At 38.0% G+C, this 144,179-nt stretch overlaps 1 long non-coding RNA gene across 1 annotated transcript; it reads left to right on the top strand.

Moving 5' to 3' along the window:
• Positions 1–30,043: 30,043 nt before the first annotated feature.
• On the top strand, positions 30,044–84,836 carry LOC132322193 (uncharacterized). Its single transcript, XR_009485039.1, has 4 exons — positions 30,044–30,674; positions 51,726–51,817; positions 75,469–75,566; positions 77,104–84,836. It is a non-coding gene; the product is annotated as an uncharacterized LOC132322193 (long non-coding RNA).
• Positions 84,837–144,179: the final 59,343 nt, after the last annotated feature.

Genomic DNA, 144,179 nt, shown 5'->3' with positions numbered 1-144,179 from the left:
CTACTGCTTTCAAAGCAAAGGCTCAGATTTTACTATGACATTGTTTTTATAAGTAAAATATTGTAAACAGTACTAGTAAAGCTAATTAGTAAGATGTCCAAAACAGGGAGAAAAGGATCACCAATTAACCATCTTAGCAGAGGGGAGGCAAGGGGAAAAACTGAGTGCTAACATATGTATAAATAAATATCTTAGTATCTTTCTATAAGATTAGATTTTCTATTTTGCAGACAAATAGGATGAAACAATCAGATTTAAAGATTTTATTAAGACTTTTCTGGAGTGGGAGAATGTGATTTCAACCTCTGTGTGCTGACAAGAGGGTCACATTTTTCATATTATTCTGTTAGCACATTTTCCTGTGATTATCCTTGACTAAGGCAAAAAACCATTTCATCATATTTCTTAAAATGTCCTCTTCTGCTACACAGCCATTCATGTTGTAGAGCTGGGTTGGAGGTATAAAAAATATTAGAAATAGGATCCATTATTAAATGGCTTTTTTTTTTTTTTTCACTGCACTTAGTGAAAGAAAATTTGTCTATGGACTCAGATACCAATTTATTGCTTCAATTCAGGTATTCTTATAGCCAGAACTTTTTAATGTCTTAAGGAGTGTGTGCTTACTGTATGAGGCAGGTGCAAAATCCCTAGGAGCCTATGGAATTCTAAAATGTATCTAAGTGTGCAATTTTATGCTGATTACTTGCAAAGCTGTGTGGTAGAAAATAGCATTCCAAATTTTAGGCAAGAGTTACTGTGCAAGTGGCTCAAAACCATGTGCAAGTAGGAAAGGTAGGACATCTGTGTATTTTAGGACGTCTGAAAGTGTTATTTTAAATATGTGGAAAATTTCCCTTGGCTGACAGAAATAAGAAAAAAAAAACCTGATGTTTTTGTTTTGTTTTGTGTGGTTCTCTCCTGCTCTGCATAGGATTTTCATGCAGGAGGAAGCTGGAATGTCTGTGCGAGAGAACGTCTATATTTCACTTAAAGAAGAGTTCATTTTCTTACCAGGACTGTTTGGTCTAGGTGGAAAACACTGTGAGGGTGTGTTAAAGGTTGTGTGAACGACCACAAAAAGATAAAATAAGAAATTAAACAGGGAGAAGAAACAGTGACTGTTGGGCTCTAATTGAGGAGAAAATGCTGAGTGAAAGTAGTGCAGTAGTGTAAATGCAATAGCAATGGCTATGCAAAAAAAAAAAAAAAAAGGAAAACAGAAGTCTTTTTCTGTGTCTCAGTAATCATAGTTGTCCAGTGCTGTTAATAATCTGAGGTTAAAAAACTCCCCACAATGAAATTTTGAGATTGTAAAACACGTTCTTTAACCTCATGTCACAGCAACTGCTGAAATAACAAACCACAGGATGCCTGTCTAATTTAGCATGGTTTGAATTTATTATCTTCCCCCAAAAAATTATGAGCTTCAACATTCTATAAAAAAAACTCCACATGTAAATAGTCTTTTATGTATGGTGAGCTGTATTTTTTTACCATGTAGTCTGGAAAATAGATTAGCATGGGACAGATAATCTACAAAGTGGAGTATTCATTCATAAGTACCTCATTTAGCTTTGCATTAGGCCAGGGAGATGGGAAAGAAAGGAAAAATGTACAGTAGGCATAAAGAAATATTGAAATTCAAACTAGGTTTATATAGTATATATGAAAAATGACAATGAAATATGATGGCTATTAAAGAAATTTCTTTTAGCAGTTTTAATATTTAGTAGCCCTGTCTTATGCACATTTAGAGCCATTATTATCTCCTGGCCTCACTAAAGGATCAGAATAGACTAAGAAATTGATGACCCTAAATTATTACCATTTAGTAATTTCTATAAATTATTTTCATACAGTATATTTGCAGAGCCTTGTCTAGGCTCTGGAGAATCATGGTAGTAAAAGCACTGTCACTCTCTGAGCTAATAAAATCTCTGGTGACAGTGCATTCTTATGAGTGGAGGACACTGGCATCAGTCTCAGATAAGGGAAGAAGACAACCACAATTAAAATCCAAATGAAACAGAGCAAAAGCCAAAGCCCAACAAACCCCAAACCACCACCACCAGCAGCAACAAGAAAAAGCAGAGGAAAAGCTTTTAAACAGGAGTGGATCAAAATTATTCTCTCACTCAGCCCACTGGTGTAATGAGGGCTTGGGAAGCCCAGGCCTCACTGCCTCATTTTTCACTTTTTGGCATGTGGTATCAGCTGGCACATGCCCTCTGAGGGTAGTGTGGGAGTATGACAGCATCTAGTACAAGTAGCATCCCTTCCTTCCTGATACAGAGTCCTGACCCCTCAAGGCTTTTCATCCTTCCCTGCATTAAAAGCTTTTCTGGCTGCTGTTTACATGAAGATTAATGGCTTAGGCATCTGGGAGGTCTGATTGAAATGTACAATAGGATCTCTTCAGGTACGTTTAGAAAGAAGCAAACACAGTCTTGTTAATAAGAATAAATTCTTTGAAACTTTTCTGACTAAGCAAGATGAGAGGATTTTGCAATTTACTTAGATGTCTCAAAACCACCTAAGGAAAATGGTATGGGCAAAATACTCTCATGCTGATAACAGGCAATGCTGAAAAGCTGCTGTGCCTTCACACGGCACCCCTTTGGTACTATGGTCTCCTTTAATCATACCAACATGAAATTGGTTTCAACAGTGGGTCCAAGTATCAGAGGACAGTATCCAGCTGTGACTTGTTGGCCTTTCTGCATCTCCCTTCAGACCAAACTCGCACGAATCGGGCTCATGATGCAATATATGACTAGCTGATCAGAGTCCAGCAAAACAAGGGACTCTGTTCTACTATGCTAGGTGTTTTACTCTGGGATAAGAAGAAAGAAATTTGGTATGTTTCTTCATTAAAACAGACTTTTCATCCTGCATTAGGCAAAACTCCAGGGAAACAACCTTTCCCCACCCTTAATTAATCCAGAGAGTGAACAGGAGGATGACTAGACAGATGGGACATAATTTGAGTATGGAAAAATTGTCATCATCCCTCTTTAATTAGTGTTATAGGATGGCTCTCTTCAGATATAAGTAGATATGACAAAGATGTGTTTCACATATTCAAGAGGGTAATTAAACTGCCACATGCTCAAACCAATATACATACAGATCTGATTAAAAAGCTGACTCTCTGAAAACAATGATGGATGAGGTTTTAATGCACATGGGTATTAGGAAAGCAGTAAGAAGGGATTGTTGTGAAATGAATTGCTGCAGCTCTTGCCTGTAGAGGGAAAAAGAAAAGGGAAAATATATTAAATTGAAAAGAGGGAAAGGCTATAAGGAAGAACTGAGGACACAAGAGGATGAATTCATGCTATATAGTTTAAAATAATGCTTTAATTATAAAAACAGAGGAGAGCAGGCAGGCTGTACCAGTCATCTCTGAATAGTTATGCAGTATGCACTATGCAGACTCCTTTTTCCCTTCCAGACCATATGGCTGCTCCTCAAGAATGTGTAGTAGGTTAGGAGTGTATATTTCTGGAGATGATTTTCAACATTTGCATAGAAACAGGGGAAAAGGAAACCTAGTCTTCAGTTGCTCTACCAAGGCAGGAAACTGTTTTTTGGGTTTCTGGCAGTTGTCTCTGCCTTGCTGTTGACAGTGCTTTTACCTAGCAGTAAAACCTTTTTTCACCACTTTAAAGAAAAATCAATGAAAATTATTTTAGTGTATGCAGCAACACTTTTGCTGATTGAATTCTTGGTTTAGCCCGCTTTCCTCTGGTGAAATCCAGAGGACTCTTGGACACAACAGTCTCTTGGGTGTAAGTAAGAGTACTCTTAGATGCAAGAGTAGGTACACAGAGGAAGAAGCCTGCAGAACTTCCTAAGCTGATCTATAGTTATCTAGTAGATGTACATGACGCATCTACAGGTATATTGGCTCATGTAAGTTGATTTTCTGAAGGCTGCTCCCTTTATGAGACAAACCTTGAAGCTGTTTTGCATTTGGTTTCCAACTACTGTCACAGTGTTGACAGAATGGCCATTGTGACTCAAAATCACAGGATAAACTCTGTCTAATTGCTTTGAGGTAACATGAAATTGACATCTTAATGCAACACTAAAAAAGCTGTGGAATGACCTCAGTAGGCAACAAAATTAAGGGGAAAAAGGACTTAAATATGCTCATGGTTCCCTACCAAAATATTGAAAAAATCTATTTGCATGTGAGAAAGTCAGAAGAAAAACAAATGCCAGTTCTGTTGGTTAAGGGAAAGCTGACATGCCAAGTTTGTGCCCAGTCATATTGTATACTATTTTCACTATATCTGCTAAAATGGACACTGTATCAAAGTAAAAAACTTATATGGGAAGTGATGGTGCAGTTGCTTTTATCTGTGAGATGTAAAAGGAGGCAAAGCAAACGGTATAATTTTTGCTCTTCCACAGATGCTTTCTCATTCAGCACTCTTGAAGGTTTTCCAGCTTCAAATCTTATCTTTTCTCCTATGGTGAATTTTGTTTCAAGGTGCCACGTCACCTGATCATTTCCTTTTTTTAAAGTGAGGTGCTAGTTTGAAAGCAAACCAGTGGGAGATCTGGAGTCACAGCTACAGTTTAATAGGAAAATGGAAATAAATGGAATAACACAGAGACACTGACAGAGTCAGGATACAACTTGACACCCTGTTGGTCAGGGTGGTGGCAGCAGTCCTGTTGAAATGGTGGATGTTGTTCTGTTGAAGCAGTGGTACTGTAGAGGGTTTCGTCTTACTCTGAATGTCCAGTGGTGGTTATGGAGCTCTTGTCCCCTGGGAATTCAGTAGATAAGGCTTCTTGTGGTGTTCCAAACATCAGATTATATCCACATAGGAATGATTGGCTCCTCCCCCTGGGCAGAGCATCTCACAGTGGGATGATGTAATTTTTATCAGTCATGCAGTGAGACTCAGTGGCCCATTAATAGAAGATATCTCCTGGAGGGAGGATTGGTTGTGGAAGAGATAAACTGCCCCCCCTGGTTTTAACAGATGGTGATAGAATACATACTTTTGGTTACATCTTACACTGTAGCCTAAGACAAGTGAATACCACACTCAGCAGCAGATAAATATTGTTTCCTGAACATATTTAGCTTTACTTTTGACTTTGTACCTACATCCCTGCTAGAGGGGTGCAGCTAATGGGCAACGTTGACAGTGCAGAATGACCAGATGTTTTCTTCATAACTGTATATTTTACTGGAAGACTATAGCAGTTTCCAGATTATTTTTTTCCCCTACAAATTAGATATATAGTTACATTCTGAAGGCACAAATGGCCTGACACTGAATATATCTGAACAGAAATCAGTATCCATTAAAATTTGAGCTAGGGTTAAATAACTAAAGTAATATAGAAAATCCCTGGAACCTGCCTCAGATAGAAATTTCAACTCCAGACACTCAGCCAGCAGAATTGCCCTTTTATTTATTTCCTGCCACTTTCATTATGATTTATTCTTTTCTATATAAATAATCTCTGTACCATACCCGGGGAGTTGTTTTCATTTTTGCGAGGTAGAAATCAGTCATTTCCTGCCAATGGAAGCTCATAAAACAATATATTGACAATTACAGCCAGCTGAGCTGGTGATTATGAGATTAATTATTCTTGTGAGTGATGGCATTTAGCTGCCTTGCATTTCCAGCTCTGTTGTGTTGGGCATTTTCTGCAGACAGGAGGCATCTGTGCAGAGGCTGCTGCAATGGACATGGGGTCAGGCCTGTGCTGAGGACTCACAGCTCTCCTCCAAATGGGCTGGGGCATGATGGCTTTTGCTCTGGGATTTCCAGCTGATGGCTTCCTGACAGCTGACATTTTGTGAAAATGCCTCTAGTACAATTTGGGTCAAATGCTATCTTTGGAAAAGAATCTCTGGGTTTTATGTGTGGATGGGAAGTCATTTTCACTTTTATTTACAGCAGATTGCTCAGGATACCCCACAGCTAACGGTCACTGGTTTTCCCTGCAGTTACCATGAGAAATTAATGTCATGACAGCTGTGTTAAGAAACTGATCTGCAGAAAAAGTAAACAATCTCTCAAATATTTTGGGCCACGTGCTAGTGAGTGACTGTGATAGCAGTCCCAGAGTCTAGCTATGTGGTGATGCCGAAAGCAGTTTCACTGAGCAGGATGTACACTGCTTTAGAAGCCAAAGGAGAGAAAATTTAAGTGACAATTTCCTTTCTTCTAGTCAGGGAAGGTGTGTGACTGGACATGTATTTGCTCCCCACCTCATAAGATCCTTGCTTTTGCGGCAGCTCTCTGGGCAAAAGCCGGTGGTGGCCAAGCCTGGGGTGAGCCAGCCGACTGTGTGCCTCGCACTGCTGCGGACCTGCACTGAGCACGGGGAGCCGTGACACCATGGGGCAGCCCAGAGACATGTGCCTGAGGCACTCTGCCTAATGGGAGTGCTCCTCTCAAAGAGAGCAGTGGAAGTGCTGCATTACAGGGAGCATCGCAGCGTGGGGACCAGACCAAAGAAACGGCAAATGTGGATGCCAAAATCAGTCCCTCAGCCAGTTCAGATGACTGACCTTGAGGCAATGTGCCCCGATGCTGAATCACATCACATGCTCTCTGCACTGCCAGACTGTACAGGCCCTAGTTGGGTAGTGATGAATCCTCTCTCTTGTGCCCCTTGTCAATGTCCTTGGAATGGATAAATGCCCAGAGTTGCCATAGAAGATAAAAAGGTACAGAAAAATTCACACAATGACCCAGTGAAACATCCAAGGACACTTCAAGTTCTAGGTAACCTCTAAAAAAATTTGGTTTTATGTCAACATACAATGATTGCCAGGTTAGACAGATCCCTGAGAAAAGAACCGCTAAAGAAAACTTTACATATATATACACATATACATGTATATATACATATATACACACACACATACATATACATGAGTATATATATATATATATATATATATATATATATATATATATATACATATATATACACACATGCATATACATGTATGTATAATGCATAAATAAACAAATATTTATAAAATATACATCTATATAACTTTAAAATAATATATAAGATATAGATAAGATATATAGATAGGTATGAAGGGAGAGGGGGGAGTGAGAGAGAGAGAGAGAAAGAGAGAGAGAGAGAATATATACTGAATGCCTGTACCTTCAGTTGCATTCACTTCCATGGATACCAGACCTTTAAACTGGTCTAAATGTCCAAGTTTTTCTCATTTCTGTTCCTTAATCTATATAACTGCCAATGAGAGCATTATGAGATATTTAGCTGTTTATTACATTTTGCTAGTGATGGCATTTGATTTATCAATAGGTAATTATGATGAGATTTTACAGGGAAGCAAAGGAATGTGATCTGTGTGGTAGACAACAGAGAGTCTGTTGAGAAAGACTGATATCTACAAATGTCTAGAGCTCTGACTTGGTAGCTGGTTTTATATTTTCTCAGATAGATATGCATCAAGTGCTTTATATTTAAAAGGCAGTGCAAGAGATAGGGAATAGTGTTAATGTTAAGGAAATGCAAATTAAAAATGAAAGTATCATCACTGGATGATGAGACAAAATGAGACAGTATCACCCCCTTCTCCCCGATGCCCTTTTTTAGAGTGCAGTTGAGAGGCCTCATATGCAAATGTTACTGGCAGCAGCACTTAGGGAGAGATCTGAGAGGTGTCTTGGGGGATGACCAAACTTTCTTCAGTTTCTAGAGTGTTTGGATGCTGTATGAAAATCCTTGGTTGTCACAATGGCAGGTGATGTTTTGCAGTCTATGTGGAGTCCCACGCTAAACTGCAGAAAGGGACTCAAGTACATTGTGAGGAACCTGAGAGAGTTCAGCCTCTGTGATCAGTCTGTACCAGCTGTTCTTCTCTTGAGCATTGCAGTTACCTGTCAGATAATCCTTTGCACAATCTTTAAGAATTCATGCAACTGCAGCTGTTTTTGTTTGGGTTTTTTCTCCCTTTTAAATATGCTTTCTTAACAGTTGAAACATTTCCAAATATGACATCTGGCCTATTGGAAAAAAAAGAAAAAAAGAAAAAAAAAAGAAGAGGTTTCAGCCATTACAATTGGCCTTATCTTCCTCACTCAGTGTTTTGTTTTCATGTAAGTAAACAAGAACTTTGTTCCTTCTTTGAAAAATATTTTCTCATTACCACTGAAAGACAAAAATTTCATACAAGTTGTAGAATAATGACCAGTCCCAGTTATCCAAATGTTCTCTCAATTTGTTTGATTTGATCCTCTCAAAGTTTCATTGTAATTCCTGAGCCTATGCTGGGGTGCATAAACCTGTGGTTTGGATTGCAGAATGGTGACTTATGGACCTATGCTGTGGTGTGGTAACACTGCACATAGAGGAAGGTATTTGATCCTGTCCTTCTAAAAGAATAAACAATTAAAAGCAAAATAGATTCCCTCATTTTTTTTGGTCTTGAATACTGCTTTAACTGAAGACAGTGCATAGGCAGGGGTGACATTTTTAGTTAATTTATCCTTCTGAAAGGTGATTTGCCTTAAGAGAAGAATTTTCCTACTATAGTTTCTGTCCTTTAAAAGTACAGTTCACTTTTCTGTGCAAATATTACAAGTGCATAAGCCAGAAATAGCTTTCTTTGACATAAAGCTGTATTTCCAAAATTGTGCCTGTTAAGGCAGAACAATTTTTAAGGAAAGCTGGGAAAGGAGTTTTCCTCTGTAATGTTTAACCTTCTTCCAGAACATCACAGTTAAGTGGGTTACATTTCCTGTTCCTACCTTGAGCCATATTTAATCAGGATTAGACATCATTTCAAACTGAAATAAAATGAACTTGTTCTGCGAATTCCTCTGTTTCCATTTTCATCTTTCTAGTCAGCAAATCAAATAGCAATATTTTGCCTTCATTTATTTCCAGTTGATGTCCTTCTCACCTGAAATTGCTTGTTTCTTTGAACAAGCTAATGAAGAAACGTTCTTTCGTCTGTAAGAAAAGTACTGGAAACATTTCAGAAGGGAGCATTAAAATGTGGCAGATTTTGGTTGTGACTGAGTTAGTCTCTGTACAGTGGAAGCATACAAATATGAAATCCTCATGGCTTAACACTGGTAAGGCTGGAGAGAGGAGATGTTTGACAGGTATAAGAAGTAAAGGAGCTGGACTAAAAGGCTTTGTGCATTCTCCTGCTCCCTCCTCTGTGCCACCCACTATTTCTTCACAAACGTCTGTATGGTTTGCTAAGGATGATTTTATACCTGCCAGCCAAATTTCCCCAAGTAAATATTGCTGTATTGACAGGAATGAGATGAAATGTGATACACTCCAAAATTTCACCTGAAGCCACAAAGTGGAATATCTTTTCATCATGATCTTAATCTCTTTCTTTGTGAAGAAGAGCAATTCCAAAAAGAAATGGAAGTATTTAGTTGCATTACTGTATTTTCTTACAAAGCAGTTGGTTTAAATCCCATGTTGGGTTAAGTGTGAATAGAGGAACTATCTTAAATTGAATAGCACTTTTCAGTGACTTATGAGTGCTGAAGTATTTTGATCTGATTAATGATTATTTCATTTTTGATCAGTTCTAGGAATCCTGTTAATAACAGATGCTATCGTGAACTACAAACATCTCAGCAGAAATCGGGGTATTTATTCACTGAAGAATTACTTCTTGCATCTGATAAACTGAGAGCAATAATAATGCATGATAGACTTGGCCAATATATCTATGTACTTTCGGCAAACAGTCTTCAAGACACTTAAAGTTTGGTGGTCTTGGGAGAGGCTTTGTGAGCTACAGCACTCAGCAGCAAAGAAACAATGTGGTAGTGGGAAAAAAAAAGGTGCCATGACGGAAAATTCCTTTTGTTTCTAATTTATAATTTTGTTTTAATACATTTCCCTCATAAAAGAGCAAACAACATTGTAAGGCTGCAATAACTCTTGACCAAATCACCAGATCCTAGATCTGCTCAGTACTGTGGAGACCAGAAGTGTCACAATATCAGCAAATAGCAGAGCTTCAGGAGAATCCAGTGTAGGGTGCATAGCATATGGCTTTGTGCTGGCTTGTTGGTTTTGACATCAAAACATTTTGCAGAAAATTAGAGCTTAAAATATACAGTCATTAGGAAGATAGAAATAGTAATCTAATTTAAATCTTTAAAACGAATTCAGTTATTTTGCAGCTTAGGTTTCTAGTAACAGGAGATTTTCCTCAGAAGCCAGTCAGTGTTGTGCCAGGGCTAATCTTGCACAGATTGTGTGGCTATCCAAATGCATGTCTCAAGCATGAGAGCTGTCACATCTATTAAGCAGTTTGGCTGTTTGCATTATTTTGGGATGCCCAGACATTTTTATGATGGAACAAAAATTGCTTTACCTGAATGACAGCTATACATTTTCAATGCATAAAAACAGGATACAGAATAGTCTGGGGTAAAGCTATCAGTTGCATCTTTTGGGGGAACATTGAGAAGGGATCCACACCTCCATGACAGCCCCTATGAGAGAGTGCAGAGGGGTGTCCGCTGGTTTGTAGGTGTTTCACAACATTTTAAAAGTGTCTAGGGTTGCTAGTATTGTTCCCAAAAGTATATTTCACTGGTTGCTGGCTATTTGTATGTTGCTAACAAATAGGTGCATTCTAATTTAAGTATGCTAATGTAGTTTAAGTTTTGTGGGCTGAGCAGTTCACCCTTTTAATATATATGCAAGTATAATTTCTGATTTTATTTGTGACTTATACCTCTTAATCACATAAAGTCCAGAGTTATTTCCTGACTTTGCAAGTCTGGTGCCTCTCATTTAAAGATTACTCTTCTGAAAGAGTTGCCAGTGTTCTGTTTGTTTCTTCAAACACCAACACCCCTGTTTATCTATTTCCTTCTTACAGATGGATGGCTGGAAGTAAACATGCAAAACTCTGGTAAGAATACTGTTTAGAGAGAGAATTTATTTATTCAATATCTTAATTTTTCTGTATTAAATACAATTTTCTGTTAGCCTCTCTAGATGCCTTCTTGCCTTGTAAACTTACCTAGTTCATCCTGTCAATGAAAAGGGTACATCCATGGAAGAAGAGAAGAGATGCAGATGTCTGTGTGTTAGTCGCAATCAAGTCTGATTCCAAGTGCGGTTCTGCAGCCAAAGGAGATCAGACAGACATTGACCATGTCCTGACTGGATATGAAGAGCCATCGTGTTGCATGAGGATTCCATGGTGAATGCAATTTGAATCCCTCTGGACAAACATTTACTGCAAGTGTGATGTAATTTAAGCTCTTCTCTTGGAAAATCCAGATTTATGCAACTACCTCCTCTCTGTTTTGGGAGATGGGTACTTGCCACATGGGAGAAAAGAGACCAAGAAGTGCTTTGCAGCCAAATGCATGCATAAGGCACATAGAATGCAATTTATTATTTCAAATTTGTTGTGTTCCTTTTCAATTCACTTTATATTGGTAAGATGTCTCTTAATACATGGAAGCTGTCGGTCTGTTTCTTCTGCCCAGAAAAAAAGGCAATAGTCCCATTTGTTATTTTTCTGGTTTGTTTACTGCAGATATTGAGCAACAGCAAAGAGCAGAAACAATGGCTTTCCTTGACTAGTGGAGTTACACAGCATCACTTTTCTTTCTGCCTTTGCCAAGCTGAAGTAATCAGTGGAACAGATTCAAATGCTCAGATGATATGCTTTTGTGCAGCTGACCTGGGTGTCACTGTGGACAGCCTGTGGTGCATTTAACTGCAACATTGCTTCACTTGTCTGCTTCTTATTCTTTTTCGTTTTGAGTGGCTAGTTGAAGGGAGTCCCTAGATTTATTGTGCATAAAAGAAATTACTGAAATCTTCACAGCAAATGCATTGGGAATTTGTTTTAGATTCTCAGGCAATCCAGCCAATCTGAACCTGTATGCCTCATTAGTCAAAACAAATTTAAAACTCTTGGTACAAACCTTGTTTATCTTGCAGTCTGCATTAAAAAATTCCAACGTATGAGTCCATGGCACACTATTTATAAGACATCCTAGCCTTTAGTGACCCCTCACAGCCTTTTTGCGCAGTAGAAGAAAGTTTACAACATCACATATTTTCCTCCCAGGCTAAACAGCTTTTGTCTTCATGGGCTTGAAATACTTTTATGTACCATATAATTCTTTGCTGCCTTTATGTATGCAGGCTTGCACATAGAGGTTGCTATCCTGGTTCTTACTGCAATACAGATTTCTACTGTGTGCTGACAGAAAAATTAAATGGAAGGACCTGCTAAGTTTGCAACTTAGCTCTCGAGATAACAATTAGAGTAGTTTGACTGTAATGTGGAGCTGTTTTGATCCTGGATTTTTTATTACCTCTTGTACTCTGAAGAGAAGGTTGCCGGTTGCAGAGGGGCAGGCAACAGCACCAGCTCCAGACTCTGTCCATTCTGCTGTTTGTACACCCCAGGGAAATCTAATGAGTCTTTTTATTGCATTCTGTGTTCACCTGGTCAGACCCTAACCCTCAGTTTATAACTCCAAAATATCTGCCTGAACCATACTCAGTAGAGAATTCATCTTATGTGGTGGATATGACAGTTGATGACAGTTCTTGTGACCCTGCAGTGTAATTGAAATATAAGGGATTTAATTAACTCTGAAACTTGCCACCTTAGGCCATCAGTTGAAGTGGTCTTCCAGGTTGTGATTTTCTGTTTATGCTTTCCTGTCCAATTGGTTCTGCGCCCTTATTACAGCTCCTGCATTTCACTTTGACAAAATACCATCACTGTGGAAAGAGCCTCTGACATAAGACTGGGCTGAGGATTTTGGTTTCACCTGATTTCTTTCCCTGATCTCAACCACTGTTACTTTCTTTATGCTTTTCTGATCAGAGAAGAAAGCACATGCTGGGTGAGTGGTTGGCTGACTAACCCTTCTGAGATGTCTGCAACAAGGTCAAAGGAAAACTGGAAGCTTGTCTCTCTGCATCTACATATAGTGGCCTCCTGGGGCCTTTCTGTTAATTGGGAAACAAAATTTCCACTGGAAAACTCAGAAAAGCTGAAGTTTCTAATAGCAAATCAAAGCAAATACCTTTTACAGTCTTCAAAAAGCTAGTAATAAGAAAAAACCCCTATAAAAATAAACCAAAAAGTGCAAAGGTTTCCCCTAAACATTTTTCTAATTAAGTGTCTCACATTTTGATTTAGTGACTTCCTGAGGGTTTCCTTAGATGTTTAGACTGCAAAGCTTAGGATCTTTGAATTTTTTTTTCCTGCTTCTTCACCCCAAAAGCCACTACTCTACTTTTGGACTATTACTATATGTGTATACATACACATACTACTGCTATATCTGTATATAATCCTACTCAGTGTGGGCTTGTCAAAATAATATTTTCTTACTGATAGCTACTACAGTAATCTTTCCTCTTTTTGAGTATGTCTACGCTCGCTGAGTACATGAGTTATAAGTTTAAGGCCAAAATCCTGCCAGTTTACTGAATCCCGTTTCTCTCCATGGGTGACAGCTGTTCATAAATACACTCAAATGCTCAATGGACTCTTTTCGTTGCTTACCACATTCTTCATTCAACTGAATTTTTTGAGAGAATAGTTGCACTGTTGGAATGGAGTTGGCTCATTTTGGTGAATATACATTGGAAATGAACCTGAGAAATCACATAACCTTCATGGGATTTAAACAGTGAATGCTCTTACCTTGATTCATGAAGGGAACCCTGCAATTAGCAAGTGAAGCACTTCTTAATTAAATAAACATTAAATGCTGCAGTAGATATTTTCTTCAATATTCTCTGACCATCAGCGTGGATAGGGATGGAAGGCAATTTAATGCTGATTGGAGTTAGTAGCACATTTTCATCACAGGTGGTTATAAATACAGTTGACTGAATAATTCATTGTAGACTATACTCATGAAGGAGCCAGCCCCTTGTTCTCCGCTCCTAGTGATTCACAAGCTTTGCCCACATGAACAACGTCAAGCCCCATTAAATTCATGAGGGAAGGGCATTATTTTCTGGAAATGTGTTTTATTATTCCTATGTATCTGCCAAATAGGGGAGATTATTTTATAGTCAATTCACAAACTGTTTACTTTGACTGTCTCTCATTTAGCATTCAATGAATGAACCTGGTCAGCTTAAAGGGATGAGGCTGGAACTTTGCGGAGGCAAATAAATTTGGTTGAAAACTTTCACTTTTTGAAAAAAGATTTTTTTATTACAAAACGGAGGAGTGGAGAATATATTGTATAATAATCAAATCATACAATATATCTTGAAGACAATAGGTGTTCTATCAACAATATTTGCTCCTCTCCTGGAGTTAAACTCATAATAGCCCTGTAACTGGAAATGAAAGCTGACAAGTAAAAGTTTGATTTGTCATGTTTTGACAGTTTTACTTTTGTAGAGCTAGCTGAAAGCAGTGATTCTGCAGATGACATACTTTTGACAATGTTGACAGTGTTTTTGTCCAAAGTACATATTTTTTAGAATAGTTGTGACTAATTCGAGTAACTTTGAATGCTTCTTTTTTTCACATTAACCATTCCCCCCCTCAAAAAAAACCCCAAACCCCAAAGCCCTGCTGATTATGACTGGACTGCTTCAATTCTGAAAACAGCAAATTTTTCCACTAACTCCTCCTCTTTTCTGTGTCTCTTTTTAATTTTTTTTCAATTAAAAAAAAACATTTCCAATATACCTCTGCATGACCGATGATTAAATAATATTCTGTCTCCTACGTTTTTTCCCTCTGGCTTTTGTCCACTTGTGGACACCTCTTCATTTTACAATTATCTGATGACAGTTTACACTGAAAGATAGGTGAAAGAGTTGTTCCTAATTCACTTAAACAGACCATTGCCCCAGGCTATCTGCTGAATAAGAGCAGATAGTTTGTGTGACCAACAATGTGGCTTCAAGAAAAGGGACAAAATAGTCAATTTCCCTTGTCTGTACACTTGCCATTCTGTGTTTACTGTTGTTGCATAAGGGATGTTTTGTACGCAGATGTTGTCTAACAGATCGTTGTCCTTCTTTTAAGTATCCATTTAAGGGCAATTAATAAAACTGTCTAAACCCCTGTCTGAACCTTCAAATACTGACTTCCTCTACAGAGATCTTGTGGTGCTGCATTCTAAAATTTTGCAATCCTCTGTAGAAAGGAAGATTTTTGTCCATTTAGAGACAATCTTCTGCTACTTTCAGGGAATACCTTGCTGTTTTCTTGTATTTTTGTTTCTTTGAGGAAAAGGGAATACGGTCAATTATGGTTCCTCAATTTTTTCTCACTTTTGTTTTTTAGAAAAGTGATCAACTATGTCAGACTTGTTGCTAAAGCCAATGATGTCATCATTCCCTGGCATTAATTTTAAGACAGTTGCTTCTTTCTTTTGACAATATCCAAGCACAATATATGACTATTATAAATATGTGGGTATAACAGAAAAATTATAATCATTGTCTTGTTCTCAGTACCTGCTTTCTTGAAGACATTTTTTTTTGTGAGCCGTCACTGCACATTAGATCTAGGAATGTGAAAAAATGTCCAAAAATAAATTCAAAATCTGTTCTGAGATATGGTGTGATATATTGGGTTGCACTTCTCTCACAAAATTTTTCCTTATTTGTTTATTTAAACACATAGCATCTTTCTTTTACTTACTTAAAATTTTTAAAGCTTTAAGTCTCTTAATAAAAGAGGCAATTATCAATTATTCCTTAGGATACTGCACCTTCATAAAATAGCCAGTAAACTCATTGAATAGCTAGTTTGAAATAAGAAAATTTTACCTCATGTCATCCTTACAAATTTAATTTATAGTTGTTCTTCAAAAGGTCAGAGGAAGAGACACTGGAAAATAGATGCAATGGTAGCTATTGGACATTATAAACCAGTTGTGAAGCCCAACTCAGAAAGCTGTGAAGGTCTATTATCTAAGCTCTGAGATGTTATCTTAAAGCAAGCACATAACCCAGCAGTTGTACTTTCCTTCAAGCAAGTGATGCTATTGGTCTCATCTGCAAATTTATATTTGCAATCTGTATGGATGTACAGATACTGATTTGCTGAAAACAGCTACTTATATGCTGAAGATAAGCAGCTTGACCAATTGTAATTAAAATCATAACAGTAGAGTGTCCGGTGTTTTTGGCAAGGACAGACTTAATTTTTTTTTGCAGTTGTGTGTCACATTCACATTCTCTGAAAAATCCCTTTGCCCAGGATTTTTCTCCTGGGAAGCTGAGAAGCCTCAGAGAAAAAGGAAAACAAGTCTTATCTCATTTGCTTCTCCTGCGTTTTGCTCCCTTGGAATGTGTCTGGAGATTGTTTACCGCAGGTGATTGTTTCATTGGATTCTGGTGTGAGTTGTTTTCACTCATTGGCCAATCAGTGCCAAACTGCATCGGACTCTGGAAAGAGTCCTGAGTTTTCATTATTATCTTTTTAGCATTGTGTAAGTATCCTTTCTGTATTCTTTAGTATAGTATAGTATTCTTTAATATAATATAGTATCATAAAATAATTAATTAGCCTTCTGAGAACATGGAGTCTAATTCATCATTCTTTCCTTTGTCTGGGGGGAACCCAAACACAACAGTTATGAAGCCATGTGGGTGTGTCAGGGTTGTTCTAAACTGCTACATAGAAATATAAAATAGTTGGAAATCTACAACATTAAAGGCAGTTATTCCTAGAGTGAGCACAGTTGCTCTAAGCACAGTTTTCCACTAGATTTTTGCCCATCTACCCCTTAAAGTAGTCTGGGATAGCGGAGTAGCTAATGTACCCTGTACATGAGTAGACCAGCATCCTTAGCCCATGACCTTAAAGCATGTTCAGACTGAAAAGTTCATGCATAACTAATTATTTGTCATTTAAATGAGTAAAGTCTTAGGATGACTTATTTATTATATTATATGCCTTTCTTTAGGTTTGGAAGGATCTGCTGAGAAATAAAGAAAAATTAGTAGAATTTTATTTCTATCATGCTTTAACTGACCTTATATTTTTCTTTACTCTCTCTTTTGTTAATATACATCACTGCTCCCCTTACTGAAAAGATGCCATAAAATTGAGATAGTAGTAGCTCAGTTTAAACAAAGATACCTAAATGCTTGACTTGAAAAGGGAAGACAGAGTAATTTTTGTTCTACTGAAATTGAGAATTTAATGTTTCAGGAATGAACTGTTCATTTAGGTAATGTTTATGTGATTTAAAACATTTAGTGGACAGAATGAAAGAAATTGCTCTGGAAGAACATATAATTTCTCTTTATTTGCGTATGGTTCATTGACCACGATATAAATGTTATCCATTAAGGAGAAATTGGCAGTTCATGAATTAGAAACAGGGATAATTTGGCAGAAATTATTGTTTTCACAGAATCAGAGAATATGCTGGGTTGGAAGACACCCAGGAGAATCATCAAAGTCCAACTCTTCACCCTGCACAGGACATCCTCAGAAATCACACATGTATCTGAAAACTTTGTCCAAATGCTTCTTGAGCTCAGTCAGGGGTGGTGCTCTTCCTTCAGTGAGGAGCCTGTTCCAGTGCCCAGCCACCCTCTAGGTGAAGAACCTTTTCTTGATATCCATCCTAAACCTCCCCTAAGTCATCTTCAGGCCATTTGCTTCAATCCTGTCACTGTTCACCACAGAGAAGAGATCAGTGCCTGCCCCTCCTCTTCCCTCACAAGGAAGTTGTAAGTGCAGTGAGGTCTCCCCTCAGTCTTCTCCAGGCTGAACAGACCAAGTGACCTCAGCCACTCCTCATATGGCTTCACTTCAAAGCCCTTCACCATGTTTATTGCCCCCCTTCGGTCACTCTTGACAGCTCAATGTCTTTCTTATACTGTGGCACCCAGAACTGCCCCCAGCACTCGAGGTGAGGCTGCCCCACTGCAGAGCAGAGTGGGACGATCCTCTTCCTTGCCTGGTTGTGATGCTGTGCCTGATGCACCCCAGGACACAAACGGCCCTCCTGGCTGCCAGGACACACTGAAGTGCACAGAGAACTATTGATTAATTACATTTCTATGGTAACATGTTGTAGTGGCATAGCAGGAGCAGAGGAATTGGTACTGTGTCCTGCTACTCTCTAGAACAGCATATGGCAATTCCATAAATGCGGTCCTACAGTGGTTAATATGTTGCTGGTTCATATATGTTTTAATAAACATCTGCCTAATTTATTCCTACATCAGTGAACTGATGGAGGGAGAAAGAAATAATTGTAGTGCAGCAAGAATTTCTATAAACTTGTCTTATTGTTCAGGAAGTATGGATATGAGAAAGCTGAAGAATACAGAAATAGCTATAGGAGACCCAGGGAAGTGGATGTCTTGATGGCTCTGATGATCTGTATGAAATATCTAGTCACAAAACAGATTTTACTCCAAATTGCCAATATTCTGGAAGAGGCAATAAATCTTGTCCAGTAGAAAGGTCAGAGAATAGCAGACTTGTTTGAGTGCTGCAGTAGCTATTGTATTACAAATAGCTGCTCATGGCTTGGGAAGTTACGCTCTGCGTTAAAACTTGGCTGGATGGGTGGGCCCAGAAAGAGGTGGTGAATCTTGTCACAATCAGTTTTTGACTGGTCATTAGTGGGGGTCCCCAGGGCTCAATATTGGAACCATCCTGTTTAATATCTTTATCAGTGATCTGGATGAGAGAATCGAATGCATCCTCAGCCACTTTGCAGCGACACTAAATTGAGCAGGAGTGTTGATCTGCTGGAGAGTAGGAAGGCTCTACAGGGAGACCTTGACAGGCTGGATTGATGGGCCAAGGCCAATTGTATGAGGTTCAGCTCCATGCATCGTTGCAGGCTTGGGGCACAGTGGCTGGAAACTCAGTTAAAAAGGACCCTGGGGTACTGAGGTGCTGGAGTGCGGGAGACCCCCGGACAGGCGCTGTCGGGGTGCCCGTCTTCCCGAGAGCGTTTTGGCTTCGGTCTGCACGAACAGTTCCTCCAGCACACCAGACGGCCAAGGCTGGATGTTGTATTCAATGCCTCACCAGTGAACCAAGAGGACTCTTCATATGGAAAATCCAACAGGGTATATTTAGGGATGAAATTGAGAGTCCAGGACAGGACAGGACAGGACAGGAGGAGAACCACACTTGAAGGGATCCAGGGATGAAGGGCCATGAGCAAGGGAGGGTCTGGGGTATATAACTGGGGCAGGGTAGGAGTGGCCAGGACCCAAACACACCAATGGGGGTAGGGATGGGAGGAGGGGTCAGAGTGGGGTGATACAGCTTTGGCCAATGAGGGAGCAGGGAGGGTGTGGTGTTCTGGGGAATGATCAACAGGGAATCTGGGAATGGGGGAGTGAACTTTAGATGACAAACAGAACTTTATTTACATTGAAGGGCAGGGAACTCTGGGAGAATGCTCCAAATTCTCTCACTCTAACCTAAACTGAGGAGCTCTCCCGAGGCATCCCAGCCCTGCCGCTACTGACGGCATCTCCCACACTAGAGCATGTTAAAAGAAGAACAGTGATGCTGCTGAAGTGTCTGCAGTACAATGAGGAGAAGCTGAGGAAACTGGTGTTGTTTACCCTGGAGAGCAACAGACCTCATTGTTCTCTACTGTCACCCTAAAGGAGCTGTGTTGAGGTGAATGTCAATCTCTTCCAGGTAACAGGTGATACAGCAAGACAAAATGGCCTCAAGGCACACCCAGAGAAGGTTTAGATATTAGGTAGGTATTAGGAAATTTCTTCACTGAAAATGTTGTTCAGCATTAGAATGGCTGTCCTGGGAAATGGTTGAGTCACCATCCCTAGAGGTATTGAAATGAGTAGTAGATGTTTAGTGGAAGACTTGGCAATTCTGGGTTAATGGTTGGACTTGATGATTTGAAAGGTCTTTTCTAACCTAAATAATCCTATGATACTATGACAACACAAAATCTCTTTAGGATTTGAATGCAAAATCCCTCATCTATATTACCACCAAATGCTTAAGTAGTCTTTTTACAGGTTCTGTAACTTCAGTAACAGTTCTCAGTTTTTAATCCCCTGAAGTGCTTTTATAGATCTTGAACATCACCCAGCCTCCCACGGTTCTCTTAACCATTATCATCTTGCTGAGTCAATTAATCTTATAATGTACATCACATGCTCCATTAATATTTTTTCCTGTTGAAAGGATATCAAGTCCTAATCATGAAACATTATTCAAAGTTGTAATCCAGATAGCTTCCCATCATTGTGCATATTGTTGTTTTTTCATCCAGTGGTTTATTTTTTTAAATGCTATCTCAGAAAATCTGCCACCCTTACTACTTAAGCAAACTTTATTGCCATTTCTTGTTGAAGTTGAATGAGATACTAATCTACAAAGATATTTTTGCAAGCTTGGATTGTTATTTGTCCCTTATAAGTACTATTGATTTGACAGAAAGCTGTCTTTGAAGGAAGCTGAAACCCAAAATATACTGATGTGTATGTGCTAGGACATTATTTGTTCCTTCATTTGGAATGTCATAATGCCTGAACCAAAATCTAGCCAAACACATATACTCACATTATGTCTTCCAGAACTGAAAAGATGCTATGTGAAGTATGCTTCAGAAGAAAATGATAATTATTTTTGTAGTTAATACAGATGTTTTTAAAGACTTTAGATTTTAAAATTATGCCAATCTGCATAATTAATTAGTTTGTGACTTTTATATATATACACATACCCCCACACACCACACCACACCCACACCCACAGTGACATACGCACACAAATGTATATATTAAAAAAAAAAAAAATATATATATACTTATCCAAATTTCATTTGTTTGGTCCTGTAGAGATGGACCATATTGCTGAGTGGAGTGCTCTTTTGATTAAGAAAATAACATCTGAAAGTAGAAAATTCTACATTTGCTGCTCCTTCAACAGAACTGAATGAAGGCATTTTAATTCTAATATACATCATGCATAGTAGCTTTTTTTCTTATTCAAAGACTCATCATGTCACCAAAACTGTTCGTGGACTACCTTATTTTCTTGGTTGTCTTTCTGAGCAAAAGCAGGAAACTTACAGGAATTTTGTCTCTTGATTTTTCTAATTTACTCCTCAGACAAGTCTGAAATCTAAATATAGCTAGGGATTTTACACAAATCAAGCCAGTTATCCTCAATCACTTAGAGTACCTTAGAATGTCTTCACTTACATCAGAAGAGCAGGGCTTGTCACAGTCATATTTTCTGGAAAAATCCCTTTGCCCGGGATTTTGCTCCTGGGAAGCTGAGAAGCCTCAGAGAAAAATGAAAACAATAATTATCTGATTTTCTTCTTCTGTGTTTTGCTGCTTTGGAATGTGTTTGGACACTGTTTAACAACAGGTGATTGTTTCATTTGTTTCACATGAATTGTTTTGACTTACTGGCCAATCAGTGCCAAGCTGTGTTGGGAAGAGTCACAAGTTTTCATTAGTATCTTTTTAGCCTTCTGCAAGTATCCTTTCTGTATTCTTTAGTATAGTTTAGTTTAGTATCCTGTAATGTAATATAGTATAATAAAATAATAAATTGGCCTTCTAAGAACATGGAGTCAGATTCATCATTCCTTCCTGCCACGGGGCATCCTGGAATTACAATAAGGGCTGGGATGACTGTAGTCTCCTTTGGGTAAACCACAAAAAGGTTTGGGGATGGGATTTCTTTCTCCCCTTTGCCTTCCTCTCTCACTTCCTATACTGTACCTCCACTTAAGATTCTATCCTTTGCAAGCTAAATGAACCAATTTTTTTCCTTTTCTTCCCCAAATTGTGTGAATTTATACAAAGAACTCTCAAATAATTAATTTAGAAATTAAACTGATATAACAAAACTCTGACATAACAAAAAAAGCCCAATTCAGCTAATTCAGAGGCTGCTTTGGTATTTGCTTTTCTATAGCTAACTAAAGCATGTCACCCAAAGGCACAGCAACTTTAGCAGATTTTATCTGCCCTTTGCTGGATCTTTGAAACTTAATTGATATGCTCAATAAGTGGAGTTTGTATTGCTTTTTACAGTTATCCCAGATAATCTCTCCTTTTTTGTTATTGTTATTCTTTTAACAGGCATCCATTGCTACCCTAACACATTTTGTGCTGTAACAGAACTCTGCTTTCAAGCAAAATGTTGTCTGTGGTAAGAAATGCAGTTGGGAGAGACTGTATTATTTTCTGCATAATGATCAATGAGCTTGAAGTTTGCTTGAGCAACACTTTTGCTTAGCTGGGCTAAGCAGAAAATTGTATGAGTGTATTAAATATACAAGAAGCTGTTTTTTAATTGTGCAGAGGAAACACCAGCTGTACTGACTTTAGAAAGAATTACTGTATTAATAAAAATTTTGCATCAGGAGATTACTGTCATGTATTACCTCATTATGGGTAAATTTATCACTTTTGGTGGGAAGGCTGTAGAAAATACAGTTTTGGAGAAAATAGAAAAGAGTTTAATAATAGAAATATTTCATAAATAAGTATTTGTCTTTGGAATGATAATTGTTCCTAATTTATTCTACTCTTGCAGTTGGTTTGTCTTAGAGAATTGCTGCCCCTGACATAAATGTTCCCCACTTGTTGGAAGTGTGTGCAGTGTTTTACTCAATTGGGCGTACAATGAAGTTGTACAGTGGTTGTTGCTAAAGTGTTTCTCAAAAGTGAATCATCTAGAAACTAAAAATGCATATTTTAACGTAATAGGTGATATTAAAGTGTGTTGGTAAAATAGACACAAAACAAGGAAGTGTTAGTATTTTAATTTCCAATTAAGGATTATACACTGTGTACAGGATGTCATTTTTACCTTGCAAAAGGTGGGTTATGATTGTTTATTTTAATCATTGCAAATAGAAAGTGATATTGCTAAAGCAGTTGTGAATTAAGAATATACTTTCCCCTTTATATGTGCACATTTTTATCAAACTTTGGAGTCTACAGAAGTAGCAGGGTAATTCTGGAAATGCAGTTTGCATTCTGAACAGAATATTCAATAATGAAAACAAACTGCTAAATTAATTGATCTTCTGGCCAAATATATGGTGCTATTTTTAGTTTCTTTTTTTCCATTACGCAACCTGTTGTATTTGCAGCTGGAGCTAACTGTTCAGCTATCCACTCCAAATGGTAAAACAATGATTTATCATCCCTTTATTACACCAGACCTATAACATAGGTAGCATTTCCAATATAATAGTTCTATTTTCCATGCAAAATACAGCTGATCTTTTAATATTTTCCCCACAGTTCAAGACCTTTGCAGTAATTTCTTTGGTGGATTTTCTTCCCCTTTTAAGTACAGGGACAAAACCTGAGGCAACACCTCATCCAGCATTGACACTTCTCTGTATGGCTGAATGGTTATCTCCCATGCCTTCCAGAAAATACAGCTGACAGTAAGACTTTCTAAGACTTGTCTAAGCTTACTTTTCTTGACTAAGATGGTCTTGACTGAGATCTGCTTTTCATGAAGCAGCATCATTAACTTAATATGAGTTTGCTGGCTAGGATAAACTGGAAGGGTTTATTTCACAGCATTATTATTGCCAAGAGTTATCCTTTTCATGTCTACTTATTTTGAATTTCCTTTTTCCTATTTGACACTTTCTGCTTGACATATGAGGATTTTTATGACTGTTTTCTGCATTAGCTGTGAAACATATAAAGCTTCCCTGTATTACTGTTTAAAGTGTTGTATCACTCAAAAGTTAGCAAAAAGATAATAAGCAAAAAGATTGATTATGTCTAAGAAAGCCACTTGCGTGTCCTTCGAAAGTGGTAGAAAAGTACTGATAACAGTGCTTAAAGAGTTTAATTTTGGTTATGAAATTATCTCCATTTTCTCAATTCTCCATGATGGAATAAACAGTTTGACCTTTTCCATGGGCTTGACCAGTCCACAGTGATTAACAGCTACCTCTTTTCCATATATTTCAATGAGCTTGTTCTCAGTTAACTCCACTATTCTAAATACATTTGAATATTCTTATGGTAAGATAATTAATTGACTTGGTTTTTTTAGCCAAGTTGGACTCTGCTCAGCACTCCTTTTTCATGCTCATATCTCCACATTAAAATCAATTGTGTAATTAGTTCTGTTTTCAAAACACTAGTAATAAGGCATTTTATTACTTCATAACTTTCTCTTTCAATGGATATTTTCTCTCTTGCTCAATGATCAATGAGCCTATACTTTTAATTTACTCTTTTCTTATTCTGTGAATGCAGTATAATGATTTTGCTCATATGCTGAGTATCTTTGGCCAGTTTTAACTTGTACCTCCAGCCTTATAGTTTCTGTTCGTATATTGCTGCACTACTCTTTTGCGTTTCTCTGGTATTTTTGTGCAGTATGTTTCGATTTTCAGAGATGTCTTTTAAAATTTGGTCACAGCTGTATCTTGTAAATTTTTGTCTGTTTCACCTCTTTGCGTGTCATGCTTTCTTATAGTACGCTTTATAGTCTGCCAGATCTCCTGAATACTTTTAGCTTCTGCATTATCAACACAAGATACAGTGCCTATTCATAAGATTACCTTATTTTTTATCTTTGTGCTGAATATGAAATATTTTTCTGAGGAAAAAATTTTGAAAAATAAAAGTACTTTCATACCAAGATATCGGCATACAATAAAAAAATTCATTAACAATTCTAAATGTTTATGATTTATTTAGAATTACCTGTACTATTTTCGATGACATGGAAGTAAGACTGGTCAGTTCACTGGTCAGTTGGAGTGCATGAAATGAAGCTACACGGGTCCAATAATTAGAGATAGTCAGGGAAAAAAAAGTACTTGTTAATCAGGAGAACAAGTTTGTTTAGTTTCTGTTAAAGTGTAGCCTCTTGTCAGTGATCCAGTGAACAACCAGGTCTAGTGGAAGGTTCCCTGTTGATGTCTGTGGGTTTGGAAGCAGATGATTTTTTTCAATCCATTTGATGATTCTAAGTTGCACATAGCAGAAGACTATCTCTACGTGAATTACACCTAAGTGGTCAAATAGAGCAGATGATGTTAACTGTAATCATAACATATTGAGATAGTTTTACACATTGCATTTATCAGTGCAATGTGATAAATCACCATTTAAAATATCATATAACTTGATAATCTCTTGTTCCAGTGATAGAGACATATACACTTCATTCATGTTAAGGTTTGGAGAGCAGTTATACTTTAAAGAGTAAAAAGAATTCACCCCTTTTACAGCAATGGTGTAAAACCTTTTCCTTTAGTTATTGAAGCTGGGCTTCCTTTGAACACTGGTGAAGATTAAAGATTTATAGAGCTAACCAAACCAAGTACTGTGACCGACACTTGCATGCCATAGTCCCCTCTGTGTGAAACTACAGTCATGTACAAAACACTGAACTCTGCATATTCTACTGGGCGCAATTGATCTTCAAGCACCTTTCCTTTGTGAAAGCTGACTCCACACTCACCAAAGCCTGCAAGAATGTTCCCATCACTTCTCAAGTATTTGTGTTAGGAATAAAAATGAAGCCTCTCTTTTTGAAAAAACTATACTTACAAGAATGTATTAAGCCATCCAGTCTCTTCAGAAAGCTTTCAGAGGGTATTACTTTTGAGACATTTGTTTAGGTATGGGTAGAACTTGCAGCTGTGCCTGTTTTTCTTGTCCCTGAATAGTTGTGTTCCTGAAGATGAAATTTCATAAGGTAAGGGATGACTTGACTCCTCAATTTCTAAGTCTTTTAAAAAGGGTATTTTAATTTTTTTTTTTTTTCCAGATAGTTTGTGCCGTTGTATTTCTCTGCTTTGTCTCTAAACTCAAAGTTTGCCCTTTTCTGCATGGTTTTTCCATGAATTTTTATTTTCTTTTTTTAATCTTCAGTTAGTTTTGAGGTCAAATGCATCAAGAAACCCTGTTTCTTGATGCATTTGACTTATCATAAGGATGTATTTTCCTTATTTCTGGTACCACAGAGGCTTGTTTACACTCATAGTTTCATGAATGTGTAATCAAATTATTTGTGAAAATAGAAGAGAAAGCCATTTCCATGCAATTCAGATGAATGAGATTTTATACTTGTTCGTGTAGCAGATCAATAGCAGTGTATGTGTTAGACTATATGCATGGACTCTAATCAGAAAAGAGGGCAGTTGCACTAACAACATATTCATTTAATTCTCGGATCAATACATGTGATAAAGCATGTGTTAAAATGCTGTAACCAAAGACTGGATAAATCAGGAGTGAAACAAACCTGACCAATGACTGTGCTGCTGAACTTCATTCATTTTATAGCTAAAGAACATTTGATAAAAATGTTGCTGTTCTTTGCATTGCTGGAAAATTCCAGTTTTTATTAAAAAAAAAAATCAGCTGGAAATGTTTTTATGTTAGCTAAGATTTTGTGTGTTACATGAACCAGCAATCTCATGCGTGTTTTCTGATTAATGACCATAATTTCCTCATGGTCAGACCCAGGAGAATAAGTGAAAGAGGGAAGCCTGAGTTGGGAGTGGGATAAGTGGAATCTCTTCCTTGTGGCCAGGGTAACAGGGTTATTGCACTGGGGCAGACGTGAAGGGAGCGACCTGTGGGGGAAGAGGAACGACGAGGTAGGAGAGCAGGAGCAACGTGACACCCTAAGGAGAGGTGATGAGACATGAGGGTCCCCACAGAGGCCCAAAACGCCATAGCAGGGCATGAGGGACATGAAGGGTGACTGAGTCTGGGTCTGCCTGTGCCCTGTGGAATGTATCTTTTCTAGAGGCATGGCCACGGCAGTGTTAAATACCTTCTAAGCTGAGCCTTAGCACCAGCAGGGCAGAAAACCTGTAGAGCAGCTATCAGACCTCTAAGGCTAAGTGTTATGTGCTGTCCTTTCCTGGGGTTTATGATGACTGATTACAGTCAGTGGCCACTCTCAGTACAGAACTGTAAATCCAGTGTCAAAATAGCAAAAAACTAAGCAACCTGCCTACATCTCTGTAGGCTCTGTCACTGTAGAGATAGGTATTTTAAAATCTCCTGCTGAATCAGGCTAAGTCCTACAGTTCCTAAAGATTCATGACTTGTTAATGAAATTTCTGGGTTATCCAGATGCTACTGCAGCAAATAATAAGATATATTGGCTTTGTAGCAGCTATGCAGAAAACTTGAATGAAGGCAGCTGTATGTAATTTATAATCTTTTAATCACTTGAGGGTGAAGCCTTGAAGGCTTACCTTTGGGAAGTGTGATTTCCTACCAGAATACTTGTAAGTAGGACATTTTTGGAAGAGGATATCCCCAAATATTTAACACAATTAGTCTTCACTTTGGGTGCTGTAAATTGTGGAGGCTGACACGTAACTAAAACCCCCCAGTTTTCAAATATATTTTAACAGCCAAACTTAAGGAAAATTTATGTCTCACACAGTCAATGAGTTGAGAACAGTTTGTATCAAAATCAAAACCCTGTGGAATGCTACAGGGATGAAATATTTCCTGCTGAAATGCTTAGCAGTGCTTTTGAAGCAGGGACTACAGAACATTATTTGAAAAAATGATGAATCTTAATCTCTGTGTCATGGATCATTCCTTCCTATGAGCCAGATTGCTCTTGGATGTATCTCAGAAAATCCTGTGTCTGAGTTACAGTATTTTTCTGCTGAACATTTCTAGAAGTGCAAAGTGCAGTAGGTATTGATGTATAACACTTTTAAAGAAGCCCACAGTTTTCAAATTCTGGATTTAGTGGTTTTGTGTTTGAAAAGTCTCAGCCTTTCAGTAGGGATTCTTTTAAAAAAATTGTTTTCAAGTGTGTTTTCTTGCCAAACATCTGTTTAATGCAATAGAAAGTAAGCACAGAACTGTGAAAAGACAATTTATTGTCATTACACTTAATCAGCACTTTAAATGATGGTTATTATACTTGAATATACTTAAAGAGTAGACACAGTACATATCTAACAGAAGCACACTTATGCTTCTTTATGAGTGCCCTAATGTCAGTCAGGAGTGAGTATATGTTTGACAGCAGGGAGTAATACACACACAGCAGATGCCAACTGTCAAGGGCAAAGGCAATAGCTAAAAAATTTGGCCTTGGAAATGTAGGAGTAGCAGGGGATCCTATGAAACAGGAACACATTATACATGCACTCCTTTTTATACATGCACTCCTTTTCTCATATATCTACTTTACATTTTTTGACTGGCTTGCACTTTCAATGGCGAGAGCTCCTAGAGACATCTTAGAAAGACTAGTGTCATAAGTGGTCTAAGAAAGAAATATAGTAGTGGAAAAGAAAAAAATAAAAATTGAAGCGCTGCTGCAAAATGTTGATTAGTGTTTGGTTCTGAAATTCTGAAAAGCAGCAGATTTGCTTGTTTGGGCTGTTCTGGCTTGACCTTTTGCAAGGAGAGTATGAAGCTCACATATGAAATTTGGAGCAGAACATTATCAAGATGAAGATATAAAGGAAAATTTTGTCTTGAAGACCAAAGGATGCCTCAGAAAGCTGAAACTGAACTTTGCATGCAACAAGAATATAATGATTGTAATTTCTTTCTGAAAATGTGGGTAATGACATAATCTCAAATAGGAAAACTTTAACAGTAACAGCTGAAATCTGGGTTTTGCTATTAGAGTTTCAAACTTGCAGAGATTGTGATAAATGAACAGTAGCTGATTTATGACTCTAGAAATATCTCAACCCACTTTCTAAATGTTCTTGATAAAGGATTGATTCTGTCAGTCCAAGGGAAATGTTTGACTAGCCACAAAGACACCGAAATCAGAAAACTTAAAGATATCTGCTCTCAAGGAGCAGAAAGCTACTTCTGCAAAGCTCTTTCATTTTCTTATTGTACACTGGAAAGGAAGTATTCCCATGTTTGCTGTGGAGCACGAATAGTGCCTAACTTGACAGCTTCTATTGCATGTAAAAGAATTTGTATATAAATTAGTTTTCACTCATATGGTTGCTGAAAACTAAGAATATGAGAGTTCAGAGGAGACTGAACTGAGTATCATAGAATAAAGACTAATATGAACTTCACATTCATTGGCTGTGTAAAACCTATGACCATCAGTGAATTGGTATTTCTGATCCCAAACATTTTTTAATGGGAAAGGATGATATTCCTGAAAAGAGTAACAGAAGAAAATGCTAGAAGTTACACAAAACTATACAAATATCCCTGCACACTCCACTCTTCTTCTAACAGGTTTTAAAAACTATTAATAGGTTAATTCAAATTTGAGTAAAGATTCTTTCCATTCAAGGTACTTTTGCCATTGCAATAGAACTTTTGAGGGTGCTAAGATTCTCTTTTAATTACAGTAGAAAAAGTGAAATAAAATATGGGCACTTCTTTTTTTTACAGGTACATACTGAAGCTAGGATCTACACATGCAGATTTGTAATTAGTTATGTCACTCTCATAATTACCCTTTTCCTTTTTATCCTTTTGTACTCACCCTCAAAAGACAACTTAAACAAAGTAAAACTATATTCAAGACTGCATCTGAAAATGAGCTTCTCCCTTTTTTCTTCAAAGTGTCATAATCATTTATACTGGGGCACTATATCTGTGCATGTCAAAATAAGACCCAGTTCCCCTATCCATCTTCTTCTTACCCCAAACCAGCTCTGTAGAGGCACTATAAGAATTATTGATTTCAGCTGAGGTTTGGAATCTGTTGATTCAAACAGGAACTAGATTTCCTAGTTCTCCATTTCGTATGTGGCACGCAATCAAATACTAACTGGAGCAGGGATGATCAGAGACTCCATAAAATTATGCATACATTTTAACATAAAAGATACTCAGAAATGCAGCAACATTTTATAACAGTGGAATAATTTGCACTTGTTTTTATTAAATTTTATTTTTGCATGATGACAGGTCCTTCAGCTTCAGGGGAAGCCCTTGCAGTACTACAAAATGAGCAGCCCTTCATGGCAAAAAAGGATTGCTTCATAGCCCAGCTGACTGCCAAAGAGGATTAACTCACTGCGCACGTTGGCAGATGCTCAAGGGTCTGAGTGAATTAAAAGCTGTTTGAAATGAGTCTTCTCTGTGAACTCTAAGTTTTAGCATTCCTGCTCTCCAGGGGCAGACCTTTTAGTGGACAACTGAGACTCAGAAGTAGCAGGAATTTAGGCAAAGCTTTCATAAATAGGCTAGTACCATGATGAATGTTGGGTGGGGAAGAAACTTACAAAAATATCTCTCAATTAACAGGGGCTTCTCAATGGATTGTAGAGACAGGCATTTTCTCACTGATTTATAGGGGACACGGGTAGACTGGAAGAAGAAGAAAAAGCACCTAATTGGCAATTAAAACATTTTATCAAGCAAAAGTATTGACCAGAAAATATTTCCAACTGCTCCCATCAAATCAAAACAGAAAAGTAAAGATATTTCAGTATAAGAACATAGGCAATTTTCCTGGTTTTGGCCAGGGCAGAATTATTTTTTCCACAGCAGCCATGAGAAAGTGGAGCCTAGAGCTATGCAAGCTTGTCAAGGTTGTTATTCTACACCATTAGATCACCATCAGCGGCAAGAGTAAGGGATTCCCACTTCTGAGAAGAAGGTGGGTGTGGCTTGCCATCTGGAAAAAAACCGTGGCAGCGTAGAGGGTCTGTCTGCCATTGTTTTTCACTTTCCTGGACTTCCTGAGCATTTTGCATGTAAGTCACCCTCTCTTTTGTACACTGTTGTTACCAACATTGTTGCTGTTACTGCTTGTTTTATTATTTTATTGCTGTTTCCAGTAAATTGCTTTTATCTCAATCTTTAATCTCTACCTCTTGTGTCCCTTGCATGAGTGGGAAGGGGAGTGGTTTGTAGTTTCTTTTTTAGTGGAATTGCTAAACTGGGGAGTACAATTCCTAAACCCTGACATAATGCAAAAATATACCAGGGAATATTTAAAAGATATGAATAACTTTTAAAGGGAAGGATATGCAAATTATTCTTGATAGAAAAAGAGAGGGGTTGGACAAGATAGAAAAGGTAGAAAAGATGTGATGGAATTAACTTCCATTCTAAATCTTACCTTTAACATGTAAGAAACAAACTGCTTTCAATATTGAGGGATACCTTTGTGATTTGAACTCCGGAAGGGATTTTCTTCTGCAAACTCTTCTGCTTGCTTTTTTGAACGTATTTACTTTTGGCACCCATTCTATCTGGTGATGTAGTTTCATACTCTGATTCCATGTAGTAGAAAGAGAAATATTTTTTCACTCTTTGTTTTCTCTCCTTGGTAATTTTCAACACTTTTTCCTTTATTTTTCTAAATATGAATTCTTCTCTTTCTAGAATGCCTTTCAATGCATAGCCTTGTCCAAAGCTTTCAGGACAGTGAAACACATGTTATCAATAGCATCACCCTTACGAATTGACTATAGACTGTTTCAAAAATTTTCCCATGTGTTCGCACACTTCCAGTATATTGAATTTAATTGATTGATGTAAATTTTCTCCTTTTGTGTGAATTTAAGACAAAATTTTTAAAAAAGTTCTGGTTTTGTCCCAGTGCAGTTTGTTTCTGTTGTAGGACTCCTTTTGGACTGCAACCCAAAAGTTAAATAAATAAGAAATAATTTTTAAAATTACACAGAAAATATCAGGGCTTTAGACTGGAGGCCTTTTTAGATTAGAAAATTAGAAAGCATTAGAGGAAGTGGAAGGACAGCAGGAAGCCACAGTTTTCCTGATGTAAGACTCTCATCAATCTTTCATTGTGTTTCAAAAATAATAAGGGTAGCAGCAAAAGGCCTAGGAGAAACCTAAATGTCATTCTTCCGAAACTTACGAGCCTTGTTATCTTCAAAAATGTTTTTGCTAAATGGTATAAATATTTAAAAATTATCTCCTGTTAAGAGAGATGATAATATTGCTACTAGAGTAGCATGCTCAAAACCATACTGGGTCGATCTTATTAACCAGTATTGATCAACAGTAATATTTAGCAGCACTGCCACACTTCTAAAGGAAGAAAGATATTCCTTCTTCGACAAACAGAAACAATAGATCAGTTTTGAAATTTTTATTGATAGATATGTTATAAATATTGTAAGTAAACTTATAATTTCCTTAAGGAATGGAGAATTCAATGCAACAAATAATTTCTACAAAAATGGGAACACTGATTTATAATTATACTTGGTAATGTTCTTTGTCGCAAGTCTTCTCAATGAATTGAAGTATGATTACCTCATTTTTTATCTATAGAAATTATTTTGTTTTGCCAAATTCAAAGAAAACTTACTGCCTCCAAAGTAAGCTGTATATGTAACATGTGGTTATATAGTACATTGTTAAAAGTTTTTAATGAATAATTGAACTAATAACTATGTGAATTGTCTCTTCTCTATAAATTATATAGCTGAAGAATTTGCAAATAATTCCAGTCATCTAGGAATGTATAATTATCAGAGCTTGTATACAATTTTCTATGACTCAAACACTGTACCTGATTTAATCCTTATGCAATATCTGAGTTTTAATAGGCAGGAGAGACATCTTAGAGGTAATTTCTCTGTAGAGCAGAAAATGATTTGCAGCAACATAATGCAACAAATGAGACTAGAATGGTAGGATAGAGATATGAATATATGAATAACAGCTGCAGCTCCCTCCAAACCCCAAATGGAGTCAAATTTGGCAATAGGCTTGTACTTCTTGCATCCCTGTCTTTGGATGACTTGGAACAACTGATCTTGCAGAGACAGTCATAGAAAGAGAAGGACGATATGCAGGTTACGAAACAGCACAGCTCTGCTAGAAATATTCCTTTGGAGAACAGTATGAAAAAAGAAAAAAGAAAATGAAGGCTATTAACTAACCTTTAATTGGAAATTCTTCACTAACAATATTTTATGCTGCTTTTTAACTTACCATTAGCTTTCCCAATGTTTGGGTTTCATGTCCTCTCCTCCTTAAGCGTAAATTACCATATACCTTGTTATTTATGTTAGATGTGCTGATAATTCCCTTCTTCCATAGCATGTTTTTATGTTCAGTACTTCAAAAATGTGTGGGATTTTTTTTCACACTTTTTAGTGATGGTTTAAAATAAATCAACTTTTTTGAATGGAGCATTTGATCCTCATTCCTTTATTGCATGGTTCATTGCAATATCCCATCTCCTTGACAGTTTCCATTCTGAATAGGTTTGAATATGTAATCTGTGTCATTTAGGTGTGTTGATATTTTATTAATTAATTTCATTTTAATTGGCAGATGCTTTTCTGCAAACTGAGAGAAAAAAAAAAATGGAGCCTGGGATAGAAATACAGGGTTCAAGAATTTTTTGAGGAAATCTTTAAGAATTAAAGTCTGAATAGTGCTACCATATTGGATCATTCTGCTGTTTGCTTAGTGTACTGTTTTTCTTTATATTTACAGCCTTTTTCTTTTATGAATTTTCTTTTCCTACAGTTATAATACATAGTTACTAGTGAGATTTATTCAGACTCTGTGTTATTTCCATTTCATAATATTTCATTAAACTTTATTTGTGTGTCATTAAACTCACACCCTCTCCGCTCCTGTAGTTATCCACATTATAGTTATCTTGTCATCATAAATCCTCTGTTAATAGGATTTTATTTCTGAACTAACAATAAAAAGTAATGGAAAAATGAAAATTTTGTAACAAATTATTGTAAAGTGCAGAAACTGAGCCAGCAGGCTGCAAAAATGAGATAAGTATTTTTCTTCACTTTCAGAGCAATATATTAACAATTTATGAGCTATCACTTCAAATAATCTAATTGGATTTCTGGAGTCTGGACAATAAGTTTGAAATGTTGTCTCTGAGGGACATCTTCCATGTTGTTTTTTTTATTTTAACTTTTTTAGACTTTGTCATAGTGATGGGCGTGTGTGTTGAGTCAAAAGGAAGTATTCTTAGCTGCTTTTTAAATTTAATTAAACATTTTTGCATGGATTCTACTTGCCATACATACAAAAATTGGAGCTTTTGGAATGTTCCTTGCTCATATTGGGCTGCACTTATCTATCATCATTTTGACTTCACGCCTTTGTTACTTGATAAAAATACTTTTTTGTTTCTCCCCAGTGAGATTTAAAACTGCTACATTATTGTTGATTGGCATTAATATTAAAAAAATTACAAAATTGCTCTTAATCCTATAACAATTTATTTTTCCTAAAAGAGTATCAGATAAAATTGGAAAAGGATGGTGATATTTTGTAATCATGGGTGTTTCAACATGGCACTGTTGTTTGTTTTCAGCTGACCTTTCTATCTAATGATCTTTAAAACTTGCATCTTTGTTTCCTTTTTGCAAATAAGCTTTAATTACATACTACATATAAATATATGTATATATATATATATATGTATATATATACACACACACACAAGTAATACAATTTCTCGAGCTCTGAACACAGAACACTCAGCTAAAGTACATAGTTATCCCAGGAGACTCAGATATGAATGTGTTTGAAGTCTGGTGTTTTTTCTCTAGTTTTTTACCTGTTCTGTAGTATGGCAGAAGAATTGGAAAATGTAATGTATGTATAAATTTACACAATGCATATGCAGGCAAACAAACAAAATTAACAGTAGGAAAACACGGCATAATAACAGCCTATTTGAAATTTAGGTATAATTTAATTCAACTGAATGTGCAGATCCTCACAGCAGCACTATACAGGGTCCAGACATTCATCTTAAATAAATCTAGAAAGAAAGTGAATAGCCTCCAGCAATCTTTAAAGGTAAAAAGCCAGTATTGCCTCTGTCAATGTCCTAATAATTATCTTATATTGCCTTTTGCTTTGGGATTTCACTAAGGCCACCTTTCTGTTATATGCATCATGGTTTAGCCCCAGCCAGCAACCAAGTACCACACAGTCAGTCACTTCTGCACCAGAAGGATGAGGGGAGAGCTGGAAGAGCAAAAGACAGGAATCTGGTGGGTTGAGATACAGTTTAAGGAGAAAAGCAAAAACCATGCCCACAGCAAAACCAAGCAAGGAAAACTCTCACCACTTCCCATGTACAGGCAGGTGTTCAGGCACCCTCAAGAAAGCAGGGTGCTATCATGTATAACAGTTACTTGGGAAGGCCAGCACCACCACTCCAAGTCTCCTCCCCTTCCTCCCTCTTCCCTCTACTTTGAATACTGAGCAAGGTATCACATGATCTGGAAAATCCCTTTGGCCTGTTAGGTCACCTGTCCCGCTGTGTCTCCTCCCAGCTTTCTGTGCACCTCCAATGCCCTTGCCAGCTTGGCAGTATGAAAAGCAGGAAAGGCCTTGGCTCTTTGCAAGCTGTGCTCAGCAATAATTAAAACATCACTATATTATCAACCCTGGGTTCAGCACAAATTCAAATCAGCCCCATACTAGCTACTAGTAAGTAGCTAACTAGCTAATTTTTCTCCAACCCAAACTGGCACAGAATGTTAATGGTTTAATAGTGAGCCATGTAATTATTCTCCAGTAAAATGATTAACTGTTTAAGTGAGTAATGCCGATATTTTCTGGACTGAAAGGAGGACAACCTTAAAGAATTGGGAGCCCTAGAGTACCCAGTTTAGTGTTGTTGTCTTGTATAACTTCAATCTACTCAAGACTGCTTTACCCTGCCACTACCCAGTCAGTAATCTGATGTACTTATATTACATTTACATACTAAATATTTTACTTCTTTTTTGGGCAATTGCATAAGCTAATGCAAATTAATATCTAATACAGAAGGAAACTCAAGACACATTGCAGCTTAAGCCACAGTTAAGCTTTGGTCTCGAGCTTGGTTAAGGGATGAATGGCATTTGTGGCACCTTACTTTACAGGAATGTGTTTTAGCCATGAATTTGTTATTTTGGAAAATAACCTTTAGCAATTCTAAGATGAATACACTTCTGATATTATTTTTGGAAAGTCTTTATGCACTTATCAATTTATCTCCTGGCTTCTTAGTGTTAAGTCAAACTGCTTTTATGAAAGTCTTTTCTACTGTATTTGAATAAGAGACACTGATAAAAAAAAAATTGTGGAGAAAATACTCAGAAAATAAAAAAAAGGTAGTCACGAAACTACTTCCCAGTGGTGTGTTTGCCTCCACACGGTCTCTTGGCCCATCACTTTCACATTATGGCAGTCATCACGTGAGGTCAGTAGGAGACAGGTTCAAAAGAAAGAAAAGGAGGTGACTTTTTGATACGTAAGTGGATTTCTTGCTGTAGATGTGGAGCTGTGTATATCTTGTTATGGGATTTCTGGGCTTTCATAGTATAGAGGGAGACAGGACAAGTTCATGCAAGAAAACTCTACTAAGTCTACTATGTACTACTACAAAATTACATCTGGCTCTGGAAATCCTTGAACTTTAAGTTATTTTGGAAGAATTTTTGGTGTTGGTAAGCACTGTGTTTAAAGATCACTGAAGGCCACTGTGAAAAAATGACTCCTGAGACTGGAGGAAGTTTGGTTGTACCCTGAGAAGTCAACTGTAAGTACCTGTGGTCTTCTGCCAACTGTGTTTTCTGTCAGTGTGAACCACCCCAAGGGTCTTCAACACTCATTAGCCAAGCAACATACTCCTGAGGGATGTGTGTGCGTTATAAATTTCCTGCTTCTGATTATGCAAATGATATTTTTTGTGTGGTTTCAGGAAATTAAAATGGGTCTTTGTTTTCATGTGCTGCTCTGAGTTTACACACTTTTGTCTCTTTCCATATTTGAAAATTAAATAGGAACATAAGTTGGGAAAATGTTGATGATCTGGGATGGCTAATGAGCTTCCATTTCTGGGCTTGTAGTACAGCTCTGTTGATCTGATGAGTGCCATGGACAAAAGGCTGTAGAAGAGGCAAGATTCTTTAAAGTGGCACTAGAATAATTTCAGCTTACGCCTTTGCTTGTTTCTCTGTATTTCATAGCTACCACACTACTTTTTTCTCCTTTCAAGAACTATTGTTAGTTCCCTTAGTTTTGGGACCTTGAATTTTGGCACAGTACTTTGGCTGTCTTAGGTTCCACATATAAGCAACATGGCTAGTGGTGCATTAAGTGAATTATACTGGATATACAGATATATATATATCTATATATCCTACTTTTACTTATTTTACTGGTAACTGTGAACCTCTTAAGTAATGTTTCTCTTTCCACATGCCTATGTCAGACACTAACAAACGATGTGTTAATTGAAAAGCCCAAATAAGAAGCTTAGAACAGCACACACTGGAGGAATGTCAACTCCTTTTACAGAGGTAAATATAAAACTCTGGAGCTTCTGAAATGTCTTTAGGTCTCTGAAGTGAAAACTATTTTGTAGCACCAAAGCTCTGTAAATATGAGGCAATATGGCTGATTAATAAAAAACAAGCGCAAGAATGATAATGTTTTAAAAGAAATCTTGAGTACCTACAGCAGAAAGCAGAAGAAACCTATATGTAAATTCAGACTCCCTATCTACAGCTACAGAAATGGAGATGTGAGTGAGGCTGTTAGACTGTCATGGATTCAGCCATTTCAAAGGATCTGCAGCACCTTAAGCAATGGATTGCACAGCTTAAGTGCAAAATAAACTCCCTACATACAAGCAGCACCGAGGAATGAAACTAAGTGCATGTGAGAAATTGGAATTGAGGTTTACTACTATGCATGTATTGGTATGGTGTTCTACGCAAAAAAATGTCCCAGTATGCCGCAATTTCAGCATTTTGTGCCCGTTAGAAGTAGTGCAGAATAAAGTAATAGGCACTGGAGAGAAGAATTAATGCGTGTTTCTTGAAATTGTTTATTTTCCACCTTATTTGAAGACTGGCTCCTTTTTAGACAGGTAGTGGTAGCTTTATACACGCAGGATGGTTCTTTGTGCCTAGCATGGTGTACCTTAGGTGATCAATCGCAAGTAATGCTGCTTTGGCTTTGTGGGTCAGAACAATTGCAAGGTGCTGGGCTTTTAGCTATAGGCATTTAATCACTTTGCAATAACCACTGGGCACAATCTGTTTGGGTCTTTCTCAATAGTAGGACCAGAAGGCTTCCCAGAGGATAAAAAAGAGGGAGTTTTATCTTAGAGTACCCCTTTGCATGATTTCTGAGCATCCTGATTTTTTTTTCTGTTGTTCAAATGACACCCTGAACACCAAGTTGTCAGTGCAGTTGTGTCTTTCAGCAAAGATGTTCTTACTACTTTTAATTCACTATATATAGTGTGCCATCATTTTCTCCAGATGTCAAAACAGAAAATTAGGCAGCCAGCTATTAAAAAGCAGAGAATGCTGAAACTGAATTTTCTGAGTTATATTATCATTCAATTTATTAGAGTGGACTATTCTGTAAAGATCTATTTTCTTCCCATAGCTGGAGATGGAGGTAAAAATGATCTTCTCCCTCATTATATTCCAAGTAGTGCCAGCAGCTCTACTTTTATTTCTACTCTGAACATTAGATAGACAGCTCAGAGTGGTGATGCCTATCAGATCAATGTGTCTATACATCCTGGAAGTATATCTATACCTGTAAATCATCTAGGCATTGTTCTAAATGTTGGCACACCTCAAAATGCAGGAGAGCAACTGTATTAACTGAAAGGTCAGACACAGCACATTACATGGGTGCCTTCTGGACCTAAATTTCAGAACATATACTTGCCTCTATTTTGTCATAACCAATAGCAATCCTATTAATCCAGTGGGATCCACCTGTCATATTTGTTGCCCCAGAATGGAGCTGTAGTATTTTCAGGTTTGTGCATCCAGAGGGAATTTTGCTCAGCTTTCCAGTTGATAGCTCACTGAAGAAATTTTCCATGCATCAAGGAACATGAAACACTCCGAGTCAGAAGATTATATTGAACCTTCATTTAGCAGAAAGGCAATTTGCATCCTTTTGTAAGATGTCTGCTTTTGTGCAGCTGAAAGGGAGCATTTCTGCAGACTGCAACAGTACATCCATGTGCAAATATGTATGCACATATATTCATATGCATGATTCCATAAAGGACAGTGCATCTCTTTCCTGGAGGGATGACTAGCACTGTGGAGACAATGCACTCTGCCACATGCAACAATCATCTGGCACCAAATGAAGACGCTTGACGACTTATGCAACTAGAACAATTACTTCAAAAACTGTTATTTATTTTTCTGAGAATGAACTGGAACGAGTTGAAAAAGCATTACAAATGCAGATCCTGGATATTCAACTGCTGTTAAAAAAGCACACTGACTCCTGTGTAATTTAGCACAGCAGCCAAAATTGTTCTCATACCCTATGAGTATTTCAGTACTGTGTGAGAGTTGATAAAATATTCTCATTATAAGAGTAAACAGAAGTATGAACACATGACACCTTAAAATTTACCCTGAAAGAAAAGCACAAAAGCTAACATAATACTATATTTTGTGAGAGTGCTTTAATGAGACATAATGAAATGATGTGGAGCACAGAAGTGATACGACATGGGACAGAAGTTTAGAGAGAGACAGCTTTCCGTGCTTAATAACACAAAAATGTATAAGAGGGAACGAAACTTTGGCAGGAGGGTTTTACAGGAATAATGTTGAAAGTTTAAAAGGGAAGTAGCATATATTTCTCCTTTTGTCCTGAGTCTTCATTTTTATACGCTTCAGTAAGACTCATACTTGTCGTTCATGCTTTAATGCCTGTCTCCATAGGACATTATCTCCTAACTAGAGTTTGTAAAGTAAAGAGTCTAGCTTTTTTTAAAAATAATTTCTTTTCTTTTTAGTATGAGTGTTTGTGTTCTAATGTTAAAATACCTGCACAGCACTTGGAAATTGGCAGGTATTTTGGTTTGCAATATCAACTACTTAGACATGAACATTTTCTTGCAATTTTACCTCAGTATAAAAGTGGCTCATGGAAATCCTTATTACTTCAGCATTGTGCTAGTATTTTCTTTGGCTGGATACAAATATGCAAAACATTAAGTGGCAACTTTTATTACTGGAGACGTATTTGTGAGCCTTTTAAAATCTTTGGTGTGGTCTGTCCTAGTGGAAGATGTTATAAAAAAATGAACGAGGCCAGATCTCAGACGATTGAAACAGGCTCTCCTTTATTTAAAAACCAGTCGGTGGGAGCAGAGAATCTGGGATAAGCCCAGATCCTCATACAACAGCTCAAAAAGGGAACCGGAAAGGAACCAGAAGAACCCCAAAAAAAAGCCCCAAAAGAAAAAAAAAGCTCCCAAAAGAAAAAGCCCCCCGGAACAGAAAACTCCCCTTTTTATAACAAATTCCTAGTCCAGGATTGGTGGGTTTTTGGATCCGCGCACCGATTGGTGGCGCTTTGATTGGTCCTTCTGGGGTTCATTTTGGACCAATCATTTCCCCAGGGCGTCGAGTGATTGGTTGATGCTCCGGCCCAATCACTCTTTGAGTTGTCCCCCTCCTACCCCCCCCAAGTCCTGGACCCCTTTCCCTTCCCCCGCAACAAACAACTCCCTGACATTATTACAAACTCATAACAGAAGACATCCATTGTTTTATAGCAATTTCTCTCTCTGTGTGGATGGCCACCCGTGTTCAATGGCTGGTTTTCTTTCACCTCAGTCACCACCTTACACAGCAGCTGGGTGCCATCCAGCTTCCGTGTCTTCATTCCCTTCCAGGCAGGCACTGGTACTTTTTCCAGCTTCATTCAAACTTGTGACTCTCCCAGCATCTTTTGGGTTTTATGATCTGACCCAGATGTGATGGATATGAGGGTGAGGAAAACAGGGAGAACTGCTTCAAATGCATTGGCTGTAAAAAATTTTGAGCACTCACCACAGAGCTTGGACTTGCACCTGTGCAAAAAAGCCATGACATGTGGCTTTTTTCCTATTTTATTTGGTACATAAAGATACATTTTCACACTGCTTGCTCCAGAGGATATCTCTTTTCCTTGTTTCTTTTCAATTTCTGGGACTGTGAACAAGGAACCAAGTAGTTTGACTGCTGCCTGCTGCAGTCAGTGGAGCATGCCAATCCTCACAGCATTTGTAAGTACAGTGAAGGAGTTCTGTTAGCTCTCTAATGTCTATCCCTGGAGGAGATGTTTCACTAATCTAATATTAAATTAGATCTTGCATTCCAGCTACTACATAACCAAAGTTAATTTTGGAAAATAATTTGATTACAGTGCTGTGTTACACATGAGCAATAGGTAATGCATTAAGAATATTATATGGATTCTATCTACATGAAAAAAATCCCAACTGTTTAATTGTAGAGTTTGTTTACGAAATATTTGAAGTAGATCTATTTAAAAAGAAAGAGACAAGACAACAAAATGATTTAATTAAATAGAAAAGAGACAATGAAGCAGTAGCTAGTTCTGAGGCAAAATAAGTGAAAAATTACCCACATCACCACTAACCTGTGGCATTTTTATGTAAATGAAATGGAAAAGGACTTAAATATGCAGAAAATAAAAGGGGAATTTAAGGATATCTTTTTATAGTTCAGTGTCTCAGGGTGAACAGGGAGAGTTCATACTGGAGACCAGTGGAGGATTACTTATTGGTGAAGAATAAGGAAAGACTTGCACCCATGGAGATACCAAGCCATGCTACTCTTCTAATGCAACTCAGTGGACTAATATGTGATTTGGAAACCTCTTAGTGAAGTTCTCAGGGTTTTTTTTCCAGTTGTGTTCACTTCCCTAGCCTCCTATTTTCAACAGTCACTTTTGCTGCTGTTTTCTTTTTTTTTGTGTTTTCATCTTGCTGTGTGCTGTTTGCCATCATTAAGGATCTGCTAGGACATGAGGTCTGCACAGCAGACTCTAAGCAGTTTAGAGCTGCTTTTTATGGTGCTGAATGTCTCCAGATGTGGTTTTACAGCCCTTGAGTTCAGCTAACACAACCAGACAGGCTGTCTTGGAGAGATACCATGGTATCAAAATATGTGAGCACAAAATTTTCTTATTGTAGGCCCTGGACTTTGAAACAGGTTTGTGATTTTTTTAGTGTTTTGTGGTGGGGAGAATTAACATGGCTGTATGAGACCACCTATTTCAGAGACATTTATTGAATTCAGCTTCTTGAGTGAGTGAGAGGCCATCATCCATCACCAGCTGGTTTGTTTTCAGTATTTTGTTTCTGGAAACTCTGTACAAAGCTACAGAAAAAAGGTTTTTATGAATCTGATGCACCACAATGTTACACTGACATAAACAATGATAATTGCATAGTGCAGATTGTTTAATTGGTGATACTTTCAGCAAACAACTAGATAGCTTGTCCTAGCTTGTCATAGCAGAAAAAGATAATAGCAGCATTGTTTGTTTTTCACCTTCATTGTGCTCTCAAAAAAAGTCTTCATATTTCATTTCTTAGTTAAACATAATTCTTTCAAATTTGGATACGTAATACAAGAGCCCAAATAAAATGTGTTAATAATTCTGTTATAACCTTAGGGAACATTTCTGGAAGCATTGGTGGGATTTTGGATTTCAAGAGTGACTTGGAAGTATGTATTAGGAATCCTTCTCTCTTAAAAATTGACAATAATTTTTTCAGTCTATCATCTACCTATCTATCCATCTGGAAAGCCTTGGGAATGTAGGATTGATAGAGGTGAAAAGTTCCTAGCTGTAATCCACTGTTGTGTATGAAAAGGCAGATAAATCAGAGAAAAAGATAAGGCAGCAGGTGCTGAAATAAACTTTTTTCTGGGTTATTTCTCAATGTATGTTAAACCAGGTAGTTTTTTATCAGTTTGGTTAGGATTATCGATTTAATCTGTCTAGAGGCAATGAAATTAGAAATTATGTGTTAATAGCTTGTAAACAATCTGTAAACATTTACACAAGCAATTGTACTCTGTTGTCATACCAGATTGTAAAAAGCCTTTTCTTGTGGTTGTGTTGACACTGGGCTTCCGAACAAAGAGATTACATTCAGTGAGAGCACAGAATGAAACACAGGCTTTTCAGCAAGGTTTGTCCAGAATACAGCATTACATCCATGACCTTGATTGGAACATTGAATTAAAATGAATCTCGCTTTTAAAATAGATAGCACAAATTCTTAATGTCCTAAGAGGGGGAAAAAAAATGGAAAATTTTGTCTATCTCAGCAAGTAGTTCCATCTACCAAAATGCTTCACATTATACAAAGGCAAAAGGGTACCTGGCTGAAGTGTGTTTTTGAACAAAGCCATTAATGGTGGAAGATTTATGGCCCTGGCTGCTGCAGAAACACTGAAATTCTCTCCCACAAGCTGTCATAATTGCATTTACTTTGCTACCTCTTAAAGCTTTTCTTAAAGGTGATCTTTATGGCTTGTTTACATTTCCGGTTGACTTCAGAAATCTTAAATTTACTGTAACTTTTGTAATGTGATATTCTTGAGCAGATTATACAGCTTGAGGTCTGAACCCAAGATCCAGTTTCTGAAACAAGCAACGTAAAGAATATAATACAGTTTTCCCTAAGTCAGTGGCAGAATCATTACTTCAGTGTAGTAACATTGTTGCCTGAGGGAGCCGCAAAAATTGCTATTAACATTTTATTCAACTTTTGCCTACAGATACTTCTTATTACTTTTTGTCACTGATAGCAATGTTTCCATCCTTCTTGTCACTCTAGCTCCTGTGTTCCTCAGGTAGAAGGAAAGCTCAAAAATACATCTGGACAACATGCCTATGATTTTTTTTACATATCTCTCCCTTTTCTACATATCTCTTCTTGACTGCTGTGTCTTGAAAGAGAATGAAAAGACAGGTTTTTTGCTTTTCTAAAATTAATTTAGATCAAGCTGAGATGCCTTTGCACTGCATGTTGCTCTGCAGACAAGTGAGGTAGCTGTGCCAGGTAACATTTTGTGAAATTAAACTCTGTTTTCAACAAAGACTACCACCAACTTGAGGTCTCTAGGAGACTATTTGAATCTTTGCTCATTTGCGAAACTGATTCCTGATGACTTAAGAAAAGCTAGTTTTTATAAGCTGAATGCATGCATTTATAAAATAAATTTTTCATAGGAGTAGTTTCTTTCCCCCCATCCCTGAGAAGGGGAAATTTCCATGGAGAGGTGGACCAAATACTTTCTAAATCCAGATCAGAACCGTTTGTGGGAGAGCCTTGGCTTTCCACTGGGCAGGGTGCAGAGCTACTCACAGTGGTGCTGAACTCTTGGTCCAAAAGCAGCACAGACCCATAAGTCATGCTGTTGACAAATGTGTTTGGAAGCTGACCTGGAGATGGTGTGCCACAGCCTCAGGAATGTGATTCAGGAGCACCACAGAACCCAGCCACCAGCAGTGGTTTACTTGGTTAAGTGCAGGGTGCTGATGGAGGCTTTCAGAAGTGTGTCAGCTTTTAATGGAGACTGTGTTTCCACATATAGGTGTTTAGGAATTACAATGAAAGGGCCAGCATGATTGGCTATCTCAGGGATCTAGCTTGATTAGTTCTTATATACAATTAATAATATCGTATAATGCAATTGAACACACGTAATTAAAAAAGGGAAACTGAGCTGTAGTGTGTGCTGGAATAATTTGTAGAAATGTAAGGAGATCTGAACCTAGAAATATCTGCTGTAGGCCTAATGTAATTATTTGATTATGAAAATAGATAAAAATTAAGAGAAGGATAACTGTATATTATTCTTTCTAAGCCAGAAGCAGATTGTTAATCAGTTTCCAGAAATTAGGAGAATCATCCCTGCATTGCAGGCTACCCACCCGGTAGTCTCAATCTCTTATGTGGCATGCTGGTTTGCATAATTACTGTTAATGAAGAAGTCCCCGGTGCAATGAGTAGCTTTATGAATGGTTCAGTCTGGATATTATAAAACTTTCTGGAAAAAGAATTTGGCTAATGATCTCTCTCAGAGCTAGAAGACAGATGCGTGGTAATCTGATTTGTGTCTAAGAGGGTACAGTGACAAAAAAAGCAAAGTCACTACTGCTTCAATTAGCTTTTCAGACAAGGCCAAGTCCCATGGCAGAGCTCTTTGTGAAAGATTGTTGAGATAAAAGTTTTGTTGGTTTCTGAACTTGATAAATATGTAATTCTTGTTTTGAGCATTGCAAATAAGAAGAAGCACCACTTACCCAAGACTTCCTGGGAAAAACTGTATTTTGGGGAATATCTTCTAAGTTGTGATATATGTGTTTTTGGGGACTGAGAGAAGGAACTCTAGGTATTCATAATGACTGGATAGGCTTAATTTAATTGAAATCAGGCAATACAAACTACTCAAAGATAATGATCCTGTTTTCTGAACTTTATTTGCTCAGATATTTTGTGATGTGCATCGAAATAGTGAATATTGGCTATTTTAAAAAAGGCACAATGAAACAACATGTTTTCTCTTTACAAACAGTCTGCATTTTTTCCAGGGGTTTTAAAGATGGTGGCATTCCTCTCAAGAAATGGGGCTTAACAGTGTGTTGAATATTCTGACTGCTTTGGTATAGGAAATATTTTGTCATCATGTAGGTGGTGCCCTGAGTGGGAAGAGATAACTTTCTATTTTACTTCCACATTCTAAATTGAAGCAGTTCAGAAGGTGGTGGGGGGGTTTGCTGAAACAAAGGTAGCCGTCAGGACAAAGCTGCAGCCATGACAGTCAAAACTCCAAATTTGGAAGAAGTGTTTCCAAACATAAGAAAAGAAATGCAGGAATGCAGGTGGCTAAAAAATGTTCCTCACAGTCACTGCCTGAACTGTAGTTCATCAAGTGCCTTTTTAAATATCAGTCAGTCCCACAGGCTAACACAACTATAAGCAGGGTTATAGCTTTTATTCTTGGCCTTAGTTACGGGAGTAAGTGATTCTGTCTAGGAGGTTCAGGAAGCGTTTAAGGGTATATACTCTTGTTATTTCAAACCAGTCTGTTTAAATGGATTGCCAAGGCTGAAAAGAAGTAGGCTTGTTTTTTGTCACCAATATGTAGATCTGAGTGCTAGCATCAGGCAGAAGCAAGAAAAGAGAAAAAATATAAGTAAAATCTTCCTTCCACTGTGACCTTTCCTTTACCCTTTTCCAAGATCTTTAAATGAAACTATAATACTTCTTGTATTCCTTGCAGTAGTCTGATGCTGAGCAGGATGTGTTTGTCAGACAATCAGATTTGTAAGCTCCGTGCCTATGTGTGTAGTTCAGAAGATTTGTACCTGGGTGGATACAGACTGCAAAGACATGACAGTTTGGGTGGCATCACACCTGTGCTGGACAGAACAGAAGTATGTCCTCCGTTCTGTTGCATGGAACTTCTATTTTGCACATTAATTTCCTTGTTTGAAATTTAGTTGAAACTATAGTTAACCAGTACATTCTAATTTTAAAGTAAATGTTCTGCATATGTAAAATATATTATAATCTAATATAGTAACTAGTATCTGGCTCTACTTGACTTAAAATATGTTCATCTTGATTATTACATCACTATTTTTCAAACATTTGATCTTGATTTTGTGGGTAATGCCACCATTTTCTCCCCCACTAGAAAGTACTTGGATACATCATTCTCATGTAAATATAATCCAAACTGAATTCACCAGTAGGGTTTTGAGGCAAAAGGCCCACTACTTTTCGTTGGGTTTGTAGACAGCAGCTTCAAATGATCTCATCTGAGTTATTCTTGTATATGATTCCACATGAGTATAACAATAACTCACCAAATAAAAAGTTGGAATACTTTTTCACACATAAAGCTCCCTGTGAGCTTTGATTTCAACTGAGGGGAGAGTGAATGCATTTGATGCAAGTACTGCTTCACAGAAATTACTTGGAAAATTACAAGAGTTTTAAAAATCCACCAGAATCTGAATAATTTCACCATCAGTTTAATCATACAACACACTGAGTATGTAAAAAGTGAAGCAATTTTCACAGAATTCACAGAATTTTACAGAATTTTGACAGAATATGGCAAAATTCTGTGCTGCAATGAGGCATACGCAGGAAACATTCAAATGTTTGATGACTAGTACCAGAACAGAAACAAAACAAATGTGAAGAACGCAGGCAAAAAGATTTGTAAAATCAAGACTGTTTCTTTCCAAAGGAAAGAGTGGTTCTCTCTAACAAAGCCATGCACTATGATAGGAGACTTTGTTAACTATTCCAATGTCCATGACTGTGAAGAAGATTTCAGGTTCTTCCTGACAGGAATTAACAGATATGCATATTTTCAAGTGCAAACTAGCAAAATCATGGGATGGGGTGCTTCTTTTGCTGTGTTCGTGTAGAAAATAACAGCAGAATAGGTTCAATAGCACATTCAATGTGACCAAATGGATAATACAGATTATATAATCCCTGTAACAAAATCATATGTGTTAATTAGAAATCTTCATATGATCTTAGCTCTCACTACATAGAATCATAGAATGTGCTGAGTTGGAAGGGACACATCAGGATTATAGAGTCAGCTCCTTGCCCTACAGGACAGCCCTAGGAAACACTCCATGTGCCTGAGAACATTGTCCAAATGCTTTCTTCAGCTCTCTCAGGTTTGGTGTTATGACCACTTCCCTGGAGATCCCAGCCACCCTGTTATGAAAAACCCTTTCCTAACACCTGACCTAACCCTTCTCTGACTCAGCTTTGTGCTGTTTCCTCTGGAGCTATAAATGGTCACAAGACTGAAGAGATTGGTACGTGCTCCTCTGCCTCCCTTGTGGGGATGTTGAAGACTGCAGTGTAGTAAATCAAAATTCATGTGGTTTATTGTCTACGTATCACTCCATCTGGTTCTTTTCACCTTTGCCAATGGGAAGCCCTGGATAACATTTAATTTTCTTATTAACTGATAGAATCAAAGGATCAGTTAGGTTGGAAAAGGCCTTTAGGATGATAATTTTCTACTGTTGATCTACCTCTGTCAAATCCCCCATGAAAACATATCCCTAGGCACCTTTTCTACATGTCTTTTAGATACCTCCAGGGGATCATGACTCATCCACTTTCCTTGACAGATCATTCCAGAACTTGGCAAAACTTTTTTTGAAGAAGTATTTCCTTATATCCAATGTACAACTCCCCTAGCTCAACTTGATGCCATTTCTCCTTGTGTTGCTATGTGTAACCTGGGTGCACCAACCAATCCCCACCTGGCTACCCTCTCCTTTCATGTAGCTGTAGAGAGTGATAAGGTCATCCCTGAGCCTCATTTTTCCCAGGCTAAACACCCCAAGCTCCCTCAGCTTCTTCCCATTAGTCTTATGCTCCAGACCCTTTCCCAGCTCTGTTACCCTTCTCTGGACATGCTCCAAGACCCTCAACATCCTTCTTGTAGTGAGGGGTCCAGAACTAAACAAAGGATTCAAATTGTAACCTCCACAGTGATGAGTACAGGGGGACAATCACCCCCCTGCTCCTGCTGACCACATTATTGCTGAGGATGCCATTGGCCTTCCTGGGCACACTCATGGCTCATGTTCAGGTGCTGTCCACCAGCACCCAAGGTCCTTTTCTGCTGGGCAGATTTCCAGAGACTTTTACCCAAGCCTGTAGCGCTGCATGGGGTTGTGACCAGAGAGGATCTGGCACTTTGCCTTGTTGAACATCAGAGAACTGACCTCAGTGGATCAGTCTAGTTTATTCAGGTCCCTATCCAGAGCCCACATCACATCAGTGACTCCTGCCCAACTTGGTGTCCTCCACAGATGGACTGAGGGTGCCCTGGATTCTCTTGTTCAGATCAATAATTGTTATTAAATGGGGCTGACAGCAGGCATTCTAGAAAAAATCCTTATGGATGGCCTCACAAACTTGCATGTCATGCTACTTATAATTATGTCATGCTACTTCTTACAGTTATTATGGGAAATAGTACACTTCAGCCTCCAAGGAGATTTGTTTTTAAATGGTTAAGGTACAAAATAAGTATTTTAATGTTGTGGATGATCAGCTGGTGCAGTACAGAAATTCACAGCTCTTGATGCATTTCTTGTACACTTTATTAAGGCAGAAATGAGAGACACATGATGAAAAAATCCATGACAGCATATGCTTTGGAGAAAGCTTTCTTATATTTTTCCAATGGTTTCAGAGTTAGAAAAAAAGGACAGGGGGAAGAAAGCTCACTTCAATGCTTCTTGAAAAATTCAGTGGAAACTCCTGTTGCTTCTGAGTGTTTCATAGATATAGAACAGCATGCTAAACATAGGAGACCTCTCCTGAATCCTATTATTCCTGAGTTCAACAATAACAACTGAGTCTTCTTTTGTGTGTGTGTGTATTAGAGCAATGAAAAGTAAAAGGTTGTGCAAGCATCTGGTGTGACTTATGGCTTTTGTCAGAAATCTTCACTATAGATTCTTATTGTCTTTTGCTGTATTTCTGTTACTTCTGACCTTTAAAGATCTTCTGAATGCAGCTAAATAATACTTCAGGTAGCTGGTATGTAAATGGTAGAAAGATCAATATTACTCTCCAGTGTGCAAATCTTCCCTCCTTATTACCTGGTCTAGTTTAAATATCTGGGTTTTTTTTTGCTTAACATGTCATTAGAGCTGGGAAACAAATCTGCTGGCAGAGTCTTACTGAAGCCCAAAACAAATAAGAAAATTATTTTTCGAGGTCCTCAGCAATCTGAAGTGCTGTTTCCCCTCTGATTTAAGGATCAACCTGCTGCTACAGTAGCTCTAAATCTGTTGAATTTGAATTAAAATTTGGAAGTGTGGAATATCCAATCTGGTAAATGTCATGTAAGTCACATGTAACGTAGAATTTCATGGATCTGATCTAATACAAGGGACATTTATCAGGTGCCAGTGTTAAGGAAACTTCCCCGTCTGACCATTCAAAGGACTCTAGCAGTCACACTTCCACTACCACAGACTTCAACTGCTAAGCCTGAAGTCCCTTTGAAAAAGGCACCCCACACACCCCACTCTCACTTGGTCAGACAAGGTTTCCTTACTAGCTCGACACCAGGTTTCCATTTTGAGAGCCTCAGATGTATTTTTCCATAAAGCAGTTTATTCAGGATGAGTGACACAGAAACAGCTCGAGCTGGTTCCTCCACCAATGACAGACCCCCCTCACGTCCAAGGGCAAAGCTATCTCTGCTCCTCCTGAGCCATCAGCTCGTGCTGTGCCTCAGTGTCTGGTCCCCTGGCTGTTGTTATGGGTCCCAGGTCCCTTTGCTGGGCCAAGGGTTGGCAGTTCCTGGCATCATGCCTTGGGCTCCCACCCAGAATTGAACCTGCGGCTCCCAGCACAGCTGCACCTGAGCTGCCTGCACTGAATGTGTTCCTCAATATTAGATGGAGATGGTGGGGAAACTCAGTGAGTTGTACTGGTTTTGTTGAGTACAGCTTGAGCTGGGGCAGTGTTTGGCCTTTTCTGTATATCTTCAAATGGATACGCTGTACTTATTTTTTTCTTTTTTGCGTTTGTTAATAGATCTCCACATTTGTTTTTAAGAATTTGTCATGTAGGTCTATGTTAGGCTCACAGAGTTCTGTTTGACTCCTCTTCCAGGTATTCTAGTGAGTGAGTGCATATTTGGAGGTGGCTTATGATTCCTCAGAATATGATCTTTTGCCATTAATTTTCAACTTTGTCATATAAAAGTAAGAAACAAATTCCTTAACAAGCTGAGCTGTTTTTATGAAGCTGCTGAATCTGAATAGGGGTGGGTGGAGGTCCCCTTTCTTGTCTGTTCCTTGAGTGCTCAGAATGAGGAAATTCTGTTATCCTCTATATGCAGAGAATCATACCCTGTCATCAACAGGTTCTCACTTTTGCCATTCCCGGCTTTTTGTTCTCATTTCAGATGACTGAACATAGCCTGTATCTGGGGCATTGCTACGCTTATGTTCCAAGGTACAGCTGGCAAAGGCAATTATTTGAAGCATTGTATTCTCATAGGAAATCTATGCCAGTTTAGAGCAAGATGCAGACAACCCTTAACAGGTGCATATTAGGTTTTGACACGCTTCTTCAGCACATGGTGAAATTAGAATTACTAGAGGGGAAAACAAATTCACCCTACGTCTACTAAACTTCTACCTGTGGTAATTTACAGCTTTTATTCCTCCAGTTCTCATATACCAAGAGACACAGCATCACTTCCTTTGTGTTCAACAGAAGTGCCTCTCCCTCTGAAATAATGAGTGCCTTAACCACACTTTTCTGTCTCTCATTTTTCTCATACACATCCCTCAGGAGAGATAGAAACCAGTTAGTTTAAGCCAGGTGACAGGCTGAGGTGCTTAACTTATGCATAGGACTAAATTTCTCATGAGCTTCTGAAACAGTTTTTAATCTTTGCATGGTTTCAATGACAGTAGGTAAGAGAAAAATGAGAAAGAAAAAGTCTGTTTAATTTTTACATTTTTGAAATTAACATGTTATTTCTACTTTCATAAAACATTGAGAAAAATTATCTTGAAATCTCCAGCTTTTTTTATCTGTATCTAATTTTGGTTAGCATATGCATCAAATTAAGATATAGAAAAAGGAGGAAGAGGGAGAGGAAAAAGAGGGTTTTAGAGTAAATTCAAAATAGCTTTGCTTTTGGGAGAAGTTTATGAGGGGATTCAATAAATTTCAATGCGAGTTACTCTCACAGCTTGGTCTGCATAACAAAGAGGTTATGCAGCCTTGGGACTGGTGAATTACTCAACATCACAGCAGGCTCTTCAGAGGGCTCGTCCTGCTACTTAGATCAGCAAAATCTCAGACAAATATCACCATTGCAAAACCTTTCCTTCTCTTCCTTCTCGCTGTGTTGTCTCTGATTTTTCTCTTTTTGTTCCTGCTACAGCCCTATTGTAGAAGCCCAAAGCAGTAACCCTGAGTTGCAGCTCTGCTGAGAAGTGCTGCAGTGCTGCTGGAGGAGTGCCAGATGAAGGCCAGGTAAGCAGAGAGGGGCAGCTATCCAAAAATGTTTTGCTAATTTAACGATGTGCCTGAATTTTCCAAGATTTATCTCTCAGCCTTTCCTGTCCCCAGGAGTCTCGCAAGCAGTTCTGACTAGACCCTCCTTTCTCTGTACTCAACATATTCCCTCTTTGAAAATCTTGCTGAAAAGGAAAAACTTGCATTTAATAAAATGCCTGGGAAAATGATTGCTGTTAAACACCTTGGAGGAAGAAATTCATTCTGCCACCATGCAGAATAACATCACCTTCTGTACTGCTTCTGAAATAATTGAGCTATTTTTGCTGCATAGAGGGAGCAATGAAAAGTAATATAAAGCATAGCAGACACTGATTAGTAAATTGATGTCTCAGCACCACTGAGCCTAGATCAATACCTAAATCCACAGATAGACTGGTTGCTTTAAAAATGCTTAAAAATAGAGAATATAGTGCAAAAAGTGTCAGAATTTGTGGGGTGAAGGATAGTCCTTCAGCTACTTTGTGCCAGACTCACCTGAAATTAACTAGGGTAGTGCATAGTTTCCAGCAGGGGCACTGAAGGATTAGTGCTGATACTGAGTCTTTTTTGTTTGTTTGTTTACACTCTTCCATGCTTTGCCAACCAAATAGTTTAGTTGGGAGGAGGGATTTCTTTTTATTAATAGACTGAAAGACTTAAAGTTCATAGCAGCCTCCAACCTGGTAAAAAGCTGCTCTCAATTTAACAGGTTATAATTTTCTGTCTTCCCATATTTCAGCAGTTTTATCTGTATTTGTTTGGGGTTTTTTTTGCATAACAGCTTTTAAGAGATGGAGATCAGGTTCAGCAAGATACAAGGCAGCACAATAGGATAGCTTGATGTAGTTGCATAAATGTTTATCTTTCTTCTAGTGATCTTCTTGCATAAAAAAATAACAGAACTGAGCACTTGAAGATTTCACAGGTCAGATGATAAAGATGGAAAAGAGTTTTACCATTGCTCCTTGATGGATGCAATTTAAAAGTGGGACTGCTGGCAGAAGATTGATAGATGTAGTCTTACCCTTTTCTCTTAGAACAACCTTTTTTGCCTTCCTACTAGAAAGGCTTGAATGTGCCAGCATTCTTGTTGTGGTCCAATTAAAAATAAACAGCTAATTCTGTTGACTCCAAGCCTGAAATTTTGGGTAATGCTATGACTTGTCAGTTGAAGGCTGAAGTGAAGAATAGGAAGGTCTGACTGCGGTGGTTGATCACCATGCCTAGGAAACTCTTTGCCAGGCTAAAACTATGTTGTGTTGTGCTCTGGAAAATGAGGGCAAACAGACAACAGCTATCCTGTCAGGTGGCACAACATTTTCATGACAAGCCTCCTCAGTAGAGCTGTACTGCAGCAGGTAAAGCAGATTGCACAACAGTGTACTGAATATAGCTGTCAGCTGCAGAGAGTGCAATGTGAGAGAAACTTTCAACCAACTAAAGAAGCTGAATATTACCAACAATAGGCTGAAAACTCTGCAAGACTCAAATTCAATGTGATAGCACAAGCTTTCATATGAAAATAACATCAAAGAGACCCTTTATTAACTGATATTTTAGGCTTAAACGCGCTTAAAAAGTTTTATTGTAGATCTTATCTCTAGCAGAATTACCAGTTTCAAACCAATGGCTACCATTGCATGTCTTCCCAGACTACTACATTTTCCTGGATACAGATATTAGAAAGGCAGTACTTGTGCAAAGTAAAGTTGCATGAATTTGTTTAGCTCATCAGTTTGAAGTTCATAGGAAAAGAAGCAATTCTCAGCATGAATAAATGATGGAATATAGTTCAAAGGACTTGCAAGAATCACAGTTGACCTTTTGAAGAATTATTGTGCTGTAAAAGATGTGATGACCAACAATATGAGTAGGAAAGGGAAAATATTCAGTCTGCTAGAATTAGGAGAATGGGTTTCCCCTTCAAAGGCTATTTGATTCTAGTATGAAAGTATTATACTGAAAGAAGCAGCTGTCTATTTAAAATAGCAGCTTGCCAATGACGTTGGCTAAAGCTCTTGTTGAGAATAGGAAAGTCTGACTGCTGTAAATCAGTCCCAGTAAATCAGCAAATTTCACTTCTGTGAAGGAAACGCAGCAGAAGAGAAGATATGGTTTAATTGCCTACAGGTAGAGCTGCACATTTTTAATCAGTGATTATTTCTAACAGTACTATGGTAAGTGAAGATTAAAGTCCTTAGGCTTGAATTTCTACTTCTGCAGATTAGGAATTAGATCAGTCTGCTGTAATTAAAACAATCCACCAAAGAATCCCATTTTTACAAAAAGGACTAAGAGTTTTTTTCCCTCCATAATATCTCTTTCAGAAGAAACATTCTTGGCTCCAGAGGATTGAGCTTATCCTCTGGAGCTAAGGCAGCTACCCTTGCCAAATTAGAATAGCTGCCTGTAGTCCTCTACGGCAGTGTTGCTTGCTGTGCTACGTGTCTTGCTGATGGGGAATGACATATACAGTGATAATTCATTGCATGCTAGAAAATACCTGAAATAGGCAAGATGCATCACACCATGGAACTGCACAATTCTTTTTGTTACATGTAAAGGAAAATGAATTAGACAGTATTTTAGATTCCTAAAGTAAGAGTAGATATATCACTTTTGAACTGTTTGTCAAAGACTCACATCAACTATACAACTCCTTCCAATATTTTATTCAATCACTCAGCTGAAATAGTCTCATTTTTACTTCCCATTTTTACTTTCCCTGTCTGACTGGTTATTCTCCCATACCCCTGTCACTCTCCAGCAGTCTTGGGAAGTCCTTTTTTTTTTTGTCTTGTCAATACTTGCAGGGATAAAGAAAACATTTGCTTTGTTCTGTCTTATTCAACTCCTGCTTTGCATCTTACTGTTTACCATAATATCTTTACTGAGTTTCTTGGTGCTGGCTTTCCTTGAAATCAGACTCTGTGGATAATGAGCAGAAAAGAGGAGAACTTTATACTTTAGGCAGTTGAATATCAGAGTGAGGGAAACCAGGCAGTTGATGTCTCATTTTACTTTCATATAATTAATATTGCTCCAATAGCAATACTTTTCTTAAGAATTCTGTCAATTGTTGATATTTCCTTAAGGTGAAAATAGAACATATTTGCTAATCTGTGGTGAGTGTTGGTGTAAGGGGCAAAAAACCTCTTTTGCAATAAGTCACAAGAATTTTGACAAGTGGGGCACTGTCTGTACTATTGAAGCTACAGCTGTGATATAAGACTGAAATTCAAGTTTGATCGACAGTGAAAGCTGTGGTGTATCTGTGTGCCAGGGCTCTGCCTGTATCCCTGCCCTGTCAGTCCTCACTTCCTTCTCTGTGTAGTTTGCACACAGCTGGTTCAAGACAGATAGGCCAACAAAAGGCGAAGGAGTTTTTCACGGGCACCTTCACAGCAGAGGAACAGAAAACATGGCAAAGGAGCTCGTGGAGAGTCCTGAATCACTCCCTACCCTGGGGGAGCCCCAGTGTGCTCAGGCTCCCTGTTAGGCACTTTTCATATGCAGTGATTAGTCATTTCAGTGGGAATATCTGTGACAGTCTACAGCAGGGATATCCTCAGGCTGTTCCTGCTGTGGAAGAAGGCGGTGAACAAGTTGTGTGCAGATTTTAAATACTCAGTAGAAACTGTCCCTGCATTTGCAGACAGGGTCCCAGAAGACAGTTTTCTACATGCAATTAGAGATGATCAATAGTAAATGGTCATGTGTGTGTTTGAGGGCATAGGGCCATAGGTGAGCTGGGTCATGACAATGATCCAGAACTGTGATTTGGCACATCCTATTTAATTCTGCTGAAGATGCCACACAGACGCTTGCAGTGGAACCTCCCATCAACATCTAGACAGCAAATGCCCCATGTATTTGAGAGCCTCAGTCTACCATGTAAATACAACTCTGTTCAAAAAACCTTGAGAAATTAATATTTTCTATAAAGGTTCTGTCTGTGTGTGTCTGTCCAGGACAGGAGAGACAATAAGGCCCAGCCTAACTCTGGACCTTTGGGAAAATCAGCATAAAACATGATACAGGAAGAATGTTATATTTTTTTCTATTTTTACCTTTTGAGATAGTTTTATTTGGTTGCAAAATGGTGATCTCCACAGGCGAAGAGTGGTCCAGATGTTAAGTTTTTACACAGAAGCAATTGGCAGTTGCCTTCTTTATCAAAATTTTCTTTGTGATCTTGGGCACATTCTTCTTTTTCTTGGATAATGGGGGCTGGATAAGTATCATCAATACAGAAGTATATCTGCAGGGAGAAGATTAATAGTACTTGAGGAATCTAATCTCTCAGACAAAAGCAAAATGAAGTCTTGCGACTAGAAGTCCAAATTAGAAATAAATGATGAAATTATTGGAAAATTTTTGGACTGTCTCAAATGATATATGTGATTAACCAACAAAAACTGTGTATGTTTTTTTTTTTCCACAGCAAAAGGGAAGAAATATATTCTACTCTTATAACAACTCAAACTACCACTTATTTAAGTATTTTAGTGAAAAGCTTCTTTAACACTGGAGTTTTCTAAACCCTCTATTGTAGCCAGCAGAAACTATCCACCACTTTAAGCCTAGTTTTGTTAAAAATCCATCTAAAATGACACAACGAAGTCAATTTTGCTGAAAGGCGCAAAAGGCAATTTAAATCCATTTTTGACATATATAACCCCCCTCAACAGTTATGGAATAGGCCAAGGTATTACCTAAACACAATTGCCTTCCCACCAGCCCTCTGTGGAGCATTACTTCAGACCTATTCTTGTGCAAATTCTACCTTTTGCAAGTTAGGAAGGAGAACTTTAGAGAATGGATCTTTATAAAACACAGGAGTGTGTATCTGTGTTTTTTAAAGAGATAGCATATACTATTAATTTTATTCAATTTAAACAAAAGACCATACAGTCCTCATTTATTCCAGTGTAAGCACAGTGTAATTCAAATCAGGTAGCTTAGAATGTGGGGTATATGGACAGAGACAGGATCATTACTATATAAATGTAGATTTAGGCCATTTCACAAATGAAACAGCCTGGCTTATGTAATCATAGGCAAAATAACTACATGTGTAAGTGTTTGCCATTACTAATAAACGTTTAACTTCCTGTTAACTCTAATTTTCATGCAGCAAAATGTAGGAAGAATGCAAATGAAGGCAGAATGGTTGCAATGCATACTGTGTTGAGGCTCAGCAATTATTTTGATACATAAGGTAAAAGAGGAGAAACGAATGAGGCTTGCATGTTGAATACTTTCAGTTTAAATCATAGAATTTTGCAGGAATTTCATGTAGACATTGCTATGAAATTCTTCTGACATCCAGAAAATGTTAGCTCGAAAGGGGTCACACGTATACAAAAAAAATCAGTGAAATACGTACATATACACACACACACACACACACACACACACACACACACACATATATATATATATATATATATACACACATATATATATACATGCATGTAGGAAGAGAAGGTTATCTAAGGCTCCTGTAGTGTCCATTGCATGAAAGAATAGGAGGGAGACACCAGCACAGTTGAAAAAATGAGCCACACAAATAGTCAATGTAAATGTTCACCTTATTAACTTATTTTCAACTCCTAGTCATGAAAATTTTAGAACACTTAACATTGGGCTACCTTTCCTTAGCTTGAAATTTACTCAAGGGGAGTGGAACTCTTTTTGAATAAATATTTTTCTGCATTCTCTCTGTTTTATGTTTTGATGCTGTGCAACTTCTTCTTCCATGACCCCATAGATTTCATTTGCTGTGATAGAGTGTTGGTGTGGGGAGGGTCAAGTTGTCAGAGGCTGTGCTGAAATTTTGTGGAAATATAGAGGAAAGAAGATGCAGAGAGCAGGAATAACAGACTGTGAACTGGTATGTTCTATAGCAAACTGGCTTTTCTGAGAAGGCTTCAATCCAAGTACAATAATGAGTTTGGCGGCTGGGTTTTCATTTATGCAAAATCAACTGTCATCATTCCAGAAAGCTAAAGGTATCCTGAAGGGACTACAAATGTAATTTATGCCCAATTAAAAGCCTTAGAGCATGCAGGATACTTTTAAAATGATATCTGTATGACTGGAAAATCTAGCCCTTGGTATATAACTGCTATTTAATCCACAACTCCTCTGGACAATGTGTTCCTGTGCCTCACCACCATCACAGAAAATAGCTTCTTCCTAATACCTAATCTAAACTTACTCTCTTTGTGTGAAGACATTCCTTCTTCTCATATCACTGCATACCCTTGTAAAAAGTCCCTCGCTGTCTTTCTTGATGGTTCCCTTTGGGTACTGGAAGGCCACAGTTGGGTCAGTCTGAAGCCTTTCTTTCTCCAGATTTTACCATCCCAATTGTCTCAGTCGTTCCTCATAGGAGGGGTGCTTCAACCCTCTGATTGACTTGGTGGCCTCCCTAGTGGATTCACTCCTGTTGTTAAAACTGAAGGGAAGTAAAAATTTTTGAGCTTCTAACCTGTTTTTTATTGTAAACCAAGACATAAATTTAGATAGAAGGATGTTGTTGATAGGAGGACCATGTCAAAGTCCTGATAACTTACATTTGCTGCCCTTCCCTTGTCCACAAGTGCAGTCAATGCACCACAGAAGGCCTGCAGGTTGGTCAGGCAGGACTTGTCCTTGGTGAAGCCATGCTGGCTGTCCCAAATCACCTCCCTGTCCTCCATGTGCCTTAGCACAGCTTCCAGCAGGTTCTGTTCCACGATCTTCCCCATCACAGAGGTGACACTCACAGGTCAGTTGTTCCAGGGGTGCTCCTTTCTACCATTTTTAAAGATGAGTACAATGTTTTCCCTTTTCCAGTCACCTGGGACTTCACCTGACAGCCACAACTTTTCAAATGTCATGTATTTGTATAATTGTACCATAATCAAAGTTTAAATTGCTTCAAATTATAACAGAATTCAGTATAAATAAAATATATTTAGCATGTATATTGGAAAATATATTGTTAAGCCTTTAGTATCAAAGCAGTATATTTTTATCTTAGTATATAGAAATGTGCAGATATTTCTATATTCCATTCTTATAAAGTATGTGTTTTAAAAGATAATTTTCAAAAAATAATTTTTTCATTGACTTTTAAGCAAATTGAAACAATGTATTTTATTATATTTTTTAAAAATTCTACTACTAATAAAACAATTTCATTGTGGCAAACAAAGCTCTCACCTCAAAGAAACCCAATAATAGAATAAAAAAGCTAATGTCAATTAGAAATACTCCAAAGCAATCTTATAAATTCAAAAGGAGTTTGTCAAATATTTCAGCTGGCTTGTGCAGAGTTTAGCAGCATCATCACGGCTCCTGGGGCAAGTGGAAATTCTGACCGTGATCTCACCACGGTCAGAGGTGTTTCTTTGATTATTAATTTTTACCACAAATGAGTTTCTGTTAGGGTTCCAGACAATCAGTTTCCTTGTCCTCTCTGAGCACATGCGTGTTTATAAACACATCCATTCATCACCCTGTCTGTATGTGAGATTAATAAAAGTTTGTGTCAGTTGCTTTGTAGTAGTGCCTCATGAAGTGTTACTTACTACTGGAATCTGTCCCAAAGAACAAAAAAAGTCTGTATTTGGGACTTCTAATTCTAGCATAAAAGGTGAACCCATTCCAGTTTCTTTAAGAACAGTAATAGCCAACCTTTTGGTTTTAAACTAAGGGAAACATGAAGTGAAACATGGTCTCTCCTTCTCTTCCAAGATCTCAGACCTTAAGTTCAGTGGATACAAGAAACAGGAAGAAAAATAATTTGGAATGACTAAAAAATGAGTACTTTTCCCAAGCATTTCAACAATCACACGGAGATTGACTTCAGCTTATTAAAATGCATTGCCACAGACTCAGCAGGCTGCATCCTATTTTTATGTCTCATTCACTCTTCAAAGCATGCTTTGTGGTGTTTGCTATTTTGTGATGGGCTGTTATATGCAGGTCTGTGGTGCTAAACCCTACAAGCACTGTCTGATGGATTACAGTTTGCAAACAATTTCCCCTACCAAAAGTCCATTTGGCCTGGCTAAAGATAAGATATCAGTATCTCAGGGTATCTTTACTCCCAAGATATGTTGCTATTTAATTAAATCTTTTTCATTTCTTTCACATGTGAAATATTAGCTTCCTGTTATTAAAAAAGGGAGATAGCAGAGAGAGAGAAAGCATTTTCCTGTAATTACAGGGCATAAACCCTGTCAGAGAAAAGATGCAGACCCCTCATTATATCACTTTTTCTTTCTTTTTTGCAATCTTTTCCTGTATTGCTGATAGCTATCAAACATATTTTTTCTACCTCCGCAGAATTCAAGTAAAATCTGTGTCCCAGAAGACAGGTTTAAATAATTCAGGAGGCATATCATGTTGAGCAAGGGATCACAAGTGGGATAAGTTTGTCAATGTATATAAAATAAAGCCAAAGTGTTGGTCTTGCTGAAGAGATAAAGTTCAGCTACACAACAACTGATGCCAAACCTACTGCGTGCTGGCAGTTGGGAACAAGGTATGTGTTTAGGTGACTTTGAGCTCAGATTTTGGATGTACCTATCAAAGACATCCTTATAAACTATATATAGGTATCCTACACATACTTTGAACATCCCTTTATATGAGCTTCACCCTGCTCAGCCTCCAAGACTTTTCTTTCAATAGGAATGTGAGGAGGGACTTTTAAAACTCAGTGGCTTTTATTTTAGGCTAATTTGGGTGGGAGTGTGCATGTTCAATACTCTTGAAGTAGCTGCTGACAAAACATATGCATGTGGGTAGAAAGACTGGGAGAAACTAGATATGCCATCCTTTCCATTACATTGTTTAATAACTTTTTGATGAATGGACAAGCATACACATGAAACAGATTTTTCTTCAAGAAGAATGAAAACTTGCAGGAATTCTTTTTTTTTTTTACTTTCTAAACTCTGTTTTTAATGGGAATTAGAAATTCTGTAAATAGAAATTTAAATTGTGAAGAACAAATTGTGATTTTGCAGAACTTTTGTCCGTTCCATCTTACGTAATTTCACATAAGCTTACAGTGGTCTGCAGCAGGAGTCTGTAGGAAGATTTTCTGCAATGTTGCCTAGGCTTAAGTGACTATTTCCTTGTTGCTTCAAGAAAGGTACATCTGTCCAGTATGCATATGCCTTACATTAAGGTATGAACCCATTGAAATACTCTTAACATGCTTATTTTATTAGTGATCTGTACTTTATCTTCTTTTGTCTTCCCTGAAGATGGCTGGAAAGTAGATTTACCAGAAATCCAGGCCCTGAGATTTACAAGCCTCAGTGCTGTAAAACGGGTTTCCAAGGTCCCATTGGATGTGATAATTACTGGGGGTCTGAGCCCCAAAGGCACTGATTGAGTTACCTGCCTCACTGCTAGGAGGTGAAGATGTGTACCAGACACCTGTGCAGGGCTGGCAGTTCCCAGGCCATCTCATAACTCTGTGGGTGCCTTTTCCTGGTATGCATGTTGCATCTTGCTGCATGCTGACAGCATGAAGCATGCCAGGCTGCAATGCACATACACATTCTTAGCAAGCTGGAAACGTCTGTAAAACATAGTTAATCTGTTTTATCATTTTCCTTCATTTGTGTTGTTTCAGTGCTTCACGATCCTCTTAACGTAAGGATTCCCACTGTGCTTAATATGGGTTGTTTTACATTGTCAGTAGGACAGACAAGTAAAAGAGGAGAAAATATCTGTACACATGAAAAGTTTTGTTTTAGAGAGATTTATCCACTTTTCCAAAGGACAAACCTGTCCCTGATATTGCTTTCAGCCTGATGTCTTCTTCTTCTGGTGGACATGTCCTGAATCCTAGAGAACCAGTTGGTCTTGGTACCCAACCAGCTGAATCTGGATTTCTTTCCTACCAATATATAATCAACTTCACAGTGCTACACTGTATAAAATCCATATAAAAATTACTGTTGTATAAAACATTGTATTAAAATTGATATAAAATTGTATAAAATGTTGCATAAAATTGTGTAAAATACTGTATAAAATTATATAAAATGTTGTATAAAATTTACTTAGGCATTTATACGTGCAGTATTAGGTACAGTTACATATAGTGATTACAGCGAATATTTAGAAACCTAAAATATCCTGGTCACAGAATGCAAAATTTATCGTAAGTCTTGGAACATGACAGATTTGATATTTTCAGGACTTTTAAGTGCTCAGAAACTTTCTAAATTCAATGGATTTTTTTCCCTGCCACTCAGCTGCTAGACCCTGAATTACTGGCTCTTTCTGACCTGTTCTTTTAGATATTTTCCTCTTGTCCTATCATTCTTTGACATTCATAAAAAGGGAACTCCATGTCTAAACCAGTGATTATACATTAAAAAGGAATCATGGCCTGTCAAGAAAGTGCCATTCTCTTTTCCTTATCCTGTTTTATATTATGAAAGTTTTTTTTTCAGCCCTATTTCACATATTACTTTCTTTACTATATTGAATGATAATTTGCATTTGGTGGTTTTCAACTGAAGATCATATAGCGTTTTGGAAGCATATAGAAATTCATAATACCTGTTATGTAACATCTGAGACAAATGGGCTGGAAATAATTTAAGCCAAGAGCAGGGGCAAGTTGCCTAGGATTTTGTACAGTAGCAGAAGGGACTTGATAGAAGGATATTCAGAAAAGTGTGAGCTATTTTTGACAAAAAGAATTCAGGCAGCTGGTTTGAAGCATCCAGTTTGGAGTAATGAAGGTGTTATCCTGGCACCATCCTTTCCTGTCCTCTTCCTTGAGTTCCTCATGTGCAGCTTCACCTCTCAAAACAAGAAACTGATGATTCCTGACCTTTCCAACCTTGACTCTAACTCCTGGCCTGTTGATATGAGGCAAGAAAGTCAAGCACCCATCCTGCACTTTGAACAATGGCATCAGTCAATGTGAAATGGTTCTGTCAGAGCCAGGTATTTCATTGTTCTTTATGCATTAAAAAAAAAAAAAAATCAAATCTTTTTCTTCCTCTCTCTACATTTGGCAGCTAGATTTTTGAATACACATCAACAATAGCTTTGTGAGCCTGTTAGCACTGTTTAAGTGATTAGTTTCCAACTAAACACAGGAGTCATCATATGTGTAAAAGATGGCTCATGACATGTTTTTCCTATAGAAGAACAAGGGAGAGAGAAAATGGCAGGAGAAAATGGGTATACACCCCAGGTGTTGGCTGGTTAATGAATGTTCAGTGTATTCATGGGTCTTAAGAGTCTGAAGAAGAGGTCAGGACAGTCTCCTAATTGCACAGTTGAAAGTAATGGTGAATCACCTTGGTTACAGTCACTTGCTTGTGACTGTAAATACAGCTAGGGCCATTGAGATCTCATCCAGGGTTTTGCCTCTGTTTTAAGATCCAGTAAAAATTTTTAGAGAGAAGCCTCTGCCTGAATTAAGGTGCAAATGAGACTGTATGCCAAAGTCAATAGTATGCATTTTATTTAACAGTGAATATAAGAGAGAGAGGGAGAGACAGAGAGAGGGAGAGACAGAGAGAGGGAGAGAGAGAAAGAAATAGAAAAAGAGGTGAGGGAGGGTGAGGAAGAGTGACAGAGACAGATTAAGTAGAAAATATCACCACTCAGTGGATCCTGAGGGCAGCCTGTTGATCCTCTCCATCTAGTCTTCTTGGTGTTATGGATTCCACCAAACAGAGTGTTCAATGGATTAATATGCATTTGGGCCAGGTGGGAATGCCCAGGTCCTTTCCCTGGGTAGGGCAAGTTTGACACTCTCTTGCAAAAACTCTGTGTCTGTTGCATCCCTTTGCATCACATGCAGCCGCCTGGTGCAAGGCCTCAGGAATGAGTCTGGGGGGTCCTTATGGATTATGACATCTCCTCAGCTGCCCCTCATGTGGATGTCCCATGGATGTGGCCTTCCTGAGGTGTGGAGGTGTTACAACAGAGCCAGTCTGTGTAAGGGAGGACAGCTGTCCAGCGCCTCTGACCAGTAGTTATGGCACATACCCAAAGCCTCTTCCTTCCCCTGTCTTGGCTGGGGGGAGTGTGTGCAAACCTGGCCTCAGCAGATGGACCTGTGGGCTGTGGCCTCCCCACCCTGAACCCAGCCAGAGCTGATTCACCAGAAAGCTGCTGGGTTTGACTTTCTTGTGGATGTATTCTTCTCCCTCCGTCTTGCTCGCTTCTTTCTAGACCTGAGATTATTGGACAACAGTGTCACCTTTGTCTTACCTCAAGTTCCCTTTGGTGGCTTAAACACCAAAGCTCCCCTCAGGAGGCATATTCAGGGTGGGGTGGGCTTTGGTGGTTGCAGCTTCTTCATAGAGTTTTGCCATAATGGGCAAAAAGTCCTTCATAGTGATGTTTAGGCCATAACTCATAACAATTCAGTCTCTGACACCATCACTTTTAATGTTGGTGATGAGGACCTTTGAAGAAGGACAAAAGGCAGGGACACAAATATATTTTAAAAATTATTCTTCTAAACACCTACGCAGATATGGAAATGATTTTCTTAAAATCGGAGTGTCTTTTGTGCCTTTGTCCTGCTCACTCAGGACAGGGTTAATAACAGCTTATAAATGCAAGAGTGGTTCTTTTACTGGTATAGAAAGGATGTCATGGCTTTCTTTCACTGAATTTTTTTTAGTATCTTAATTACAGTAAATTAAAATTATTAGTGTGAAATTATATAAACCCTATAACTCCCTTTATGCTGCTTTTTAGAATGATAATGAATGTTACTGTAAATCATCAATGTAGTCTTACTACCTTTTAGATCTTACTACCTTTTAGATCTTACAGACGACTTCCATGTCACAGTTATGCTATAAGTAGAATTCTGTGCGTTTAGCATAAAGAACAACAAAATGTAATGTTCCAGCCAAGCAAATAATATTAATTAAGCTTTTGGTGAACCATATTGCTGATAAAAATTAGCAATGAGCAATATCCTAATAACAGGCATACATGTTAACATAAAATGAAACGGGTCCTCTAAAACTTCTCACACATGTATAGCTTGTTACTCACAGATTAGTAAAATAAAATGAACTAAAGTAAATGGAGTGCCTTCAAAGTAAAATGATCATACAAAGGAACTGCACATTGCAAGAGTTGTAATGGCAGTTATCTTGAAATTTTCTGTTTAGGATTTTACTACTTTCCACAAGAAGCATACGTACAACACCACCACACTCTGCAATAGTTCTTTTCCAGCTTCATCACTGGATCACTATTGCTGCTGAATGCCCTCTATCATTATGTAATGTGACTAACAACCTGAGAACAATTTTCTATTTCATCCTTTCCTGAAGGAGAGTAATTGTGTTTATATTTCTGTTATATTTGTAAGATTTCCTCTCTCACAATCTCGATTAGTGTACACATTTTTTCTGCATGTTCTTGTTAAAAGAGTTGTGTCATTTTGCTACTGGAGCAGAATGTGGAAGGTTGTGTGGTAACTCTGCTGCTGTTTGTAGAAGATGTTGGCATCTTCCCTGCTGTCTTTTATCCCTCATTTAAAGAGAGTTGTTTCCCTTTGAAATGTCCATCCTTATGCCTATGAGGGAAATAACTAAAAAAAAAATATGAAAGGAGAATTGTGATAACCCCTTATAAAGGATTAAGGGAAAAGAAAGAAACCCAGGAAACTGTTTTTTTTTTCCCCCAGGGCATTTCAGTAATAGACCCTGAAGAACACAGAGATGTGTCTGTGCCAGGGAAACCTTAATGGAGTCTCTCAGATGTCATTATAAATTGGAGAAACACTACCCAGATTCTTGCATGCTGGCCATTGAGCTGGTCACTTAAAACCTTGAGTAGGAGTTAAAGCATCTCAGAAATCACTAAACACCATAAGTTGCTTTCAGCCTCAAAAGGAGAAATTAAAAAACACAACCACCACAACAACAGTAAACCCTCTTAAGATAACAACCCCCCCACCACCACTCTAAAATTTTCCTTTTCACACATTATCATGGATATAGCAGCAAGGAGATACCCTGATCTGTGTTTAAATCCAGTGATGTGAAATGTCTTAACCTCATAAGGGGGAGGGGGGGAATGTAAACTAAACTCCTTTGTAGAATAAGCCTGTTGCTAACTGACTGGGCTTTGCAACAAAATGTCATTTGAACTACTTTTATTTTATATAGGCAATGGCCCCACTTTTTCAGTAATCTATTATTTGGACTGCTGTAGGAAAAACGTGTGAACGAATGGATGATCATTGTATCTCCACAGCTGATATGTTTTGGTACTTTCTGTGCAAGTGAAAATAATCCTAAGTTTAAGATGGAGTCTGAGTTAAGGCAGTATTTTTGTATCTTATTATGGACAAATTTAAACTTCTTTCTTGGATTTGTGATAACATTTTTTAACTCAGTTGGCAGAAAATTTTGCTGGAAAGCTCATGTACAATCTAGTTGCAAAGTATGAAGAGGTCAATGGATTTACAAGGTTAAAAATACTTTTTCCTCTGCATATTGGATAAATGTGAGAGGTCTTTCTTTTAACTATGTGAAATATTGCTGGAAATGCACTCAGCCGAAAGAACACACTTTTCAGCTGGAAGCTGAGGGACAGAAGGTTAACTACAGAGTTGGTTTCTGAGCCAATGCCCAGAAGAGTGTGGGCTCTAACATGACATTTTTAGAACAATGAGAAACATTGCAAGCCCGGCAGAGTATAGCAGTGAGGATTTGTAGATTTGGTTTATGTTTTTGAACAGCTGCCTGGCATGCTTAGGCTTCAGATGGTAAATGTTATCATGACAGAAGATCCAAGAAAGAATGACAAAGGCTGGTCTGCTCTAAATTTAATCTGTGACTACTTGAGCCAGAATTTTGAAACATTTTTCTTAACTGCTCTGTTAAGACTCTTGTCAGTCAGGAGCTAATAAGGGTATATAGAGCTATCGTGTCCTTAAATGAGAAACCTCAGTGTGGCAGTTGAAATCAATTTTGGGGCCATCTAAAGACCGTATGGATACTTTATGTAGTATAGCAGATGGTAATTATGATTGGCATCACTCTTGCCCTTTAAACAACATCAAAAAAATGACTGCTCTCCTTATTCCCTGCTCATTCGCAGAACATCTGCTCCAATAAAATATGCTGTTGCTTCAGTTACAATGGCTACTTTTACCATTACAGACTATCTTCTATTAGTCAATCAGTGCTACAACCCTTAAAGAAAAGAGACATAAAGACATAAAACTGCAATCCATTCAGTGATAACTGGCATTTAAAATAAGACTAGTCTCACTTTGACTTTCGGTGTCAGTCTTCAGATCTCGCTATCCGAAGACACCGCCAAGCATGAGAAGACTGATAGTGTGTGACCTGTGGGTCCAGAGAGGGCTCTGCACTGTAGGAGTCCTATAATAAATTACCTGTGGGCTTTATGCTGCTATTCAAGGGTAAATGGAGTCTAAAGCTTAAAAAGAGTAGGAGATACAGGAGAGACAGGAGTCCATGCAGGGTAGTGTTCCACCAGTGCATATACCTCTGGTTAACCACAAGTCTCAGGAAGGTGAGCTGTGCACACTTTTGCTCACTCGTGTGGGTTTAGTAGGGTACTGCTGTGGTATCAGGCTCCATGTTTATCATCATTAGCTACTGTGTAAACAGAATTACAAAGGGAGATTTTCTCAAAGCAGTAGGTCTGTGGCATTAATGCTGGTGTTACACATTCTTGTCCATACTTTTCATCCTGCCTGTGTGCATAGGCTGGACACCAGTGTCTGGGCTGGCTTTTGTGAGGGCTGCCTGGGTTTTACCAGGATGAGGTAGAGCTGATGCAGGAAGGTTTGCAAAGCCAACACAACACTACACCATATGTATGGACATGCACTGGTAGCCAGAATTGCTGTCCAGCAAGTGCAGGTGATGTGGTAAGGGGAGGCTGTTTACACATGCTGCTTCCTGAGACTTTGTCTTTGTTTCCAAAGCTGGCCTATGTACCCCCTCGGTGTTCAAAATGATCAATGTTATGAGTAATTCCATATTGCCAGACACACTGGCTTCCCTGGCTAATTATGTCTTATAACCTGTTTTGATCCTTAGCCAATCCTGTTTGAGATGCCCTACTGTGCAGTGTTTGTAAACCATGAGTAGGTCTATAAGTATTGATATCTGCTCAGCTGTAAAAATTTCTTGGGCTATGCTTCTTCCTGAGCTCCTGTTTTTGTCTTCTGATGGATGAAAAGAAAAGGAGAATTTAAAAACTGAGTTCTATTTTGCTGCAGAGAACAATATGCTATGAAGGGATATCATCAGTTCTGACTTGGTGCTGGCTGCCTGGAGTGTGATTGATCCCTAAGAAATGAAGGTATCATCCCTACACCTGCTAAGATGCTATGTCTGAGAAAAGCCCAGATTAAAGCACGAGCCCCACCCCAACTCAGCTTCTGCTCTATCCCCTACAGCCTTTTCCATAAGGCTTTATGATTCAAGAATATAAGTTTAAGCAGATTCAGTGACCTAACTGTGCTATAGGAAAAGCTAAGGTAATCTGTACAAACAAGCAAACAAACACCCCCAAACCCCCCCAAAAACAGGAGCAGTGTTTGTAAATGTTTCCCACACTTGTTTCCACTGTGAGAGTGCTTTCAGCTTCCTCTCTGTTTTACCAAGTTGGGCCAAAAGGATGTCTACAGAGAACAGTCAATCATGGGGTTGAAGAATAACCACTTTATTTTTAATCAAATAATGGAATCTGCTTGCAGCAACAAATTAAGCAGATATTTCCCACAGCAACATCTTGCAGCTGCTCCTCCAAATATGCTGATTTCTATTCCTCTGCCAAGAGCATAAGAGGAACAAGAACTAAAATAAGGAACGGGATCTATCTAACCTCTCACTTTAAAGTGAACTTTGCAGACTGAAGGTGGGGAGGGATGCAACTGCTAGATGATAACTGGCCATTTACCTCCTTTTAAATAAACATTTCACAAATACTTAAAATTCACTTAAATTTAAAATGAATTAAATTTTCTGATTAAATATCATCTGGAAAAACCTCACAGTGCACAGCCAACTGCCTGTTCCTGAAGTCTTCAGTTATTAATAAAAAGGTTAGCCTTTTTTCCTAAATTAATTAAGCTCATGTGGTTCCTTAACAAACACGTTCACAAAAGCATACATACACATATACACCTCTGGCTGATAGTGCTTTAAAATTCATTGGCCAATTCTAAATAAATTTAAAAAAAAATTACTAAGGAAGCAGAATTATAATTCCCCAAAACACACTCTGAGAATAAACAGTTGGAGTAGAAATGGGGATCAGTTATCATGTAGGGGAGTTAACAGTGGTTTCCAAAATTTTTAAGCATGCACCAAAAAGTGTGCAAGAAGAAAAGGACTTTGACTGTGAGTTGGGTTTTTTGTGGATCAAACATGGGTTTGCATGTCGTTGGATAGCAAAGGACTATTTTCAGAATTAAATTAGAATATGATATCAAGTGTTTTAAAATATTTAAATGAACTTTACAGTCTAGACTCTTGCCACCGAGGATACTACCCTCAGATGCTTTTGGATTTACTTAATGGGGCAGATATATTTTACTCTATGTCATAAATTCTTGTTTCCAGCTGCCTGTACCTGGAACCTGATGGCAAATATTATGTCTTTTGCCTTCCCTGTGCATTCTGGTTTGCTTTTCCATGAAATTGGTCCTTGGCTAGGTCGCATTCTGGTGTAGAAGAGGGATGTAATGTGAGTATGGATCAGGGTCAGGAGCAGCACTGCCTCAAGGAGCATGTGCCTGACCATTTGTGTAAGTGTAGGCAGTGGTATACAAACTGCCAAAAGCTGAGCTCGTTTTGCAAAGAATGGAGCGTAAGTTCCTGAAGCCTTTAAATAAAATTTTGAGCTTTAGCTTAAGTCTGAGGTAAATCTGAGCTAAAACTCTTGCTTTACTACAGGTATTTGGCTGTTTTGAGACCTTGGACACTATTAAAGGCAATGTATCACACATAAGCTATTAATTTTCTACCTCATAAAGTATGTTTACCAAAGCCCTTCTGAAAGTCCATACCATCAATTAATTCTTAAGAGTCTTTAATCTTTGTATAGTCTGTGTAGAGGACCAAATTACTTATATATTATTTTTAGCTGTATATCTGTACTAGGTGTCATCCTTCAGAAAGCAGTCTCCATTTTGAAATGTAAAAAATAATATTACTAATATTATTAATAATTGTTTCTATGGTTACAGTAAGACTAGTCAGGTTTTTGGTTTTGTTTTGTTTTAATGATTTAATGAATTTCATGTATAAAGATTTTTTTACACTAAACTAGTGAATTTATGTTTTATCAGACATTTTATATATTAAATAAATTAACACTACCTTCAGGTCCTAGAAATATTGTACAAATCATGAAACCAGACAGTGATCCACAGTGATTAAGTGGACCAAAATCTGTGTTGTCCTGACTAAGAAGAAGCTAGGCAGAGGCATGAGAAAGCAAAATTTGTTCTATTACTTGAGGGCATTTGCTTTGCAGCAATGTCCAAGGAGTACGACAGCAATGCCTGGGGTACGACAGTCTCGCATGTCAGACTGTGACACCACAAAAACCATGCAGTGCCTGATCCATAGAATATGAAACCCTCTGAGGCAAAGACAAGAGCAGCATAATGGAAAGGGCTGTTCTCTCCTGGTGCTTGGATGGGCCCATGGACTTGAGCAATGAGGAAAAAAAAGGAGTCAAAAAAAAGGAGTCTCAAAGAAAAAAGACTTCCTATTGTTACGACGTGGATGAAAATGGTATATAAGAAAGGGGACATTTCTTCATATTTGGCAGAAACATGGGTGCTCTGGGAGCTTGAACCGGTCAGTAAGAGTATTACTGCACATTGTCACAGAAAGGGTTATTTGTGGGCAAAGAGGGACAATGAAGGAATAATCTCCTGCATCACACTTATTTTCCGCGCAGCCAGCAGTAGTATGGCCAAGAAATCTCCCTTTGGGCCCCCAAGTGTTGCAAAATCTTCTCACTGAAAGCATGGAAGCTGGCAGGAATTTTTTCATGCTTACATTGAAGCAAAATAGTAGAATTGCTAATAAGAACAAACAAAAATTCCCTCAACCAAAACATTGAAACTTAGACTTGTAATAGCAAAAGACAAATTCAAGCAGATGAAAAACATTAAACACAAGGGTTTCAGTGATTGTGAGAGATGGCATCAAGTTGTCTGCATCAAGGGCAGTATTCAGTTTGGAAGACAGATGTGGGGATGTTGATATTTAAATCTTCACATTTTCCTGGTACTTCCTCAGATGTAGAGAAAGTGTGAACCATGAAGGCTTGCCAGAGGCATGACAGAGAGAATAAGCAACAAGAAAGAAGAAGTCATGATGCTTACAAAGGGTTTTTTAACCCTTGTCCTTCAATGTGATCTCTTTTTCAGAAGAAAAATTGTTTGTGTTGTGGGGAAATTTTGCTATCATCTAATATGTTTCAGTTGTGTATGGCAAATGTGAACCAAAGAGTGAAATGCTAGGCACATTACAGATGCAGGGTGCTCATCCTTGTCAGATTGTGCAGTAGGACCTTTCCACGGTGCAGCCTTCCCATGCAACTCTTCCTCTTCACCTCTTCCCCCTGCCCTGTGCACTTTCTAGAGTGTACATTTTGAGAAACGACTGGGAAGGCATGAGGAGGAAAAAGTGTTTCTCACCAATCTGCTGGCAGGATGCACACACCCAATTTGTGTCTCTATGAATTGGCAGAAGGGCTAAAATCTCAATTTCCTTGCATGAGGCACAGACCATGTCAAGGAAGGCCGTGTCAAGGACTTGTTGGGACTTTCTCCTGTATTTGCGTTTATCATATTTCTATGATTCCCAAAATGTTTATCCTGTAGTCAGCTGGGACTTTTTCTCACTCCCAAGTTTCTGTGTTTCAGTGGTTAGAAATCTGCTTTTTAGGAAAAGAGAGACACTTTTTGGCAGTAAACTATCTCACAGTTTATTTTGAAGGAGATAAATGTCACTAGATAGAATTTGAAAGCAGTTTTTCTCTGAGAATGCTTTTCTTTTCACTGGTTTGCCTTGAAAAAAATGAAAAGATTAGCTTGGAATCACCATTTCCACTAATACTCCCAAATCCTTACCTTTTTAAGAAGGATTTTACAATCACCCGGCTGTACTCTGTGAGCTACTCTGTATTGATAATAAATTATGGTTTGTGAGGAAAGCTCATCCAAGATAAATCCTTCTGCAACAACTCATATCACAATGCATTTTTGTTTCACTAAGTCATACATAGTCAGGTAGAGTTATTACATTCTTATTTCTCTAACTTTTCATGCATCACTGTGAGGGTGGCCATGAAAAAGGAGACTGTTCATTATCCAGTTGTATACCTGTTTAAGCAGGTCTCTTTCCATGCTGATGTGGCAAAGATCATCTGTCTCGATAAAGTGCTCAAAATAACCCCTCTCTGATTTTGAACTCAGATAACTTTTGCCACCTTAGATAAAACTGAGAGTGTGCTATAGTTCTATAATATAAGACTGAGTTTATTCAGAAATTTTGTTGTCTGTAGATGTTTTAAAGCTGTATCTTTAAGCATAATTTTTTTTTTTTTACAATCTGCACTTTATTAACTGGTCATATAAACACTCTAATAGCACAAATAAATATGTTTATATCATTGTATAATAATTTATCTTATATCAGCTGTAATAGACATTTTTATACTTAAAAAAATGGATCTAGAAGAAGTAGAGAGGAATACAGAAGAAAACAAAGCTCACACATTCTAAATCTAGACCTGTAATAATTTCTGATCATTAATTATGCCCAGACTGTTCTTTCTTTAGAAATATATATCCATGTACTGATTTATAGCTTCTATAGGTGGTTAATCTTTGCCTCATAGTTGTGTCTTGACCCTATATTTCAAAAGTGACAGCTTTCTCCCCAGATTCCTAAGATGTTTCAGAAATTTCACTGTAATATCAGCAGCTGAGAAAATTTCATAATAAATCTTTCAATTGTATTTTATATATTTTATGCATCCCCACAATGAATTATGTTACCCTTAAACATTAAATACAATGAATGTGATTAGCATTCTATGCAATGAATAAAATGGTACACTATCAGCTAACTGCAAATTGTTCAAAATATTCTACTGGAAGCACACTTCATTTTTTTTTAACCATCACAATCCCGATGGTGATAAGGTTACTATTTTTGTACCAAATATATTAAAAATAGATGAATAATATGATAATTCTTAATGCTTGACCTAATTTCTTTTGAGGCAAGCTTCAATTATAAAAAAATTAACCTTTATTTTTTTTTTTTCTCCTTGTCTTACTCCAGTGGAAATGTGTTCTGTTTCCTGTTTGTCTTTCAAGGCAGACTTTGCTCTCCAAAGTTGGATTAATGGCTCTGAATGCATCCTAATGAATGAGGTTTTCTGCAAGCATTTATCACTGCACTATCTGAATCTTTCCCCAACATTAATTAATCTATCCATTATTTATGGATTGTGTTAAGAGTTGCAAAGACTGAAAGCCAATGCTAAAATTTCACCTCTCTGCTCTCTCCCATAATGATGAATTTAGCCCAGGAGGGGACTGAGAGATCAAATGGTAAAATGGTGAGTTTTTTTTATTTCTGGAGAAAGCATGGGAGACACAAGAAAATATTATGCTCTCCCTGCTCCTCTGGAAACTGACAAGGGAAAGTAGTGGGCAGAGGAGAAGAAGAGACAGAAAACTGAGACACAGGAAATCAGGAAACACAGGACAGGAGGATAAGAACATAGTGAATGCAATAGGAGTAATTTTTGGCATTATGCTTGGTAATTTTTTCCTTTCAGAGTGGAGGGTAGAACTCTGTACAACCAGATCTGCATTCCACAAACACTTTCCCCCAGTTTTTCACTGGAAAAACATCAAAAAAACATCAAAACCTTCTGAGACTGGAGTGCTCTCCTTTAGCAAAGGGCACGCAGGTCCTATTCCCTTCTCTTGCTTTCTCTAGATTCATCCCATGTAGAAAGGAAATGGCTCACTTTTTCTCATAACTTTTGTCCTCACAGACATTTTAGTCAAAATTTGTATTTCTATTAAAGTATTGTTTAAATAAACTTTATTTTTTTCTTAGGAAAGTTTTGTTGTTTCCAGAACAATTGTACTAGAGAGGATCTGAAAATTTAAGTATCATCCAGTCCATGACTTTGTGTTTTTCCCAGAAGAAAAGCAAGTAAAAAGCCTAAAGAGATCAGAATATTTGGGTTGACTAGACTAGACCCACTTAGCTACTTTTTTATTTTGTATTGTAGTAGGGCCACATTTCTAGTGCACCATCTGCTCTTTCAGAAGCTGATCTCTTTTTTTTATGCGGGTGAATTCAATCCTGTTTTGATCATTAACTGTGATAGGAACACAAATGCTTTTCTTCAAAATTTATATTATCATCTGCCTTTGTAATTTTTTATTATTTCAAAATTTCTATTTTCAATGTGTGCTTTAAAACTCTGGAATTTTTTTCTGTCTGAGAAGCCATTCTAAAACTGGGGTATTGGATGTATTAAAGGAGTGCAATTAAAGTGTTTTCTATGACATTGGAGAACATTGTCACAGCATGATGGAGTGGGTCAGGTTGGAAGGGACCACAGTAGGTTATCTGGTCCAAACTCCCTGCTCTGACAGCACACCTCACAGGATTGCATCCAGATGGTTCTTGAATATTTCCAGTGATGAACACTACACAATCTTTCTGGGTAACCTGTCCCACTTCCTGGTCACCTGCACAGAAAATAAATTCTTCCTCATATTCAGGAGGAACTTCTGTGCATAAGTTTCTGCCAGTTGCCCCCTCGTTTGGTTAGCTTGGGTTGGTAGTAACCAAATATATTTGTCTTTAGAAGCTTAGTCTCCTCTGGAAATTACACTGTTGTTGAATAAAACTTAATAAGTGTATAAGGAACCCTATTTTTTCTCTTTTACAGACTTCATAAAAAAGCAAAGGAATAAATCCCAAAAGTATGTGCTGGAAATGCCATTACTAGCACCCAGGGTCTTCTCTCAAACATTTAGAGATTAGTTTTTTTCCTGGCAGATGAACAAAACTGGATATTAACAATTCATGTCACCTACCTTTATGTTTCTCAATAGCTCCTCTATTAATACTTAACATGCAGAAGGTATATATTGTCTGAAGAGGAAAGCCAGCATTAGAGGGAAATATAATGTCTTTCTATACAATTGTTCTTCCTCAAAATGATGCCATTACAGGTGCTATTACAGCTGGTGATTGCGGTATTTTGTCTTTGTGTTATCTGAGATCACTTTCTTTTCATGTCAGTTGCAATGTGTTTGGATGGGTATAGAAAATATTTTAATAAGAATAATATTTTATAGGCAGCTTTAGAGATGGAAGAACAGTGCTGGCTTTTTGTTCATTGTAATGTCAGTTCTCTTGAATTCCTGACTGGCCAATTATTCCAACTCTGCTGGAAAGCTGAGCAGGTGTTAGGGTAAAACTTGAGTAGTTACGTCTCCATCTGTTGGTAGTTCTCCGTGGTGCCCTGAGGCTATACTGTCCCTTCATATCTGTTCCTTGCTTCCACAGTGGGGACCAATAAATGAATAAAATTCAGAGCATAAATAAGAGCACAGGAAAGTTGAAAATGTGCTGCTGTGGACTCAGGTATCTTCTCTAAAGACAGAGTAAGTAGAGCTATTCTTGTGTACAGAATTTCTGGTATTTTCCATTTCTCTTCTTGTCTTCTCAGTCATATGTATATTCTTATGTCTGGGGAAAAAAAACCCAAACAACAAGATAACAATGTCCCCCAGCCCTCAAAAATTATACCTCATAAACTCTAAAATTCTAAATGTATTGCTTTTCAGAGAATGTATCTTTTTGGACGCAAGTCTGAGAAAAGCATAGCAAATTCCCTTTTATTTCAATGTTTGCAAAAGGGATAGCCCTCTTCTTTATACTTACTCTTAAGACATGAGTCAGGCAGCTCCTGCTCCTTATCTGGAAGCCTTTGCAGTATCTAGAGTAATAGAATAATGGAATAGTTTAGGTTGTAAAAGGCCATTAAGATAATTGAGCTCAGTTTGTTAAAAAAATTGCATTCTGGCCATCCTGGAGACTCTTGGCAGTCACAATTCCACTACCAGAGATTTTAGCTGCTGGGACAAAAGCCCCATGCAGTGGGCAACTCAAGGGAGCCAAAGGGTCTCTGCTTGACTCCCTACTCCCCCCACGTTCACATGGTCAGACAAGATTTTCTTACTGGTTTGCCACCAGGTTTCCCTTTGAAGAGTCTTGGATATCTTGTTCCATAAAGCTGTTTATTTGGGGTGAAGTAACACAGAAACAGCTCGAGCTGGGTCCTCCAAGGAGAGACCCCCGACAAAGAAACCCCTGGGCTTTTATACCTTCACAGTCTAAGCAAGCTCAAGTCTTGCTCTTCTTCTTGAGTCTTCAGCTCCTGCCACGTCTTCACGCGTCCAAAACCTGGGCAGTGACTCTGGTCTTCATGCCCTTTGTTATGGAAAGGGCTGGTGGTTCATGTCCTCTTGTCTCAGACTCACACCCAGTGTCAGCTGCAGCTTGCAGACCAAGCTACCTGCACCAGATGTATTCCTCAAAAAATCCTTACTGGAGCACTGCCAAGTCCACCACGGAAGCATGTTCCCAAGTGCCATATTTGCATGTCTTTTAAACACCTCCAGGGATAGTGACTCAGCTCTAATAAATCTGTGAAATAGGTTTTCTTAAATTGATTTTGCACCTGTTTGCCTTTCATATCTTAATTGCATTAGGCCAGAAGCTAAATATTTATTTTTCCTAATCTTTGGCTTTGAGTAATCTTAAATCTTGGCATAATTAGAAGGGGATTATGCCTCCGGAGTACCTAAAAGAAGGTAAATCCTTAAGAAGGTTTTTCCTTGTACTGCATGGAATTGCTACTCCAGGGAACAAACTTTCTGTTTCCTTAGTCATTCTTTGACCCTGTGATTTTGAACTGGCTAGGAAATGGGAGTTGTTAGTGCAGATTAGGTTGTGTTACAGCGCTGTCCCTGGATGATGGAAGAATTCCTTGTGGAACACATGCATATTTATGAGGGGCAGACCACTGAAATTGCTGGGTTAATGTAGAGGTCTCCATAAATAATTCAATTTAGCTGTGTTTTTTTTTCCCTCTCTGAACCTAATCTTCACCACAGTTTTTATTTTTGGATTGTACAGGAAGTCCTTTTGGAAATGACATGGTGCAATGCATACATATGGAGTTATGTTCCTGAACAGTGCTGTATCAAGACTGCTTCTTGACTGCTTTGGACTTAGTTAGCATATGCAATTGAATAAAGAGGAACTCTTTTGCCAGTCATTCCCTTCCTACCAAGGACACCTTGCCCCCAAGAGGAAACAAATTGAACCTGTCCAGACAAGAGGAACTTCTGGTGGTTGCAGGTTATTGGAGATTAGAAGAGGATTAAAGGCCATGGAGGTCTCAGCCAGGAAAACTAGAGACCTTCTAGGCACCAGAGTAAAGTGACCATTGACACACAGCTCAAACCTGCAATAAATCTACAGAAGAAGCTATGATCTGCTCGCAAAGATAATGCTGGCAGACGAATTCTGTGTGAACATTTTTTATTTCTACTGTCTCACCTAATTATTTTGATTTTCCTCAGAAGGTGAATTTTTCTAAATAATTTTTTAACAAAATCTGGCTGAACTGGAAAGCCTTCTGTATCTGGGGAGAAGTAGCCTGTGATGGGTAATTTAGCTAGATTGATCTCAAAGCCCTGGCTGACCTGTCATGCTAACATGATCCTAATTGATATACAAGAACCAGAAACTCAGAGTTTGTACTAACTTTTTGCTGTATGCGCCTTCAGGTTTAGTTTTGCCAGTGATTCAGACCAAAGACTTGCTAAAGACTTGCTGCATGTACATGCAGCCTCTGTATCTGTTCCATAGAAACCGGTGGTATACAGAACTGAAGTGCTTCCACCTCAAATCTTGGACACAGGTGATGCATGCTTCTGGATTTGGGCTCTGGGAAACCTGCATCCTCTTGTTTAAATACAGCAAGTGACACCAGAAACATCTCCTGCCTGAGCAAAGGTGGGCAGTGGGATGCAGATATGGTGCACTTCACAGTATGACCACAAAGGTCTTCTCTGGAGGAGCAAGATGAATCCCTTCTGTGTTATTAAGGATTTTTGGGGAGAAGGGCAGATAACTTATTTCTGCAATACAAAACTTGCGGGATATCTCACTTCTATAGCAGAGTTGAAAAAACACACAAACCAGAAATGTTCCAGGGATTACATGTGTGATGCAATGACTTAGGACAAAAGAAGAAGTGCTGTGTGTTAGAATATCTAATACAAACTGCATATTTCCAAGGTGAATATTTGTTCCACCTCTAAGCCGAGTTTGCACAAGAAAAGGGACTGCTTTAATTATACTGTTTTGTTCTGTCCACCAAGAGGTTCTCTTGAATTTAAAGAAAAACAGTGCCAAATTATGTTTGTTTTCTTTAAAAAAAAAAAAAAAAAAATTGTTCCCTTCTATATAAATATGTGATGATTTTAATCGCCTTTTAAGTGAAATTCAGGGATTGTTTAGGCATAAGGGAGTTCCAAACTACAAAACTCAATCTGTGCAAACCAGACCATGGAGAAATGCAGTGTTATTTACTGATGGCTTAGGGAAACGAGCACTTTAAAATCTTAAAAAAAAAGAAGCCTGTATGCTTAAGAAATATAAATTCAACAGAAAATAAAAGCCTCTACCAAACAAAGCAAAATTTGACCATCCAACTTTACAGTAAAGGAAGACTATAAAGAATTCATTGGTGAAATACTGGTCCAGGTAAAAATTAAAATACATGGTGGAAGAAAGACTGATTTGGTGACCTCTTTGGAGAGGAAAGAGAAAAATCCTGTCATGTGTATAGGCTTCAAAGTGGAAACAATATCTTCAGTCTTTCAAGATCACCTTCACACCCTGGAAAGCCCCTAAGTTTGCCTTGGAGAAGATGGCAATTAAGATATTAGTTAGGTGCATGGCTTTGTCCATGGTGATCTTTTTTCTTGCTAGCAGTGACTGAAATATGCCAAGATTTTTTCTTCTTTTAAAGGCTGGGGTGGGGGGGGGGTTACAGCAGTCAAGGTCCACCCAAGGACCAGTGCAGAAGTGTGCCCAAGGCAGAAGTGGGAAAACCAAGTAACTCTGCTGCCCTGATATGTAAACTCTTGGTGTGCATGGGGAGAACTTGCTTGTTCTGGGCTGGAGGTAGGCAGGGCTAAAACTAAAGCTAAAATATTTGTTCAATAACTCAAGACAAACAAAATTTGGTGCTCAAATGATGGGAGAACTTTGAGCACAAATCCACTCATACTGAAGTAATCCTGTCTATGAGGCCAACATTGTTTAGGAAAAGATATTAGAAATAAGAGCTTTTGGAACTGTAGCAAATCTGGAAGAAATAAAGAAAGGACAGATAGGAATTTGCTGTTGGGAAGAGCTTGGAGGGAGACCAAATATGGAAGTATGGCAAAAATGTGAGTCTGAACTCAAAAAGAATAGGGAATAAGTTTTAAAACTTTACATGGGAAAAAAGAGTAAGGAATGGATCTTTGCTCAGCAGGAGTGTGGATGCCAACAGACAGCAGTAATGCTGGCTTGCATGCCTTGGCTCATCACAGTGCTGAAGGGTCATCCTGCTCCACAGACATGCTGTCCAGAATTGCAGAGGGAAACAGATTTATGTTTCCATACTATCAGAACTGGGACTGAGTAGTGCTCAGGTATGTGATTCATTAGACTTAAAAGCTGTAATTAATAGCTTTATAGTCAAGCATAATAGGCTGCATTATTATATTATTGTTATATTGCCAAGATAATTTATTCTTTTACTTCTCCTCCAATTTCCTAATGGTTTTCTCATTAGTCAATAAATATCTTGATCAGCTGGCCTCTTATTTAGCTATGGGAGCGTGGTACTGTGGCTGCAAAGTGGTGTTGGAAAGGATGCTGTCTTTCAAGGGCTAAATGTGTATCACTCTGGAAGACCTTAAGTGTCAGTGCAATCATCATTTGCTGAGGTCTGTCTTTGTGGTAGCCCCCACTTGTCTTCCACAGTCAGGGACAAGTGTAACCGAATATATACAAGTGAGACCAAGCCTTCATCTTACCATTGTAAAAATTAGTGCTGCTCTTAAAATGAAGATGTCTTTTTGCCATTAGCAAACTTCAGCTAATGATGCATTTGGGAGTGAATGTTAGCTGTCACGCAAGGCAACACACAAACAAAACCCCAGTTGTTTCTTGTTCCTCAGGCAACATTTTGCAACATTTTATTCAAGATCAGATCCTACTTTATTCTAGGGATTCTCGTATCAACTACTTTAATGATGATTAGCCCAGGGACTTTGAGAACCGTGGCTAGTGTGGGAGACTTGGTGGAAGAGGCTCGTCTGACTTCACCTGGCTTTTTCTCATTTGTGTCAGTCAGGAGAAAACCCATTATGGTTTTTACATACTTTCCTTATACTCCTCACTGTCTCAATTATGCTGCTTCTCAGTTAAAATTATTCCACAAATAAAAATTCGTGTTATTATCTCTGTTAAATGCTTCAGTCAAGTTTTTTTTTCTTTTGCTTTTAAAGACAATTTTTTCTTTCACAACAAATTTGAAATACTTTAAAAACATTTATTGTCTTTTAAAGACCTTAATGTACTCTAAAAGACTTTCAATTTGTAAGAGATTTACAAAGAGGACAAAAGATGCTACAATGACAGGGAAGAGAGAATAATGAGAATTGGACAAGAAGAAAAGCTGTATTTAACATAGTCTGGCTGCCCATAATTTCTTTCTACTAGATGCCCTTTGGCTTATGGTGTTCTGATACCTAACTTGCTTCATGAAGAATCTTCTTTTAATACTACTTTGAAATGAATAAGTAAACGCTCATATTGATTTGAAGGCCTGCTTTATGGGCACTTTTAATGACTTACATTCAGTTAGAAAAAACACATGACTGGCCGAAAAACCACCAAAACTGCATCTTTAGCAGCAACATTCTTAGGTAACCTGTAAATTCAGACTTATATTCTGCTCTACCCTCTGCTGTTTGGAGTTTTTAGATACCTTGGTTTCGCACAGGCTATAATCCAGCCACATCTCATTGCAAGGTTTTACAGCCAAACCTTGTGCCAACCTGATAGTGAGGCCCTGGAAAAATGCTAAGATAAAACTCTGAAATGTTAAGCCTTGTGTTTTACCTGTGTAAGTAGTATAATTGGTAGATGTGATGATTGTTTAGTAATTAAAATAATTATTGAATAATCGTAAGAAGAACAATGAGAAACTGTTTGTTCCTAGTCTAAGGTGGCTATGCTTGGCTGAAATCTATGTATACTATAGAACAATGTAAGTTTAATAATTAACATGAAAGTTATATAACAATAGAATATAAAAGCATGTCCATCCCAAACCTATGTCGGAGTCAGATTTGGGTTTGTACCCCTGACACCCAGAGCTCTTCAATAAAAGCACCTGCATATAATCATTTCTCGTGTTCCTGAATGCTAACAAACCTTCTGCTGAAAGTTCATGGGATGCTGACAGAAGCATCTCACTGGAAAAGGACTTCAGTAAGGTAGTGACAGAGAAAGAAAAATTTTATACTTTGAGTTTACACATGTCTTTTATAGGGGAGGGAATGAAAAGATCCAAACTGAGAGCCACATTTATTAAACAGGCAAGAGAAAAATAAGCAGTTGGCACAAAAATTGAAGCATGAGTATGTGTGCACAAACATATGTATTGATTCAAAGTGTCATGGTAGTTGATTAGACACTTTGTGACTTCTTTTGCAAACTATAGATCAGTTTAGAAGTAGTGGCTGGTGGAGAATGCTAACCACTTAATCATATGTGCAGTAAGAAGTTTCCAAGGGTCTCTTCACATTTGTTATCACAAAGCTCTGTAAAATTTTGGAAGTCTTTTCTGTATTTCTAGGTCAAAAAGGATGGATTTTGTAAAGCAGAAGAAAAAATTGGTCACATAAAAATATTTCAAAGTTATCCTTCAATGATATGTCAGTTTTTCACTCAATTGTAGAAGTAATAAAAATGTGGACTCTTGTAACAAGAACTGCTCTAAATGAATGATATTATTACATAGTGTGCACTTGACCTCATATGATTTTTAAAATTCTTAATGCAATTTTTGATAATGAAAGGCGAAGACCTCACAGAGCTCTTTGCTTCTACTACAATGAAAACTATATAAAAATTGTGTACAGATTTTCTTTTTATTACTGTGTAATAATTAAATCGTCTATGAAGGTATTTTTTTTTGTCACAGTGTAAGAAAATAACATCTTTATCTTCTAATCCAAATGGTTGTCCAAAAGGAAGTAAACAATACCTTCAAGTACTGGATTTGGAACTCTTGTTTGATACTTTTTTTTAGCTAAAATACATGTGCTATAAAATTCGAAGTTTGGTGTGTCTTCTAACAATAAATGAAATCTACCTCTGCATGACCTAGCTCTGATCTGCTATCAGCCTTAGGCAGCTTCTCTGTTTGTAACTCTCTTAAATATGTAAAGAAACTTAACTGGTTTCTTTCAGTGAATCTGTATGTCTGAAAAAAACCTTCAAAAAGCTACTTTTATCCTTGGGCAGATTCATTTTAGGACATTCTTTCTGCACAACAATATCTGTACCAGAAAGTTTAAACTAACCTAAATGGGAGATGAGAGGCAGGTGTTGGATAGTTGATTGGGATAGCAGCAGAGCTGCATCAATCATCAGACCAAACCTGAGGCTAATTTGTAGGCTGAAGAAGTTGTCTGTGCTGACTTAGCTTAGCTAAGATTAATATACTGCTTCATATCCCCAAGACAGATAATCTCACCTTTCCTCTCATTTTTCATCTATCTTCTTGGTCCTTTGGTGCTTTGTTTTCTTTTTCTTTTCATTTTCTTTTTATTTTTTTTTTTCTCATTATTGGTAGACCTGTTATAACCCACTATTTTTCCACTTTTAATTCAAGGGAGGCTGACTTTCACCTCTCTCTGGGGGCTTCATACTATCTTATACAGCTCTTGAGACCTCCTGCTGGGGAAGCAATCACCACAGCAAATCAGGACGAGATTCAGACTCTGCTGCTCTTCAGAAAACAGCTGAAGTGTACTGATCACTCCTTCCTCTCATCTCTCACTGTGTGCTCAGAGGGAGAGAGTCCTTTATATTCCTGTTTTCAAATCCCTGTATAGGACCAGTGCTGAAATCCCCAAAGCTGAGCTACTTCGGGCTACTTAGCCTTTTGTCCGTAGTTATATGAAGGGAAAGAGGAAGGTTTCAATGCCTTTCTGCTGAATCATCTTAGTTAGATGGAAAGACTTGTATGACTGAGACTGGATTTAGTGTGGGGGGAGCTCGAGGTAATTGGGTGGGGAGATATGAAATACAGAAAAGGAAGAGGGAGCTGCTCTGTGTTGTAAATGTCAGAAGCACTAAGGCCCAAGTCTGTCAAGTTCAGAGATGAGACGTAAGCCTGAATCTTTCTTAATTCAGCAAGGTTCTGTGAGTGGTTTTGTCTCTTTCCTCTTACTGAATGAATATGAATTTACTGGTAGAGAATGGAACCATGTCCAAATCTACTGTTCTAGCACCAAGGCAGTAAGGGTAGGCAGGGACCTCAAATTCCTACATTAACTGTGATGACCTATGGAGCACTGGCTGCTGAGTCCTTTGTCCTCATTTTTTGAGACAGCAGTGTCCTTATAAAGATGAAATTAATGAAGTCATTTATCCAGTAGGAATACTTAACAATATCTTTTAGGCTAGTCAAATGATGCTATATGACTTACAGTCAGCTCCACAAAATTCATGCTGATTTCAATGAGAGAATGATTGGTAGAGTAGGATTTGTTTTAAAGTACTAACTAGATAGCTGAAATCAGTTAAGCAACTTACATAGCATACACTTACTCTCTGTAGTCAATATCCTACAGGGCTGTTTGTCCCATCCTGACTTATTTGAATTCATCTTTCTCTGCAAAAGCCTGATTTCTCTACTAATTTGAAAGAACTCTAGCTGAAAAGATAAAAATCATACATAACTCCTGGAAATTTTTAGCATGGTGCCCTTCATTCTAGTCCTAAAGAAGGAAGCAAGTCCTAAAGTGGCTTTCACAGAGTACTGAACTCATTGCATCCTGGAGCAGCTCTAATACAGTTGCTGCAGAGAGGCTTGTTCTCCTCAGGGCTCTCACCTCCGTGAGATGACAGACCTATGTCAACAGAATTGAACAAAGGAGTTTTTCATATCTTCATATCCCAACCACAATCAAAGAATACATTTTGTTGCATTTTCTTTTCCCTTCTTATTACCCAGTCCCCTCCCATTGCACAAAAGCAGAGATGTTGAAATTTCATTGCATAATGCTGAATTTGAAGAAGAGTGCTGAAAAGGAATTGGTTGATACAGTGGACCAACTCCCTCAAAATAATCATTGACTCTTGCTTCTGCTGACAGAGCTGATGGCAAAAATTGCTGTTATATGCAGTCTCAGATATTTGTTACCCAGCCCAAAGCTGTTGTGAGGAATCCTTGATGCTTGGCCTGGCAAACCCTTCTCCAGCAGATGGCATTCATAGCTTGTTTCTCCTTGATAATGCACCAAAACCACACTGGTGGCTATGCCTAATCAAAGCTCTCTTGTTTCTGATCAGTGTGTGTGTTTCAGCTCTGCAGCAAAAATTTTAACCTGAGAATCAGTGTCCTATAAAATAATAAAGGAAGAAAACACTATAAATAGCACCTGTTTTGTAAAATTTAGGTGTGTGATTTTTTCCCTCAAATTAAAACCTTAGGCTGCTATCACTTTTATTTTCTTTGTATTATGATGCTTATCAAGTGTTCAGGAAAATAAAAATGGGTCATGAAACTGGTGTGTGTGTGCGTATGTCTGCTACTATAAAATAAATCTATTTTGCCCTTTCTGTCATCTTTCTGTTACCTAGGGGTTCCCTGATGAACCTTAGTTTATATAACATAGAAAGTCTTAGGAAAATTCATTGCCTTCAAAAAGATGGAGTATTAATAACAATTTAATAATAATAAAAATTGTAGCCAGAGATTATGGTACATTTGCTCATTTTACCTCGATAAAGTCCTTTCTGAGCTTCCATCAAGGTGTGCTGTGTTATATGTCTTTCAACAGGCTCCACGTTGACAGGATGGCACACACAAATCACAGTCTTGCAATAGGCAAAGTGAATATTACTGCTTTTGTGGAACTGTACTTTCCTATTCCAAAGAATTTGGAACTTGAAAACAAAGGACCACTCAGGGACAAAACTTGCAGCATATATGCATAGATGGAGCTGTGTATTAAACTAGCATTCGAAAATATTTTGTGGTATTATTCCAAAATATTTTGTTCCTATTACTTTCTAATGAATATTCAGGTTTCCAGTTTTGTGAGGAAAGGAAATGCTTATTATAAACTTAATTCATGCACACACATAAGCAAAAGCTCACATTCTTGTCAGACTCAAAAACCAGAAAGGATAATTTAACCAGAATACCTACTACACCAAGTAAATACAGGAGTGAGGGAAAATTTTCCTGATCTTTATTCTGCCTAGAATTTTGCTACACCTTATTAATGTCCACTAAATATAATGTTTATTACAAATGTTCTTATGTATGGCCTCTCAAAGTGCTATATTATTTTTGAATACAGGGCAAAAGGTGTTCTCAGGTATGCTTTCATGAAGGAAAAATGCAGCTACATAAAATGCAGTGGTATTGCAGAGAATGTAACATCTGATTAGGAAACTCCTAACACAATATAGAGACTTGTCCATATCCTGCATTGCTACAAATCTGTCCCTCCTTGGTACTTGCTGGGAACATCAGTCAGCTGCTGGCCATTTTTGTGGGCTCTGTGAGCTGAGTCATCCTTATTTAAGTTTTCTATGCAGATGTCAGGCTTGAGGAGAGCAGCAAATCACCCAACAAGGACCAGCAGTTTTCTGTCAGATGCTTCAAAGAAAGGAGAAGGCTGGGGGAGTTAGAAGCCAGACTGATAATCTTATGCTTGAAGGAGCTGGATGTAGATCCTTTCTGTGTTGTTACTTCTTCAGCTGCCTGAGGACCAGCGATTTTATATTTCTTTGCTTCATTTCCTGACTTACAGCTTGGCCATATTAGTGCTTCTTTGCTTGTAAAGGCTTCACTGACTTTTTTTCTGTTCCAAGCCACTGCAATATTCATTGTGAGTACCTTGTAATGTATAGATGAGAGTTCCAGAGAGAAATTATACATGTGGTTATTCTACTTTGAGGCAGAGAAGACCTTTCTACAGTATTAGTCTGCCAAACTCAAAACAGGTACCTATGTTCCTGAAAAAAATGGGATCAGGTTATTTTACATTAATTTTTATTTTCCACTTCCCCTTGATAATGAATATGATTAAAGGGTAACATAATATATATGGAGACCGGAGAAAAATTTTCAGTGGTCATCAAATGTCATCAATAGATTTCAGCTTAATAATTCACTGTTTTTTTTGGGATCCTTCTCTATTTTACAAAAATGCAGAAGTGCACTATGAGATGTATCTGGATATAGTGAAATTGTACAAACAGTGGTTTTCTCTGTGTTGTGATCTGTACTTGTCTTTAAAGTCAACCCTAAAAGTAGCAGCCTCTAAAAGACATTGTAAGAATCAAAGTCAGTTAACTGCTGAATAGTCAGAGTTTTGCCATGAAGTCTGATACATGCAATAGCCAACCTTTGCCTATTTTATATGATTTGTTTTTCTTTTCCTTTGTTGATAATGCAGGTAACTACACGCTAAAAAACCCCCAGCTCAGCTGGCAGGCTGAGAATGACTGTCATGACAGACTAGATGTAAACTAGACTATCAAAATCAAATTACTCAGGAAACTTGGGAGCAGGGTCTCCTTAGACCCTTCCTGTCACTACTTCTAAGCTGCCTAAGAAAAGTTTTTTGCAAAAAGTTGATATTACATGTTCGCTGTTTTGGATGGAAGTAAAGGCATTTAAGGTGGGTGAAAGAATTTCAGGGTGAAGTCAGAGAGATGATTCTCCTCACATGCCTTTGTTATGTTGTACAAATTTAAAATTTAAAATTTACTGCAATTGTTTTCTATTTCTTGTGCTTAAGAAATGTATTTGATTCATATGATAATGAAAATCTTTAACTTCAGGAATTTTCTGGTTTTGTGGTATTTGATATTTTAAAAAGAGACTTGGGGAAGGCTGTAAAATGTTGTTTTGAGGTCATTATCCTTGGGGATGTGAAGGGACAAGTGTGTTCCACAGTTCTGATGTACCCTTGGGGTGAATAACTGGCCTACCTGTGATCTCTGTATCCTCTCTCAGCTTTGCATCTGCCTTTTCTGCATCTGCCTTTTCTGCATCTGCCTTTTCTGCTTTTCCTTGCAGTTTTGCCTTACAAAAGACTTTATAAGATAGAGCCACATTTGCAGTAGCTGCAGTAATTGCAAAGTTCTTGTTGAAATATTCTGATAATGATTCAAAGCTGGTACCATTTGGAGGGATTTCTTTTCCCATCTCTGAACAGCTTTTTCAGCATGAGTGAGGTACAGAAAATGCTTTTTGCTATGTCTGCTGTTGGTGCATTTCTGTCTATTGCTTTTCTGTTTTCAGCAGTTCATTTGCAGTCTGTGCTTCTGATTTTTTCCTGGATTCTTGTTATCATTAAGTTAACTACAGTCTGTTCCTTATTTTCTCAGAGTCTGATGCTCAGTGGTGTTTGTTGAAGGCTTCTCAAGAATGCTGTGCCTTATCTGCTTTATTGACAGGGTGAGGTTTGAGGCTTTTCAGTTGCACACATTTGTAAAGTTTTCCCCTCACTGGTCCATTTCTTCCTTTGAAATTTCCACACAGAGTTTGACTTCTTCCAAATACGGTACTTTCTTATCACTGCAGTGCTTGCTTCAATTTCTGTTTCCAATGTAGATCCATTTATCTCATCTTCCAGTCACTCCTTGAATTCAGTGCTTTCTCATATATGTCTTCTGTTTTGTCTGATACTACCTGCCTGGCCTCAGTATGGGGATTTGTGCTGTCACAGCTTTGCTTCCCAAGGTCTCCGGGCTTATCTGATTCTTGTTCTGAGTCTTTTGGTGTCCAGCTGTGCCTGCAGTGGTTTGAGTCATACTGAACATTCTTTGCTTTTCTTCAGTTTCACAAATGTTTGCTTTTCTCTGCTATGATGGTATCTTGGACCTGGTCCTCTACTAAAAGGAACAATCCCTGTGTAGTCTGTTTACTGTGAATTTTGTGTTGCTACTTTTCCTTGTTCTTAATTATGAATTTTTAAAAAAATGTTTTTACTTTGTTGTAGCTGATCGTGGTTTTCATGGTATTTTGCTTTTGACAGAAGACCATATTGGGAAGATAGTTTAACTGTGGTTGATACAAGCACATATTTTGTTATGTGTTAAATTCTGTGATTTTTTTTTTTTTTATTTTAATGAGAGAAACTGTATTTTCAGCTCTACCTTTGGGTATAAACCACAAATTGACAGTTTTTTAAGTTCATTCCTAGCCACTCTTAGCTGCATATTATGCCTTTGGATAACATACTGGCTGTTACCACAATATTTACTTGTCTCAAGAAGCTTGAGGGGTCTGACATTCCAATGCCAGAGATGATTTAAAATTTCTTTGTCCACACTCCAGACACAAAACTGCATGGAATGGGTAAGGTTTAACAGTCTTGTTTGAAATCTTACATTTGCCTTATGGATTCAGGGCTTTCCATTGGATTTTTTCCACAGGCTGTCATCACTCCTAGCTCTATGCTGTTCTTCTTTGTGGGACAAATACAGAATTTCCACTCTCTCATCTGATCCAAATCACATTTCAGGTCACTTGTTGTCCACCTCCCTGACAATTGCTAGTTTTTTTTTTTTTTGGAAACCTACCTTCAAAACCTGGAATTATCAGGGTACACATTTCTTTTCAAGCAGCACAAATGTTTTCTGTGTCCTGAATTTTTGGAGCTGGCCTGTGCAAGGGGTGGTTGAAAGACACCTGGTTCTTCTTGAAAAAAAAAGATTGATACAGGGTGTGAGGCTGGTGGGGGGAGTGAGACCTGTACCTGCTCCCTTGCTGTTTCCAGCTCTGGCACCACAATTGCAGGAATGTTCTAAGTGAGGCAGGCTGCCTGATCTTGAGATGGTCTTGCCTGTTTGAATTGTGTATATTGGTGGGGCAGATTGAGAATTGAATTTTACATTTTACTCTCTCTTTGCTCGACATTGTAATGAGTGGTCCCACATTTCCACTAATAGTAATGACACGAGTGCATTTGCCATTTACTTCATTTACTGTTGTCCTCCTTCACAGGACTGGAAAATTAGAATCAGACTTAAAGCATACATGTGGGTTACAGGATTTTTTTTTTTCCTAGGGAAAGACAATTCTGGGAAGATTCTTGAAGTAAAGTTAATGTTTTATTGCAGAGCTATGAAACAAGATTTGAAATTATGAGTTTTGTGATGAGAAGTGAAAATGTTTTGTGGTGGTAACTCAAAAAAGCTTGTTTTAAGCACAGTAATTGTGTAAATAGTTTGCCTAGCATCTAGGGACATTTAGAACAGCATGTTACATTTCTGTTCATTTTGTTAATATCTTTTATAGCCTGATTCAAAACATACAGAAAAGAAATTAATGAAACTTAAATGTCCTTGGTTTTCCTGTCATGTAATCCTTACCCTTTTTCTAAACAAACAGTAAGAAACCAATTTTAGCCAGGGATGTACAAATACGTTTCCCTCTATATCAATATAATTTTGCTGTGATCTATGGCATTATATTAATTTGAATTTTCATTCACTCTCCTCTCTTCTGGAAATGTTTAGAAACTGATTAAATAATAGGAATAATGCTAGGAATAGTAATTATATTCTCTAGCATAGAAGAATTCTCAAAGATTAGCCATGCAACTTATTGTACTTGAGGTTTAGAAGGGAAAATGGAGACTTACAATTATTAGTTAAATTATTTATGTGGTTATAAATAAATAAATCAATAAAATACTCATTGGAGCAGTGCTGAATAAAAGAATTTCAGAAGTAAAATGAATCTATCATAGCCATTTGGATGCTAATAACCAGCTTCAGCTTGCACAGCTGTGCTGAATGACTGCTTGTTTTACCATACATGAGATTTGGGAACTCATCAAATAATTGAAAAATACACTGAACTTCTTTAATTTTTAATTGCTAGTTAACTGCTATTTACACAGCTTTTTCAATTGCTGGTGCATATGGGGACAAGGACCCCATACATCTCATAAAATATGTCTGTAAGCCACAGCTCTTCCTGCAATTCCAAATCCACCTAATTGAAATTTTCTCTTCTGCAAAAGTACAAGCATCCTGTGAGTATCTATGTGGCAGATGTGCTACTCCAAATGACTGACTATTCCTAAATGTCATCTTAAAACTTAATTGACAAATCTAGATAGAAGGAGTTGAAAAGGGTAGCGGAGGCTGACCTACAAGCACAATTTTTTTTGTGCAAAGAATCATGATATGGACTGAAACCTTGAAAAGATGATGCTTATCCTGTAGTGTTCTCTGTGGATTATTAGTAACCGTGGATGCTAATATATTTATAATATTACAATAAGCTTTTCTGTAAGTTTGCAGACATTAAATATGTACCAGTGTTGATTTTCCCCCTTGGTTTAAACACTGGTGAGTAAAAAATGCTGAGAAGAAAGAAAAGCTGGGAAAAGTTACCTTCTTAGAAATTCATGAACTTACAGTCATGCCAAAAGTGAATTTAAGTGCTCAGATTCTTCTCATGATAAAGTAAGACAGTATCCAAGTTTCTAATGTCTAATGTCACTTGTTTACTGCTGGCCTCTCCTTTCCATTTCCTTTTCTTTCCTTTTTTCTCATTTGTGTCTACATTTTTAGTTCAGTCATTTTGGAAATGCACTTTCCTGAGAGCTCACTGACATTTTACTTATTTTGTAGAAAGTATTGTCAAGAAAAGGGAAAGTAAAAGGAAAAGGAAAAAGTGGAATGGGGAAGTAAAAGGTAAAAGGGAAGGAGAAGGGCAAGAAAAAAGAAAGGGTGACAAGAAGGGAGGGGTATGGGAAAAACAAGGAGAAGCAAGAAAATGCAGGTGTGTTAATTTGAAATAAATTTTTAAAACTTTTCTGATGAATTTTCTTTCCACTACCACCTGTCTCAAAATTGAATCTTTTTTTTTTTCTAATTTTTTTAAATTTTATTTTAAATAGCTTACATGACTTGTACTTTGCATTGATTTCTGGGAATGCACAACAAAGGACAAATGCAGTTGAATCATTCATGAAGAAAGTCACAGTAGCCATTAACTGATAGAATTTTCCTTTCTAATGCTACCAGCCTTAGTCCTCCAGAGGCTGTGATGCTGTTTTCCTTCCACAGTGAGTGCTCCGTGCCGTGCTCCCCTCAGTATTTGCCAGTAGTCAGACATTATGAAGAATACTGCCTTCTGCATAGTGAAGTGTAAATTTCTTGAGTATTAGACTACAGATGTATCCTTTTAAAATAATGTCACATAATGTATATATGAATAATAATTAGAAAATAAACCAGCCTGGAATGATGATACTCTGTATTAAATCACAATATAGTTCTTCCCAGGGTTGTTCTTGTCACCAGAGATTTAGCTGCAAATTTACACAGCAGTCCTGCTACATTTTCTGCTTTGTAAATCTTGCTAACTGGTAATGGGGATTGTCAACTCCTGAGCCCGACAAATTTATCTAAACAGATATACATCTGTTGTATGTGAAAGTACTTACTGAGTGGGCATTCTATTCCCATTGAGACAAAAAAAGTCACCAGTAAGGCATATGATTTTTCCTTCAATACTGAGTATTTGGGACAGAAGCAAGACAAAAGAAACAATTTTAAGGGAATATTTTAATCACAGACCTCATTGCAATGACATCAGTAAGTCATCTGAGCGGGTCTGAATCAATGAAGTCTAAACAGGTGGGATTCTTCTGGTCTGTATACATTTTAAAAAAATCCAAACCCTGGAACTTGGTCTCTATCTGGAGGACATTAATAGGTGAAGCTCTGAAAAAAACCATCAGTGAGCAGTGCAAATTAGGCAAGAGCCTCAAGCAAGATACAGCTGAGCTTCCTGCTGCTGTTTGATCTGTTTCTCTCACTCTTGCACAGTGTAAAAACAACAAGCAAGTTTTAGATAACACAGCAAGTCATACAGTTAACAGTATTCATTGCCGTATTTTTAAATGCTTCCATAAAAACTTGGAACATATGTAAAACCACCAAAACTTTCTGAGAAACAAAATAGATTAAGTTATTACATTTTTATTCCTTGTCTAAATGGTTTATGCAGAAGTTAAGAGCATGCTATTGTTGCTCAGCAACTTTGAAAAAACAGCAATTAATTAAATACTCTGCACATGCTTAGAAAACTAAATTTAGGCAGCCATTTATTAAAGACATTTATTCACATTCTATCCAGTTGAGATTTCTGCACTGGATGATGGATGATAAACTACCAATGTCTAAGGGTCTTTATCATGGGTTTTTTCAACCTTTGGTTCAAAAAAGAAAACCTTGTTCAAAACAATGGTTTTATCTGCTTCCTGAAGCCTGACAGAACCTCCAAGAAAAGTACTTGTATTTCTCTTTTGAAGGCATATTTCTTTTGCTTTTTAATGGTGATAATATATAAATATCTTTGCTTAGAGTTTCAGCAGAACCTTGGAAATGCAGTGGTAGCTGAAATGAAACAAATTATGAGAAGGACTAAAAGGTGGTTACCACTGGTTTTGTAATCCTTTTATCCCTGGGTAATTCCATGTATCCTTATAGCTACAGCAGAGTTGTTCTAGTTTGATAGTCTGTCTCCGTTAATGACTGGATTTAAATATTTTATGTGAAGTTTATGAAATTATAATGTGTAGGCACTCTAGGATTCACCACCCACTTTAAAAATACCCTGCTATTCTCTTCATTTAATGGTAGATGTCTGTAATGATATGTGACTCTTCTGAACTCTATTTGAAGTAATGCAAGCAAAGGCCAAATACTTTCTGAAAGTAATTCCCAGTGCTATCATAAATTTTTTTGTTTTGTTTTGTTTGATGATATCTCAGTCTATGTGCATATACACAGGTGGGGAAGTCTGTCTAGAGGAAGAAATTTAGTTTTTTTCAACTGAATGCTCCAGGCTTCCACAAAAATTCACAGTGGCTGCAGGGCTGGTAGGTAAACTCAGAAAAGTGTTTCTTAACAAGGAAAAGAGGCACTTTCTTGCAATGTCAGTACTTCAGAATTGCTGTAGTAGTCCATTAAACTTATGTAAAGCTGTCACAGGAGAGACAAGAATTTTTTCCCAATCAAAAACTTATTTAGGGTACAAAGCTAAAATCCAAATAAACAGCTATATCTTTTTTTCAGTGACCCTGGATATTGGTGCTTATCCCCAACAGCATTTTCCAGAATATATTTTATATGTTAAGCTTCACAGAATTTTCTTTGTTCTTTATCTCTTTTTGCATTGACACCCAAGTTTCTGTTATCTGCTACTGCTTTTTCTGCTTCAAACACCCTCCACATCCCCCACTCCCCTCCCTTTAACACGGGTACCCAGCTAGTGGTTTAGAGACTGTGCAATCCTTGGAAACATGAATTTAAAACATTTTTCCTAGTGCTTCCATTTATTTGAAACAGACTGTATTAAAGATTTTTTTTTTTAACTGCAATTTCTCACATAGCAAAAACATGCTTAGTTACAAGATACTGGGCCCTCCTGCTAGTGAAGGACAGTATTCTTGCTCTTTTTCTTAGAGCATTGACAAGTTCTTGAAATTGCAGTAAGCTCTTGGCATCTGGCAAACTTAATGTTCCTTAGCTGATACTCATTGCCTAATATTTGTGTGGGTTTTGATTGGGATACCCTGGTGAGGAACTTTATTCCATTTTTGCAAGAGGATTGTGACACACTACAAATTTTGGTGCTTCTGTTACATATTTTCACATCTTCAATATTTATAGTGCAATGTAGGAGCAAAGTTTAAAGGTTTGTTGGTGAGAAAGTTTTAAAATCACATCATCAGGAGAAATGACTTCTATGAAGAATCAGGAAATCAGAACTATTTCCATCTGGAGTGGATGAGGCTGACTTACCTGCTAACGGGGTGCAGAATGAGGCCTTTGGAGGCAACAACAACATAGCATGTTTTAAAATTTAAATCAGGGTACAACAAATGCCTATTCCAGTGGTACAGAGCCAGGCAGCTTTATGAGGTTGCTGTAGTTCTCTTTGTTGAGGGTCTGTGAGGTGGCCTAGGGGGGCATTCTTTAATAACCTGAAGGCACAGTCCCTTTTTCAACAGGTGGTATTTGTGCTCTGAAGTCATGGGTTGATCTTTCAGCAAATCCAGCTTTCAGATGCCAAAATCACATGAAATGCACAATACAAAGGGATGATACAATGCAAACTGATAAAGGTTAATTTCCCCTCCTTGTCTTTTCTTCAACATTCTTAACGCCTCTGAAGCAAAGAGCAAATCCCCAGAACCTGAAAAAATGTAGCAAGAGCAACAAAAATCTAGTTTGTTGTATTTCCTCAGGATTTTTGCAGATACCTTTCATTTGTCCTCCTCTCCAGAAGAAATTCATACTGCATCTTCAAGTGTATTGGTCAGAAATGCAGTCTTATGTTCTTACCTGACCTAGATTAAAGTTCCATTGCTGATTGCTGTATTAATGACTGTGAAGACACAGCCTTGAGTTCCTCCTGCTATGTGTGCCCTTTCTTTTCTCTACTTTTCAATTTCAACCATGAAGCTTCCTTACTGCTGTGGAAATCTTTCCATGCTGGGCTTGAGGATAGGAAGCTGACCTTAGGATGGTTTTATTCTCTACAGTAAAAATTTGGAATAGCCATGCCCATATACATGCAAATGTGTAGAATAAACTAGTTATACCGGGAAATATGAATAGCTTGAATTTGTAGTAAGAAATGGTAGATGAAAATCTCACTAATTTATCTTGGCTGTTGAAAATTGGATTCTTAAAAGTCCCTTACTTAGATTGAACCTATTTTGTCAAGATATAGTTTGATGCCAAAATTCTAGGATGTAATTATAAATTTTCATTTTTGAAGTCAGCCTAAGAAAGTAAACCATTGTGTTTTACATAGAACTTTCTACCAAACAAGATGATTATATATACCTTCTGAAAGTTATATATATATCTCCTGGGTTTTGGGATAAACGGAGCCTTATATCCCTGAGTGTACTCTGTCAAATTTTCATCATCAGAGTCAAATTAGGCATGTCCTGCCTACTCAAAATTTTTAGCCCCTGGTCTTCATCTTGCTTCTTTCCAGCGGGCGATATCTGTACATACAGCTGCTGAGTACAAAATGATTGATACAGCCATGCTGGAGTGGTGGCTTTGCCTCATTATGAAAGGATCACCAGGAGCAAAGAGCAAGCCAAGCCCAAAGAGCACTGCCCAAGCCCAAAGAGCACTGCCAAGCTCTGCTGCTGCCAGCCTCATCTCAGTCCAAGCAGTTCATGATTCCTGACTGTCTTGTCGCCGTTGAACAACAGCGAACACGAAAGGCCTTGTAACAGATTCAGCAGGACGGTGAGAACAAACAACCCAAATGTCTGTCTTAAACCAAATTGTGAGTGGAAACAGCAAATGTGCAGGTGATGGCAGAAGGCATGTAACCACAAGTAATTATGGCAAGAATTCACCTAGCCTATCCTTTTTTTCAGTATGTGTGCATGAAAGAAGGCTGAAGCAGACCTAATAATTCACCTGATGGAGCCTGCTGGTCCCTTTGAGAGCTTACTCACTAATCTGTATGCATGGCCAAAATGATATAATGGATAATCATTTACTGCCACATCAGTGAGCTGAAATGCCTTGGTAAGAGGTCTGATGAACACCAGAACTGGTGAAAAGGAAAATTTAGACTGCTCAGTTTAGAGTTGATAGGAAGCGAAATCTTCCTGGCAGCAGCAAGCATCATAGAAACTCTGCTCAAAGGATACAAAGGGCAAGAACTCCATGGATTACGAAAATCTGGAAGAAGCTCAAGACCACCTTGGGAGAATTTAATTTATTCATTTAACTTAGAAAATAATGAAAGCAAGAGATGGTAGAAGTCCTTAAACAAATAAATAAAACATTTCAACCTGAACTCACCTCTAGCAGCACCAGTGAATCAGAAACTCTGTGAAAAACAATGGGCAGAAATCCATCTTGGTGTTCTGTTGAACATTTGAGAGAGTAGAGAGGGCTATTTAATACATTCGTTTCCCCCATATCCTGCCACTTCTTCCTGATCCATCCTCACTCTAAAAATATTTTTCTTTACATCTGTCATGGTCAACATCTAATGTAAATTACTGTATTTCAATTCATGTCTAACACATTTTGTTTTGCCTTCATGCACCTTCACCTTCTTTGTAACTGCCATCAGCTTTTTGAAAACACTGATAAGATGTCTCCTTCCCTCTTTCTTCCCCAAGATGAACCAGCCCTTTCTCTCAGGTTCTCCTTGTACACCCCAGGCTGCAGCCCCCCAGCTGTTGTGGTGCCTCTATCCCCTCCACATTCCCAGAATCCAGCAGAAGACATTCTTATCTGTAACACACATCAGTTTTTCCCCTATTACTATGTTAGGCAAAGAATTAGCTGAAGACTTTGCACAAATCTTGATTTTTTTTCTGGTTTAAGACATGGAAGGTCAAGTACAACTGGTTCTAGTGCCATAAAGGAAGGTTTTGTTTCTCCTAATAGCCATGCCATATCAAGGATAGGGAAAACACCATCCTACCCCACTGTTGTCAGTCATTAAAGAGCAAACAGTGACAGAGGGCACAGGTTTTAATTAGAAGCAATTGGCTTTCTTTAAGTGCTTGCACTATTGCAGGCCAGATACAGGCACCCCTTCCAGAGCTCTCAGCTGCATACCAGGACTGAGCCGCTGGTGAAGAGGACAGACTTCCCCTGAGAATTTCACCATGTCCAGGCCCCATGGCACAATATTTTGCCACAACATGTCATCTAACACTTATTTTAAAAAACTTAATAAATATACTATGAAAGGCTCATTAGTTGTAACAACCTTTTTCTTTGCTCTATTCATTCTTTATTTACAGATCTGTGCTTTCAAGGACTAATCTGTCTTCTTTTGCATGAGAAACTCTCTGTCTCTGAGTTTTAGAATTAGGATATGTACAGTCAAAATATTGTTAAATTTACATATTTTAGTATGCCCCAGTTCCATGTTTCCAAGATTTATGTTTGAGGTGGAAGTTCATTAGATGTTTCTGAAGTTATGTGCAAGCTAAGTTGATCTCAAATGCTGTTCTTAACATGAAATATTTTTAAAAATTTTCTTTGTAATGTATTTAAAAGTCTATCAGTGTCTTGCTGAAAAAAGTTCCTTTGAATACAAGACTTCCTGAATCTCACCAGAGTGAGTGCTGACTGAATTCTGACATCAGCACTGAACCGAAAAGTTCTTTAATATTCTTTAGTTTGTATGAAGAAAATTCAGATTTAAAAATATCCTTTTAAAAATATCCTTTTAAAGCCTGAGTGTAGATATCACCAGACGCATGTGCTACCTTTGCATTTTGAATACTTTGGTGTCTATTACTTTTGCATTCTGCTGTTCCTTTGAGTATTGCACTTAATTGAAGGGGGTTGTTTGAAAGACACAAATAAATGTGAAAGTGCTCAGTGCATGTACATTTTTGTCTTGAACAGATGGAACAATGCTATACTCACGTCCTGTCATTGATATAAAACGATTTAACTGATGCACAAAGACTTTTATGCTTATGATATGTAAGGAATCTCTTATTACACAGTGATATAGCAAAGTGGAACCACTGGGGAGTATTTTTTCTCCATATGGGTGCTGCCACAATACGTAGATTTTACAATGAGCTGAATTAGACGTCTGTAGAGGAGTGTTTGTTTTTTACGTCAATTTACGAATTTAATTTGCCCCAGTACAGGGAAAAAAAAAACCCAAACAAAAACCCCCACCCCTAAATCCCCTAAATCATTCAGCTTTGAAAATGTATGAGAAATCAGATCAGGTGATTTAGGAAATAGGCATGAAGTATATGTCTAAGAAGTGAAGGAAAGGTGCCAAAGCAATAAAGATGCTGACATATTTCTGGTTTTGAATGAACTAGAGAGTTAAAGGGCAGCAGTAAATGTCTCGTAACCCCTCTGTTCTTATGATATATCATGGCATTAGATTTTTAATGCAAACGGGGAAGAAAATCCAGCCACCCTTACTCAACTGGACAGCTTCTGCAAAGTCAAATTATTCAGCAAGATAGAAGCTGGAGAGAAGAATCCCAGAGCCAGATTAATGATTCCAACAGAAAATTATTTCACCTTCACTTCAAAGGTTTGATGATTCATAATAAAGATCCCTAATTCCCACCCTCCCATTTTAGGAAAAGGCTGACGCCGTCCGCTCCAAGGGAGACAAAACCTGAATTCAGTTACAGAATCAGAACATGAAGGTTCTTAATTCAGAAAAGTATGCAGTCTTTCACTTCAGACTCCCTCAAAGTAACATGAGCTGTTCACGATAAAACCAACCAAAAGCCACACCCACAAATTTATGTCTTTTTTTTTAATCTCACTTCCTGAAATACAAGTAATAAAATAAGAGGTAAACTGACTCCTGTGAAGAGATTTTGTAAAACACTTATGTCAAAATAATACACCAAATAAATATACGTGCATCTATAACTCAGAAGGCAATCTAAGCATTTGAATGCTTTTTTTTTATATTGCTTGGTATATACATGTGTATATAAAGATAAATATAAATATCTTTAGAGAATTTGGCCAAAAACTTTTATGTTTTGGGGAGGATTATGGAATAAAACAAAAAAATCCCAAATCCCCAGAAGTTTTTTTTTCTTTCTGAAATTGCACGAGGTTTTTTTAACATCTTGCATAGCTGTTTAGATAAAGAATGTCCCTGCATTTTCAGATGTTTATTTCCTAGCAAATAACTTTGTAGAAATTAATTTACCAGTTTCTCCTAAGGGTCTGTTAAAGAACCCCAAGTAAATGAGGCTTTTATTACTTTAAAGACAGTGCCCCTATTTAATTTTCTATTATAATGTGGAGTTTTATGTGTTCTTGCTGCAGCTGTAAGAAAAAAATAGATATGTCAGATCTCAGTATATCATATCCTGAGTGTATCTTTCCATCTAATCTAGCAATACGTGTGCAGAATGGGAGTCTGGCTGTTTCCTGAGTTAGATGAACATTGTCCAACAGCACTATTGTGATTGCGGGTGCTTTTCTAGCAGCAGAGTCATATCAGAAATACTGAAGCAATTTGGCTGAAGGTCAATCTGTGCAGGGCCAGACTGCAGGTATGGGCAGCTGCATATCTGAAGTGAGACATCACAAAAATTGCACTTGGACTTCTGAAACCAATGGTGTGTTTTCCTACCCATGTCCTTTCAATATAGCTGTTGAAAGGATGAGATGCCTGCAAAACGAGTATGGCTGTGGGGGTGGTGGTGGGGGGCGGGGACATTTGAGCTGTCTTTTGCAAATAGAATAAATATTCTAGGAAATTTTGCTCCAGGCATTTCTGTGTGAGTGGGGGAGTGGGGTGGGGGGCCTAGTAGGTCCCTTGTTTGCCTAAATTTGCAAATGACAGAGGGAAATTATAAGCAGAAGTGCTGGAAAAGGAGCTCCAACTGTGAATGCATGCTTCTTTGGCAAGAGATGTGCTAAAATGCATTCTCCACCAATGGTAATAATGAAGTTGCCTTTTATTATATTTTTATTATATGGCATATATTATTATATATTTCTTTTATTATGTACCTGAATTAGTTTCTTTTTCTTTCAGTGAATCTTGGAGTTCTGATCTGACCTGCTGTAGCATCTAAAGCCAGAGCTCTGCTCAAAGATAACGCTGTGTTATATTTTTTTCTGTTCCCTTCTCTGAAGCTGTGTGCAGACACATAAACCCTGTATGTGGGTTCTTGGGGACCATATCTCTGCTCACAGGACTGACAAATCTACCACTTCCCTGGAGAGGTTGTTCCAATGGGTGGTTGTTCTTGTTGTGGGCTGCTCCTGGTGCTGAGCCAAGACTGAACACCAGCCACTTTTGAAGGAGTTGTCATCCCTCTTCAGCAAAGCTCTGCTTTTCTTCTCCATATGACATAGAGTAAAATAGATTTAATATTATAGACTGTTTTTCAGATGTCTTGCAGGCTTAGAGAAAATGCTGTGGACATTTTTTTGATTTTTGTCTGCAAATGGAAATTTTATATTAAATTCATGGGACTCTGTTGAGGTGTGCTACCATGTGATAGATAAACTGGCACGGTTAAGAATTGTTAGCTTGTGATTTGGTCACAAAGGCATTAGTACTTCAAGTGCGGGATGAAAAATACTGTTGTGCAGACCATACACAGTGAAAATTCTGTAATAAGCTGCCTTTGGATGTTTGTTAAAGTGTGGCTTGGTTCTGGTGATGTTTGTAATGGACCAAGTGTTGCCTACATTTCTGCAGCTAACGCAAAGTGTGAAGCCTAAGTAGTGTCCTCTGTCAGGTAAATAGAAATGTGGTCATATGGTCACCCCTATCTTCTTCATTTTGGAAATGAAAGGTGTTCCACTGGAGCTCAGTCTGGTAATAACAATAGGCTTTGATAGAAGAGAGCTGAAAACTTTACTGTGTTGACTTTCCTAGACTGTCTGGACTTGAGTTAGAATAACTTCTTTAGTATCCTTAGGTTGCAGAAATTGTGCTGTGTTTATCTTCCTTTGTCTAGAGGCAAGTATATTCTGAAATCTAAACTTGTTTTCCTCTATCTAGCCTTGTCAGTTGCCAGCTGGGTAGATTTTTTTTAGCCATTCTTTCTGGGTTAAAACCACAACTTTAAAATCACGTTTCGCTACTTTATCCTGAATTTTTACCGCCCAGATTGGGAAAGCAGTCTCATAATGCTATTCTAGTCAAGTTCAGACAGATTTTAGGACTGATTTTAAAGTGTGGTCTGGAGGTAAATGTGTTTTGCTGATCCCACAGGGGGCTTAGGGCCATCTCTCTCTGAGTTTAGGGAAGATTTTTTTCCCAAGAAATGCCAGTTACATGTGCTATTGCAACACAAATCATTAAGGAACTAAGCTAATAGCAAAGGAAACACGTTTAGTTACAAAGAAAACTCAGACTTTCAAGCTGTACAAGGATTTAAAAGTTAATACATCTCTAAGAAAATACCAGTTAAAAAAATGTCACTTCCGAAAGCAAAGAAGTTGTTTTGGTGTATGGCTGCTGCCCTGGGAAACCGAGGTTCATGTGTATGGTTCAAGGGTGCAGGTGAGATGTGCTTCCCTCAGGAATGGGAGTCCCTGTTGGAACATTTGAATATCTCCTTTGTGAGGCTGAAAAGGAGAATCAATAGAGAGCAGAAAATACAACACAGTATTAAGTGGAAAATCCATTGTTAAACATCCCATTGTCCCTGCTGTATTTAAGTGCAGTGCTGGAACTGGGCTATAGCTGAACTATCTTTGCAGAAGATTGAGTGGTAACCTAAGCACTGCCTGCAATGGTTGATTAAAATAGTTGAACAAATATAACCATTGAAGAAGTTTTAGGCTTATCAAGGTACAAAATAGGGTAATAAAATTAAATAAAAATTTGTGACCAAGTGACTGTAGAAAATGGTAAATGCTGATTTATCAAAAGCAGATGAATAATTCTTAATGAGAAAATATATCAGCAGAAATAATCTCTTTTTTTGCAATTATAGACTGGCTTACAGGTTTATCAATCTTGTTCCTTCTGACAAGTGATTTAGAAAAAATTGCTTACAAAATATCTTCAAGAATGAGCAACAGCTGAGCTTGCAAGACATTTTTCTACCACTAGTACTTAAAGGTTGCGGTCTGATACTCAGACTGCATTGATATTTGTGATCAAATTTCCACTGGCTTTGGTGGTACAAAGTGAACCTAAGCAGGCCCAAGGGCACCCTGCAGGAGATGACTGTCCAGTTTTTTGGACAATCCGTGCGGTCCAGGAGTTCTCATCAGAGTCACATCAAGGTCCTGCTGGCTGAGCCAGGCTTTGAGCTGGATTTCAGGCACACAGCTCTGTGTGCAGTGGGAAATAATGCCAGACACACACCTCATGGTTCCAACCCTGCTGCTTAGCCCTTTTGTAATCTATCTGTTTTTGCAAGAGAGGTCAGAATGAAAATGTTCATGGTAGATCATTCAAAATGGCTGGCACACTTGAAAACTCTGAAGAACCATTGGCAATGTATAGCCTACAGATTGCTTGTCCTTAATTTCAGTCTCTGAGCACCCATCACTGAGAGAAATGTGGTTTTAAAAAAAAAAAACCCACTTGATAATTCAGCAGCATCACACAAGCAAATATTTCACAGTCAATCATTACTGATGCTTGACTCAAAGTTGTCAGTGAGTTCTACGTAGTCATTTTTAATCTTCTCCTCAAAATGACCTGTGAATTTTATGTCCTGAAAAAGGCTGATTTTGTCCTGACATTTCATGGTAAATTTATGAGAAAATAAATAAAGGGCAGTTCCATCTCCCTTTTCAGAAAATAACCCCTTCTTTATCAAATAATGTTTCCCTGAGTTGAGATAGAGAAAGATAGAAAGCACTTTATCTTCATATTTCTGAAATTCCTTTTTATTCAGACTTGAAGGATTTTCTCTGTATCTCTTATCAGATAAGGAGATTACCAAAATCCCATATAGAGAGTCTGAGCCATTTGCACCACCAGCAGAGGTTCTGTAACATCTCTTTATCTGGAGGTGGTCACCTTTAAACTAAATAACATGAAAAATACCTGTTACGCATAACATCAGAAGGATTTTGGAGCCCTTCTTTGTTGCTGTGCCACTCCCAGTGTGCTGAGGCCAGAGGGTTTGACTATGATTTTGAGTACAATTTTGATTTCCCTGTTCTTTACTATGCATGGTTGATGCACATTCTATGCCCCAGGGTGACTTCATTTTTTTTTTTCTCTTTTTTTCCTTTGTTTTCTTTTCTTTCTATTTTTTTTTTTTAATTTAAGTATGCAACATCACACATATCCCACTAGATATTAGCCACCTTTCTATCTAGTGTTACTCCTTTATCCTTCCTGAATTTAGGTGAACATTTTGTTAGAGGAACTCGTCAATAACTGGGATTATTTTGTGTAGAGACCAATGTCCCCAGAGCTAAGTACAGATTCCACTGAAGTCATGTACAGTAGTTAAAGCTCTTAAAACGTCCCAGGATTTTCAGACACCAAAACAATAAGCACAGTCATGCTTGGCAGAGTTTTCAAAAATGTAAAAGTTTTATTCTAAAACTTTGTTCATCTGGAGTGCAGTCTGACTCTTGTTAAGTGGAATCTGACTCCACTTAAGTGGAAAGATTCCTCTGGTGCTCTATTTTCACTCTTGGGGGCACATTTACTAATACTGCTTATTTTGCAAATTACTTGGGGATCGGCTTAAGAAGTAAAAATGAATCTGTGAGCTCCAGGACATAAAGGTGACCATGGTCTTTCGGAAAGAAAGTTTTATCTTTGATTTTGCAGAATGAGCATTAATGGAAATCTCTTAGCTCCCAGACTATCATCAGCTGAATGAGAAGTCATTTATGGTGGTGAAGAGCTATCCTGGTATGTCTAGAGGTGGTGTGAAAGTGTGCTCTTTGGTATTGGGAGGTAAAAGGGGGAAAGGAAAAAGATTTTTACCCTTAAACTGTTTAAATGAAGCTGGAAGGCTGTAAGAAATTGTCTGGGAAAGGCTTGCCAGTATTTTTTTCTCTGAATTGATCTAAGAAAATGGGTATTTTTGGAAAAATGACATGAAGCAATATTTTCCTTGGCATTCAACATAGCAGTTTATATTGGTCATTCTCACCTTTGCCACCAGGTCCCTTTGGTCGTGCTAAATTACAGTATAATGTCTATCCCATATGTGGACTATTCCTTAATTCATCTGCTAATATTGAGTTCAGAACAAAAAATAAAAATGCTCCCAATCTCTAAAGGAAATGCCATCAAAAGGCTATAGAGTGAACAAAAAAATGTTCAGTGAAATACTGAAGACAAAGGAAGAAAAATCTGGCACATTGCCATGCAAGATGAGTTTAGGATTTCCACCTACAATTTATTTAATTATCAGGGCCAGCTTTACAAAATGCTGCCATTGGAAAGTGAATAGATTGCAGGTGTGTTGAACTGAGTAGGTTTAAAATGTTGTGACTGCCTTAATGGCTACATATCCTGTAAAATACATTCGTTTTCAAGAGTGTGATTATGGTTTGCTTTTTATGTGCCATTATGTCTAATTTGTTTTATGCTCCAACAGAGAAAGTTATTTTCCTCTTTCCAATTTATATGACAAACACAGAAGAATAATCAACTGAAAAATATATTCATTTAATATGATCATGCTCAGCTTTGCTGTACAAGTACATACCACTCCTGAACTACATTAGCAACAAATAAATATTTTAAACATTTGCAGTTTCTTATTATCTAAGGACCTGATTTTTAAAATAAGTTCTTATTGTAATTAAACAAGTGAAAATCATCGTTTTTAAGAAACATAAAATAAGGTCACAAGGACTTTGGATAACTCAGGAATGTATCTGTAACGCTGTTTAGACTTAGGATTTTTGTTAAAAACACACAAAAAAGCCTTTCTGAACATTTCTCTTGCAACTGTCAGTACAATAATGTTTCTTATAACTCTGGAAGAGAGTTTTCAAATTACTTTGTAAAACTCATAAAATTTCAAGAATTATAAATAAAATTATTTTTACAGATTACAGATTCCTTTTTATAAAATGATGAGATAAATAATTAAATAGCAAAGAAGTTTTTATTGCTTTCTTGTTCAAAAAGCATTTCAATTTTTAAGTGGAGTCAATTAATCCATGCATAATTTTACTAATTGTGGTTTAAAACCCAAACTTTTTTCTTTTTTGGGGTTGCTGAATGTGATTTTTAAAAAAATCTTTTTAATATGATAGTAGAATAGCAACAATACAGTGATAAGTCTGAGGTAATGAAAGAATTACAGATGACCTTTGTGAATGTAATTTCTTTTGAAGATGCTACCTTTGAGAAGCTATTTTTTCTGTCTTTAGTAACCTCCAAAATCAATTATTTAGTATTTTAAATTGCTCCAGTCTAATCTCAGTGAATGCAGAAAGATCTCTCAGCTTTACTATAAAAGGTTTCCACAGTTTGCCACTATTTCAAATTTCTGCTCCTGGCCTTTGAAAGGAAGAAATAAGCCATCATGGAAAGAAATCAAGCAATACCCACAATAAGAAGGTCTTTGAGTACAGTGGAGAAAACAGAGGTCACAAGAGAAAGAAGAGCAGAATTTATCTGTGAAATAGTAATTTTAAAACAAAGACAATTTGCATTTCTGCTCATAGCAACACAGATTATGTATGAAGATGCCCTTCCATTTGGGGCCAGTTCTGTTTAATAGCTTTATCAATGATCTGGATGAGAGGATTGAATACACCCTCAGTCAGTTTGCAGAGGGGAAAGTTTGGTCAGAATGTTGCTGTGCTGGAGGGCAGAAAGGCTCTGCAGAGGGATCTGGATAGGATGGATTGATGGGCCAAGGGCAATGGTGTGAGGTTCATCAAAATCAAATCTGGTCCTGACCACTTGGGTCACAACAACCCTGTGCAGTGCTAAAGGCTGGGACAGAATGCCTGGAATGTGACCCGGGGAAAAAGACCTGAGGGTGCTGGTCAGCCATACCTGAACATGAGCCAGTGTGTGCCCGGGTGTCCAAGAAGGCCAATGGCATCCTGGCCTGCATCAGCAATAGTGTGGCCAGATGGACCAGGGCAGGGATTTTTCGCTGATACTGGGCACTGGTGGGACAGAACCTTGAATTCTGTGTCTAGTTCTGCGAAGCTTACAATAAGAAACACATTGAGGGGCTGGAACAAGTCCAGAGAAAGGCAAAGGAGCTGGTGAAGGGCCCAGAGAATAAGTCACATGGAAAGTAGCTGAAGCAGCTGGGGGTGTTGAGGCTGGAAAAAAGGAGGCTCAGGGGTGACTTTATCACTCTCTACAAGTGCCTGTGAAAGGAGATTTTAATCAGGTGAGGGTTGGTGTCTTCTCCCAGGCAACCAGTGATGGGGAGAGAGGACATGGACTCAATCTGCACTAGGGGAGTTTTAGTTTGGATATTAGAAAAAATTTCATCACTGAAAGAATGGTCACTGAAAGAGTTGGAAGGGGGTATCTTGGGAATCGTTGGCAGTGCCAGTCCTGGAAGCACTCAAAATAAATGAAATGTGGCACTCAGTGGACTTGGCAATGTGGGATCTGATGGTCTTAGAGGTCTTTTCCAATCTTAATTGTTTCAAGAGTCTATGATTTTAAGATGGCATTTATATTGCATGCAAGAAAAGTACTGGGTTTTGAAAAAGATTAGTGAGTAGGCTTGCAGTCCTGCTCAGGCTTGGTCAGAGGTCACTGGAAGTGACGTGAGAAAGGAAAATAGGAAAAATCTTTTAGAAACGGCAGACAGGAGAAACATCATCTACATAAACAAGCAAACAGTCAACAGGAAGAAAATGGCTTTCAGGTCCACCTGATGGAGACTGTTCTCAGATTATTCTTCACTTCATTTATCGAGCATCAACATTAAATTTAGAAGGATGGCAATAACTCATTCCTTGAAGATGGAGATTTGCAACTTATTCAGGTAGAGGTATATTTCTTTTTTCACAGTGGGAAATGACTTTAGTTTCAGGCACTTAATCCCAACATTTTCCACACATCATGAACCTGTACACAATACAAATCATACTACATTTACTACTACATATACATATTATACAATACAATCATAGTACATTTACATTATATCCCTCTAGACTGCTGTTTATAAGCAAAACAACTGATTCTGTGTTCAAAACTATTAAGTCAACATTCCATTTAAAATATTGAAATCCATACTACTTTTATTTTGAGTGAGGTAAATTATTCTTCCTCGGTCTTTAATCTTGTCATATTTCATACAGTTGTTATTTTCTTCCTTTATCAGAAGTCACTAAGTCACCTTGGTCCTGCCAGTTGTTTAGGCAGCACAGGAGTGACACGTGCTAGCTACATATGTTTACCATGAGCAACCTTTCTTTTTGTGCTGATGGCCTGCCCTAAAACCCCTTGAGCAAAAAGCTTAAGCAGAAATAGCATATGTCATTCAATGTAACCAGCTGTCATCTTTACCTCCTCCACACTTCAAGGAGCTAGGTTTATGGTATTCATAGCCACCAGCTATGAGAAGCAAGCCAGGAGTTATCTCTGTGCATGTCTGCTCATCTTGGTCCTGGAGCCGCATTACCGCTACAAGTTTCTCTCTAGTGGGACTGTTTTCATTGCAGACTTCCCGTATCATTATAAGAAAAATAAAAGCAATTGCCTTCATCAAGTTTTTCTCAAATCTGTCAACACTGGTCAATTTCTATCAGTTTTGGAAGTACTACCCATGATGTTATTCATTTTACAAAATCTTTTTTGCTGTGCTGGGGAGTGGGTCAGCAGATCATATTCATGTACCCAGAAATAAAGTCAGCACCATGTGGTTTTCATTCCCCCTTCTCAGCCAAGCTTTACACTGTCTGTTGTTGGAGAAGTTACAGTGAAGGTGTCTTAAGCTTCTGGCAGGCTGTGTGGAGCAAAGCAGGTCAACTGTGCAAAAAACCATTTCACTCATGCCTAAACAAAGAAATCTTTCTTTTTGTTCCTGTTGCCTAATTATTCTGCTTGATCCTAATGAGAGATATAGGCTCCAGTCTTTCATTTGTGATGGGAAGGGGAAATTTGCCACCTCCATCAGCAGGCGATGATCCAAGGGCTTCCACATATCTGACTTGTCTGCGTGAGGGAATGTGAAGAAAGGGAAAATGGGAAAAAGCCCAAAGAAGATGGGTGAACAAGATGTCTTCTGTGAGTAGTAATACCTTTTTGATTTTCCATTCCTCTGTAGAAGTAACCTTTCATTCAATTTAATGTATTTTGATAGTCTTGTGGAGATGCACCAATAGAATTAAACAACATTTAAATATTTTTATAATGACTACTTTTCTCGCCCAAGATTGCAATAAATTCAAAATTAGACACTACTGTGAATTTCTTCTCATTAGATTACTTTCTAATTTTTTCAATAAGACTTAGAATTTGCAGTATTCCTATTAAACCATTCTAATTAACAAATATAAACATGTTAATATTGTGATATTCCTTGAATGCCAGAACAAAATTCTAAAAGGCACTTTTTTTCTTAGCCTCAAATTAAAACGTCTTGTAGTACCTCTAGAAAATCGGAACAATTTTGGCAGCAATTAGAGATAACAATAAAAAATGGCTGGAGGGAGGGAGTTCGCCTCTAAATTAAAAGAATGCATTATTTGTACTCTGTGAGAAACTAGAAGAGGAGCAAATGTATGCTTTAAAGTCCATTGAACTCTACTGAGAACTTACAAAGGTCATATATGAATGTATTCAGAATATATTTCTATACTTCTAATGAAATTCCAGTCTCCTAAATACATATTTAGTACATTCAGTAAGGGTACCCTTTGGTCTTGCAACATGTCCAGGACATCAAAAGAAAATAGTTAAATGGGACATAAAAAAGACTGGCTCTTAAACATATAAGGTGGCATATTAATTTAGCAGGGTGATAGAGCAATGGATTTAAATCAGGGTAAAAATATAAAGTACACTTAGAAATGAGAAACAATTGTGATATACAGTTTTCTCACCTGAACCATGATTTCCATTACTGGTCTGTGTAATATGCTCACAGGAAGACATTCGCACTCTTTTGGCAAACTCAAGAGACAAGCAGTTATACACTGGGTTGGTGTACACTCAGCTGGTAATAATCAGTGATTCTTTCAGCAGATACAAATGGCTGATATGCTCAGCCAACAAAGTTCAATTGAAAAAAACCAAACAAACTAATGCTTGCATTCCAGAGTACTGAGGGAATTAGTGGCTGTTATAATGGGACACTGTACTCAGCGACTCAGCACTGATAAGGTCACACCTTCAGTTCTGTGCCCAGTTCTGGGCCCTTCACTTGAAGAAGGACGTTGAGGTGCTGAAGCAAGTCCAGAGAAGGGCGATGGAGATGGTGAAGGGTTCAGAGAATAAATCCTAGGAGGAGCAGCTGAGGGAGCTGGGGTTGTTTAGCCTGGAGAAAAGGAGAACTAAACATTCTTTATAACTACCTGGAAGGAGGTTGTAGTCAGGTGAGGGTCAGTCCCTTCTCTCAGGGAACCAGTGATGGGGCGAGGGGACAGGGCCTCAGCCTGTGCCAGGAGAAGTTCAGGCTGGAGAGCAGAAGAATTTCTTCACTGAAAGGGATGTCAGGCATTGGAACAGGATGCCTGTGGGTGTAGTGGAGTCACGATCCCTGGAAGTGTTTAAAAGATGGCTGGATGCGGCACTTAATGCTATGGTTTAGTTGACATGCTGGTGATTTTTCAGAGTTGGATTTAATGATCTTTATGGTCTTTTCCAGCCTTAATAATTCTAGGATTTTATCACATGTCTCGATTATCTACCGAAATTCTTGGGAGTCTGGGGAGGTCCCTGCTGACCATGAGTTACCAAAGTTAGTGCAATCCACAAAGCGATAGTGAGGGAGGACCCAAAGAACTACAGACCTGTAAGTCTAACCTCAGTTCCTGAAAGATTATGGAGAACGTTGACTGGATACTGTTGAAAGGTATTTAAAGAACAATGAAATCAACAGTCACAGTCAACTCATGTTCAGAAAGGTAAAGTCCTATTTAACTAAAATCTGATATAATATGATAAGGTCGCCCACTTTGTGGATGAAGGAAAGGTGGTGGATATAATGTTTCTTGATTTTAGTAAGGATTTTGATACACAGCATCCTCCTGAAGAAGTTGTTCACTTGTGGAATGAGCCGGTTCCTGATGCTGGGTGAAGACTTGGCTGAAGCGCAGTGCTCGAAGGATTGTAGCAAATGGGACTACACCTGGCTGGTGACCAGCCAACAGCAGTGATCCTCATACCTTGATTCTAAGATCAAGTCTGCTCAATGTATTTACCAACAATGTAAGTGAAGGAATTTTATGTACCATTAACTCTCGGGGTCTCTCACTGGTCAGAGGGACCCCGAGAAATGTTAAAAAGTCTCTTTTCCCAGCCTGGCGCTCGAAGAAGGAGTCAGAGCTCTTCATTTCTTGGTCTCAAGGTTGTTTATTGTTCCTTATATATAAAATTCTTTCTCCTGACCTGCTGAGGTCTGCTCAGCAAGACAGTCAGAGGCACCCTGTCTGCCCCCGGGGTGGTGTTATGTCTTTTTACTAAAAACTATGTATACAGTATTTACAATTACTTTCCAATACCTATCACCTATGCTAGACAGTGAGCTTCTACTCTAAACCAATCTAAAAGTGACAACATCGCAGCAGAAGATGGAGGCCAAGAAGAAGAAGGAGAAAGGCTGGACATGCTCAGATTCCTCCATCTTGCCCCCTGAACCCCCATTCTAGAAACCCCAAAAAATCTATTTTTCACCCAGTGATAAATTCAGTATCATTCTACTTAAGCTTTTGTGGCTTGTAATCCTTCTTGTAAAGCTTGGCAATTGTTTTTTCCAAGGGCTAAATCAAAGACACAGGGGTCTTGGGCTCTGTGCCAAGGTCTCTGAGGCCCCCGGACAGGGGCTCGAGTCCTCCAGGGCAGCCAGAGGAATTTCCTGGGTTCCCACAATTAACAAGGTTCTGTTGATAGCAAACTGGGAAGTGCTCTTGATTCTCCTGGGGGTTGAGAGGCCTTGCACAGGGATGTAGATAGTTTGAAGCATTGGACAATTATTAATGGTGTGTAATTTAATATTAACTCCAAAACATGTATTTAAAAGTCCAAGTGCCTTATTCTGCACCTGTGACAGAGTCACTAAGTACACAGGTACAAACTGGGAGAAGAGTGGCTGGAGATCAGCCCTGCAGAGCAGGATCTGGGGTTGCTGGTTGGCAGCAGACTCACTGCAAGCTAGCAGTGTGCACAGGCAACCAAGAGGACAAACAGCATCCTGGGGGCATCAAGCACAGCACAGTATTCAAAAGAAGCAGTGATCCTGCTGCGTATGGCATTGGTGCCACCTCACTTTGTGAGTAGTGTGCAGTACTGGCCCACAAACTAAGGAAAACGTGAAGAGCCCTGAATGTGTTCAGATGATCGGCTGGTGAAAGGGCTGGAAGAACTGGACTTGGAGGTGCTGAGGTCTTCTCTCTGTGATCCAGTGATGACATGTGGGAGTGATTCAAAACTGCACTAGTCGTGGTTAAAACTGGACATTAGGAACCATTCCTTTACAGAGAGGGTGGTCAAACACCAGAACAGAGTTTTGAGAGAGGTGGTCAACACTTCAGTCTTTTCAGAATTTAAAAGACTTGGACAATGCCTTTAATAACAGGTTTTAACCTTTTCAGTCCTGAATTGATCAGGCAACAGGACTGTTGAAGGTCTCTCCCAGCTGAAGGAATTTCTATTCTATTCTATTCTATTCTATTCTATTCTATTCTATTCTATTCTATTCTATTCTATTCTATTCTATTCTATTCTATTCTATTCTATTCTATTCTATTCTCCAGTCCCCTTTGATTCTTTGTAACGTTGTGGTTATTCTCTCTGTGGACTTCTTAAAATTTTGTGAGAATCTCAGCCTTGCCCAACTCCTCTGGAGCCTTCTTCCGGGATAGGTGAGACAGAGCACAAAGGCCTTGTCTCAAGATACCTATTTACACAGAAAGTCTGGTTTCCCCATTAGTTTTTGTGAAGCTTCTCTCTTTCATGATTTCACAGCTTATGCAGTGCTTCAGAGTCAGGGGGCAAAACGCTCTTCTGGTTCTTGTCAGTAAACATGCCTCCCATCTTCCTGTTATGATCCTCAGCACCAAGTGACCTTTTAGCCCTATGCTTTCAACTTTTGTTGGACAGACACATTATGCAGCAGCCATCAATAAAAACAGAAAGGGACCAATGTAATGCTGTTTCTTTAAGAGGAGGAAGAAAAAATAAACAGATGCCATGGTTTTGTACCAACTTTATTCTTCTCCATTTCCTCAACTCCTGTTAGGGATAACCTGGTCTGATTGTTGGAAAAGCTCTGTCATCTCTGTACTCATTAATCTCCAATTTCCAGTCCTTCTCATTCTCTCTCTAGATTTCCTTGACCAATTTCTTTGTATTTTCTTGTCTCAGTCTGCACTCTACAACCTTATGCTTTCCCCTTCTTTCCTAAAATCAGAGTGAAAATCTGAATGTTCACTGCTTGTTGATCTACATAAATTTTAACGTGAATTACATAAATTTCATCATACATGTAATCATGTTGTATTTCTTAGGCTGGTCTCTGGTAGGTTTTGTAGGATACAGAACAAAACTCCATCAGATATAGAAACAGCTCTCAATAAAACATTAAACTTCTGTTTTCTTACTTTCACTTTTTTAAGCAACAGTCACTCTTTTTGGCTACCACAAGAAGAAAATCTGATAGCAATTTTAGAAAAGCTGCTTTTCTTTTTTTTCTAAATAAAATGCAGAAATTAAATTCATTGAGTTGCATCCCTTTTGATTAACTGTGAAGTGATAGTTTATGTTGCTCATTATCAATCTTCCATAAAAAAATTTAATTGCAATGTTGCTCATCAAGAAAAGATATCATTGCACTCACCAGTGATAGATGTAATAATTTACTGTCCATTTTTTTGATAGGGGATTTCAATATCAGGAACACTTACACTGCACATCACAGCTGCATCACTGAAGTTTACCCAGGGGAGTAACAGAATCATCATAACTGCTTGTTGTCTGGCAGCTGCCAGGCATTTCTTGCCTTAGACTTCTACAATTTCACTGATATCAAGAGCTCCAGACAGAGTACAGAGCTTGAAGTAAGTTGCTTTTTGACAGATTTTCTTTTTCCCATGGATCATGTCCTAAAACCACTAGACATTCCTTGTATTGAATACTTTAGAGTTTAACACAGAAAGCAGAATTTAGGAAGCTGCCTCTGCTAATTTAAAGATCAATATATTTTTGTTTGAAGCCAGATTAAACACCAACAGAGACTTTAGCCTTGACTTGTTCTTCATAGCTGCTTCAGTAGGAGGCTAATTAAAGATTAGCCTGTAAATTTGTTTTTCTGTACGCATATACATACTGTCTGATTAGCTTGATGTAAAGCTACAAGAGCTAAGCAAATGAGATTTTATTCAGATAGAAGAAAGAATTTGATACCCTAAATTGATAAACCTCTTAGGTAACCAATTCATCTTTTTATAGGTACATTTTGTGAAAGTTATAAAACTGGTTAATAATGAAATTAGTATATATATCAGATGAGAATAAATTCAAGAAGAAAATAGGTTGTTGTTGTTCACAAAGACATATGCATCCTGCTGGCCACAGTATGTTGAAAATCCAAGCAAATGTGACTCATCCTTAACATTAAACAGTATTTTTCAGGCTGCAATGTGAAATCAAGAAAACCAAAAAGCAATAGAATTTTCTCTAAATCTCCTAAAAGATAAATTAGACAAGAATGATGCAAGAAGTGCAAAGAGACTTCATGGTCCCTTCTTCCCAGTTATAGATCAAAGAACTTTAGAATTTTGAAGCAATGAGATTTTCATAGGAATTTGATTATTTTTGTAGTGTTCTTCTGACTTCTGAAAGACAGGATACTTTCTAGGCAAAGATAACATTTTATCAAAATTTATTTTCTGTCTGTCTTATGGACAGCCAGCATCTCTGGACAAAATACTGATTTTCTGTGAAACAAATCATGGGGCTACCACTGCCTTCTGCAACACCAGGATTTGGATCATCCTTCACCTTTTTGAGTTTATAAAATGAATAGTGACACCACCATTATCAGAACTGCAGGCATATCTGGTCTTGACAAGACTTATAACTACTTTTGCAAAAATTTCTAGAACCTGAATCCTTAGGCCTACAATATTCTGAAACATCTGTGTGCCTTTCCCAACCACTTCTCACGTGGTCCGTGAAACTCAAACGCATTTAAGTCACTTTGAGTTCATGCAGACACTATTTTCCTGATATCTAATTTCACAATGTTCCCATAAAAATATCTACCTTAAAAAAGGAGTAGTGTTTTTGTGACAGGATAAGGTTGAATAAAACAAGAGGAGTAATCACTAAATCATGAAAACTATTTGTGCACTGCGTACTTTTATTTATCCAGGTTTTAAAAAATGTGGGTTTTTCAAGTAGTATTAAGTGACATATTCCAATGATGTTTCACATTTCTGTTGTAGTTGGAAGAAAAGAAGAAAATTGGAATAAAAAGCTTTCAGATTCATAGGAACAGTGAAAAAAGGGGAAAAAAATAAACATTTAGGATCAAAAACGAGGCCCTTATTTTTGTAAACATGCTTGCATTGTTTGAAAACAATGCAAGCAGGTTTACAAAAATATTCAAAATATTTACACATATCTATTAAAAATTTTTAAAGCACCAGTATTTATTTCCCTGTTTGACTAAAATCCTCCAATTACTTTCTGATTACTACTAAGTCTGGTTTAAAATAAGCAGCTATCTATGAAGTTTATTTTGGTGGTCTACATCTGCGTGGGTTTTACTTTCTGTTCTAACATTTAGCCTTGTTTTTCTGCCAAAAAATACTTTTTCATCCTACTTCTTTCAACCAGGAAGAAAAAAGGAATCATCACTAAAACCCGTATGTGCTATTAAAGGCACATATTGAAAGTTCAGCAGTTTGTTGCTTCTTAGATCCCTTGTGGCTAACTTTATTTTTCTGATACTGATCTGTAGTGTGTATAAAAACATAAACAAGAGAATCCAATACAAATGCTCCAATACTAGGTGGGATTGAATGACTATTGGAAAATATTCCTATGACATTTTCCAGTCTGGAAAAAAAATCTAACTGAAAGGGATACATAAAAGGGAGAATATTTAGTTTGGTCTGTAGTTGAAGTAAAAGATGAAAAGAATATCATCATTGCAGCTCCTCACTGTTGCCTAGTTACTTTCTTAGAGTTTTATATGTAAATAAGTAGTGGGAGTTTAAGAACACTTAAAATATATTTCTCATTTAAACTTTTGATGTACTTGTCTACAGTATGTACACAGTATCCGAGTTTTCCAGTTTGGAAAAATCAGGCCTCTCTCTTCTATTAAATAATCATGTAGTCCAATTTTTTAATACCTGCTCTCTGGCTCACCACAGTTTAATAACATGCTGTTAAAGCACTAACATATTTTGGTTTCTTTCTTCCTTTTTTTCTTCTCTCCCATCAAATTGGATACAGATGTTTCATATAAAATATTTGTACAGAATTCTCTGCTATGAAGTAAGTAAGTCCAGTGAATAACATCACTTAACTCTTGCTAACATTTCTCTTCAACTTTCAAATTCTATAAGCTAAATATCAGCACCCTGATAATAAGAAGGTGAAAGTCCTGAATTTCTGTATCTGAACCCAGTGCTCTAGTGCATATCATATGGAGTTGCTTCTTCCTTAATAATTAGCTGCAATGTCTCTCTGCTGCTTTTATAATGAGGCTGTTGCATACAGAAAACCCAGAAGACATCTATTTGACTCTAAAGTACTCATGGGGAATAAGCCTGAATAAAGAAAAGCAAATCACATAACAGATTAAGTAAAACAGTAAAGTTAGAATATTCTTAAAAAACTGAAAACTTCAGTGGAACAGGTGCGTTTGTGAGTCACATAATCTTACTCCTTGTCTCTCTGTGTTTCAAAGCTCTTGTGGACTTGCTTTCCTAAAAGATGAGACTGTGCTGCTGCCTTGGGCAAGTTTCCTGTGGGGATGGGAAGCTCAGGAGGGTGTGGAAGCACTGGTCACATGTTTGGTGGGTGCTGAGGAAGGCTGCTGAGGAGATGGCACTAGTGATGTGCTCCACTTGATGTTAACCACTACCAGTGCAGGAGCGTCAAAGAAAGCTCAAGTGCTAGCACTCTGCTTCAGTTCTCAGAACTCACAGAAGAGCATCCTTCAAACGTTAGACAGTGAAGACAAAGAGAAATGACTCAAGGAACAGATAAGGCAGGAGAGCTTGGGCACTCTAGGTGCCTTGACTCTTGTCTAGCTGGGGTGTTCCTTAACCATGGCACAGGTTACACTGAGCAGCTTGCGAAACCGGACTGAGACAGCAGGGAATATTTTCCCAAAGGTCAGTAACAAAGAGTTGCCAAGGGACAGAGAGGAAAAAGAAAGGAAGAAAGGGCAGGAGATTGGGGTTGGGAGCAGCTCCATGTGAAGACCTTAGGCACCTGGTACCACTTCTGGGAGACTCCACATAGGTGCCTGGATTCTGTCTGACACAGAGAGCAAAAACACTGGGGTCCAAAGAGAAGAATCCCTGGATGCGCTGCTGAAAAGCAGAAATACAGTGAGCCTGGACACAGTTCTAAAGTGTGGCTTAACAGGGAGAAGGTGTGCCATGAACTAAAAAAAAAATTGTGTTAAAATTTTTGCTCTTCTCAACCTACAGTAAATTTATTCCTCAATTCACTTACTTTTTTCATTTGTGGTACAAACCAAGACATTCTGCCCCCTCCAGTTTAAGGAAGCAACAAATAGCTGTGATTGCACCTTACAGCATGGGTCTCAGTTCCAACCATGAGAAATGAGCAGTAGCAGGGGGAAATAATTTTATCACATTGCTGTCCTCTGCTCCTATGCAATGAACTATGCTGCTCCTTCCTCAGGCTTAAATGACACCTGGGTCTCAGGTGCATGCATTTAGCATTACAGGTGCATACAATTAGCAATAATTGCTTGATGTAAACAGCTGATGTGCTCTGCTGACACCTCACTGGGACTCACCTGCTTCCCTTTCTCTTAGCCTTCCTGCTCAAAAGATACTTTTTCTAAATTGACTAAATTCACAAAAACCCCGGTAAGCCCCATATAAGCCCCATAAGCACTAGCTCTGCCAATGCCTGCCCTTCACGCAAGACTCTAGGAGACTACACTGGAGTACTGTGGCTAAGTATATTCACACATATATACATAATCACATTATTAATGTGTGTACAACTGTTCTGCTTCTGAGTGGCAGAATTTAGTGTAGATTATGCTGAATATAAATTTCCCACTGTGTGATGGTGAATGAAGGAAAGTAATGAAGCTCATAATTCCATGCAAATATAGGTGTCCTCGGATACTGCTGACACAAATGGCTGTTGGGATAATAAGAAAAGGAAGATATGGAGCTCAACATTGACTTAAATTGTGACTGAAGTATCAGCAGTGTATCTAATGAATTGGTATGCCATTTCTTTATTGCTGGGGCCAGAACTATCTCCACATAGTCATATGGCCAAATCCAATTAAGTCCTCATGATTAATTTGCTGCTTGTAGAAGGTGAGGAAGCTGTCAATGTAAAAAATGGGTGTGCTGTACTTTGCCACATGGCACACATTCCAGAGGCACAGTCCTGACAGAATTGCCTCTCAAACAGAAGGGAGAGGGGCTCTCAGGGAAACACCTCTTAGGAGATGGAAACAAATTTTACACTTGCCCTCTCTATAATTCTGTATGTGCCACATTCTGTCCAAATAGTAATAGTTTATGACACAGTTTTTAAAATTATTAATTTATAGCCCAACATAGCCAATCTATTTAAAACTCTTGGTTCTGCTGGCATATTCCCAATTCTGACTGGTTTAAAATCTGAATCACTTTTAAATTTATTTGTTGATTTTTCTGCAGTAGCAACATAATTTCTGTTCTATTTCCAGGATAGATACTAGTGAATTAGACAAATAGGAGGGAATATAATAACTCCAGGCTGTGAGCTGGACTAAAAGAGGTCACTTTGATTAGTCAAAGTAGAGAAAGAAGTTATATAAGGTCACTTACACTATAAATTCAGTTTCTTTGGCATATTGAGAGGAAAACAAACCACCAGATCCTTGTTTTAATGGAGATGGGTGAGTATGAGAGACAAAATAAATCACTGAGATATCCTAAGGGTTCTTCTCTCACCTTGGAGAGAAGGTAGCAACTTTTCTGAAGTGATCCTTGCCTTTATGAAGGCACAAATTACCTCATTCTACTTAAGAATAAATTCCAGGTTAAGTTCAGGAAGTTCTTCAGCTCATTGATTTCAGATATCTCAGTACATTTTATGATGTTTCTGCAATGGCTTATCATCTGTGAAGTGGAGATAACAAGTGTCAAAAGGTTGGTGTTAACCTACATCTTAGTTTCTTCTGCAACCTCCTCAGCTCCTAGGTCTTTATGCTGGAACCATGACAAGACAAAATCTTTGATCCTTAACACAGGATCAAAGACTCCCAACAATTCATATCCTTGTGCTCACCAAAAAAACCCACAAACTCTTGAGAAGAGCCAAAGTCTCATTGTAGTGATGAATCCCCTCAAAACAGATGTTACATGTTCTCCTCAATAATTTTCTTAATGCAAGTCAGATAAGCTTCTCCCCATGAGCCATGCTGCTTGGGATAACTTGAAAATTACAGAAAACAACTTATTTTGAGGCTCAGGAAGGCTGGAAGCTTGATCCCTATGTGTTGGTGGTTTTAGGTTGATTCATGCCAGCTAAGGAACTGACACAGGGTGAGATCAAGTTTATCCCATTTTTCCTCCTTATTGCTCTATACAGAAGATGTAGCATAGCCTACTGTGAGGGAACAGGCATGATGCCTAGTAACACCAATTAGATCCAGTAAGCATCAGCTTTCATGCAAACTTTTGACCATATGAGAAGGGATCTTCCCTTTCCTAACTATCTTGAATGCCTGTTCAAAACTGTTAAATTGTTCTTTAGTGCTGTTAGCTCAGAATTTGGACAAGATGAAGGATTAAAGAGGAAAATGGAAGTGTGTTGGGGTATAAAATAATTTGAGTTGATATAAGTATGGGACAGTTTTTTATCTACCTTGTGCTAGGCCTTTGAGCTACTTAATGCTGCCTGTAATGAATCACTAAGAAGTCATTCAGGCTTCCTGCATGTTATAGCCCCACACATGGGCCTATTTAATAGTCCAGCACAGAGCTGTACAAAACAGGAACTTGTGAACCCTGTGCCGTAACCTGGGAGAACATTCATGCAGATGTTCTTTGACAGAAATAGCTGGGAATGTCTACTTTTCTTCAAGGTAAAAAAAAAAATAGCTGTGGCAGTATAAAGGCTCTGAAAAACCTTGAGGGAACTTTTTGATTCTGCATTTTGCTGAGCAATAAAAGGCCAGTTCTTAGATGTCAGTTAGATTCTGCTGCACACCATGCCTGTTCACAGTGCTGTCAGATGAACAGACCATCAAAGTGCTGGCTCCAGTGATGGATGCTTTTAACTTCTCTTCCTTGATGTGATGATAGATTTGTATCTGTACTGATAGGCATTGGTAGACATCTGTCTTTAGGGCTATGTATGCAGTTAGTGATGCAAGAAAATGAAAAGGTGCTGACCTGAGGTCTACATGACTGAACAGAGCATGTGATGACACAGGACATGAGATGAAAAATTGCTGGTTGTGATGATAATAGTCAGAAGTTGACAAAAGTTACTCAGAGTGCTATGAGGTGGCTAGATTTTGCAGATGGTTAAGGGAAATTGTGTGACTGATTGCCGTAATTCAGAGAAGTAACTGAGGGAACCCCCAGGGAGTGAAAGCTTACAGGGCAGCAATTCATGTCAAGGTGAGCTAGGTAATGGTATAAGAAGTAATAAATTTGGGTATGGACATAGCAGAACTGGGACCAAAAGGTAAAGAATAATTCTGAGCAGGCCATTTATTTGGAAGGGATCTGGGAGATCAAAGAGAGGTACAACAAGGCAAAAAGGAAGATCAAGAAACAGGGAAAGAAAAAATAGCATTTGGAAATGTTGCAGGTGGTGCTGTCTCAATATTCTTCTCAAGTGGTCCTCTGCTTTGTCACAGCAGAATAAAGAGGAGCTGCAAACCAAAGCCACTGTGTTGAGTTCAGAACAGAGGTTCCACCTCACTGGCTGTTGAGTAATGAGGACAAAGCTGGCTGATTCCCTGGAGAACTACTGGAGAGACCAGCCATTGACCAAATTTCACAGAAGGGAGTATTTGTCCTGCCTTTCGGAAGTTGCATCTCTGAAGTGTCTTTCTTTCAGTGGTTGCTTGGTTTGATTCTCTTGCTGTTGTTCTCTCCTAACAGCTTGCTTTTAGTCCTGCTTGCTACATAACAGTCATAGCTGTTATTAACTATAGCTATAGGCATGAATAAAGCATGATGGATGAATTAACTGAAGAGTCATAAACGGTGTGCCATCTTACAGGAGGTTTTAAATGTTTGCTGACCTATGCTTCAGTCAGACATGTATCATATATATAGATGCTTGTGATTGCAAATATTGATATTTTCATGCTTTATTTTTTAATGAAGTAAATGCTGACAGCATGTCTAAGAGAAAACTTCCTTTTTTATCGGTGAATGAAATATTCACTTATGTTTCCTGTTGTTTCTGCTTACTTTCCTGTTAGATACACTTCACTATTGATTAAACTTTACTTACTTTCATTTAGATATTAATAAATATCTATGGAATGTTCACGTACAGTCCAATTATTTTTTTTCTCCTATTTCTAAGACATCAACAATTTGATCACGCCTGCTTGTGTGGCTTTATAGCATCGGAAAACAATTGATGATTTTCAGATTGGCCTAGCTGATAAAAAAGAAAGGCCCTTTGAATGGGAAATTGCACACTGTACTCTGAATGCAGCAAAATGGATGAAGTGAGTGAATTTCCCTGGCACTTTTTCTGAAAGACCTCCCTTCCATTAGTTGGAGTATTGTGTTTACATTTCCATCAGTCTTCACATAAGAACCTAAGTAATTGTTAACTGCATACAGAGAGAAGTGCAAGAGAGGAGTAACTGTGTATAACAGCTTTTGAAGGGCAAGAGTGGGTTTGGGAGACAACCTTTAGCAAGCAACAAGAATTGATGATTGTAATTATTAAAATCTAGTTCAAGACATCCAGGAAAATAAATCCATTCTAAAATTTTTTCTATCAGTTTTACCAGTTAGATACCTCTTCATTATTGGGAGAAAACCCACAACCCACTACAACCCAAAACGCAAAAAAATGCTATTTCTACAGTAAGCAGAGATTTTGCAGAACATCTTTTACCATCTCATATAGGTTCCAGCTAGGTAATACATGTGAACACATGATACCAGTGTCAACCTTGCCAGAAATGCCAGAAATTTACAATGTTTTCTTTGAGGTCTACCCCTCTCTAGAAAATGTGATTGAAATTCATCAGTGAGTTTGAAACTTTCAGAGGAAGGTGGGAGAAAGGGTGAAACTGGAATGAGCTACTCAATCAAATAATTCTCATTTACTTTGGAAAGCTTTATGATTATTTTCTTAATTATGTTAACAATTGGTAGTAGGATGCTTGAACATGGCTGCACATATGCTGCTCTATAGTATTTCAGGACACTGCTGAAAAATATTGTAGTACTCCATATAATGCCACTTACCTTGCTTTTTTGTGCTCTAGCTCACCTATCTAAATTTTAGGGACTGTATGCTCTGCTTTCATTTCTATGACTCTCTGAGGGGTTATGAGGAAAATCATTGAAGCTGGAGCTTTGTCACTTATTGGCTCTGAAACTTACTTTTCTATGCAGAAGATAAATTACACTAGCCTGCTTATTTCATCATGACATCAGCAGCCTTCTTTCATTTCAGAGCCTATTTCTCAGGCTGTGCAGACTGTGAATTATAGCATTCTGAGAATTGTGTGAATAAAAAACTTCTCTACATGTCCATACCTGGAATCTGAGATTGCAGCATAAAGAAAATGAGGATAAAATTTCAAAGGATTTCTGGCCTTGAAATTTTTTTTTCAGGCCTCAGAAAATGAAGCTCTTTGAGCTCCTCTTAATAAGAAGCCATTTATTCCGCTGCCAGACTGCATTCTATGGAGAAGTTTTGTTTTAGGAACAAAATCTTCTTTACATAACAGTAAAGCAGTAAGCAGCCACACTAAGTGACTTTTTTTCTTAAACAGAAACGTTAGCAAAAAATTGTGCAGGATCTTGCTTCAGAAGGTCAGTCTATATTCATTACATGCACCCCATTACTCCTCTGAGCCAGCGAGCTCCTAGCAGCATGAGCTCTGAGGCTGTATTATAAAGATTCCTGCCCTCTTCATCTGTGAGCCTCTTGTTCAGCAAAACTCTCAGTGGACATTCAATGAAAGCAATCTTATATTTCATGTCTGTGGTTCCTATCAGAAATATCTTGCGCTTTTTTTTTTTTTTTTTTTTTTTTCCCCCAGTATGCATAGAGAGGTAGGAAAAAAGCACCTCTTCATAATTTTGCCCGGTCCATTCATTACTTCCAAAGTCTTCCTTTTTTGTCTAAGCATACTGCTGAGCTCTCAGATAGGGACATAAGTGAGGTCAGCTTTCTCCACAGCCTTGAATAACCTACCCTGTGCACAAGGGGCTTTACAAACTATTTTACTCATTTAGTCAACATAGCTTGGAAAAATGACTATCAGGCAGTAATACCAACTTGGAACACACAGAAGGCAGAAAGCAGAGCAAAAAATTACTAAACAAATAATATTTTGCCTGTTAGTGTTTAGGGAGATGCATAAAAAAGCATACAGCTCTTGGCTGCTCCACTCATTCTGTTAGAGGCTGGAGTAATTTTTGCAAATTGCTTCTGAGGACACACCGTGTCCCCAGAAGCAACTTCACAAGAGAGTTCCTTTTTCCATAACATAGGTCAAGTGGCCTAACTTATTTAGAATAGATTTATTTTACTGTTTTTTCACACCAGAGATCATCTCATAAAACAGCAGAAGCCTTCTTTATTTTTTCTCCCCATAAACAATTTTATATGAAGAAAGTCATCAGCACCTCAGAGCTGTATCTGTTTTAATCCTTACACTGCACTTGTCAGATCTAAACCAGCAACGAAGCTGAGAGAAATATCTTAAATTTAATGATTTTCAGTGAAGTCTTTTTTTGTTCAAATAGTGAGTTATGGTGGTACATTTTCCAGTAAGACAACTATTTTATAATGAAATTACTATCATGAGTCCTTATAGGTGAAAGGAGAAGGCATAGATTATTCCTTGCTGTAATGAATTTGTAATCTGAGACCCTGACCCAAAGCTCATTAGAACCTTAAGCAAAACCAGCACTTCTCAAAAGGAAGGAGGATTGCCTCACTAACAGAGAAGCAAACGATTTTATTTTTTCTTGAATGATCTTTTTAATTAGAAAAATCTAATTTGAGAATTGCCAAATCTGTACAGTATTTGATGTATTCTTTTTAACAAGACAGGAAAATGAAAATAATATTTTTAAAACCCCAGAAATCAATAACCTGCCCTGTCTCCCCCCCTCTTTTTTTTGCCTTTGAAATAGGCCTCCTTATTTTAAGAACATAGTATCTATTCCCTTCTTTTAAATTTCTCCGTTTCTGAACCCATTATGAATTCAGCTGTGTGAATACAGTTAGATTAAAGTTTTTGTTTTAACAATGGAGGTGAACACTCCTTATTAGCTTGATGCAAAGTAAATTTTAGCAATTTCCCCCCTTGGTTAAAAATAAAACTTATTTTCTTGTACCCAGTCAAGGTTAGAGGAGAGAATACAGGGAGTTATGTCTCCATCATGGACAACTGATTTCTAGGCTACAGTAAACAAAAATGAGACAAAGCAAGAAAGAAACTATACCTGCAAGGAACTGCAGTTAAGACATGAAAGGTATGAACACAGAGCACATGTTTTATCAAATCCTAAAATTCAGATTTGACTGGCTGCTATTACTGTATGTAGCGCAGCAATACAACGGTGAAAACTTCACAAAACCTGTAACAGCAGCTGTTGTTTTCTTGAATTCTTAAAATTTAAAAAAAATTTATTTTACCAAAAAGAAGGGTCGGAATGTCTTCAGGTTTTATATTTATGATCAGATTTTGAAAATTATGGAAGAGCTTGATGAACAGCAAAATTATTAAAGATAATAAGCATATCAAATGCTTATGACCTGTTCTGCCATCTTTTAGTCCACACAAGTTTTTATATCCCTTTTATTCACTGGACATATGTGAACGCAATTCAAATCACTCTCACTGTGAGACTTATTTTAAAAAGCACTTTGTGAAATTAAACTTGAATAAAGAAATAATATAGTTCATTAAAGAACTCATCTGTGTACCAGTCTTGCATTAAGCAAAACAATCACTTTAATTTTTTTTCATTTACAAAACCATTTTGGGATAATCAGAAAATTGAACATTGCATACCACACTGCTGCATGTACATTAAGATAATTAGATGTTCAATATCCAGGATTCCCAGGAAGAGGAACAGCTATGAGCCTTATTCTGCTTTGAAACTCAAACCCCCTGATTGCATTTTCATTACTTTTTCTAATCACTTGATTTTTTCATCTCTCCTCCTGGTCCTTTTTACCCCAGCACAATTTTGGAGGTGTGGAGCAATTTATGTTTGCTGCTGTTTGAATGCAGGGTATATGAAAAAGATGTAAAGACTTTGGGAATATCTTCCAGACTTGTTTGTGCTGTTTCAGAGAGTAAGGAACTGAGTGTTGGGAGCTCTCTGTATTCTTCTTAATGACATTATTTTAGTGGCCATGGATTCTACATCTAAAAAGAGGTTGTTTAAAGCAAAACACTGTAAAAAAAGAAATAAAAATTGCATGATGAAAAATAAAGTAAAAACTGTTATAAAGTTCAACTACCAGAAATATATTAATTTAGGAGGTTGTACATTACAGTAAACTTCACCTACAAAATACTACACTTCTGCTAAAGTCAGTGTAGTTACTCATCTACATTAGATGAAGGGCTCAACAGAATGTGTAAAACCTCAATGTCTAATACTATAGGAAGCATTATGCTTTTCCTTTTGTTGAACATTTTTATTATTTTATCCTTTTCTTCAAACCATGCTGGGAATTCAGCCAGCGACAATTTGATTCCCTTAGATTTGCCCCTCGTTTGCTGGTTATTATTGAGTTTAATACCCAGAGATGCATGGCAGATTAATTGATGAAAACCATGGGTTTCACTGAATATGCACACCTTCCTGCCCTGTGTTCCCCCTGCCACCTCTGCCTGTGGACGCAGCTGGGTGGATTACTGCTTCTTCAGCCTGACCCTTTCTGCCTGACGCAGGCAGATTGAGCCATGACGTGAAAGGAGATGCAAAGCGCAAAACAGGTAAGAATAAATACATAAGAAGAAAACAAAGCTGTGCTCTGCCAACCTGTTTACAAGGGAAACACCCTCTCCAGAAGTAAGATTCCACATCTTGTGGAATTGACACCAGCGAGTCATTATGGGAGGCAGGTACTGCCTTGACTGGATATATATGGCTGTGCTTATTATCCAAAAGAAAATGGGGGAAGTTTACCTTCTCCATTCCCAGTTGTCCTTCTCTGCTCCCTGTCCAGAGGGTGTGCAGGAAACTGCTGGAGGATTTGAAGTAGGAGCTTTCATGACACTTCTATCCAGCTGAACTGCTAGCAGGTTTGAGCTGTGACATCCCAGATTTTGTAAACTTAACTCTGTCCTCACTTGAAAGTTGGAGTCTGTCACATTTACCAAAAAACATATCTTCTCTCTCACCACAAACATGATGTTTTGCTTATTTTTCTGTCCTAGCCTTCAATATCTTTACCTCATAACATAATTTCTTATTGTGTTATCTAAAAGTTTTATTTTATCAAGAATAAATTATTTTTACAACAGGAAAACACTGACGAACTATTTAACTACTTAATTGAGAGTTGCTTGAAAAGGGTTGCAAGTTTTCCTTACCCAAGACATTCTACACTGAAGCAGTTCAGCACTAAGCTGTCTTTAACTGCAGTGCTGCACTGTCCCCTTGAAAGCTGTGGTCATGTAGTCAGTGTGATGTGCTGACATTCTGCAGGTCCCAAATTTCCTGTATGAACTGTGCCTCCTCTCAGGTCTGTAAGCCACAAAAGGCAAAATGGGAAGCAGAAGATTGTGGCTCACAGTGATTAATGTAATCAAATAAAAATGCAGGTCTCATCAGACACTGTGACACAATAGCCACAGGGATCTTAGTGTTGAGCTGACCTGACACAAAAGATTTATTATCAGTTTAAAAATCAAAAAGTGTTCTGCCCTTTTTGTAGCCTGTTTTTGCTTGTTTGTTTCCCTAAAATAGTTTGAAATGTAACAAATGATGAAGTATTGGTTAAAGTATGAGAGCTGAATAAACTTAATGCTTTTCTTCTACTAGTGACTGCCTTTTTTAGTTGTTAATATAGAGCTATGAGATCCCTGAAAGCAGCTGTTTCATTGTTATTTGTCTAAGGAATAAAACATGGTGAAAATGTAAAAAAAAGAACAAATTCCATGCAAATGGTTGACAAAGAGAGGTCCTGGGGGTTGTGAGGTTTGCCATCTCCTGTAACATCCACAGGAGTTTGGATTTAAACTCTCTCTGGAGAGATCCCATCTGGCTTTGAACTACAGACAGTATTAATATCAGCCAAAAGTGAAACTCTCCTCAAGATATTAGGATTAAAAAGTGAAGGGTGACTACAGAGGAAAAGACTGTCACCTTGATGTCAAATACAAAACAACATTTACCATTTGGAAGGAAAACAGGAACAGAAAAGATTAAGTCAGTGTTTTGGTCCCCCAAGAATTCCACTGCTACTTTACCTTACTAATGTATACTTTCAATAAAGTTTTTTGAGTCATAAAATAAGTTATTTTAAAAGAAAAAAAAGTCAGTACCTCCAACTTCCTATGTGCTTTTACTTTACTATCTCTATTTAAATTAATATTTTGGCTACACCACTGGTAAAGAGTACCAATATATAGAGAACCATTCCCCCATAGGGGGAATTGCGGGAAAAAATGGAACATTTTGAGTGTACAGGAGATGGGAACAGAGGGGAATAGGGGTCAAATCATGATCCTCTATAATTTTAAAAAGAAATTACATTCTCTAGCTGCCAAAATAAATGAACTTTACAGAAATAAAATTGTGCTCTGGAAAATAGGTGTGGCATAATATGCTGAAATGATCAGCAGTGCTTTCTGCATACTAACAAATCCACCATCATCAAAGTTCTGGTAAATAAAGAAGTCTTCAGGAAAAAACAAGGTGGTTCTGTATATTCTGATGGGGAATTCTAGTTTCTAGCACACAAGAACTGTCTGGATTTATGTATGAAAGGATCTGCATAAGCACTGTATGTGAGCAACCCTTAATTATGTATAGATTTCCTACCAAAAATCACATTTTCCAATACATGTTTTGTATACCCGAATTTCTTCAGCCCTGTTGCCCTCCTGATTGTCTGCTAGAGGTTCTGTGGAGGATTCTGCCTACCAGAGAGAGAAGAAAATCTGTGTAAGACAAGTAATATTTGTTTGCTGACTGCAAAACATGACCTCTGTGGCTAAAACCCCAGACAAACATAAGTACTGATGGGAAGGCAATTATTTACAGCTGAAATGTGACGGGGGTACTCACAAGACTTCAAAGTTGGTGTTTCCCTGCGCTCTGTGATATAAAAATCTTCAGTGCTCAGAAGGAGATTCAAAAACATGCAAGGACAAATCCCAGGCAGATGAAATACCCAAAGAGCTTTATCAGTTTCCACAAATTATAAGAGTGCTCACTGTCATATGCTAATGTGATTAAGTGTGCCAACGGTGAAACTCTTCAGATCTTCAGAAGAAGTACTGGAATTGAAACAGCAAGGACAAAATTCAGCTCTGTGACCCAGCAAGTGAAACAAAAGTGGTTTACAGAGAACCCTTAGCTGAAATACAAAGGTCTGAAGTCACTTTTGTGCCATGAGTCAGTCACAAGTGTGGAGAGACACCCGGTGTAGTGGACATTTCAGCAATCTGCTTGTGATTTGTAGCCCTGATTTAATCACCTGCCTCCTTACTGTGCCATAGTTTTGTTTACCACAAATATTATCCTGTATTGGTCCACTATGCAGAGACATTTCAAGCACATTAACTGAGGGCCTTTCCTGTGCATTCATAAAGCATCCTGCAAAGGAGCAGCAGGCTCTTGGGTTCTCCTGTGGGCTGGGTCCTGCCTTGGTTGTACCTCCACAGTGGTACCTTTTGACATACAGTCACTCAGAGTTTCAGCAGATGAATCTCCAGCCTTCCCTCACCCTCTGTGCTGCTTTGCCCCTGGGGGACATGGAGGTAGCTGGCCCTGCATGAATGAGACACAGGCTAGCCCGTGATGTGGACATTTTTGAGAGGACTTTCTTGGTGGTTGAACTCCCTGAGGGTGCATATCTGTCTGCTCATAATCTTTAGCCATGCAAGATTGTTGTCACATGATTTGGTTTGCTTTTTTTAGTTTTGGTTTAATTTGGTTTGCTTTGGCTTTGTTTCCATTTTGTTCCCCTAGACGACACTTTGGCATCAGGGCTTTTTTTCTGTTTCTGCCTTTTCTGTCTCTCTTTCATTTGTCAGACCCTTACCTGCTTTCCTGTCACAAATTTAATCTAATTTTCTTAAAAAATGGCATTCCAAAGTATTCATGAATTCTGCAAGTGCCAGTTTCTTAGATCACTGGTAGCTTCACAGACTGTGAACAAAAGGGCTAATGTGTCTCAGCACAGCTTACAATTCAGCTTCACTGTATAAAATCAGCCTCTGTCCAGTTGAATGCAGGAGATAACCACTTCATAACTTTATTTATTGACACATGACAAAGATCTGTCTTGAAGGAAAGCTACAGAAATAAGAATAATTGGAAAATAGTAGAGAGAATAAAATAAGCCCTGATGCTGTGTTCTCAGCCCATTAGAGTGATCTGTCAGTCCTTTCCTTGCACAAGATCTGGACTCAAGGAAGAAGATGCTAAGAATGACTGACACAAGTTGACAGACTGACAAGTTGAGTGTATGGGCAGGGTTTTCTAAGTCTGTAAGTACCTGATATGTCCACCTGCATCAGAAACTCAGCCAAGGCAGAGAAACTCTGTTACCTTTCCAGGTAAAACTTCCCCAAATAGTAGAAAATGTAAATGCAACTCTTTTGACTATGGATTTTAGTTTCCTGTATAATTAGGTATGCTCATTAAGAAATACCTAGAAACAGCAGAACTGAACTTTATAGCCAAAATGAGGCAAATGACTGTGGACTAGAGAAAACAAGAGTGTAAACAGCTGTGACAAGAAAATTTTCTAATGCTGACATTTTTAATAACTTAAAATAATTAAAAAGGAAGAAAAGGAATAAAAATTTAATACATTAACCATATTATATTTAATTAGTTGACCATTACCACTTCACTAAATTGGGAAGGCATTTAGGTTGATAACAAGAACTTGGTGAACCGTTATTTTCAGAAATTGAGAATTTACTTATTTTATTAAAAAGAAACTTGCCCTAAATTTTAATTTGGCTTTTCAGAAACTAAAGAACTATTCATGGAAATCCACCCCTGATTGTGCTAAATATGCAAGGTTTTCCTTGTTTGTTTCCTTTTTCTATTTTTTTTTTTTTTTTTTTTGATTGATCACACAACTCATGTTAGCTGCTAAGGTATTCTAGAGGACCTTATGTCCATGTGAATGTTATTATTAAACCATTAATATACAATACCTAGAGATCCCTCTTCATGCAGGATATTTCATAGCTGATGATGCTGACATTATGTATGGGTTATTTTGCCTCTTAAGCATGTGTGGATGGTTGGATCATCTAGCATAGGATTTTATGCAACCAAACATTAGTTGTATTTCTATTTAGTCTTTCTTTCACATTATAACTTGTTTAAGCTTGTGAAATAAAGGAAAAGGTTAAACATAAGGATAAATATTTGCTGAGTTCACCTGCTCTAATGATACAACTTAGTGACTTTTTTAAATTAAAATTTTTCATTTTTAATACTTAACCAAGATTTGTTATTGTGCATCTTTCAATGGATTGCAGACCTTTTCATAGCTACATCACCACGATTTTGTCTTCTAAGCAGTTAAAAAGATTGAGTTCCTTAATTTAAATGCCTTTTTCTTTCTTTCAGTCTTTAGTCTAGTGTTTGGATTTTTAAGTAGGCTTCTTTTTTTAAAAAAACATAATGACTGCATGTGCTACACCAGAACAGATCTTAGCAAAGCTATAAAGACACATAATATCACCATAAAATCATATAATTTAATGGTCTCTGTTTGGGTGCAGAAAGTCAGGAAAACATGAGGGAGGAATTTGTTATTGAAAAGTGAAAGTATCTCATCTTCATGAAGAAATGTGCAATAACTCAGCCATCCCATCTCTTGTGCAAGAAGCAGCAAGGAATTCCCTGCTTTGGAGACTGCCTAGTCTCTCATGGCTCTCTGGAAGCCTTGTTAAAATTTCAACTACTTTAAAAGCAAGCTAATTGAATCTGAAGTCAGTTAAGTCTTCTAGTGGCCTATCCCAAATGAGAAATAATGAGATTTTTTGAAATTAGTAGATGAAGCTGTCTGTTCTGTGGAACTGCAGGCTCAGTGTTCCCTTAAATATTCACCTCATCTACAAAACACTGTGTCATCAGGAGCACCGGCTGCATTTTCCCTCAGAAGGAAGCAGGAAAGAGTAGGAGCTAAAAGAAAACATAGGTAAAATTACTTTCTGCCTTTTAAAATATCCCTCTAATGCACGGAGAGAGTTTTTTCTCTAACGATTCAGTACACATAAGAGAAAAATCCCCTGAAGACAAGGCCTGGCTTCTCTGACACTAGTGAGACTTTTGCCATTGATTTCACTGGCACTAAAATCTTGCCTTGATGAGCAGCCACTTTTACTTTCTTTTTATTTTACTCTTAGAAACATTGTTTGATGAAAGAAAATTTAGAAATTATTTGGACAATGGAACTGTAGATTTCATTCTAAAATGCTTCAGAGTGCAATCATTGATAGGGAAGAAAATTCCACTGTCAGAAATGTTTCACAAAATTTCTTCTAATAATTTCATTTTGCTATAGGCAGTAAGTGTCACGCTACCATCTTAAATTAATCAGCAAATATTATGCAGAATTGCCTCGAAGAAAAGCAGTTAATATCTTTCACTCCTAGGGATGTTGTTGCTTTTAGGGACACTTGGTATTGCATGTACCTAAATAATATGTCTTTACTTAATATTTAAGCGGCTAACAGTGATTTTACAAAGTACAGCCTTACTGAGTTAATTTTACTATTGGATTTTCTTTAGGACACAACTAAATGAATTATCCAAAAGGGTTGTGTGTGAAAGGAAATTATTCTCAAAATCGTATCAATAATCCCATGGCAAAAATTCTTCATTATAAGGAGCATGATAAACAGTCTCTAAAATTGTCATATAAGTTTCAACCACTTCACTTTTCAATATATGAATATATACTAAAATCTTATCTGTCCAAAATAGATGATTAATCCAAGTGCTGACATTCAGATCCTTTTAAAAAAGGTGAATGGGATTTGAATGCGATGGAGGCCTTGAGCTTCTCTCTCTACAATCAATCTGCTACAGAAAGCCTTTGTGAGAGTTTCAAATAGTACCATTATACATTGCAAATGCCAAGTTTCCATTTCACATGTTAACCCTGTCATACACAGCTGTGCCTTTGTGTCTGTGTCTCCTAACACGTGTGTACACATGCACCATGATGAACCTTATCATATCACAGGGCGGATTTCCAAAATGGTTTGACAACTTAAGGTGTCCAGAGGCTTTTGGAGCACAGGTTTTCATAGAAATTATGTCCCACTAAAAGAAATATTCAGATCTGACACAGCAAATTTGAAACATAAGAGCATAAAACTCAAAGGAGCAAAGGAGCTGCATTTTGATTTTGTACAGGGTCCAAAATCAGAGACAAAGGTATGCCACTAGGCATAGGTGGGACTTTGCCTGTACAACAGATGTAAATGCTTTCAGACTCCTTTGCAAAATAGAGAAATTTGTACTTTGGTCAGAGAGACTGCCTGGAGAATAGAGTTTATGCCCTTTAATTATCTGAGGAGCAGCTCAGAAGAAGGTTTTGATGAAGCTGGATATAAATGCTTGATACTCACATAATGAGAAATATTCTCTAGTGTTTTAGCTTCAATTTCATGATTACACTATTTTGTATCTCTTCAACCAAAAGGGTGAATTACTATTCTGCCAATTATCCATGATTATTGAAGATTTCTGCCTACCTCTTTGTCATGGTTTGACACTGGCCCAGCGCCAGGCACCCAAAAAAGTCTCTTGCTCACCCTGCCCTGTACAGCTGGGCAGAGGAGATGGAAAAAAAAAATTAACAACGGGGTCATGACTTGAGATAAGGACCAGGACAAAACACTACAAGGGCAAAACAGGCTTAAAGTTGCAAAGTGAATTTATGACTAACAGAGTCAGAGGAGGAAAATGAGAAGTAAAAGAAGCCCTTATAAACCTACTTTTTTGGTGCCCAGCCCCTCCCTTCTTCCCACTGACAGTGAGGGAGAGAGGGCAAGGGGGTTTGGTCAGTTTGTCACCTGAGATTTTCTTCTGCTGCTCTGTGAGAGGAGCTCATCCCCTGTGAGACCGTGGGGTCCCTTCCCATGGGAGACACTTCTCTGTGAACTTCTCCAACGTGGCTCCAATCTCACAAGCAGCAGCCTTCCCAAAACTGCTGCAGCGTGAGTCCCTCCCATAGACAAGTATTCCTCCCAGAACTGCTGTGACGTGGCTCTCTTCCACAGGGCTGCAGTGCTCCAAGGACAGGCTGCTCCAGCCTGGGGGCAGGGCCCCTCTCTCCACAGGTCTCCCAAAGGATCACAGCCTCCTCCAGGCATCCACCTGCTCCAGCATGGGCACCTCCATGGGCTGTGGGTGGATCTCTGCATCCACCATGGATCCCCATGGGCTGCAGGGGCACAGCTGCATCACCATGGGCTGCACCACAGGCTGCAGAGGAATCTCAGCTCCGGGGCCTGGAGCAGCTCCTGCCCCTCCTTCTCCACTGATCCTGGTGTCTCCATGTTGCTTCCCTCACACCTCCTCTTCTTCTCTGGCTGAATTAACACTGCATGCCACACTTTGGTTTGATTTTCTTATTAAATCTGTTATCACAGAGGTGTTACCAACCTCTCCAATTGGCCCAGCCTTGGCCAGCAGCATGTCCATCCTCAGAGCCATCAGGGGTTGGCTCTGCTGGACATGGTGGAAGTTTCCAGCAGCTTCTTATAGAAGCCACCCCTGTAGTCCCCCTGCCATCAAAAACCAGTCTGTGCAAAACAAATACACTCTTTCTCTCTAATTTAGGTTAAGTTTTCTGAGTAAGAGATAATGCCTCAGGTTTGCTCCTGAGATGGAAGGGATAAGATATTTAGAGTTTATCTTGACCCTTCAAGTATTATAGTAATCCACTCTAATGCATCCTTGAGGGTTCTGATTGCTTCATTGCTTTCGTATCTTAAGATAAGTGATACTATATTACCTAATGAAAGTAATTGTATCTAACTTTTTCTCTATTACCAAAAGTCAAACAACACTAGATAAAGTCAAAGATAGTAAGAAAAAGACAGAAATATTAGACATTTTGCGTGCAGAGGTTTGCATTCTCTTTGGAGACTGGATAATCTTCCTGTGGTTCTCCTCTACAACCTTATAATGGCTAATGTACCCAAAAAGCCTTCTGCACTTGGTGCTTGAACAACAGAGAAAAGCAGAACAAATATGTAGCATGTTCATAGCACCTTGTTCTTTCAATTTCCTCTTGAGATACTTACATTTGGAAAGAAGTACATCATGTGATAGCTACAAAAAAACAAAAACAAAAACAAAACCAAAAACAAACAAACCACAAAAAACCCAGAAAGAAACCTCAAATCCAAATGATGAAGATGTTTGTAGTGGTAGGAGCAGGAATTGAGACATTGTCATACTCTTTCCATCACTGAACGTTGACTATACCATGCAGGCTGGGGAAAGAATTGCCATTTAAGAGGATATTTCAAAGAGAAAAAAAGGGAAAAAATTCAATACCAAATATATATGCAAATTAATATGTATTGTGACTCGAGAGGAATGTGCCATTGTTTTGTGAAGAATATGAGTAACAGAGAATTGTTCTGTCAAGGTCATGGAGTTAGTAAGGAACTAAAATAGATAAGACTTCAGCATGAATTTCCATGCTGAGAGTGAGTATTAATTACGACAGAAGTCCCAGGATTCAAGATAGAGTTGTTTTTCAAATGGACAGTGCCATCAGTGACAAAGAAAAGGTTCTGGAAAAGGTAGGAAAGGCCAATGTTTGGATGTGCACCAGCATTGTTAAAGCTGGGAAAAGCTCCAGGGTCAGTGCTGAGGCAGAAGCATTTAGAGGTCTTACCTTCAGAGACACTTGGGATGCAGATGCAAGTGGCTGCAAGCAGAATTATAGAAAATCTTCCTTCACTTGATGTGGAGGGTGGGACGCTGCTGTTTGTCATGGACCAGAGAAAAATCCTTTCACTTGTCTGCTCCAATATATTTTTCACCTCTTTCCTTGCTTAAGCATTTAAACTAAAATGTTCATAGTATAAACTGTCATAAGTTTTCATGCCTGTGTGCACACACTCATGTCAAATATTACTTAGGTTTCAATTAATTTTTGTTATGTGAACTGAGAATGAAAAAAGGCTTGCATACTCTTCACAGGGGATAGTTTTATATGCTTTGCTGACACCAGCATCTCAGTGACAGACAGGAGACTTTTCACAACACTCTGATGGTACTGAACTAGCAAGGCTACCACATGTGGATTCAGGAAAGGATTTATAGATTCCATTGACCTGGAATTCACTGTGTCTAGATTATAAGTTGTATTAGAGCTGTAGTATTGGTAATATATCAATGTCATCATGGACTTTTCAGATAAAAAGAAGCGAAAACAGAAAGTATATTCATTCCCAGGGAAGGATAACAATGCTGTGGGGAACTGGTGCTGTGAACACATGAACGTATCCATGTGACTTGCTCCCAAGCCAGCTGGTTTTCTCTGTACCAATGCCACTGCACATGTGAATGTAACTCACACCCTGGCATGTTTATGACAGCCTCTCCACCAAAGTGATTGTGCTGCAAAAAGCACTGTGTCTGCATGACAATGGTAAAACAGTCTGTGGTTCATGGTGTTGCACTGTCAGGGAAAAACACACTGTTTCAGCAAAACATCAAAATTATTTTGTCAGTAAGGCCAGGAAAATACGGGTAAAAAGTGGTTCTAATAAATCTTTCCCTTTATATTGGGTTAGAGTGCTGCAAGTACTTTCCATGAAGGGCAGAGAGAGCTTAAATATACATATTTTTAGAGCCTTGTGGAACTGTGAGCCCTCTTCGTAGACTGTTGGTTGAAATTAAATATTTTAGGAAAAAAGAGAAGCTGGGGTACCTCATATACCAACTCATGCATGGATGCAGCTTACTTTAGAGTTTAAGAGATTCAAGTAAACACTAAGAAATCTGCTTGTTTAGCCTGGCAGGCTGCTGTCTCATTATCACGATTCTGCTAGAGTTCCTAAAGGGCAGGTCCATCTCTCACAGTTGAAAAAATTTGCCCTTGCGGAACAAAGATTCAGCAACTCCAACAGGATAACTTCTCAGTCTTGGAGGGCAAATATGCTTGGGGAGGAACTGGGTGGGCATGGAAAATGGGGGTCTGGAGGGGGTGGAAGGAAGCAGCCTGTTTGCAATGCATCCTGTCTGTTTTACTGCTATGTAACAGCTGGTGAACTGTACTTTGGCATAGCAGATGGGGATTATTCAAAATGTTTTGTCATTGGGCGAAGACCAGACAGAAGTTACACTTAAGTCAATGAGACTTTGTCTGTATCTGCCCATCTCTTGGGGATGATCCACACACAGAGGGATGCAGAATTGTGCCTCCATAGAGAAAAAACTCCCTGTGTCCCCAGGGTGTGGGGTGGTCAGAGCAAGGACTGGGGGACCTGAGACCATTGCAGGGAGGGGAAGGAGGGGCACCAGCCTGGACAGGGGTGACCATGAAGCGAGTGAAGATCATGGAATAGAGGTGTAAAGCTCTAGATTGGCACTTCTGTCTCCCCGCTGCAGCACTCCCACTTAAATAAATTGTAAAATTTCAGTTTGCGGGGGGCGTGGGTCTGTCCTTTCAGTGATCTCAGGGACCTCAGCTCTAATTTCCATTGTGAAATTCCATCTGAAAAGTCATGCTGTGGTATTAGTGCTGAAAAGAAGTGTTTTTGTTCTGAGGACTGCAAAACAGTGGGAGAACCTTACAGAGCGACTGGAAACTGATCTTATTTGAAGGGAGGATAACTCTGACAGAAAAGCAAAATCTTCCATTGAAAGATGATATTACTATAAATGAGTTCATTTTGCCAATCTGAAATTTGCCTACTTCATTCTTGGAAACTTGCCTATAAACTTCAGAAAAGTCAGATTATTGGGTGTCAGAAGAAACAATTGGTCAGCTATTGTGAGTCCCAGATGGGAAGCAAGTGTCTAATGTGCCATTTAATTTTTATGGTTGTGTATAAGTTTACACACAAACTGTCTTGAATTTTTGAGCAAATAAATTACTAATCTTTTAGCTGCTCCCTTTCATACTTACATTTTGTTACAGAACATTTAATCTTCCTGAATATTTCTCATTTCCCCTTTAAAATACTTATGGTTTTGACAAATGCTTGTAGATTATCTCAAAAACACATCGTTTATCAAAGCAATTAAGGCAGATATTTTACTTAAAAGATATGTGGGGGGATAACATTTTTAATTAGGTGGAGATAATCTCTGAGAGGAAAGGAGAACACTATTTAGTGCTGAAAAGAGATTTACTCATTATTTTATGACTACTGAGCTGAAGACAAAATCGAATGAGATCTTAGTACCTAAAAAGTGAGTTTCATAGAACTTTTGCAAAATCTTCTGTGAAATTTAACAGAAAACATGGAAGAAATTAACACTCAGCTGCTAAAACACTTTTTATGGTTCTTTAATGTGCAGATATAAAATAGCTGGCATCTGTTTTCCTTAAGTTTAAAATTCCAATGCTTAACTCAGATCTATTTCTAAATATATAAAATCCCCCACATGTTATATCTAAAGAAAATTAATATGAGAGTTATTATTTTTTATTGAAAGGCCAAGAAATTTTAAGTTAGAATTTCCTGTGTCTGTTATTAAGAAAGGAAGATATGTAGCAGTAAATTTCAATCTCAGAATATTTCTGTGTGGAAATTTCCTACCCCTGCAGGCATTATATAACTTAAAAAAAGCTTTGAAAGAAACACAAATTGGCCTTTGCCAATTGTGTTTCTTTCAAAGCTTGCTTTGATATCAAAGCTTGCTTTGCAAATTCCTAATTCAATAACGTGGATAAAGCTGTCATGCCTCACTCTGAGCTGATAGCACTGCAGATGCCTGAGCTGCAGACCAGCCGCATTTTTGCATGCCATTGGTCTTTCAGCAGAGCCCTGTGAGTAGCAGGCATTTTTCAATCATTATCCCAGTTAGATTCTTGGATAAAAAATTGATTTTTAACAGCATACTGTAAACAGGTGATGTATTTTGTTTTAAACACGGTAATGTATACTGAGAGGCCTTGTGCAACATTAAGTCTCATCATTAGCACTTTCCTAATTTCTCTAGTGTCAAAATAACACTAGGTGCTTTTGGAATTGTTTGGTGAGCTCTGCAGAAGGTCTGGCTGAATTCAGCACGGAGCTATCATTCTGCTGTTTAGCTACCACTTATTTAATTGCACCTCAGGCTTCCCTGGAACCAGCAGAGTGCTCCTTCAGGTGCAACTCTCGGGAGCACAGTACAGCAAATATACCTGGGACCTGTCACTTACTCATTTGCTGTACGAATTCATAATGTGCCTGCCGACCTCCCCCTCAGAACACTTGAACTCTGCTGAGCTGTAGCACTGACATATTTAGACAGAATTTGTGATGAAAGGGAGAATGGTGGCAAACAGTGCATCCCGCCTGCATGTACGCTGCTGAGGTTGCAGAGGACCTTCAATTCCAGCACAAATAACTTCTGATTAAAACTGGAATACTTGCTGTTTTCCTAGTAAAGAGCATGATACTTTGACCCGCACTCACCTGTGGGAGTCAAAATCTTGTCATATTATAAACAGAAAATAATGGCATGGAATAAATCCTCCTGCTATCACTTAAAGTGATAAAACATGAACAAGGCATAACACTTCCTACAGATAAAATGTTATTGCTTATTCCCTACTGTTGCAAGAAGTTTTGTGTTACCATGTAGATATAAGCAAGCCAGAAATCAAATAACTGGCTTTTATTTGTAGAGTAACAATTTCCCAAGGACAGTTTACAGGCAAATCCATTTGCATTTCGCAGGTCGATGGGCTTCAGAAATGCCACAACTTTAAATAAAATAATTAAAATGAAACCCTGATTGTATATTCAGGATGTAGAAGAAGACCTTGATGACACTTTTATAGGGCCATATTTCTTGAGCCCTTCGGAAGGTTTTTTATCTTTTCTTTGTAAATAGTGTAACTGTGACATACAGACTTGAGGAGAAATGTCTTATAGCTCAGTTGCAGTAGTCTCTTAGGCCTGTTCTTTAGTTCTTGTGGCTCAGAGAAAACTTAATCTCTGCTTCAGTTTCTCATCTGTGAAATGGAGATTAAATGTTCCTTATAATTTTTTGTCCACTTTGTTTTGTGAGCTCTGAAGAATAGCAAATTTTTGCTATATTAGCAAGTCTTTTGCTCTGTGGGTAATCAACATGCTGCAAAATGCAGCCTTGAAACGGAACGAGATTCTTGCAGGTCGGGAAGTGCTTTTGAAGTGAGGAAACCTACTAACAACTGTAGTTCACCATCTTGAAAACATAAATAAAAAGCATAGCTATAACATAAGATATTAATACAGCATTACTGCCTTATAAAACAATGCAGTTCCATATACCACAAGTGTTTTACTACTCCAGTTCAACTTGGTTTCCATTGGCGGTATGATCATCTCCACATGTAGCTTGACCAGCATAAAACAATTTATAGAGCCTTGCTTCTTTAATAAATTATTTTCTTCATACTGTAGATGGTACATAAGGTCAGGTAGAGCACAAGTGGATAAAACAATTTAAAAAACAAGTAAATTTGTTGTTACAAATTCTTGGATTAGAAAAGAAAATATTCTGAACCTTCTTTATTCTTTTGAACTTCCATTCTTTCTTTATTCCATATGTATTGCTTTTCAAGGGAAAAGTCATTTGTTTTAAACTTAAGGTCCCTAGTAAAATTAAGTGCTTTTGGATTCTCTTTGTGAGTTGCAGAACTAATGTTTGCTAGTGGCTAACTGGCAAATAAATTTTGGAAAATGGAATATGAGTTCCTAATTTTGTCTTTTTGACAGAGTTCTATACCTGAAAAGGATTTTGCCATGCTCAAATGGATTGTTTGAATAATAAGACATTAAAGACTGTGAGATAAAGGTGACTAAAAACCAGGATACACTTTACAAAAAATGTATCTTATTTGTGAAAAGACATTAAAATATGAATCTCTAATGCAACCTGGATAAAGTTCTAGTGTATTAACACAGAATAACTGATTGTATGGAAGAAGAATGGGACTGTTTCAGAAGCTGGACATTTAGGTGATCTGTTGTCTAAAAGCAAAATAATGTAAATAAAGATATGGATTGGCATTGCAAATTATCTTAATTATTACCTTAATGGGAGAAATAAATAAAAAAGACAGAATTTGTCTTATTAATGATGAGCCTATAATTGGTGATATAAATTTCAGAATGTAAAAATCAGTGAGAACATATGGTTGCTTCCCTACAAATGAGACAGTGGGAGTAATCATCAAGCAGCTAAATGTATCAGCATTGTGATGCTCTAGATTTCCTATCTGGTGTGCTAAGATATATCCCATTTCAAAATAAAGATTGTGTTGGACAAAAAGATGAAGGTTGGTCATTTTAAGTATAAAGCAAAACAACCTATCAAAATGAACAGGTAAATAGAACCTTTATGCTGTGTTTTTTTTTTTTTATTTTTTTTTTTTTTTTGTCAGAAAAGACCTCAGCAGGGGACTCCTTTATGTTTTAAGATGTTGTCACTCTTGGTAAAAAAGGAAGGTAACTGTAATGAACTTTCTGTCTGTTTTGGACTCACCTGCTGTTGCAGTTCTTACAGGGCTGAAATATTTCACTCACCTTAGTTCTGTTCTCTGAAAGCATTAAAACCAATGCAGAAATTTCACAATGGTTTCTCAATGAAACCTTCTGGCTAGGAGACTAGTTGATAGCATGGTATTTATTGTTTCTTCATATAAATTTTTTAATTTAATAACTTGGAGACTTACTTTTTTCCAGTATCCCAAATGAACATATTGCATATAACAATTTTTCATATGTTCTTGAATCAGCAGACTGCCTGTTAATTGCCTGCAACACTCCCAAATTGGCCATTAGGAGAAAGAACCTCTGCAATACTTTCATTTTCTGCCTTCCCTGCTCTCCATGACACCAACCCTCAGAAATGAAGTGCCAGAATGTTTTGATTTTGTGGCACCTTTCAGTTCTCCAGCTGGCAGGCCAGACATCAACACGTTAGGTGCCTTGAAGACATCTTAAAATATTTCTTCCTCAATTTGTCTATTAAGAATTACAACATCTTCTTAGACACTTAGCAGTATCTGCTATGTAGGCACACCACTGAATTTTTCCAAGGAACATTCCCAATATGTTAAGGTACTCCCTTAGCTTCCATATTAATAACACAATTTGTAATTACATCTCTGCCAATTGAGGATCCCGTGCATCAATGCAAATGTGATGCCTGCTGGAAGTAGATTTTTAGGGCTTTTCAAGATTCATGTAACTCACTGTCTGCACATTCCTTCTGCCTTCATTAGCACATCTGAGCCATGGCTCAACCTTTGTGTCACAGCTATAGCCTTTCTGTCACTTTAGGGACAATAACTCTAAGTTTCCTGTTACCACTTTTCTCAACTCTACGGTAATTTTTCCACAAGAATGCATCATGGCTGAGGTAGCCTGATTTCAGTTCATGATTCCAATACAGACAGAGTTAGTAGTGTTAGGATCTATTTGCAGAAAAACCCCAACCAACATAACATTCCTTTTGCTACAGAGTATTGTCTCCTGAACCATCAGGAGAGGTGAGCAACTGCTTCCTCTCACCCTACAAATGAGCTACTTTAAATCAGAAAGAGTTTTGCAACTGACACAGCCTTTCCCAAGACACCTACCATATCTGACAGTCCCCCAAATAAAATAAAGAGCTGTATCTATAAAAAGGAATCATGGCTGTGTTGGGTTTTATCCCCTCAATGGTTTAATTAACCCCCTTTTTTGCTGTCATGCTGAAAGATAATTTTATAATTTGAGTGGAAGTAAAATGTCATTTAATGCCTTCAGGCAATTTTGTACTCAGCAGCCTGAGTACACTGCAATACAGAAAGTGGTGACACTGAGCCTCTGAATCTGGAGACAGCCACATGGAGCCTGATTGTAATTACATGCCTATAGTAATTAGATAGTAAATAGATAGTCACATGAGTCACACAGTTTGGCCTTCAAGTGCATTCTTTCTAGCTGTAGTGGTCTTGTAGTGTGAGGCAGACATGCTTTCTACTTACAAAGTGCTGGTTTATTTCTGACTCAATTTTTTCAGGGGATCCAGCAATAGAGTGCAAATATCAGTACAGTAAATTCCCAAGAAGGTGCCTCTAAACCATAATATAGAAATTTGATGGAGTTGTGCATTCACAAAACCACATCTGAACATTTTCTGAGTGTGTGATGTTTGATCCTTGGAAATTTCCTTCCTAACTGTGGATGTTCCCATGGTTGAAAAGCAGAAAAATGCAAGAATTTACCCTCCTGTAGTTGCATATTAGAATGATAGTTCTTGGGATTCAAATTTTTCCATGGATTTGCAGTAACATCAATATTAAATAGTCACACTGAGATGTTTCAAGAAACCTGTGGTCACCGAGGAAAACCATGATTTTCACTCAAGTGCCTTTGTGGACAGATACAACTGGAGCGTCCCTATGAACCAGTACACTTTCCTGGTGAACATTGTTAGTAGGAAATCTAGAACTTTCTGTTGCAGATTGTTTAATATTTGCTTTAAAATATCTATTTCTCAGTTGCTGCTTTGGTTAGAACATTCACATATTGGGTCACTGTGACAGCCTTCAACTCTATGGGCCCAGACAGTTCTGTATTCTGTAAGAATAGGGTAAATTAGCTAGATTTATTTGAGAATTAAAAGATGTTAAATCTATTTAAGTACTATATTTGGGTCTTCTTTGTTTTAAGTTAAGACCTTGAAGTCCCTTAGGGATTTGAAGGTCTTCACAGCTGAAGGGTCCAGAAAATTTCTAGGGAACAGGTTACAGTGTTTTATCCCTCTCACAGTGAAAACCCTTGCTTTTGTTACATTTATATGGAATTTTCTGTGTTTTACTTTATCCCTTGTGCCTCCTGTGTGTCCTGTGACAGGAAACCACTAAGAAGAGTCTGGTTCACATCACCTTTACTTCCTCATCAGATATTTTTATATGTATAAAAATAATTTGTAGGAATACATGTATATATTTAATATCCAACGTATTTATATATTAAATATGTATCCGTAAACTCCCTGAACCTTCTCTTCTCCAGATTGCACAATCCCAGTTCTCTCAGCCTCACTTCACAAGAGAGATGCTCCAGTTCTTTTATCATATTAGTGGTCCTGCAATAGGCTTGCTTCTGTATGTGCATATCTAGTTCTGGGGAGCCCAGCAAGGGAACCAGCAGTCCAGGTGTGCCTGGCAACATGCTTCATAATGCACACTGGGACCTCTCCCAGACAGCACCTTCCAAAGATAGCTGAGAGGGGCTATGCAATGACATCAGACACTTCCCTCAACATTCCTGGGTGTGATCCACAGACATGTGTAGGTCTGCTTTGTTTAAATGCTTCCTAATGTGAGTATCCTCCTCTGTTAAGAGTAAACCTTCCTGGTTACAGACTTTCTCTGTGGTGCCAGGGGGCTGGGATTTCCTGAGACCAACCCCAGCAGCTAATACCAAAGGAAAGAAGGCATTGAGTACCTTAGCCTAAACTATATTTTTGTCACCAGGTCCTCTGCCCTGCTCAGCAGCAGTCCCACCTTTTCCCTAGTCTTCTTTTTCTGCTGGTGCCCTACGTGTAGGAGATTTTCTTGTTGTCCTTCATGTCTCTTGTGAGATTGAATTCCATGTGGGCTTTAGCTTTCCTAAACTCATCTCTCCAAGCTCACATAGTATCTCTATATTCCTCCTAGGTTACATACCTTTGCATTTATCTCTTCAATCCCCCTTCTTTGGGGTTTTGTCTGAATTTAGTCAGTCCTCAGCCATCCATGCAGGTAGGTCTCTTTCTACCTTTGCTTGACTTCCTTTATGTTGTTTTGGATCTTTCTGGAGCTTCATTATCAGCAAGCTCTTGTGGACCTCCTTTCTCTTCATGACCATATTCCACAGGATTCTTCCAAAGTGATCTCTGTAAAGGCTTTCATCTACCGTCCTGAAGCCCAGGGCTAAGATGCTGCTTTTTGCTCTGTTCTACTCCCTTGTGATTCTGAAGTTCTCTGTCTCATAGTCACCCCAACATTCCCAGCCAGCCCTCCCGTGCTGTCAGTAGCAGGTCTAATGTTGTTCTTCCTCATGTTAGCTCCACAGGAAGTCATCAACAATGCCCTACAGGAACCTCCTGGATTGTTCATGCTCTCCTATGTTGCCCTTCTTGCAAGTATTGTGGTAGTCATATTTCCATGAGGATCTGGGCGTGTGACCACAGGACTTCTTCCCATTGCCTGAAGGCCTTACCTACCTCATATTGCTGGTCAAGAGGTCTACAACAGATTTCCACAACAATGCCACCCATATTTCCCTGCCTCCTAATCCTGACCTTCATCTATGTAGGAGGTTGAATAACAAATCTCTGAAAAATTTATACTGTCTGAGTAGGTAAACATCACAAGATGTGCTGCAAGTCTGTTCACAGATATGTTTCTGTTACTTTGGTTTGACTTCCTGGCTTTG

The sequence above is a fragment of the Haemorhous mexicanus genome, chromosome Z (assembly GCF_027477595.1).
Source record: "Haemorhous mexicanus isolate bHaeMex1 chromosome Z, bHaeMex1.pri, whole genome shotgun sequence".
Classification (NCBI taxonomy): Eukaryota; Metazoa; Chordata; class Aves; order Passeriformes; family Fringillidae; genus Haemorhous; species Haemorhous mexicanus.
The sequence above is the reverse complement of the archived record's forward strand: the minus strand, read 5'-3'. Positions and strand labels throughout refer to the sequence as shown.